At 46.9% G+C, this 144,179-nt stretch overlaps 1 protein-coding gene across 1 annotated transcript; it reads right to left on the bottom strand.

Moving 5' to 3' along the window:
- Positions 1–29,555: 29,555 nt before the first annotated feature.
- On the bottom strand, positions 29,556–133,330 carry LOC147716811 (uncharacterized). Its single transcript, XM_086920436.1, has 3 exons — positions 133,246–133,330; positions 122,169–122,323; positions 29,556–30,238 (listed from the first exon to the last, which is right to left on the bottom strand). Exons 1-3 carry the CDS (start codon positions 133,328–133,330, stop codon positions 30,116–30,118), a joined length of 363 nt encoding a protein of 120 aa, XP_086776562.1. The 3' UTR covers positions 29,556–30,115.
- Between the last annotated feature and the right edge of the window lie 10,849 nt (positions 133,331–144,179).

Raw genomic sequence — 144,179 nt, 5'->3', positions numbered from 1 at the left:
CTGAAGAAGCACAAACACAGGATTTAAAGCATACCCCAGTGGTTGGGAGTTGGCTTTACTGATTACAATGTATAATGCCCAAAGAAACTCTTTATTGCAACATTAGAATTACGAAAGACTGGGAAAATGTGAACTAGCTAGCAATACAAAACAAGCACTGGCGTTGCCAATAGGTCTCGCAGTAGGAAAGTTTGAGCTATTGGTTGTGTAAATGACAAAGCCCTTTATGTATTCAAAATGATAACAACAGTGAAAGGCATTGTTATTTGCCATTGTAATAGTTCCACCTGTCGTACTGCGCGATCTATTGGCAAGGTGAGTGTTTTTCGTGTGTGAGTGGCGTTGTGTGTGTGAGTGGCGTTGCGTGTGTGAGTGGCGTTGCGTGTGTGAGTGGCGTTGCGTGTGTGAGTGGCGTTGCGTGTGTGAGTGGCGTTGCGTGTGTGAGTGGTGTTGCGTGTGTGAGTGGCGTTGCCTGTGTGAGTGGCGTTGCCTGTGTGAGAGGTGTTGCCTGTGTGTGAGGCGTTGGCTGTGTGATTTGTGTTGCCTGTGTGAGTGGCGTTGCCTGTGTGAGTGTGGTTGGCAGTGTGAGTGGCGTTGCATGTGTGAGTGGCGTTGCATGTGGCAGTGGCATTGCATGTGTGCGTAGTTGAGTTGCGTTGTTGAGTGGCGTTGCATGTGTGAGTGGCGTTGCATGTGTGAGTGGCGTTGCATGTGTGAGTGTTGTTACGTAGTTGAGTGGCATTGCGTAGTTGAGTGGCATTGCGTAGTTGAGTGGCGTTGCGTAGTTGAGTGGCTTTTAGTAGATGAGTGGCGTTGCGTCGATGAGTGGTGTTGCGTAGGTATGTGGCGTTGCGTATGTGAGTGGTGTTGCGTAGGTGAGTGGTGTTGCGTAGGTGAGTGGCGTTGCGTAGGTGAGTGGGCAGCGTTGCGTAGTTGAGTGGCGTTGCGTATGTGAGTGCCGTTGCGTACTTGAGTGGCGTTGTGTAGTTGAGTGGCGTTGCGTAGTTGAGTGGCGTTGCGTAGTTGAGTAGTGTTGCGTCTTTTCGTGGCATTGTTGTGGATGAGGGGTGTTAGTATGAGGGAGTTGAGGGTGAGGGTGAGTGTGAGGGGAGGGGAGGCAGAGTGAGGGAGGTTGAGGGGGTGAGGGAGTGTAAGGGAGAGTGAGGGTGAGGCTGAGCGGGTGTGAGAGAGTCAGTGAGGGAGTGCGTGAGAGGGTGAGTGAGGGGGTGTGTGATGTGGTGTGTGAGAGCGTGATTGATGGGGTGTGTGAGGGGTGTGTGAGAGGGTGTGTGAGAGGGTGAGGGTGTGTTAGGGTGAATGAGGGTGAATGAGGGGGGGTGAGGGGGGTGAGGGTGGGGTGTTGAGGGAGTGAGTGTGAGGGTGTGAGGGGTGAGGTTGAGGGGGTGAGTGTAAGGGGGTGGGAGCGTTAGGGTGTGTTATTTTTAGGGTGTGTGAGGGTGAGGGTGAGTGAGGGTGTGTGACTTTTCTGGTGTGTGACGGTGCTGAGTGATGGTGTTATGGTGCTGAGTGGTGTGGTGGTGTCCCTGAGTGGTGTGGTGGTGTCCCTGAGTGGTGTGTTGGTGTCCCTGAGTGATGTGGTGGTGTCCCTGATTGATTTTGTGGTGTACATCAGTGATGTGGTGGTGTCCCTGAGTGCTGTGTTGGTGTCCCTGAGTGCCGTGTTGGTGAGAGATACTTTTTAAGGATTGGAGCAAAAGCATGGGTTATCCTTTTCCTCCATTAGATTCAGAGTCTGTTGATGAGGCAGGGAGTGTGTTGAGTGATGGTGGTGACACCATTTTGGATGTCACAGCCATGATTTACAAATGTGTGATGACGATGGTGCAGGAGGAGACATGTTTAATCGGAGCTGACAAAGAGCTTTTAAGAGGTGTAGATGGGGAATAAAAATTAACTTATAAGAGAACAGAGACACAGAATCTTCTTTCTTAGAGGATATCTGGAATTAAGCAGTTGAAGGTATAAGGACAGGCATGGAGAACGTGGGTACCCTGGTGCTTGGGGAGGAATTTGATTCTTCTTGAGGCTTCTGTGGTAAATCTGGTTAATTTTCTCTCTGAGTTGTATAGTAACGGATTGAGTTCTAAGACTGTGACTTGTTATACGTTCACTGTAGTGGCCAGTCATTCTTTGTTAGAAACAGGTTGATAAATAAGAATAGTTGAGTTCGCAGAGTGCCTAAGAGCATGATATTAAAGTAGGCAAAGAAGGACTGGGTATAGTTATTTGAGATGGAGGTAATGTTTTTTTAAACTATGTAATAAGTATTTGAGTTTGTGTGAGATTAATTTGAAGTTGGCAACTTTGAAGTGTTTCATGTATTTTTGATTGTAGCTGAGAAGCAGGTTTTGCAGTCTGGGCGGGGCTTTGCTTCAGATTTTGAGGAGAGCAAAAACTATGAATGAGATTATTTCCCTGAGGTTTGGAGAGAAGAGAACCCACACTTTTGTGATTGCATGTATGCAACAATATAAACAATTAGAATGGAGGAGTACAGACAACGGATGAGGAGCAATTGTTAATTTTACATTTGAACCAGATAAAGTTATGATGGCAGCAGCAATAGCAAGATGGAATAAAGGAGTCCAGGGTGACTTGGAGGGATTCAAAGCTCATTCAGACATCAGCATGGCTGTATGTTACTTGAGGGCCACCCAGTGGAATACATGGTTAATGGCTGCCACAGTAGGCCCTCTTCCTCAAGGGCTTGGCTAGGCCCTGATGAAGCCGGGAGTAGACCGCGGAGCTCTGCCCTAGGAATCCACCAGAATCCTGAGTCCAAGCCTCACTAAACCCTTGATGGAACAGCAGTGGAAGAGCCCCAGAGCAAGTAATATAGGCCTTGGGGGAGTGTCGTGCCGCAGATTGCGAGAAAAGCGGGATTAGGTAAAGGAAGATCCCGGGAGGCCGCAGACAAAATGGCGCCCCGCCATGCAGAACGAGTGCTGAAGTCGAGAGCCCGCGGGCAGAGTACTCAGTGAGATCGGAGGCGTGGAGACGGCGCAATCACAGCAGCGAAGGCGGGCTGCAGGGAGTGCACTGGATGTCTGAGTCCAGAGGTTATAACGGGGGTAGGGATTCCAGATATCCCCAAGACGCGCAAGTATAGGAAGAGCTGAGGAGGTTGTGATGAATGGGAGAACGCGAGTGGTGCTTGAAATGGAGAGGTGTTGCAGGTGAGCTGGAGCAACCACAGGCCTGAGAGAACTCATGGCCCTGCCTGCCACGCTCTGCAGCCCGAAACAGTGCAGGGATCACAAAGAAGGCGCAAGTGAATAACGTAGTCGGAAGAGGAGCCTAGGAGCAGAAATAGAGACTCTGCCGTAGGATAGCAGGAGCTGCAAAGTGCACAGGACGGCGGTGGTAAGGGGCCTTCAGCAGTTCAGGTGGGAGGCGACTCTGCAAGTGGAGGACTGACCTTCATCCGGAGGGATGAGAGGGGGCACAATACAAGACTGTAGTGCAGCCTGCGGAGGGGGATAGTGGGAAGCGCCCCAGGGCCAACGATTGCAGTCGCATGCTGGTAAAGCATGGAGAACCCCGGTGAAAGAGACTGTGGAGGGGAGTGAGAGGGCCCACGACAAGCTCAAGATACAGACCGGGGAAACGGGTAATGAAGGAGACAATTCAGACACCATACCGGCCAGTGCGAGAATGGACGGAGTGGAGTGTGAAATTGGAGAACGTGATGGTGGGAGACCCAGTGTGAGCCCCAGGCATCAACGGAGGAAGGGCCAGGCTGAGTGGGCTGGACGGGTCCGGAAAACACAGGAGGTTTGAGGGAAGCATCGGGTGGAGCTCCCTGGTGGGACTGAGGAGTGCAGAAAGAGACAGGGGGCTGCCAACCATCCCCCATCCAACGTCCAACCAACAGGGAGGTGAGGCCGTTGGCGAATATGGGCAGGCAGATTACGAGGGAAGCCGGATGGGGGCGGGAAAGCCTGGTGGGAGGCGTGAACGCCGGATGGGGGCGGGAAAGCCTGGTGGGAGGCGTGAATGCGCGAGGGGAGGCAGGCGGATTGGGAGAGAAGCCTGATGGGGGCGGAAGAGCCTGGTGGGTGGGCGTGGAGGCGTGAATGCGCGAGGGGAGGCAGGCGGATTGGGAGAGAAGCCTGATGGGGGCGGGAGAGCCTGGTGGGTGGGCGTGAATAAGGGGAGGACTGGGCTGGGCTTGCATGCGATGCGGGTGCATGTACACGGGCACTGCATGAAAACCGCGGGGCTGAAAGCCCTTTGGTTTGAAGATGTTTTCGCCACATGAATTCTCGCTACGCTCGATGCGCTTGCGCGCATCGATAGGTCGCGAGACCTAAAAAATCTAATTATACCATTCTGGTTTGAATGCAGGTCTTTGATGACAGTCCATAGGTCACTATCCTATGTTAGGATTGTAACTTCTGAACTGCAAATAGTCAAAGGATCTCCGTGACAACGGCAGTAACCCACTGAGCTATCCACGTTAACTACAGTTTTTCTGCATTTAAAAACCACAAACAGACAAAAGATTGCTGTCCAGCAGTATCAATAATCCCCAAAGTTATCTGGACGTTTTAATAGTTGTCGTGCCTCCTTGGCAGAACAAGTCATGATAATGATACTAACGATTTAAACAAACGATTTAAATAAAATATACCCAGCACACAAAGTATGTCTTGCTCACAGATGAAAAAAACGCAACAATAGCCACACATTCTCTTACCTGCTCCTTATAAACTCTGTCAGAGCCCGATCTGATAAGGAGCTCAAGGGGTCAGGAAAATGAACCCGCATAAACAAACTCCTCTTCACCAGCGCTGAAAAGAATGAAATATCCATGCAGCAGGACGGTACACAAATCCAGTGCCAACAAAAGGATTTGTCACCTTTGCATTGCCCCTATTGTATGTGCATGAGTGGGCGGGGACACAGCCCTCCTTTCTAATAGGAGATGCAGATACATGATTGGGGGAGCGAGTCCAGGCCCAATCAGGCAACTCCTCAAGAAAGAAGGAAAATAACGTTCAGAGAACATTTTAAATTGCAGTGGCCATTTTCTGTTGGACTTGCTGATGTCACTGCCAGGGCCAAGGTTCATGTTTGGGTGGGCCAGGCTTATGTTTAGGTGGGCCTAGCCCACCCGGCCCACCCTCTAGAACTGGGCCTGTTTCACGAAAATAGTAGGACTACAGTTTTATGTCAAGCGAGCGCACAGAATGACAGCGCTCCTCATTAGAGAATTTCAGAGCAGGCAGCTAGAACATACATAAAATGCAATTTTTAAATCCTAGAAGATTGCCAATTAAATTGCTATCCCTGCTTTGTAAAACATAAAAAAGCTCCTCCCACAGTTTTCAGTCGCCCATCTCTAAAAACCAGGACAGTATCTAAATTTCCTAAAATCTTCCCGGACAGCTGGTGAAAACCCGGGAAATCCGGGATGCCTGGTCACCCTAGCCATTTACCAAAGTTCTTGAGTATGGGACGACTGTCCTGCCATTTAAACCAACCTCCCTCCTACCATTCTACAACTGTACACTATACCACCCGTGCGTTACATACGTCCCCGCGGTGCGGTGGATTAAGGGGGATGGGCGAGCTCCAGCCCCTCCTCAGCCCCTCAGCAAAAGTGATAGGGGGGGGCCTCCGTGTACTTTGCAGGGGCATCGTCGGGTTTCGTTACACCACTGACGGCTCAGTGCGATGTGACTGAGCGGCTTCACTCTATAACGTGTTATATGTATTGTAAAATGTAATGTAATGGGGTTCTTGTATAGCGCTGCCTTCTCTCCAGGGAGCATCTTGGCGCTTAGATAGACTAGGCAGGGATGACAGGCCCCGTTGAGTCAACTTAGAGTAAGGTCAGGTATATCAACTCAGACTAGGCTTTTGCATTGGACGTCGGATAGGGTATATATCCATGTTTTGAGGGTCTTCCTCAACGCTATCTCCGATGTGATTTGACGGAGGGGCGGGGGTAATTTATTCCAGGCTTTGGACCCCAGGACCGCCAAAGCCTTTCCTCCTTTGGTTTTTATTCTGAAGTAGGGGATGGTACGAAGGTTAGCTTTTACAGATCTAAGATTACGTGAGGGAGTGTAGTGTTTGAACATGCTCTGAATGTAGCTGGGTCCTCTTCAGTGGTAGGCCCTGAAAGTGATTAGGAGGATTTTAAAAAGAACCCTTTTATGTATCGCAACTAGTGAAGGGCGTCTATTGCCGCTGTGGCTGACGAACTCCTATTCCATCTCAGCACCAATCTTGCAGCTACATGTTGTACCATTTGCAGCTTATGGCCAACCGTCTTGTTTGTCCCTGCATAAAGGCTGTTGCTGTATGCAAGGCGTGATGTAATTAGTGCTACTGCCAACATTTTTCGTGCTGGAAGCGGTATCAGGTCGAAAAGTTTTCTTAGTCCTTTTATGATACCGAAGCAGGTACTTGCCACAGCTACTGCTTGTTGTTTAAATGCTAGGGAGGGATCAAATCTGATCACTAGATTTCTAACTGACGTGACGGTGTTTGGGGGGACGGCTGCATCTTCCGGCCACCATAAGATGGGATTAAACAAATTGTCTTTCCCATATGGCAGAATCTCAGTTTTCCCTGAATTGCATTTCAGATGGTTGTTGCTCATCCATTGAAGCGTAGCTTTGAGGCAGTTTTTGAGCTTCATTTCAGCCGCACTGGTGTCGTCATCCAGTACCAGGATGAGCTGCGTATCATCCGCATAAGAGATGGTATTAATTTTTAAAGGATGATATAAGTGCAATTAGGGGGGCCATATATACATCGAAGAGTATAGTGCTCAGACAGGAGCCCTGCGGTACTCCTGAACTGAGTCGCTTTTCTTCTGACCTAAACTGGCCTAAGGTGGTTACTTGTCGCCTATTTACTAGAAAGCTTTTTATCCAGCCCAAAACATTTCCGGCTATCCCAGCCGCGGCTAGACTGTCCACCAAGATGGTATGTGAGACCATATCAAAGGCCGCGGACAGGTCCAAGAGTACCAGGACAGCCTTCTTTCCCTGATCCATTGCAGCTCGTAGAGTTTCGGAGGTAAAAATGAGGGCTGATTCCGTGGAGTGTTGAGCCCTAAAGCCTGCTTGGATTGGGTGTCAGATGTTATCAGCCTCCAAAAAGGCAGTGAGCTGTTTGTTCACAGCTTTCTCTGTCAATTTGCAGAGAGCCGGGAGCAGAGAGATAGGACGTTGATTTGCCAGTGTTGTTGGGTCTGGTAGATGTTTTTTCTGTAGGGGTTTTACCGCTACTAGTTTCCATTCATCCGGGACTGATGCTAGGTGGAGTGAGGAGTTCATAATGCTGTTTAAGGTGGGGTTAACCGTGTCCACCATTCTATGGAGGACAAAGGGCAGACAAGGATCAAAAGGGGAACCTGACTTGATTGCCAAAATTGCTGTCCAGGATTCCTCTAGGCTAATCGGGTAAAAAGTAGACATGTAGGCCGTGGTTCTGTCAGCTCTACTGGCCTCTGTTTCTCCTTGGGCCAGCAAGTGGGGGAAGTCCTTGGTGAGAGTGTGAATTTTTTCCTCAAAAAAATCAGCTATTGTGTTGCATAGACTTTGAGAGGGGGGATGTCTTTCTGCATAGTTTTAGGGTTCATAAAGGTACTAACTATTTTGAAAATTTCTTTCTGCTTATTTTTGCTGTTATTTATAGCTTCGGTATAGTGTTCCTTTTTTGCAATTTTTATCATACTATGGTATTGGCGGCGCGCAGCTTTGTAATTATTTCGATAATTTTCCCCGTAATTTTGGCGCCATCTTCACTAAGGCTCTTACTTTCCTTTGCTCTTCTTTTAAGGTCGGTGAGAACCACGGAGCAGATGCCCTCTTTTACTGTGAAAGCTTTTTAGTGCTTGTCCTAGGAGCAGCGTAGGTGTTGTCTAGGCTGAGTGTGTTAATCCATTCCCTGAAGAGCTGGCTATCTCTGGTGGGGTCTTTTGTTATAGTGGGTCTATTTTCTACAGCTGAGATTAAAAACTCCGGCTGTTTTATGATGTTTTCCAGCATGGTTCTCCATGAAGACGTCCTGTCGCCCTTCCTATATTCTTTATTGTTTTGCCTGCCCTCACTATGAGATCGAAAGGGATAAAATTGTGGTCTGTCCAGGTTTGTATTTGGGGCTTTTTACGCTAAGAGTCCCTAGATTTGAACAGATGCAGTCAAGAATATGCCCTGCCTTATGTGTGATATTCATTGTGAGTTGGGTTAGACCCAGAACCCTCATTGTATCCTTAAAGCATGTGGCCGCTGGGTCTGTGGAGGAGACTAAGTGCACGTTGGTATCTCCTAAGAGTGTGAAGTTTGCAGACTTAAGATCTAGGTTGCTGAGCACTCCCCCAATACTTTCCAGGAAATCTGTGTGTTTCCCTGGTGGGCGATATATTAGAACTCCAGTGAAGGTAAATGAGTCATGAACCTTGATTGCGAAGCCCATGCTTTCTGCTCCCTTAATAAAATTGTAAATTGATACTTGTATAGCGCACTACTCACCTGCAAGGGTCTCTAGGCGCTTGTACGAATACCACTGTGGAACCCATCCTGGCTTTCCCTGTGAGGCATCCACTCCTGGGCACCCCCAAGGTTGAGGCCAGGCATCCTTAGCGTTGTGGGGGCCGTTGTGGAGATTAAGCAAGCTATTGCCCAGAGTTACACTCCATGATTGGAATAGGCACTGAGACGAGAATTATCAGGTCCGTGGAATTTTTTAGCCCAAGACCCACAGAGGCAGGGAATTGAACACTGGTCCCGGGCCAGACCTCTGCATCAGGGTCTGCCACTCTAACCATTGAGCCACACTTCTCCACATACTGGAGGTCTGGCAGGTCAAAGGTTAGGCAGTGGAGAGTGTTCCCTGCACTGCCCCCTCCCCTCTGGTTCGGTCTGTCCTCCCTGGAGATAAGACATCCAGGGGAAGAGTGTTTGTAATATCAGGGTTGCTCTCAGGTGTTAGCCACGTTTCCATCATAAAAAGACAATCTAAGTCCCCTTCTATTAAAAGGTCAAAAATGTCAACCGTATGTTTGCTCATTGATCTAACGTTGATGAGCCCGCCTCGCAGGACTTTAGGTTGACTATTTTCCTGCGTATCTGTACCCGGCCCGAAACTTTCCCTGCATAGCTTGCAACTCCAGGGTCCTACCCAGTCCGCCATGTTGAGTGGCTGAGTGCATATGTTTGGGCCGGAATTAAGCCCCATTATAGATTCCCTCGTAAGTTGTATGATTGGTCTAGGGTGCATGGCCCCGTGTCCGGCCGTGGCGCGGATGGGCGCAGACGGGCTTACCTTTGGCGCACCTTTGGTGCGCTCGCTGCGCGCGTCTGCTGCGCGTAGGGGAAAGCATATCCTTTTGTGCTCACCGTATGACCTGCTGCGCGTACGCACCGGAAGTCTACTCATTTTCGGTGTGTAAGGGTAGATGCCGTCCTCCCTCCACTACAATCCGGCCGAATGTCGGTGGTGGACCGGGGAGGCGGCAGTAGGTAGGTTCGTTTATAACAAATCCTCTCCTGGCCGAATCCACCCTGGTGGTGCCGGTTCGGTTCCCCTATGCCTTTCCCAGCACCTCGAGGGCTTGGCAGAGACTGGGAGAGAACACAAGGTGACCCCTCTCCTGCAGGGCACCCGGTGTCTCACGAGAGGGTCTCGTAGTTAATCTGTCAAGAGTTCTAGGTCTGAATGGAGGAAACCTGCCGCCCCCCCTGTCGGGGACACTTTGAGAACAACTGGGTTATTTGACAGAACTGCCCCCTATTTTTGATGTTTAGAGAAGTTCACGCTCAGCCATTCAGAACTTTTTTTCACACACGGTATTGATATGTAGCTGTTTTGCTGAATCTTAATGTTTTGCAATACTGAAAAATAACACTTTAGGGGCCCAATTCACAGAACTAACTTAAGACCAAATCCAAAACTTACTATCATTTTGGTATTCACAGAAGGCACTTACTCATTTTGGTATTCACAGAAGGCACTTACTCATTTTGGTATTCACAGAAGTTAGGAGTCCTAACTTTAGGACTCCTAAATGCCTTCTGTGAATACCGAAAGTCTTAAAGTTAGGATTTTTCTCCGTTTAGGAGTCCTAAAGTTAGGAGTCCTAACTTTACTACACCTAAACTGAGAAAAATCCTAACTTTAAGACTTCGGTATTCACAGAAGGTATTTAGGAGTCCTAAAGTTAGGACTCCTAACTTCTGTGAATACCGAAATGAGTAAGTGCCTTCTGTGAATACTAAAATGAGTAAGTGCCTTCTGTGAATACTAAAATGAGTAAGTGCCTTGTGTGAATACTAAAATGAGTAAGTGCCCTCTGTGCATACCAAAATGGTAGTACGTTTAGGATTTTGCCTTAAGCTAGTTCTGAGATTCGGGCCCAGATAATTTTAGACAACTAGGCCTCAGATTCCATCATTACTGTGACATTGCATTGTACCTTGTGAAAAGATTTATTCCATGTCTCACAAGATTATGAAATGTTTTCCACAGAGAATAACTAATACTTTCACAGACTGTTCTGAAAATAGTATGCACATTCAAGGGAGTCAGGGAGAATCAGGTGTAACCGTATCTTTTTCATGTGCAGATGATGGCTGTGAGGAGCCCGATGTGGTAGAATTATGAGACTCTTGTCGAATGTATTCAGGTGTAAATGTTTCTCTTTTACTTTGTTCTGGTTGGTTAAGAGGCTGTGAACTATGCACTACTGAAGTGACTGTCTGAGTTCCTTTGTTTAGAACCCTATATAGGAGTGGGATTTCCTGAAGGTAGAAAGAGTACAATCCCTTTCCCAATGCATACTCTGCATTTCGCTGATCTGAACTTTACTAGTTCTTGATTGCTTCTTTATCGTAACTGAGCTGTGCACTCTGATTTATTGACTGATTAATTTTGACAAAATTGATTTATTTCCTGTATAATTAAAATTCTTAAAATAAAACTTTCAAGTTAGAAAAAATGTTATCTATCATCAAAGTAAGTGAATCACACCAGACCAAGTACAGTGGTGTACTTCTTTATTTAGTCCTCGCTAGCAACTCGTTTGTCTATTCCTGGGGGAGCTTGTATCCATCGATGCTTTCGATAGATTGCCTTGCCCTGGAATTTCTTTTAGTTCCTTTTCGTTCCTGCCTTCCCCACCCCCACACAGGAAGTAGAGCCCAGATGGCACCGCCATGGTCCTAGTGACCTCCCTACATGACAATCCCCCTTCTTCTTAGTGAAGTGCGATACATTTCAGACAAGATATCTCCCTCTTCTTGAAGAGAGATGACACAACATTCCCCTCTCACCCCAGGAAGGGAAGACCTCAGTGTCTTTCCTTCCATCTGGTCTTGCCAATTCAGAGTTTGTTGGGTCAGTCGAAGTACTCCAGCTGCTGGGGATGGTGTGATGTTCATGTTTGTGTATGCCTCTAGTGCACTGATGCTCAAAGTACGGCCCGGGGGCCGCATGCAGCCCTCCTGACATTTACATGCGACCCCCTGGTCAACAGCAGCACTGGGCTGCTTTTTACTTGACACTACACTAACATCAAAAATGTGTTAAATAAACAGCCAAGCGTTTATTTAAAAATTAAGTGAAGTTAAAGAAAGGAAATAACTAGGGTGTCCTGCACTTTTTGACTTTAGGAACCCTTTCATTTTTAAACACATTTTGCAGCAAAAGTGTCTGCAAAACTCAAAAAGTGTATTTCATTACCATGCAGTACCATTTTCCTTGCTACATCAGATTATATCAGTGCATTAAAAAGTATTTTTTTGTTTAAAGTGATAGTTTTCAAACCTTAATTCTTCTCTCCATCCTGACAACAATGCCAATATTGAAGCAAGAGTTAAGTCAGTTGTTATGTGCATTCTCGGGAGGCCTGGATTCCTATTATACATGAACAACATTATAATTTATTAAATGAAACCCAGGAGAGAATTTTGTAAAGAGCACATCCTGAAGTCATACATTTCGAGGTCTTCTACGATGTGATAATGAAGAAAAGGGAAGTAAAGTAAAAACAATTGCCTAGGACACAGCTTTCCAAACTGTGTGGCGCGACACATTACTGTGTCGCGCCCCATATGTAGGTGTGTCGCGCGATGAGATGATCTGACGTCTGCCGGCAATCGGCAGAGCCGGGCTGCAGGGGCTCTAGAAGGGGGTGAAACAACAACAAAGCCCTATTAACATGTACAAGGTCTTTAACGACCTGTGAAATGCTCGGGTGCGGCTGTGAGCGGGCCCGGGATGCCACACACGACGGGGGGGGGGGGGGGGGGGGGGGGGGGTCTCATTTTAAACAAATCTCCTGGTCTGGACCTTTTTCTACAACTTGTGCTCTGTGAGGTATCATTGATGGCAGCACCCGCACTGAACATGATCCCCGCGCTAATTCGTCGACTGATGGAAGGCATTCAGTATAGCAATACAGATTGGGATTTGTTTTCATCATATTTGTGAATTTTGCATTAGATCGCTTTGGCCGATGCATGTATGTATGAAATATAATGCAAATATGAAAAACACAAATAAAGAAGAAATATACATAAGGAGTGAATCACATCACTCACTATTCCGCCTATCCTTCGTTTCTAGACTTCAGGATAACGGGTACCAGTGGTTGTAATAAAGGGGGCTGCTGATAACCTCTAAACAGTAATTATTATTTGGTTTCTTTGCAGCAATTCAATCCAGGATATAATCCTTCACCTCCGGGTCTTTGAAATGCATCACCTTCTAGTTTTTCCCTCAGGGTTGCTGTGATGTCTCACGTCACGCACATGTTCATGCACTTGCCCAATGCTGTGCTGTCTGCGGCGAGTCAGCTGACTGTTGCCATTCCATTTCTGGTGCGTTGCAGCAGTATTAAGATGTTCTTATAATTTCTCGTTGCTCGAATGGGTGTAATTTCTAATATTTATCTGTCTCTCGTCTTCATTGCTTGATTTTGCCCCAGGGAAAATGTCACTCATAGTCTCTGAAATGTCACTAAAATTATGAAAATTCCACACATAACAACCTGAAACCTTGGCAGCTATGTCCAATTATTGTCTTGGAAGAACCCCATCTCTGCTTGCTTCACACGCTGCCCTCACTATTCTGGCAAGTCTGCTTCACATACTATCTCTGCCGGGTACCCAGGGCCTGTCTTTTGGTTCAGGATCTTACCAACCTGTAGATTACTCACACATGATGGTGCATTAGCATGGGGTACAATTTGTATCCATTATGGTTATGGTTTACTGAGAGATGAAGGGAGTTAGCATTCAACAAATCATAATTTAAGTACCCATTTGGTCACACAATAAGGAACAGGAATTGGTTGTCAAAGTTAAGGTAGATTTATTAAACATTAAGTATCAAACCACAAAGTAAGCAACACTGAAAAGTATTATGCACATGAAACATTACAACAAGTATATTAAGGCACCAATATGGACTTGGGCTTGGCAGCAAAAATCCAATAAAGATTGTTCTCAGAACAATTAAAGTACAAAAGAACAGAATTTGGTGCTCCTTTGAGAAGCTCCATTCCACCTCCCTAAACACGAATAACTCAAAAGTAGTTAAACCTAAATTAGCATCTACCTATAGATGGGTCATTAAGGAAAGTCCAACAGGGAATTTAACAAAGCAGGAGGGTGTCAGCAGAAAACCACTAAAGAGTTAAAGTGTTTAGCCTTGTTTGAAAAAACACAGCAGACAGGTCTGTACCTCTCTAAGTCTAAAAGAGATCTCCTCCCCAGTCTAACAGCATATACATTAATTCAAGCTTTCAGATACACTCTCATGGTCTGATCATCACACCACTTGTCATCGGACCAATGTTGGGAACCTTTTGTTATTTGGTGAATTAAGCCATCACCAATCAAGATCTCTTATCAAATGGACCAGTTAGAACCTCATGGGTTTCAAAAATGCTCGTCTGGACTCCTTCAGATGTTTCATGTCACATGGTATCACTCTGTGACTGTTTCTCTTCTGGTTCCATGTCTACTCTCTTTCTTTTCACTCCCCTCTTTGCTTGTACACTCTTGTATCCCCTAAAGATCAAAATCAGGAATATTGCACAAAGAGCAGTTATCACAAGGCACTTCAAGATAGACCTCACTAATCCTCTTCCGAAATTTAAAACCCATCTACTCACAGAAGCAAATCCATTTTGAATTGTTTCCCAAGAACCTGTTGCTTCCAAATCTACTTTCTGATCAGGAAAGTCTTTACTTTTGTCAGGGATGGAAGTTCAACATTGTTGAACTTTTAACATCTGACAGACTCCGCTCTCCTTCACGAGAAGGATGTCTAATGCTAGGCAGTTCTTCAAAACCTTGGATCTCACAGCGACCATTTTAGTATCTACAACTAATAAAGCACCTGCTGCACTAGAAGACAGTTTATCGACAATGGAGGACAGCTTCCTAATTTTGAAGTCATTCAAAATCATGCCTACAGATGCAATCTTTCCACCAAAAATATCTCCTACTATTTCTCCAGCACTAATTCCTCTTTTGGGTCTAGACTTCTGTTCCCACACAGAATCATCAAAATGTTCCACATGATAAATCTTTGGAAAAACTATACCTAAATTACATACACCATACCATCCCTTTGGCACCCTAAAAAACGGGTGGGCGCCACAAACATAATAAACTACCAGAATAGCAGGATCTTTCCCCTCACAATAATGACTCCCAATGTCCTTTAATTTCAAATGTGTGTGCACATTCACTCTTTCCAACAATTTCTATGTCAGCTGTGGACTTTTCTCTAAATATGAGTTCCGGTCCTGCTCCTTCACGGTCACTCAGGCCAGTATCCTCAGTATACTCTTAGATGGTGTGAGATACACTTCCCTCATGTAGACTCAGTCTCACTCCATCCTGCTGTCTTGGCCAACGTCTCACTTGCGGTACCACAGCACTAAGCCCTTCGTCAGGATCTGAATCTGGCTCAGTCTATGCCACAGAACAAGATTCTTCTGCCTCAGTTTCAGCTGTTGACTCATAGAGACCCCCTCAGACCAAGCATGTGCTGTGTCAGACTCTTGCAAATCCTTGAAAGCTTGTCTAAACTGCTCCCGGTTTCTCTCGGTTACCACCAGCACTTCTGGGAGAGGTGCTGTCACATCATCAAGGAGACTCTCAACTCTGCGAGTACGGACCTCCACACTTGACAGCAGTAGTGTTGACAAGGATAACTTGGAAACGGCCATGCAAATGAGGTTCCAGGCAGTTTTTCCTAATGTGCTGTTTCATCAGGACTTGTGGAGTCGTAATCGCACTCGGGTAGGATGCGGTCGTTGTGTATTTGTAGGTGTGGGTGGTGCTATCGAAGTGCAGCCCACTGTGCTCTGGGCATGTGATAATTCAAAAAGCGGCAATTCCCTCAGGAGTGACGTCCCTTCGATGCACTCGTGGATCAAATGTGCATCTCATTCATTCAATAAAGTTTATTCAACAAATGTATTAGATGCTTTATTCTGTTTTATTGCGATTGTGCCCAAAATGCATTGGGCACAATCGCAATAAAAGTTTTGAAAGCCTTATGAAGGAATAACGCGCATCAAAGAAATATGAAATAAAACAGAATAAAGCATCTAATACATTTTTTGAAGAAACTTTATTGAATGAATGAGATGAACATTTGATCCATGAGTGCATCGAAGGGACGTCAATCCTGAGGGAATTGCCGCTTTTTGAACTGTTTCATCAGGACCCAGTCTCCAGAACTGAGGTCATCACACTGCTCCTGATGTGGCAAGGCATTGCAGCTGCAACCCGGTGAGACACAGACTGCTCCACATCAGCCAGTCCTTTGTAGTAATCAGGAATCACGTCATTTATAATGTTCACAAGCACATTTTCAGGTACAGTTGGCAATCTCAGTGCTCTGACCATGGTTATCTGTTGTCCTGTGCTCACAAATACTGCAAAGACTCAACAATACAAGGAGCAATGCATCAGGCCGTTTCCAAGAAGTCAAAGCACACACTTTAGCCAGTCTGGATTTCAGCGTCCCGTTGACCTGCTTTACAATTCCTGAAGCCTCAGGTCAATAGCTGCAATGTAGTCTTTGCTCCTCTTGTAAAACTGCTCACAATATTTTCAGGACCTTATTATTGAAATTAGTTCCTCAGTCTGACTCAAGAAGTCGGGAAAGCAAACCAGACTGTTAAATTCCTCAACAGCAACTTTGCTACTGTGAGACGGTCATTTCATCTGGTCGGGTAAGCTTCAACACAACGCAAAAAGATGCACACAATTACTAGAATGAATCTAAGCCCATTGCACACAGGCATCTTGGTAAAGTCCAAATGCACCCTACTGAATGGACCTTCTGATCTCCCAGTGTGACTCAATATTACTACAATTCTTTTCCCTATGTTAGTTCTTGACACACAACACATTTGTGACACAATTATCCTGCCATTAATCTGAATCTGGTGTTAAACCATGTTTGCTGAACAAACTGAGCATGGCATCCCTCTTTACATGAGCGGGACCATGGTAGTGTCTAGCCTTTGTAGGCAACACACTGTCTGGCAACACAGGCCTTCCATCAACTGAAACCCAACTGTCATCATCTCGTTGAATGCAACCTGCTCTGGTCCAACTGTTCTGCGTCTGACACACGTTACGGTAATCTCTTAACTACCTACCACGAATCAACTGTTGTTCAGAAGAGGTTGTAATTGGTCTCATATGTACCCTCATTGCAATACTCACCATTGAATGTACAAGCAGTGACTGCACCATAACGTTCAACCTCATCTGTATATCTGTTGCTGACTGTGACATAATCATCTCGCCTGCAGTGTACAGAGCACTTCACAACTGCAATCTCGTCAGGCAACTGTAAGGCTTTGAGTAGCTTCATAACAACTTCACCATTCCAGATGGGTGAACCGGAAGACACTATGAATCCCCACTGTAAGTACAACTGTCCAAAGTCATGAACCACACCAAAGCCATGCTATCAGTGAAAATCTGCACTCTCAGCTGTTCAAAAACACAGCATGCCCTAGTAAGAGTGATCAATTAAGCTACTTGTGCGGATGTTACTCTTTGAAGCCAGGAGGCTTCAACTATGCCTGAGACTATGCAAACAGCATATTTAGCACTTAGGCTTCCTTCATTGTCCCTCACAGAGGATCCATCAACACACTGCACAAAGTCATTTTCAGACAGTGGCTCATTTTGTATATCAAGTCTTGCAGCATAGTAATATCAATACAATCATGATTAACATTTCCATCCTTGTCCTCAACATCAGGAAGGGGCAACAGTGTAGCAGTATTTAAAGCAGTGCAGCATTTTAATGTATCATTCTCTGCAGCCAGGATGACTTGTTCATATCTGGTCAATCTGCAGTTTGTAAAATGCTGAGTGCGAATATGTGTTAACAGTATCTCCACAAAATGGGGGACAAAAACAGTCAAAGAGTGACCGATTACAATGATTTCTCGATGCTGACACTGCTGGCCGACATGAATTTTAAATTTGAAACATCCGGGCAGCGCTGCAGATACGGGATGAAGGGTAGCAGAAAAGTAGGCCATAGGTCTTCGACTATTGCATTGACTACGAAAGCCCTCCCTCTCACTGCAGAAAAGCAAAAACGCTTTATTGTAAGCAGAAATTCCCAGTGCCGGGGCATGATAGAGATTATATCTCAACTCTAGGAGAGCACACAAACAGTTGTCATCCAAAAGTATCAGATCAGTTACATCTTTGTGTGCAAGCCTCTTTAGAGACTTGGCCACTAGGGAAACGTTTGGGATCCACTGACAGCAGTAACCCACCATTCCCAAAAACATATTGATTTCTTTCTGAGTAGTTGGCGGCTTCATTTTCATGATCACCTTAATTCTTTCTTGTGACACCTTCCTCGCTCCTTCTCAATGTGACGTCCGAGTTACAGGACTTCTCTCTGACAATACTGCAACTTGTTTGGGGATACTCTAAGTCCATTCTCAGCCCAATAGTTCAACAGTGAAACAGTGTCTTGTTTGCACCTTTCCTGTGTTTCTGAAGCAAACAGATTGTCAATGTACTGGAGTAAGACTGAATTACAAGGCATGCCTAGGGACTCCCGATTCTTTTTAAGGATCTGGTTGAAGATTGAGGGTCTCTCTATGCCTTTGTGGGACTCAGAAACATGCCAAAACACGGTTCTGCAGCTGAAATGTGGAAAAGAACTGCCTGTCCTTGTGCACGTGTATGGAGAAGAAAGCCTGGCACAAATCGGCAACAGAGAATCACTCAGCCTCGTATGGAATTTGAAATAAAAACACAGCTGGATTCAGTATCAAGAGACAACAGGGAATGGCTATGCTGTTAATCCTTCTCATGTCCTGCACTGTGCGGTACTTGCCACTAGGCTTCTGCTAGCCCATAATGGTTGAGTTACATGGACTCCCCATTATCTCTTTCAAAATGCATTGTTGTATCTGTAGGAGGCTGGTTCAGTATGTGGTGTATACCTATTGATGAGGAACCCTGCACTGAGTCCAGGCAACTCTTAGTGAAAATTGAAGTGGTCCCTTATAACCAAAGCTCTCAAGGGGTAGCTGTGGAGAACAGATAAGGCTTATCCAGTAGGGTGTAAAGTGGGTGTTTTGGGCTTGCCCCTTTTTGCAGGGTAATCTCTGAACTTTTTGCCTCCCTCCTGGTATTTTTTTCTGACCTGGTGTTGGTGGTTTTATGACTCTGGGCACTATCACGGCTGTTCAGTGTTAAAGTTTATGTGCTTGGTAAGATAGGTCTACATATGTATGATTTATTTAATTTACCTATCAGTCCCTTGTAAAGTAGTATCTCATATACCCAAGGCAAGTAAATTAAATGCTACTGGTGGGCTTGCATTGCTGCTTGCGCCACCCACCAAAGTAGCGTTTCAAACCTGTCTCAGGCCATTGCAGGGCCTGCTTGTGCAGTTTACTGCCACTGTGACATGCTGCATAAAGTGGGTGCGACGTCTGTGACTCCCTTTTTACTGCATATCAGTCACCCCTAAGGTAGGCCCTAGCTAGCCTTATGGGCAGGGTTCGCTGCAGGTAAAAGGTAGGACATATGCCTTAACTCTGTGCCATGTCCTGGTAGTGACAAACAGCCATTTTGGTTTCTCACTACTGTGAGGCTGCCCTCTTAAAGGAATGCATTGGAGAGTCCATGGTATGTGTTCAGTTGTAATTCCTGATAAGTGAGGAGTAGCATGATCAAGTTTGGTATGTTTGGAATAGTGGTAATAAATGCTGCGTAATGGTGTTTACAGATTTATTATCACTATTTTAAAAATGCCACTTTTAGAAGTGTGCATTTATGTGTGCTATGTGTCTATGTGCCTGTCTGTTGTGTATTGCAGTCTGGACCTGGATGACGGGCTGGGGAGGTGCAGTGGCTCCAGAGGGGCTGGGTGAGTCAGCACTAGGCTGAATAGGCTGATTTACATTTGGAGTAGTGGGAGGAGTAGCACCTGGACCTAAATAGAACTGCGCCTGCCTTACACAATGCCTTCTCCACCCCCCTGTGGTGTGTCAGGGGCCAGAGCATACACTAACAAAGGAGGTTGTTGTGCACTGTAAATATGCTTTCAGGTATCCCCAGAACTGGTTTAGACCGGGCACAGAGCCCCATGCCAGGGGGAGAACAAAGACATTGTCATTATAAATATTGGGGCTGTGACCCCATGTGGTTGGGTACCTGCTTGAAGCGTAAGGACTGCTGGGCGTGAGGAGGAATCACTGTGCGACCCAGCTGCTGTCTCCATGGAGACCCTACATGCTGGCCTGCCTGTGCCCAGCTCTGCTTAGTGTGGCCTGAAACCTGGAGCATGAGAAGCACCCTTGCCGTAGTTTTGCCCCTCCGCCCCGTGCCTCTTATCTAAAGCGCGTGATCGGTGCTTTTCTGACATTACCTGAGCCCGAGGAGAGGGGGCTGCAGGAGCAAAAGAGACTTCACTCTGAGAATCATCACGGCAGGGAGCCAGGCAACAGATGCCTATCTGTGGGTGGGGCTCCCATAAGGAGAGGGAGAGCCCCGCATGGTTTCTGTGCCTGACTGTGGGCAGGGCCTGTGGCGAGATTAAGCCTCGTGGGCTCCATTCTGCAACTTCCTGCCTCCCACCGCTGGGTAAGAGGTGAGACGGGTCACAAGCGGTAAACAGGAAATTGGACGCCAGGCAGAGGCCAAGCCTGGTTGTGGGCAGAGCTTTGCCCAAGGAAGCCTGGTTGTGGGCGGGGCGGGTGGAAAGGAGAGAGCGGCAAAATGGAGGTCAGGCGAAACCAGCCTGACTGGGGGTAGAGTTTCCTCTGGACGAGGAAGCCAGGCAGGAGCTATGCCTGGTGGTGGGCGGGGTCCACCGTAGGAGACAGTGTCAGAGCCTCGTGGGCTCCTAGCATCGTGAGAAGGGGGGTCCCCCTGAAAGTGAAGAAGCGACGAGCCCTGGGCTTAGTCTCCTCCAACGATGCAGCGGTGCTGCATGGTCGAGGGAAACAGCTGCATCCGGTTCTTCCACTTCGGGAGCCTTTTTGAATGCTCTATGCTCAGGGGAAGAAGCACTGCCACCTATCCTGGCCCATAGAGAAAGGAGCAGCCAGGTGAGGAGCTGCCCCAGATGGTAGAAGGCAGCTGTCAGAGTGACCCCACCCCCACAGCCCTACTTTTGGGGTCGAGGCCTGGTTAAGGGTCTTGATAATTCGAGGTAACCTCGACGGAGGCCCCCTCTCCCTACTAAGGAAGGGAAGTAGCTCTAGCAATCCCCAAGTGGGTAGCAACTACTCCGGACCACCATGCAGTCCAGGTGGTGAGGGCAGAGGTGCTGGGACTGCCGACTGGGGCCAATGGGCTCTCGGAGACATGGTAGCATATTGTGTGCTATGATTATGCCTAAGAGGGGCATGAGGTGTGGTGATGTTGCCCTGAATTTCTGCTGATTATATTTTGCATCCTATGCTAAGTACTGCTATAATGTCTAGGCATAACGTGTTTATGCTGTGGTAGTAAAATGTGCACCTAATTAGAGATTGCTGTGCACTGCTGATTCGGTACAGGCCTAAGAGTGGCCTAATGTGATGACAGGATGCTCATGCCTCAGGTGTTTATGCTAAATGTAATACTACCAGTAGTTACTGGTTGTTTTCACTAACTGTGAGTTCTAATAGTGATGACAGTGGCCCGATTGACCCTGTAGTGTAGATAATCCCTGTAAAGTCATACAAAGTGCCAGGTGGCACAGTGTATATATGTGATTACGTTCTAATTTCTTTTATGACTAATACAAAGGCTATTTTGATATAACCTTGTGTGAAGTTTTTTTGTGGTATGCCTAGTGTGTCGCTGCTGTGTGAGTGTGCTGTGCAAACGCTTTACACATTGCCTCTTATATAAGCCTGACTGCTTACCAAGCTACCAAGGGGGTGAGCAGGGGTTATCTTTGGTGTGTAACTCTCTTGCCCTGACTAGAGTGGTGGTTTATGCCTGGCTTAGGAGCGTGCCCTAGCCAACCAGAAATCCCATTTCTTACAGGGTGCATTTGCCACAATAGTGAGTAAGTAAAGCTTAGACAAGAAAGAGCCACACCAGTGTTAGAAACATACGTCAGTATTTATTACACACAACACTAGAACTGCTTTGGTAAATCTCCTACCCGGAGATATCAATAAACAACAAGATACACTTCAAATCAGGTAAGTAAAGCACATAAAACACAAGGGCCCCTATGGGGGGAAGCGCCAAACCATATACTGCAAAATGAAATGCAAGGCAAGTACCCAAACGTGACAACCACCCAAGTATCTGTGGACCAGGGGAAGCAAGAAACCACCAAAGGTAAGTAGCCAGGATTTCCAAGGCAACCAGGTGAAGAAGTGTTACACCGGGTCAAAATCGATAAGATAATGTGGGGAAGTCGCAGTTGGAGTTTTATGTATTCAGGACCCTTCCCAGAGGACCCGAGGATATCTGTTGGATCAAGGAAGTTTGGAGGTTGCAGAACTTGGATGAGCATGAAGACGAAGTTGCAGTAGGAGGCTTCCTACCAGAAGCTGCCTTTATCTTGGTTCCTGGCTTTGTTCAGCAGCAGAGTCTGGTGTCCAGCAGCAAACAGAGTCTTTACACAAATCTTCAGGTGAGGCCAGCCGGTTCTTGAAGATGATGTCCGGATGAATCTAAGGACCCACCCTCAGAGGTGCCCTTTACGCCCATCCTCCTTCCTAACCCAGGAAGGGGGCTGGCAGTCTTCTACGGTGACCCACCTATCGGGGGGTGTCGGTCAAAGATCAAAGATACTACTCTGAAGGACTTCCAGATGCGCCCAGGGATCACGGAATCCATGGCAGACTCAAGTTGCCACCTGGAGGAGCTCTGGGCATCTCCCGGGGGAGGAGCTGTGCAGGGGGGTGGTCACTCCCGGGGGGGTGGAGCCAAGGGTTCCTGAACTGGCGAAAACTGGTTTATGTAAGCAGGGCACCAAATGTACCTTTAAAAGCTGTCCGGAGATGCTCACAAGCATCCCCACCCTACCTCATTCTAAAGGAGAGATGGCTACACCTCTCCTCTACAGGGAATCTTTTGTTCTGCCTCCCCTGCCCGAGTTAGGCTCGGCAGCGGGAGGGCAGAACAATGTCTGGAATTGGAAGCAGCACAGGCTGGTTTGCACACCCTGCAAGGCTACACCGGTCAAGATGGGGGGCTCATCTAAGGACCCCCCCCCCCCAGTACATGGTATCATGCAACTTACTTTGGAATCGGTGTGGTTGCATGATTCTAACATGTTTGAAACTAAACATGACCAAGTTCAGTGAAGCCATTATGGTGTTGAACATCTCGAGTTTGCCAGAGTCTTATGGTAAGAATAAATCATGAAACAGTACATGAGAGGCCTATTTCACACCTTTCCACCTGTTAAGCCTCAACCACCTCTATGGCATCTTAATATAGTATTGTCACAACGCATGAAACATCCTTTTGAACCCATACATAAGGTGGATCTTAAGTTCCTATCATGGAAGGTTGCCTCTCTTCTGGTGCTGACATCTGTCGGGAGAGTTGGGGAAATTAAGACTCTGACAATACTGGAACCATTTTTACAGTTTAGAGATGATGGAGTAGTCCTTCGTACTAATCTCAAGTTCATCCTCAAAGTTCCATCGGTCTTTTATTTGAGTGAGCCTCTTATCCATGAAACCTTCTTTCCACTACCAACAACTGCGGAGGAAATAACTGTTTATTCATTAAATATTCAGCGCTGTCTGAAATTTTATGTGAAAAGAACAAAGACATTTTGCAAATCAACAAAGCTTTTTGTGTCCTTCAGTGCACCCAGGAAGGGCTATCCTCTATCAAAAATGGGGATTGCTTATTAGATCTCGAGTGCAATCCAGTATTGCCATCAAGCGGCAGGAGAGCCTCTGCGGGCACAGGTGCGTGCTCACTCTACAAGAGCAATCGCTACTACATCTACTTCTCTTTTTTCTGGAGTACCTATCCAGGATATCTGCAGTTGAGAGCTACAGTGGTCTGTCAGGTTGGAAACAGTCACTTAACTAGTAATAAATCAGTGAAAAAATAATTGCTTAATACATTATGAATAAAACAAATGCTTTGATTAGATTATCGCACACATATCAATTCTGTTGGAACACAACAGACAAAAGCAAAACACTGACTAGTAAATGCTTGCAAATATAATATTTTATGTAAATTAAAGCTTTCATATATGTTTTTACACATTCTGAACGTGTGAGAACTTCCAGGATTTATGACTGGCCTACTTTGGGATCCTATTCAGTTCGCTTCCCCACCGGCTGATTATCTTCTAAAAGCCTGTCTTTGATTTCATTCACAAAGAGCCTTTAACGATGTACTCTGACACTCCTGAGTTTCCCTGACTTCTGCAGTTCCACGGCCTGCCTTACTCAACAAAGGACACCCAAGGGAGCTCACCCCATGGTGGGCTGTCATCTTTCTTCCCAGTCCTGAAGAAGACCTGCCATGACACTTCAATAACGCCTTGTCCGGGTCGAAACGTCGACGATTATATATGGTTCAGCCTCACAAAGTCTCTGGTTTCAAATCAATAAGCGGATGCGCTATTCTTCAGAGAGACTACTTTCCTTGTTGTTCTGACCACTTTCTTTAGCTTCTTCCGCCTTTTACAATTTGTACATAACCTTACCTTGCATATATGAACTGGACCACTGTCACTGAGCACTCAATGTCACTCTTATATATGTCACTTCAGTATTACTTCCTATATCGACAGCCCTTTCAATATTTGTGTAAAAAATACATGAAAGATTTAAGATGCATAAAATATTATGTTTGCAAGCTTTTACTAGTCAGTGTTTTATATTTATATGTTGTGTTGCAACACCATTGCATATGAGTGCGATAATCTAATCAAAGCATTTGTTTTATACATTATGAATTAAGCAATTATTCTTTGACTGATTTATTACTAGTTAAGTGACTGTTTCCAACCTGACAGAACAACTGTAGCTTTCATATACATAACCAGGTTCTGAGGTACACAGGGTTACCCCATTGTGGTTATTGGATATCTGCTGGGCTGCAATCTGAAAAAGTACCCAAACCTTCACCAGACATTACTGCTTGGATGCAGCCACTCACACTGATGTAGCAGTAGGCCAGGCGGTGCTGAGGAACCTTTTCTAGTGACAGTGAGCTCTCTCCTTCAACCCTCCTTCCTTTCTGCTATAAGACTGAACACATTTTGTTCTGTATGTATTTATATATGTTCATGTTCTGATCTTTTACCCTTATAAATTCTTATTATGGTTCATGTAAAATATGCAAATGTTTACGTATGCAATATTTATCAGGTTATGGACTGATGGTTTAAGTTAGACCTGCTTCTCTATAGATTGACAATTTGGAGCACACTCCTGGAGTTATGTAAGGGAAAATGTGCCACTGACTGCTAGCTACTCTGATTCAAGCACGTGAATCTCTGAAAGTTCCAGGGAAGCAGTAAGAAAATAAGTTACATACCTGTAAGTGTAGTTCTCCAGTATTGGAATCTTTCATGAATTCAGATGTGAACCACCCGCCTCCCCTGAGAGGCTCAGCTTTGGATTGTTTCAGGTGTATCTTTGCACATGTGCTGTGAAAATCTGAAGGTCTAAGGTTTTCTCAGGAGTGTTCTTGTGGGTGAGAGGTTTTACTCTCTTTACTTGGTTCAGGATTTACTTTTGGTCTCTTTTACAAAACAATAGAGATATGTTACAAAACTGAAATGGGCCTGGGCCTGGTTTCTGCCTCATATTTGTTTAGCGTTCCTATTTTGATGTACCGGGGACTCCAATCTCAACGATTAGGAATGATTCATGCATGTGAATCTATGAATTCCAATACTGGAGAACTACAGTTAAGTAACTTATTTTCTTACCTCCCCATTGCTTCGCAGGTCGACAATTGCGTGAAGGCGTCAATGACGTTCTCCATCAGGTTCTCTACCTTGAGCCCTACTGAATATACCTCATGGTAGATTTAGCTTCACAGGCAGTAAAGTGGGGAACGAACTAATCAAACAGTATAGACTTCCAAGTAAGGATATATTGTTGTGACCTTTGAAAATCTAGTTCACTCCATTTTCGAATACAGCCAATTAATTTCTTAATATGTAGTTACATTCCTGATGTTCTCAAGCAAGTTATGCCATCCTCACAAAAGCATACACTGTAACTTTTCTGCAAAGACTTGCTCCTAGTCAAATTAACATCGTACTTCTGAGCTAGTTCTGATAACATTTCATGAATCTGAACTACACGTCTGGTAACATCTTTACACATGAATGCAAGTTCACTGTCTTGATAGGTATATGATCAGGAAAAAACAAGATTCCCTACAATCATCTCATCCAGTTCAAATTTCATTTTGACCACATCCACTGCATTGTCTCTCCCTTTGGACTGAATTGTCTCTCTGGTCACTCCTGAGCGTGTGCCTTCTTTTTTGGAGCCATCTGTTAAATTCCTGGACACTTGAACCAATCTGCTGTACGGGGGCAGTGGATACTTTCCCTTGTAAGGGACCACTTTGATTGCAAGGATGTACTACACATAGACATATCAGAATTTAGCGATCTCTGAACAATCCCTCTGAGAGGTGTGAATCCTGTCTGGTCAATGGTTGGATCAGCACTTGCAGCACAAGGGGTATTATGTTGAGTTGGCACCAAAGGCGTTTGATAAAGTCCAACCATATTCTGGCCCATAAGAGTGTTACCTTAAGTAGGCTCCCTGTTATGGTGTGGACTAATCCCTCTGCACATCTCAGTGCCGCTAGCGCCGGGGCGCCTCTTCTTAACCAGCCGTGCGTTTTATACATTTTATTGTATTGTATTGTACCTGTGGCACCCACTCCAATAGAATCTGTCAAGGTATGTGTTGTGTTCCCTGTCGAGCCAGGGAACACAACGCACACCTTAACAGTTTCTATACAGTGGGACAGCGGGACCTATAGTAACCGGAACAGTTAGTGCACCTGGGACATTCAAAGCAATCTAGTTAATAGGGGTACTGATCCTTGTATTTCCTCCCATCACATTAGAACTTGTATTCACTGGTGCGGTGGCTACTCTTAAAATTACACTGACACCTGCACCACTCATTCCCTCCCGTTGAGTGTCATTATATGGGGTAGGATGGGTCGACAATAATTAGTTCAAAAGATCATCACTAGAATCGGTATGACAGGCTTCATGGCCATTCTCCATCTTGTCTGTCTTTCCCCTGTTTTTCTTTTTCTTCTTCTCTTCCTTTCCTTTCTCTGCCCCTTCGCTTGTCAATGCAGGGTATTCAAGAACCCTCTAGCATATCGGTTCTCCACTTCTTTTGTTCTGCATCCTACGTAGCATCGCTGTGCAAAAACAACAATGGTTCTTTCAGGCATAAAAACTTTTCCTTTTGGAAAAGAGGAATTAATCAGAGAAGAATTTATTTTACGCAACTTCTATTGCAAACAAAAACAATGATTTACACAAATTTTGGAAAAAATGGAACTTAAAACAAAACAAGGACACAGATTTACAGTTTTCTGGTATTTATATAAATGAAGGCAATTATATATAATTGTAAAATACGAACAAGGCTAATAGGACATAGTATGATCTAACGTGATGTGAGCTAGTGTGACATTTGGTGTTCAGTGATCGGAGTAAAGTGCAAATAGTACATACAAAGTGAATAAATATACAATTTATACAAGGGAAGAGAATGATGATGGTCAGAGTGTTAAGACACAACAATGACTCTGGCAAATATAAGTTATTGGTTCATTTGAAGCCAGAGTCTCGATAAGTCGGAACCGTGTGGGATCATCGACGTTTCAACCCTGTCAAGCTTAAATTAAGAAGTCATGGCAGGTCTTCATCAGGACAAGGGAATGGAAGGGAGACACTCCGGAAAAAAAAAGCGTAATTCAATTTTAAGTAAACCAAATAAAAAAAAAAAAGCTGCGACCTCGGACGGGTGGTATGTGAAAAATACCAACCTTGCTCTTCAAAAACAGCAGTGGACTCCCAACTAGTCCCTTGCCCCATGCCCCTCTGCAAGTATCCAACGTGGAGAGATACGGAGCCCTGCTGCAGCGTGCTTTCAAACTCAGGAGCGGGAAGCAACCAACAACAAGGTAGGAGAGTACAGCGCTGTGTAGAAGTAAAGGCACGTGTGTTAAAGGGCTGTGCTTAGCCCTGCAAGTGGCTCCAATTCCGAGCAAATAAAGGCTAGCTTACAGTGAAAGCGGTGCCTTTAGTAAAGACTTTGATGTTTTGAAAACTGAATACGGCGAGCTGCGCATAAAGAAAGGTGCGCGGCCGACATAGTTCAAGTGAAAGCCCTTTGAAAAATAAATGCTTTCTGTTTTAACATTTCAAAACGATGCTGACATATTTAAAGAAAAAACGGGACATGCAAATGTTAGCAAATATAAAGAGCAGCTGTTCATAATTACGAGGAGAGGATAAGATTAAAATAGTATATAGTGACGGAACTCCTTTCTATGGCAACATGATTAGGCAACACTGTGTGGCTGAGGACTTACAGCTACATGCATCATTGTTGCCGTTTGCGATTCCTTAATTGCGAAAAATAAGGAATCGCAATTATGGAATCGCAAACGGCAATGCATCAAAAAATCGCAATTTAATTAGCGATTCCTTAATTTTCCTTAATTGCGATTCACAATTTGCGAATCGCAATTAAGGAATCCCTTTCCATTGATTCCTATGGGCCAAAAGGCTCATAGGAATGAATGGGAAGACAATCTCAATTTGCGAGTCGCAATTAGCTAATCGCAAATTGAGATTGCGATTTCAAGTGTGCAGGGGCGTCCAAAGGACACCCTGTTGCACCCCTGAAATCGATCTATGCACATATGTTGTGCACAACATGACAGTTAAAAAATGCACAAAATTGCATTTTTTAGATAATTCGCAAATTACCATGAGGTCCAACCTCATGGTAATGTTTTCCTCCTAATTGCGATTTCGCAATTCTTTTCGGGTGTCATGTATTGCATTTAAGGAATCGCAAATTGCGATTCCTTAAATGCAATCGCATTTTCTGAAATCGCAAAAAATAGCGATTTCTTGTAGTTTTGGATTGATGCATCCCAAATAGTGATTTGGGAATCGCACACGGCCGAATTTTGCGATTCGCACCGTTTGCGATTCCTAAATCACTTGATGCATGTGGCTGAGAGTTCCTGAGTTTCAGCATGCAGTCAGAGACTATAGTCCATTCAGAAGGTCTAGATGCAAGACAAAGAGAGGTGCTCAGGTACTGAGATGAGCCTGTTGCCAGAGAAAAAGAACCATAGCAAGGTTCTGGTTACAGATCATTACAATCAAAGCACCTTGGATTCACATAAAAATGGGAATGAACATTCCTCACACCCAAGGGCCATAGATGTTGCTGATATGTGTACAACATTGCATTTTAGTTAACTGTAGACCACCTCAAAATCCTCATGTTCCGATATGGTAATGGTTGGATTACATATAGGTATACGGGAGCAGTGCAGCGCAGTTGAAGCATTCTGTGTCACACACAATGCTGTGAAGGTATGCAGTGTACTTTCTTTCAAGGGATCAAATGAACCCACATATACAGAGAAAAGAATGCATATCAGTTTATATTCAGACTTCTTGTGAAAAAGCCTGGCACAATTTGCATCTTCTGAGTAATACACAGATGTTTTGTCAGAGACTACACTTAACAATCACACTTTGTGGGTTAAACCAATGCTCATCGAGAGGATCAACAATACACAATACTTAACATTCAGGGTGTATATAGCAACTTGTAGTGAGGATATTTATTTGCATTTGGTGCTTTGTGACTCTTCCAGAGACTTGTGATGAGGTGCACAACACTGACATTCAATAAGTTACATATAAGCTTATATAGGGGAACAATTACACCTAATATTCATGCTCAATGCACTTGCAGGCCATGTGAAGGCAGCGGGCAAACGCTTCCAAAGAAGACTCACAGGAGAACTGATCACCTGTCAAGTACCAAATTGAGGAGGAAGAAAAAAGGGGGAAGCTCTTTCATCACTTTTAGAAACATGGGCATGTGCAGATATATACTTCAGAATCAGTTGGGTCATGGCCATACCCAGAATGCTCTGGGGGCAATAGGTTTGAGTCTCCGGTCTGGGTAAAGAGCACACTGTGCACCCAGGGCACTCTAAACACCCTCAAAGATCCTGCCTAGCAGGACTGTGGGGCTGGGCTTGGCTGAGTGCCATGCATTTCACAGAATGGTCATCTCTAAAAAAGCCAATCATCATCCGACCTGAAAGGCTTCATAATGCTTGGTTTTGCTTTTTTTTAATTCAGCAATGTTCTGGACTACCTTGTGAGCAACACTAACTTAAGAGAACCTGCAATGCCCTCCTGAAACCCAAGTAGAGAAGCAGATGTAAAGGAGATAATGTAATCCTTGGCCAAGAGAATTTAAACATACAGGTATCAGAATACAAACATACACAAATATAATACCCACACATATCACCGTGTGAGAGTTCAGCAATGTCAATAGACAGTCCATTCCCTATTTTGTTTTCAGCGGGGAGCATTATGTGTTGTGCGATGACGAGATCCAGTAATATGACAGGAGATTATTCATGTTTTCCGGTACCACAGCATTCAGCTGAGAATCCCAGATGGTGTTCTCCTGGGAAAGCAGGAAGGTAAGAAACTGCAAAAAATAAAAATATATGAAGTTCATGAAATTTACTCTTTAAAGTGTAGAATATGGATTATGGCAACAGTTTTGTGCAGCACATAGCTCAGCCTAATCCTTTTGCCTGCAGGTAGAAGTTTCAGACAGTAAAGGGTATTAGAACATTGGAATGTCAGGAGCTCCATTGCAGACAATGGAGTGCTCCCTGCTTCTACGGGCTGGTAAAGGCCCGCAGAGCAACATTCCAATGTTCTACAAAGGCTTCTCGAAGCTAAAGGGGATTTATATCCCCTCGAGCTTCGAGAACCCTTTGTTTAATTTGTTAGAACATTCTGCCCTCTAGTGGCAGAATGTTCTAATAGCCTTATAGCCCTTCGAAGCAGGGTATTAAAGTCCCTCTCCCTTGTTAAAGGCCTTCGCCTTCGGCTCGGGGCCTTTAACACTGGAGAGGTCCTTTAATAGCCGGTATAGCCCTCTATGGCGGGCTATAAGGCTATATTAATGCTAGTGCAGGTAAACTTCCAACCCTACATTCATTGTGCGCCTGCTACAGTTCGCCCTGGATCCTCTATTCCAGCTCCTACTGACTAGGGTGACCAACCGTCCGTAATTTTCATGAACTGTCCATGAATTTACTGTCATTTCCGTTGTCCGTGAAGGAAATTTCGACAGACAGCATTTGTCCATAATAGTAGTCTTGGTGCTAAAGGACAAATGTTCAGCAGTTGAGGTGGCTCAGTTGAAGCAGAAGGGAGGGGGTCTCTTGTGCAGTAATTCAGCGGGAGGGGCAGCCAGGTTGTCGGGCTGCTTCAAAGAAATGTAAATGTGGGGACTGGTTAATCTGGGCATGTAAAGGTTGCTTCAATGCAAAATGGGTGTTAATTGACCTTAAGTTGGCTTGAGAGAAAGATGTCTTTTTTTTCCGGCGGTATTGTTAGGGTGTTCCAAGCTGAGCTGTGAAGTGTGTGCTTTGAAACTGCAACTGAAGTCACAAACGACTGCTACATTACATTGGGACACACAAAAAGGATGCAAATAGCTCTTTCATTCCGTCTCTTGTTTACAATTCGGAAGGTGTCGCAAAACCCCTTTCAAAGGTCAGAAACACTTCCCTCACTCTTAAAACAGGTTCTGTACATTGTAAAATTGTGTTTTGCTATAGGAAGCGTGATTCAAAGACTTTGCAACTAAAATAACAAGCATTTGCAATGCAATAGATCTCGCATTAGGAAAGTTAGAGCTATTGGTATTGTAAATGACACATATTTTATGTATGTGTTGGTTTTGAAAATAGCGAAATTAATAACTTTGTCAATTGCAATGCCAATAGTTATAACTTTCTCAAATGTGACACCTATAGCATTCGTAATGCAATATGTGTTGTATTTAAGTGAATTACATGTATTGCTATTACAAATATCAATGGCTTTTATTTTTTTTAAATAAAAGCTATTGTAATTTTTAATGGCAATAGCTTAAACTTTTGTGAATAACTTTTGTGAAGATTATGTTCAGTGTATTTTATTGTGACGAAAATCCAAGAACAGAAGTGAAATATTAACATATTTTTGTGACATTTGTAATAAAGCTTGAAACATTGAGAGAACATATTTGAACCAGTGATGCTGTGGTGGTGTGGTTGCGCTGAGTGATGCTGTGGTTGCGCTGAGTGATGCTGTGGTTGCGCTGAGTGGTTGTGCTGAGTGATGCTGTGGTGCCGCTGGGTGCTGCTGTGGTGGCGCTGATTGATGCATTCTTGGCCCTGAGTGATGATGTGGTTTTGCTGAGTGATACTGTGGTGGTGCTGAGTGATGCTGTGGTGGTGCTGAGTAATACTGTTGTGGTGCTGAGTGATACTGTGGTGGTGCTGAGTGATGCTGTGGAGGTGCTGAGTGATGCTGTGGTGGTGCTGAGTGATGATGTGTGATGCTGTGGTAGCGTTGAGTGATGCTGTGGTGGCACTGAGTGATCCTGTGGTGGTGCTGAGTTATCCTGTGGTGGTGTTGAGTGATATGGCAATAGAAAAACTGTGGCTGACCAGGGTTCGCACTCCAATTTCGCAGTAGGAAATATCTAACTAATTGTGCAAATCACATCCGGAGCTGGCCACACAGAAGCTCCACTGTTGAGACAGATACCAAATTGTATGAATGTAGGATGGTGCACCATCCTACATTCATACAATGTGGTATTGAGTGATGCATTCTTGGCCCTGAGTGATGCTGTGTTGGTGCTGAGTGGTGCTGTGGTATTGCTGAGTGATGCTGTTGTGTTGCTGAGTAAATATGTGGTATTGCTGAGTGATGCTGAGGTGGTGCTGAGTGTTGCTGTGGTGGTGCTGAGTGATGCTGTGGTGGTGCTGAGTGATCCTGTGGTGGTGCTGAGTGATCTTGTGGTGGTGTTGAGTGATGCATTCTTGGCCCTGATTGATGATGTGGTGTTGCTGAGTGATCCTGTGATGGTGCTGAGTGATGCAGTGGTGTTGCTGAGTGTTGCTGTGGTGTTGCTGAGTGATGCTGTGGTGTTGCTGAGTGATGCTGTGGTGACCCTGAGCGATATTGTTGTGTGCTGAGTAATGCTGTGGTGGTGTTGAGTGATGCTGTGGTGGTGCTGAGTGATGCTGTGGTTGCGCTGAGTGATGCTGTGGTTGCGCTGAGTGGTTGTGCTGAGTGATGCTGTGGTGCCGCTGTGGTGGCGCTGAGTGATGCATTCTTGGCCCTGAGTGATGATCTGGTTTTGCTGAGTGATACTGTGGTGGTGCTGAGTGATGCTGTGGTGGTGCTGAGTGATACTGTTGTGGTGCTGAGTGATACTGTGGTGGTGCTGAGTGATGCTGTGGTGGTGCTGAGTGATGCTGTGGTGGTGCTGAGTGATGCTGTGTGATGCTGTGGTAGCGTTGAGTGATGCTGTGGTGGCGCTGAGTGATCCTGTGACGGTGCTGAGTTATCCTGTGGTGGTGTTGAGTGATATGTCAATAGAAAAACTGTGGCTGACCAGGGTTCGCACTCCAATTTCGCAGTAGGAAATATCTAACTAATTGTGCAAATCACATCCGGAGCTAGCCACACAGAACCTCCACTGTTGGGACAGATACCAAATTGTATGAATGTAGGATGGTGCACCATCCTACATTCATACAATGTGGTATTCAGTGATGCATTCCTGGCCCTGAGTGATGCTGTGGTGGTGCTGAGTGGTGCTGTTGTATTGCTGAGTGATGCTGTGGTGTTGCTGAGTGAAGATGTGGTGTTGCTAAGTGATGCTGATGTGGTTCTGAGTGATGCTGTGGTGGTGCTGAGTGATGCTGTGGTGGTGCTGAGTGATGCTGTGGTGGTGCTGAGTGATCATGTGGTGGTGCTGAGTGATCCTGTGGTGGTGTTGAGTGATGCATTCTTGGCCCTGAGTGATGATGTGGTGTTGCTGAGTGATCCTGTGATGGTGCTGAGTAATGCGGTGGTGTTGCTGAGTGTTGCTGTGGTGTTGCTGAGTGATGCTGTGGTGTTGCTGAGTGATGCTGAGGTGGCCCTGGGCAATATTGTTGTGTGCTGAGTAATGCTGTGGTGGTGTTGAGTGATGCTGTGGTGGTGCTGACTGATGCTGTGGTGGTGCTGAGTGAAGATGTGGTGTTGCTGAGTGATGCTGAGGTGGTTCTGAGTGATGCTGTGGTGGGTGGTGCTGAGTGATGCTGTGGTGGTGCTGAGTGATGCTGTGTTGGTGCTGAGTGATCCTGTGGTGGTGCTGAGTGATCCTGTGGTGGTGTTGAGTGATGCATTCTTGGCCCTGAGTGATGATGTGGTGTTGCTGAGTGATCCTGTGATGGTGCTGAGTGATGCGGTGGTGTTGCTGAGTGTTGCTGTGGTGTTGCTGAGTGATGCTGTGGTGTTGCTGAGTGATGCTGAAGTGGCCCTGGGCAATATTGTTGTGTGCTGAGTAATGCTGTGGTGGTGTTGAGTGATGCTGTGGTGGTGCTGAGTGATGCTGTGATGGTGCTGTTTGGGCGTAGATATTGCCCAAGCCCTCGTTGTTTAAGAAATATTCTGAGGTCAGACAGAATTTGTGGTAAGGGGCATATATCATAAACTGTGTGGACAGAGTGCGAAATCAGTATAATGTAATATATATAGAAGTACTGAGGTCAGAGATAGAGAATGAAACAGTAAGGTAAGAGTGTCTGTGTAGGGGCAAATAAATAAATATGCGACAAAGACAGAGCTAGTTAGTATTTGAGGAGAGCAATAGAATAGAAAGATACCCAGAAGGAGGAGAAATGTTGACAGAGAAAAGAGAAGGGAGAACGAGTGCTTGTACAGTGGTAGTACAGCACAAGGGTAGATTTCATGTACCAGGGCTTCGAGTTGTATGTTGCTGTGATGGAGTAAGGTTACCATGCACATAAATAATAAATGTATCTTCCTGTGCGCTGAACAACCATTCAAGATAAATTAATGGTATATTTTGACAGAGGAGCCCAGACTCTTAGAAACATAGGCTGGGGAGGAAGAGCTGATGGTAGACGCAGGTCTGCTGATGCTGCATGGAGCGCAGCCAGATGGAGGAGGACGGGCACACAACTGATAAGTTGTGGGGCTTTATTTTATGTTCAAAAATGTATAACATAACACGTTTACCTCACCCCGGTGTTTTTTTTAAATAGAGTAACCATGATTAAAGTTTTGCTTTTAAATTAACATTGTTTGTAAAAATGCATCCAATGTAGGCTGGAGAAGAATCAATACAAACAAAAGCACGTAATTTAAAGCACTGTGTGCAAAGTATGCCCCAGGCGGAAACAAAGAAAACACTGCACTTTAACTCACACATTCCTGAAAACATTGAAGAACGGAAAGTATACATGCATGGGGGGAGCGAAGGGAAGTAAACAGAAAAAGAGCTGCTACTACCACCACCTCACCTCTAATTCTAAGTCTGGCAGACTCCACTTCCTTCATATCCATGTCTGAGCAGTGGAGCAATGCTGGGAAACGGCGGTCGAGTAAAACTATTTTGTTTACTGTGTGCACAAAACCATAGGGCCCTGCTTTCAAACTTTAACTACTGCAAGAAATAGCTGGCTGGAAGCCTGTGGTGCGGGACCTAGTATGGCTGCAGACAGAGGAGCTTTATTTGGGGGAAGGGGGTGGGAGGGTGTGAGAGGGTAACACAGGCTGCTCAGGAACAGCAAGGAAAGTCATGATAATGGATCAATGCTGCGGAGTCAATAAACGGTAATGAGGTGGGTTTAGCATCAGCAGACTTGCGCGTAGCGTCCCCGCTGAGGACAGAAACCACAGCAAACAATCATCACAAGCAATGTGTGTGTGGCTGCCATTGTGAAACTGAAAGCGAGCATTGCGTGCTGAAAATAAAATTAAAACAGCCACCATTGTTCAAGCAGTGTCCAGACAGTGGTGTGTGAGGCCACCACTATTGAAGCGTGGGGTGCCGAGCTGCTTGAAAAACAAGCTCTCTGCATTGCTGTATGGGTGGGCGGGGGAGCAACAGCAGCCTTTGATGTGGTGTGCGAGGCGAATGGGGCTGGGTGGGCAGCGGAGCAGGGGAGTGAGCCAGCTTGGGGTGTGAGTGAGGCCAAGCGCGTGCCTGGCGAAGCGTCACGGTTCACTAGTTTGGTGACGCAAAGCGACGTGTATGATAACATTGATCCACTTTTATGCACAATTATTTTTTCACACAAAAGCCTGTGCGAGTACAGAACTTAATGGCATTGTTTGCATATTTGCAATTCCTTGGTGCAAAGGGGTGTTACAAAGTGGGAACTGACTCCATCGTAGAAGTGAACGCAATCCCATAGCTGGAAAAGCCACAAAATGTTGCATAACCCCACAGTGGCTTGCTGTAGAAGAAAGTCTGTTCTCGGCTTAACTGGTTAGTGAGGCAGTACATATCCTCGTGTATATTGGCATCCACAGAGTAGCTCATGTTTGTCATTTGTTTACATGGTTTTATAAATAACGACCCAGGGATAGTGAGAGGGTAAGCCGAGTGCTTGTACAGTGGTAGTACAGCACAAGGGTAGATTTCATGTACCAGGGCTTCGAGTTGTATGTTGCTGTGATGGAGTAAGGTTACCATGCACATAAATAATAAATGTATCTACCCGTGCGCTGAACAACCATTCAAGATAAATTAATGGTAGATTTCGACAGAGGAGCCCAGACTCTCAGAAACATAGGCTGGGGAGGAAAAGCTGATGGTAGAAGCAGGTCTGCTGATGCTGCATGGAGCGCAGCCAGATGGAGGAGGACGGGCACACAACTGATAAGTTGTGAGGCTTTATTTTATGTTCAGAAATGTATAACATAACACGTTTACCTCCCCCCGGTGTTTTTTTTAAATAGAGTAACCATGATTAAAGTTTTGCTTTAAAATTAACATTGTTTGTAAAAATGCATCCAATGTAGGATGGAGAAGAAGCAATACAAACAAAAGCACGTCATTTAAAGCACCGTGTGCAAAGTATGCCCCAGGTGGAAACAAAGAAAGCACTGCACTTTAACTCACACATTCCTGAAAACATTGAAGAACGGAAAGTATACATGCATGAGGGGAGCGAAGGGAAGTAAACAGAAAATAAATTTAAATCTGCAACGGCGGTTTACGCTGCTGATCAGCTGCTGTAGGGGAGGAAGTAAGGGGGGAAAGTTGGAAGCCGGCACAGCGGCTCATTACTGTAGCTGTTAGAGGCGCATCAAATGGGCAGGCTGTTTGCCGCAAAAGTGAAAAAATGCATGCCCGTGAAAGTCTGATGCGTGCGGCTTTAAAATTAACATTGTTTGTCAAAATGCATCAATGTAGGCTGGAGAAGAAGCAATACAAACAAAAGTACGTAATTTAAAGCACCGTGTGCAAAGTATGCCCCAGGCGGAAACAAAGAAAACATTGCACTTTAACTCACACATTCCTGAAAACATTGAAGAACGGAAAGTATACATGCGTGGGGGGAGCGAAGGGAAGTAAACAGAAAATAAATTTAAATCTGCAGTGGCGGTTTACGCTGCTGATCAGCTGCTGTAGGGGAGGAGGGAAGGGGGGCAAGTTGGAGGCCGGCACAGCGGCTCATTACTGTAGCTGTTAGAGGCGCATCAAATGGGCAGGCTGTTTGCAGCGAAAGTGAAAATGAAAAAAATGCGGGACGTGAAAGTGTGATGCGTGCGACAAATGGTAGTCTGGTGCGAGGCGTGGGGGGCGGGGGAGGGGGAGCAGGGGAGCAAGCGGGAGTGGGAGGGAATGAGCAGGCCAAGCGCATGCCTGGCGAAGCTTCACACTTCAGTAGACAACATGCATTGGGAGGAATCCGGCATGGAATCCTCTTGGTCAGAGAGTTTATTCAACTACATTACTCTCGTCTATTTATCCCTGCGGGATAGAATAGTCGAGACCTAAAAACCTTTAAGTAGGACATGCGTCCCTGGTGGATTGACCTGTCGGTATTCTTTATGCAGTAAACATGATTTTTTTCTTCTTGCACTTCTTGCTGTGGAAATGCAGTCTTTGGACAGTGGTAGCATATTCGCTGCAGTGAATATGCATATATCAATGTCACTTTGCAGCTACCGTCAAAATAAATCTCAGATGGGACGTGATAGTGTGTGCGCGGGTGCCTCATTAAGCAGCATGCATTACTAGGTACTGGACATAAGGCTCTCCAGTAGCTCTTCACCATCATTTTACTTCAGCAGTCAGCAGAAACATAAAATGCACCATTTGAGGTCATTTGGGTCCTGCAACCTGCAGTCAGTGGAGACTTAAACCTTAGGGGTTTGCATGATACTACCTCAATACATCCGCTGCAACACAAAACAAGCTACAAGGGAGGGGGCATGACACTTTAGGCTATACTGCCCCACCTGTGATCCTCAGCTTCTCACCATGACTCGCTATCACATTCCAGCCAGAACCTAGCAGTCTGCTTCCTCTCAGCTTTTTTCTCCGATTTCTTTTCGTCTTGGTAGTACTTCGAGAATTAGGAGACATACTAGTGTTATTTAAAAAATGTTTATAAATGAATATACAAGTCTACAACATTGAGGTTGTTGAGTTCTGTCTCAACATATTCCTATAGGGAGAGATTCTACTTATTTGGTTAGCTTCCTGGATAACCAGGGTTTCACATATAGGTTAATAAAGTAAGGTAACCATGTATAACTGAGGAACAATGCAGCTGAGTAGGATGGGAGGGTTAGATTTGGAAATCTATCACTTAGACAACCGATGTGTTAGCTAGGAATGTGAACGAATGCAATGCTCAGTCAGGTGCGAACGGGAGTCTCTGATTTATGGTGATCAAGACTTCAAACATGCAGTAAAATAATTGTTCATCCATTAGTGAGGTAGAGTTCTCAACTTGGATGGATCATTTCTTTCTAGGCTACAGCAGAGACGAACATTGACAGAATTAATAGGTCTCCTCTTTGTGTCCACCTGGCTTTGCCAGTGCCTTATAGCCATGCTGTACAGCATCACTATGATCACTGTGAAAAGGTTAGGGGTAAAAAAGAGGCTCAGTGTCGCTGCAGCGTCATTTTGTAAGCATTTGCATGCTCATCTACAAAATGAGGCAGGCACTTTTTAATTTTTTTTATTTACAGTCCCGCGGTGGATGGGTAAAAAATAAAAATAATTTTAAAAAGTACTTACGGCACACAGGCCGGCAGCAGTTTGCAGTCTAGTCCAATGCAAAAAGAATGCCGGTGAGTCGGGGGTTAAGCCGCACTCTGGGTGGGGGCCAGGGTGCCACAAATATTAAGGCTATTGTTCAGTGGGATTACAAACAGGAAGAAGGGAGTCCCACAAAATGACCAACAGACCCTCTAATTCCTACGCACGGGACAAGTGAAAATAAAAGATATCATTAACATGCAGGAATAGCAGAAGGCTTTGTAGAGATTTGCAGCAGGGGAAGCCTTCACATTTCAAGCTAAGCTTCTTGCTAAGAGAATAGTATTTCCTAGGTGTCGATCTTGAATAGGGTACTTGTCAAAAGACAGGTGCTAGAATGAGATGGAGAGACTGGGGAGATATCAAAGGTTCAATATGTGTTTGGAGAGTGGAGGCAGATTAGGAGGACAAAAGTATCGACATATCTCAGATTTAGTTACATATACCAAGAGCCCCGCCATTTATCAGTATTAGCTGGACTTCTACATCAAATGCACGTTATTAGATAGTTGGGAAATGTGTATGTATTTTTTTTCTGCAGAACCGTAGAATGCACTTTTCTCACTTTTTGTTTCTGGAGAGAGAAAGAGGTGGAGCAATGGAGCAGATAAGGTGTGAATTGCACACAGCCGCTGCCGTCCTTCCTTCTAACTTCAGAAAAAGACTATATTACTGCTATTCATAAACGTAATAGTTTTGACCAAGTAAACTTCCTGGAAGGTGTTCTAATCCCATTTCTGACAAAGGACTAGAAACTGATTACAGAAAAACTTTGGATTCTTCGCATGCCACAGATGACAAATGAAATATGTGGAATGGAAAAAAACTTAAACTGTACTTCCTGGCCACAACATAAATAGTCTACTCTCCACAGTCTTATTATTCTGTTTCTGTTTCTTGTAATCTAGTTTTAAATGGACTCCAAACACACAATATAGATACAGAAGCCGAACTTTAAAGTTGTGATGCACCACCTGACAAATGCCAGCCATCAGCGCTTTTCTGAACCTTTGATTTAAGATCGCTGGCCTCAAACAACAAAAAAGGACCATGGGTTAAGCTCAAGAGACTGGCAGCCTGCTGAGCTGCATCTATTTTAATAGCATTCAAACGTGTGACCTGGATGTTATGTATCCCTTCAGCAGACATTCAAACTAAAATTCACTACGATCGCTGGCTATGCCCCTGAAAATACCTTTATTTGAAGGATATGTACCACAAACATGTAGTAGGGGGTGGAAAATGACCAGAGAGGGGTAGGAGGATGCTAAGCGAAAAACAGTTCGTTATGACATGTTTATGTTTGCCACTGGTATTGCAGTATGGCATGAAAATGTTAACATGGGATGATTCTTCAACAGAAAATACAGTTAACCAAGTGACAGCACAAGACTTGGAGTAATAAACTATTTTTCATTAAACAAATGCATTTTGCGTGGCTGCGTACATGTTAAACCTACGAGTTCAAACAACTATCCATAGCTAAGAAATCGCTCATTAACGGTATGCTACCAATCTGAACTGTTATTTAAGACCCTGATAGAAGCTAGATCTGAACCTGTGCGCTGACTGCATGCTTGTTGATGGCTTTGGTCTTCTTCCTCATATTCCAAGCACGATAGAACACGAGCAGACAGCATAAGCAGACAGCGCTCAAGGCTAATCCTGCCTACTTGCCAAGTTGCCCTACGACGGTTCGTGTTGGTGCGATGTAATGCAATGATTAGAGCGGCAGACTCTGATGCAGTGGTCTAGCCCGGGACCAAGGTTCAATTCCCCGCCTCAGCTGGTCTTGGGCTCAAAAATTCCACGGAGCTGATAATTCTCGCCTCGGTGCCTATTCCAATCATAGTGTCCCACTCTGCAACTCTGGGCAATAGCTTGCTTATATGGGCACATGCATCAACCTATTTAGGAAGTGCAAACGGTGCAAATCAGTAAATTTGGCTGTTTGCGCTTCCTAAATACGTTTTTGGGATGCATGAAACAATTTATCAAAATTCGCTTTTTTTTGCATTTCCTAAAAATGCGAATGCATTTAAGGAATCGCATTTGTGCGATTCCTTAAATGCAATGCATCAATTTTTAAAAAAATGCGAATTTTGAAATAGGAAGTGCAAATTAACACGAGGTTGACCCACATGTTAATTTGCGAAATTCTTTAAAAAAGCACAAAAATGCATTTTGGAAAGTGTCATGTTACAGACACACATGTCCTTAGAACATGTGTGTGTGAAACATGCACTTTAAAATACATTTCAGGGGTGCAGGGGGGGGGGTCCTTTGTACCCCCCTCTGCACCCTTGCAAAGCATCAACAAATTGCGAATTCCAAAAAATAGAAATGCAAAACAGCATTGATTCCTATGGGCCTCTAGGCCCATAGGAATCAATGTAATGCCATTCCTTAATTGCGATTCGCAATTAAGGAATCGCAAATTCCGAAAATTAAGAAATCCTAAAAAAATGTAGGATTTCTTGATGCATAAGATTTTGCAATTCCTAAATTGCGATTCATTAATTTTCGCAATTTAGGAAATGCAAATTCCTACAATGATGCATGTGCCCCTTAATCTCCACAACGGCCCATACAACGCTAAGGATGCCTGGCCTCCTCCTTGGGGGTGCCCAGGAATGGATGCCTCACAGGGAAAGCCAGGATGGGTTCCACAGCGGTATTCGTACAAGCGCCTTGAGACCCTTGCGGGTGAGTAGTGCACTATACAAGTATCAATTTAAATTTTTTACATTTACAATGCTACCAGCTGACAACTCATTCAAACACACAAGGACACCGGTCTGCATGAAACACGATGAGCAGCTGCCAAGGAAGCGCTGGCTGAGCGAAGTACTAAATGTGAAGTAGAGCAAGCATCTAAACGCTGGATAAATGGCACAGATCAGAAATAATTAGTCTGTTGAAAAACGTGTTTCACACTTGGGGGTGGCATTTTCGCTTGCAAAGAGATTTGAGTGCTCAACTGCAAGTTTGGAGTTAGAATCTCTACCGGAACACGTTACAGGATTATTTAGAGATGCCAGACTGAAATATAACGTCCACTACAATTGCAGGGGCTTAGGTAAAACAGGACATTAAAAAAACAATCATTGGCCGCACGCGAGCGGGTACGAGACGCGATTTGTAGTGGGGAAGCGGGAGTTGTGTGTGCCCACGGCCAATGCTTGAAAAAACAAGTGAGAGGCAAGCCAGATGGCGCCTGATCGGGCGCTGAAAGCTGGCGGTTGCGCACGTGCATGCACGCGTGAACACAAGCGCTAGGCCAGCCAAAGCTTGTGGTAGCACTTTTTTTTTTATATATTGTTTTTATTGAAAAAGAAAGCCGGGCATATTACAAGTACATGGTATCTACATTGAGCATTATGGATTATAACCAACGTCTGCAACAACATACACATCGCCAATACACAGTGCCGTTTAGTAATCACTGTTGGCACAATGTAGGACCCCGGCACCCCATCCCCTCCCTCATTCCTATGTGGTAGCACTTTTTAAAGCCCCTACTAAATGTCTCGCAGAGCAGCGCATGAGCTGGCTCAGCGAGACCTAAAAGGGGGTTCTTTAGACCGTTTCATTGTTTTATGGGGTTACGTAACTTGTGTAAGTAGATTAGGCGGGTTACAGTTTGTTTGAGGAATATGCAGAGAACACAGCATTACATATTGTGAAATCACTGCATGGAACTAGGGGGCATGAGCTAACAACCTGGCCGGCTAGATGCATATCTGTGCTGCTTCTGCCCCAACGGTCGGAATCCTGCAAAATCCTGGCGTTATTGTGACCTCCGAAGACGTAGAATAACAGCGCAAGCCCCCTGACTCCGAGGATCCCGGTGGTGACGAGGGACAGCAGCCCGTGACTGGAGAACTGGGATACGGGCCGCTGGTGACCCGTCAGAATCCTGATCCCTAAAATGGGGGCCTCCGTGATGCTTTGAGAGGTGGGGATCGCCACGTACTGCCCCGGGTGTACTGTGGAGGAGCCCTTGGATCTTGGCGAGTCCCGCCGCACTTGCTGGGATGCTGAGAGACCCCAGGAGGGGGTGAATGAGGACAGAGACTGCCACGTAAGGCCCTTCACGGAGGCTGGAAGTGGTGCCAAGACATAGCACAGGGGCCGCTGTGAAGCCCGCGTGGCGGATTAAACTAACTGTGGCTTGGACTGCAACTCTCGTTGGTGAGGTGAGGATACCCCCCCCCCCCATACAGCAAAGACTTCCTGGTGGGGCCTTGCGGCGCGTGAGTGGGCCTGGGGCACTCGCTCCGCAGATCAGCTGAGGGCCGGGCGGACCACGGACCGGGGGAGGTGTACAGAGGCAGAAACGAGTGGCAGTGCTAGACGACAAGGCCGGTGGTCCCAAATAGCTGTCCCGGCCGCTGGAAGGGGTAGCCTGCGCACTACCAGAGACACAGAGGCCCGGAGCTCTGATCTAAGGGAGAGGCAGAACACCTGGGGGATACCCTCTGGACTGATTCTGGCACCATTGTTCTCCTGACTGGGTGGTCACCAGGAGGCATCCTAAGGCAGCCGCGCTGGACTTAGGGAAAGACAGACCCCCTAGAGGCGCCCAAACAAATAAAATGATGCAATACACGGTTGCAGGCCTGACTTCGGCTGACAGCCTTAGAGCAGACCGAGAGCAGGGGACCCACCAGGGTTCTGCGGCCCGTGACAAAGCCGATATTCTAGAAGCTATACGTGACTCCAGAGTGGCGCTGGAACCAAAATGTATGGGATGGCCATGGACATCAACCATTTGCGCCTAGATCTCAGGAAGGTGGCAGACACGGTTACCCCCACAGAAGGAGAACTGAACGCTTTACAGACTGAGGTTTGTCAGCTGCGGTAGACGGTAACAGCCCTCCAGGACCACACAGCCCAGCTGGAGGATAGAGCGGACGATGCAGAAGGGCGGTCAAGGAGGAACAATCTCTGTTTTTTGGGATATTCAGAAAAGGCGGAGGGGCCGGTGGCGGACCTATTCCTGGAAGGTTGGATTGGCACAACATTTCTGAACCTCAGGCTCTCCAAAATGTTTGAGGTGGAGAGAGCTCATAGATCTCTTGGGCTGCCGCTGAAACCAGGATCCCTGCCCAGAGCCATGATCACCCGATTGTTCAATTTCAGAGACCAGGACGTGATCCTGCAATTTATTCGCACCAATGGTCCGCCCAGATTCGAAAACCATGACATCAATATCTACCCAGACTATACGAAAAATTTACAGAATCTACGGAACGACTTTTTGGGTGTAAAACACCGGCTGAGAAACCTCAACATTAAATACAGCTTAATGTTCCCGGACAGGCTCCGAGTAAAATAGAGCGACAAGGTACACTTCTTTGGAAACCCACCGGAGGCAACTGACTGGATGTACTCATTGGGATTGGCCAGCAAGGACCAGAACCAGGGCTGGCAGGAACAGGAAAGGCGGAGTAGTCAACAGCGGAACCAGCAACATCGCAACGAGGAGCAACGACCAAGGGCACGAGATTTGGTGGTGGAGGACGCATCATGGTGGGACCGGATGGCACTCTACTTACGGAACTGGAGGCGATCCCAACGCAGAAACAGTTCTCTCCACTATGTCTGGTACAGGAAACGCAATCAGAGATGGGGGGGTGCCACCAGCCTGGTTGTGAAGGGCTCATGAGACACATGAGTGGTGGACTCGGCACTCAGACTGTGGGGTTCTAGGTCGTAGACACTGGGAGTTCCTGCTTTGACCCGAGGGGCACTTGACTTTACTGAAGGACTCATGAGTATGAGGGGGTCTTGGGCCCAGAGACATTATGGGGGGAGAAAAGTTTTTGAGGAGATTACATTATTTCACCCATATACATTGTTGACTCACTGGCTGTATTGTATTGTATGTTGGATTTATATAGCGCTTATCACCCAGGGGTCTCTAAGCGCTTGCCTTGGGAACCCATCCTGGCTTTTCCCTGTGAGATAGCCCCTGCAGAGCATCCCCAAGGTGAAAGCCAGGCATCCAACCGCGGGGGGCCGTTGTGGAGATTAAGCAAGCTTAATGCCCAGAGTTGCAGAGTGTGAACCCATGATTAGGTCAGGCACCGAAGCGAGAATTATCAAGTCCGTGGACATTTGAGCTCAAGACCCTGCCGCGTCGGGAATTGAACCCTGGTCCCGGGTCTGACCTCTGTTTCAGGGTCTGCCTGCTCTAACCAGTGAGCCACACTTCTCCACCTCTGTAGAGTACTGAGGCAGCCTGGCTAGACCACCAGTCGGGTATGGCCACGCGGTGCCAGTCAGTCGGTTAAATCTCAGAGTTTTGGGGTTTTTTCCTGACTAGGGAAAGTAAGTTCATTTAAAGTCGTTATTTCAAGTTGGGGGGTGGGGGTGATTTAAGGGGTGGGTGGAGCTTTGGGGCGGGGTTCTGAGTCCTCAGACCAGGATCGGGTTGTGAGAATAATGTACTGCCGCCTGTGGGTGGGGGGAGTTGGCGTTTCACAATGTTGTTCTTATTTTATTTGGGTTGCTGCCGGGCCTGGTCTTTGTTGCATCATTAGAGGTCGGAGAAGAGCGCACCATGAGGGGGTCACGCTATAACACTATTGGGGGTCCCCCACACGAAAGTCGGGTGACGTGGCAACCACAGCTGCTGACTCATGCCAGGTGACACACAGAGGTATAAACTCATAACATGGAATGTCCGGGGGCTCAATAATATGGTCAAGCGGATCCGAGTGGCAACTTACCTTAGGCGGTATGGGATAAGTATAGCCCTACGGGGAGACTGTCTTAAATACGTCCAATGTAGGTGGAAGGGTCAATTTTTCGCTACATCCTACTCAGGGTTTGCTAGGGGAGGGCTTATTTGGGTGGCACCAGGAGTTCCCTTTAAGGTTATAATCACTAGACAAGATCCTGAGGGGAGGTTTGTGACGGTGGAGGGGAAGCTGGATGGGCACAGCACATGTTTGGTAAATATTTATGTCCCGAATAGTGATGATGGTGGGTTTTTGAGTCTAATCTTGGGGTAGCTAGATCTGGATCCAGATACGGAACTGATTGTTGCGGGAGATTTTGATTGTGCCTTTGATGGGGAGCTAGATAGATACCCCCAAAGCTGGATGCCAAACCTAAAGTCAGAGAAGCCATGAGCCAGATGCTTAAAAAATTATTGCTTTTTAGATATATGGCGACACCGCAACCCAGATTATCAAGTGTACTCGTGCCACACACCTGCTGCCAACAACGATAGTAGACTAGACTACTTCTTTATTCAAAAGACAGCGGCGCATCAGATAGCAGAGACGCGATATCTGGCCCGCTTTCTGTCCGATCACTCCCCGCTATTAATAACATACTCGCTGGGCCAGCCGAGATCTAAGGTACAGCTATGGAGGCTCAATACCGAAGCTTTTGGGGACCCGACCTACAAGGATGCCATAAAGAACGGGCTGGATACATATTTTGAGGTGAACTGGGGCTCGGCCAGCACCAGGGCGATCGAATGGGACCTCAATGAAGGTGGTGATACGTGGGGTATGTATGTCCACGGAGGTGGGGGTTAAGAAAGTGCTGGAGCGAGACCTACGCCAGCATGAGGAGCGCTTGGCTGCACTAGAAAATGAGCTTCCCACGAATAGGGAGGGGCCGGCTAAATTTACAGAACTGCAGCAGAAGATAGGGGACATCTGGGCCTCGCTAGGCAAATTTAACAAAACTGCGAGCAGACGCCGCTGGTATACAGAGGGGGATAAGGCGGGACGGCTACTAGCACACCTGATTTGGGCAGAGACTCAGCTCCACCCGATTCTGGCACTTAAAAACAATCACGGTCAGGTGGTATATACTCAACATGAGATCAATAAAGCATTCCAGACCCATTTACATAAAATATACTCTGAGCCCCAGCCCCCCATAGCCCCTGAGGTTGTGGAGGCCTATCTAGCTGAGGTGGAACTGCCTTGTATAGACCCTGAGAGCCAGGAGGCCTTAGGGGCCCCTTTTAGCGGGGAGGAAATATGGGCGGCGGTCGCCCCCCTTAAGACCGCTAAGTCCCCCGGATAGATGGCATAGCAGCTGCACTCTATAAAGAATACGGGGGGTCCTGATCCCTAAACTCCTAGAAATCACGGCGGAAGCCAGCGAATGTGGACTGCTCCCAGACTCCATGCGGGAAGCATTAATAGTGATGATTCCCAAACCGAGGAAGGATCCCCTGCTCCCAAAGTTATTATAGACCTATTTCAATGCTGGGAGTTGACCTTAAAATCATCAGCCAAGTGCTAGCAAGTAGGTTCCTCCCATATCTTCGGCGGCTGGTACACGATGACCAGTCTGGTTTTATACCAGGCAGGAATATGCTCAACGGTCCAAATTGGTGGGGATCTCCTTCGTCTAGCCTTATCTGTAAGGCTAGTAACATAACGAGTCACATTCCAGCCATCATATGCAAAAGGAATCTTACTAATTTCAGCAATTCTAGCCATGACCACTATTCCCTTTATCAAAGAACTGTGACTAAAATCTGCTCCACCACCATATGGACTACCAGGAGGATATCAAAGTTGATTCTGATATACATTAGAAAACATGGCCAAATAGGCCCAAGCGGAGCCTTCGTAGGAAAATGGAAGGACTAAATATGGCATCCCTCTCTCTGTGTTATGGGGCATGAGCCCACAAACCCAATAGTCAGTAGTATTGACTACCAGTTAATGCTGATGTAATAACTGAATAAATGAATTGTTGAAGTATTCTGTTCTTCTAATTTGCTCATGTTCCGGGAGTGTATGGAACTGATGTGGGGAGGCAGTAGTAGGAAAAGACAAGGAAACAGAAGTTGGAACAGTGCTTGCTGCATAGTGTGAACAACCCAACTCACACAAGCCAATAAAATACATGAACATATTAAAATACATAAGGTTATGCCACATGGACTAACCAACAATTTTTTATATTTACTTTTCATTTCTTGATTCTTATCACTCTTTTCCACTTTAATATCCATTCTCTAAAGCGTTGCTCACAGCAATCTTCCTAGATCACTTAGCTGTGATTATTAGCCGTCCTATGACACTGCAAGTCCTGCAGACCTACTGTCACTACTCAGGTCACAGCCTAAGACTCCTACTGTGACCCTGCAACTTGATGGATAGTGGAAAAAGAAATGTCTCTCAAAAATTGTGATCAGAAAAAGAAAGTTCAATTGTCTTTCATCGATCTGGATCTTAAGTTGTACCGAGTCTTATTAGGTATCGCTTGTTCTTGAAACAAAGTCTCGGGATTTACTCTGTTCAATCGTAGATGTGATGGTACAGCTTCTTGCAACACGTCGTCGTCTTCTTTCTCAGAGTTCGTTCGATCCAGGCGTGCACTACTGAAAGATACAAATCGAGGGACCCATTCGCCTTCGCTGTCACTTATACCCTTGCGGACCCACTGATCAAAAGGTAAAGGCAAAGGTACCCTCTTACAGTGCACGCCATGGACCCAATTCTTCTTCCCGAAGACCTTTACTGCTGTACGTGTTGCTAGCAGAACTTGCCGAGGTGGGCCCCAATGAGGTTCCAGATTCTTTTTCCGCTGGAAATTCTTCAGGCAGACCCAGTCACCGGGTTGGATGGAGTGACCTGAATCTGCAGAGGCCTCTGGCAAAGCGTTTTGAACCTGTTGGTGAAGAACACGCAATTTAGTGGTGAGGTCATGCAAATAGTCAATCAACATTGGATACGGGATGTCAGAGTACTTTTTAGGTCGAGGGGCTCCCCAGACGTTAGCTGGGCGCCCAAAAATGACCTCGTATGGGCTGAGTCCTAAACGAGAATGTACAGTAGTTCTCGTGGATAAAAGTGCCAAAGGTAATGCGTCAGGCCAAGCAAGACCCGTGCTGGCCTGAATCTTCGCCAGTTTAAGCTTAAGAGTGCCATTATAGCACTCTACCAAACCTGATGACTGAGGGTGGTTTGCCGCATGGAATTTCTGCCTAATACCAAGATCCGCACACACCTTCTGCATAATTTGGCTTACAAATTCACTTCCATTGTCACTCCAGACAATTCGCGGCCAACCAAACCTCGGAAAAAAATTCCTTCAAAAGGACTTTGGCAGTAGACAAAGCAGTATTGTCCTTTAGGGGGTAGGCCTCTATCCATCTGGAAAAGACACACACCACCGCCAGAACATACTTGAGGTTATTACAATGTTCCATATGAATGTAATCAATTTGCAATACCTCAAAAGGGTACGTAGGGGGAGCAAAATGACCTGCTGGAGTTGGGGTTCCCTTTCCTGGATTATGCATTAAACAAACGATACAATTTTTCACCACATTCTCCTCACATTTAGGAATTCCTTCATTCTGCCATACTAGAGCCAGAAGTTTGCATATTCCTTTTGCACTGATATGGGCTGGACCATGCGCTATAGTAACTACAGGCAGTACATAGGCGTCTGGTAACAGCCAACCCTGATGTTCTGACAATTCCGTCCAACACCCTGTCACGTCCAACATTCCCATACTTTCTCTCCACTTCCTTTTCAGTAGCCTCTTCTTGAAACATTCTCACACTTTCTATTGTGTCCTCACACATTCCTCCCTCTCTGACCCGTCTTGCAGGGCCTGCACCACACATGCAACTCGTAGCATCTCTCGCTGTTTCTTTTGCTACCTCGTCTGCAAAAGCATTCCCGCGACCCACATTATCAATGATCTTCTTATGAGCACTACACTTTACTATCGCTATTTGGGTAGGCAAAGCAAGTGATTCAAGAAGGTCAGTTACCAACTGACCATGCTGTATCTTAGTCCCATGGGAAGTAAAAAATCCTCTTTCCTTCCAAAAATGACCGAAACTATGAGCCACGCCAAAGGCGTATTGGCTATCCGTGTAAACATTCACTCTCTTTCCCTTAGCCAACACACAAGCTCTCGACAGGGCAATCAGTTCAGCTGCTTGGGCTGAATTCTGTGCAATGCGTGCTGTCTCCACTACCGTATACAAGGTGGTAACAGCATAGGCCGCAGTCATCTCGCCATTTGGAAGTTTGAAACAAGACTCATCCACCCATAGGATCCCATCCGGGTCCACAAGTGGTGTGTCTTTTAAGTCTATTCTACCTTTCGTTTCCTCCTCTGTTCGGAGAAAACAATCATGCTGTTCTTGTGTGTCTTTCTCTTCCGGAATGGGTAACAACGTTGCTGGATTCAAAGTATTACACCCCTTGATGTGTATATGACTAGCCGAAAGCGTCAGCTCATATCCAGACAAGCGGGCACTTGTGAGATGTTGTGTTTTCGTTCTGTTCAAAAGAGTGTCCACTGCATGTGGTACCATAACAAAAAGAGTGTTATCTAGTACCAATCCATCAGATTGACGAATGGAAATCGCTGTTGCTGCTGTAGCTCTGAGACAACTAGGCAATGCCTTGGCTACTGGATCCAATGTAGCCGAGAAATAGGCACATGGCCGTTGTTTGTCTCCAAATTGTTGTGTTAAAACTGACAACGCGCAACCTTCTCTTTCATGAACGTAAAGTGTGAAAGGCTTACTGTAATCTGGAGTACCTAACACATGGGCAGAACACAAGGCAGTACGTAAGTCAGAAAAACTCTTCTGACATTCATCGGTCCAAGGAAGAGGTTGGGGTGTATCTTTCAGAGTAAGCGCCAGCAGGGGTTTAGCCAACAAAGAAAAATTTGGAATCCACTGTCTACAATAAGAGGTAATGCCCAGAAAGGCACGTACCTCCCTTTGTGTGGATGGTACAGACATTTGCGCGATTGCTTGAATACGTTCTGGGGTCAATCGTCTTCCCTCCTTCGACAAGAGATGACCTAAGTAGGTAACCTCTTGGCGGCAATATTGCAACTTAGAGGGTGACACCTTGTGATGCAGGTCAGACAAATGACGCAACAGTGAAACAGTCACATCCTTACAAACATCCTCTGAATCAGCAGCAACTAACAAATCGGCCACATACTGAATAAGAGTGGCACCTGAGGGCAAAGTGAAAGAATCGAGCTGAGATTTCAAAGCCTGACTATAAATGGAGGGACTCTCACAATAGCCTTGAGGTGCACGTTTAAATCGAAAACTTCGGCCTCCGAGAGAGAAGCCCAAATATCCCTACTTTCCTCAGCAATAGGAATGCTGAAGAAAGCATTTTTAAGATCAATAACCGAGAACCATGCCGCTGAAGCGGGTATCATAGTGAGCCAGGCAGTGATATCTGGAACAACAGGAAACTGGGGGACAACAATTTTGTTGACCTCCCGAAAATCGATCACAAAGTGATATACAGGAGGCTGAGAAGGATCAGTGCGTTTAAGGACAGGTAGAACAGGACTGTTACAAACATTGCCTCTCGTTTCTTCGACCACACCCTTCTGAACCAGATCATAGATAATAGCCAACAAAGCTCGTTCACCATCATTGGCAATTGTATACTGAGGAATGCGTGGTAATTTAACATTAGGCCTAAAAGTAACCACGTAGGGCGGAATCTGGAGCAGACCAACATCATTCGGACCCATAGCCCAGAGCGTAGCAGTAAAAGAATGCAATTCAGGTGGAAATTGGTCCTTAGATAAATACATAGGAGAAACCAATTTCTCACCTAAGGTAAGATGCACACCAGAGGGGGAACAATACAATGTCACATGAACACGTTTCAACAAGTCCAAACCCAACAAATTCTCGCCGCAACCAGTCGTCAAAATAAGCGGAGCCTCCAAATTGTAAGGACCAATCGAAAGAGGCAAAGGACAAGAAACCGGGTTACTAACTGGGGCGCCAGAGAATCCTACAGAAACGTTAGTTAAGCCAGACAAAGGTGCCCCGGGGAGTTTGTAGTGAATGATAGAACTTCTCATTGCACCAGTATCCAAAAGAAATGGCTCTGAAACACCCAAAGCAACAACTTCAACATAAGGCCCATTCTGATCCACTGGAAATGATACAACTCCCTTACTTTGTCCATGGCTATCCTAACTAGTGTGAAAATCCTGAGCCTCACCCTCAACACAATAATCGTCATTGTAATATAGCGCAGATTGAGTATTCTGCTGATCAAAATAATTCAAAGAATTCTGAGGGGGAAGGAACGCTGTCCTTGGGACAACGCACCTCGCACTCTACCTCTGGGTGCTGATTGAAAACCACCACGGCCTCACGGCCCTGGGAATCCACCATTACGCTGCAATAAAACCGGGCAGCTATTCTTAAAATGACCCTTCCTCTTTACAATAGGCACATTGATTAGGACCTAGCAAAGGTCGCGGAACAAAAGGCTCAGAATTTTGTAACAACCTCTGAAGCTGGGGAGGCTGTTGAAACTGGCGCTGGGCAGAACAAGGGGGATAAGCCTGTTGCAAAAGAACCTTCATTTTTAATTCCTTAGTCTTCTTCTCGATCTTATCTTTTTCCTCCTTATCCCTATTCTCGTAATATTGAGCAGTAGCTAATATCTGTACAGAGGAAGAAACAGCCCACAAACTTTCTGAGTCTTTCAGCTTATGTGATCATTCTGGAAGTAAATTAAATACAAATTTATCCACAAATAATCGCTGTCCACCTTCAGTACTCATATCTTAACCACTGTGGTCGATAAACGTCACCTCAAAACGAGTAAAGAAATCGGAGACACTCTCATCTTTCTTCTGCTTACACGCAGCTAATTTATCCCAGTTAACACGTAAGGCAGGCATTATCGTTTTCATTACAGTGATGATTCTACCAGGCAATTGTGTAATCAAATCATTTGGCTTAGCACCACCCATCTGTGCTGCATCTGCAGCAGTTAGAGCAGCCCAATTACCACCTAAAGCTTGGTCATGGTCCTCCCTACGAATCCGAGCCCACAACGCTTGTGGAACTACATTCCCCATCAGCATATCAATGTCAGCCAAATTCATATTACACGCATCAACAGTCTGGGACAGCTCTTTGTAATATCCAGCCGGATTTTTACGAGGGTCCGGAAAAGACTTTTTGAGCGCTAAAACTTCAGATCGTTTCCAGGGGACATGTACCCATATACGCTGGAAATGAGCAGGGACACGCGGAATATTGCCTGCCTGTGGAACCTCTTCTCTCCATACTGGAGGAACTTCCCTCATAGGATAATGTTTCATTTTCTGTCGAACTGCAGGATCAGGTTCAAGGATAGTCTGAGAAGAAAATAAAGACCTGAAAGTGACAAGTGTCCTAACGGCATCTTCAACTTCAGAATCCACAATAAGACCATTATCAAACTTAGCCTGCACGTCCAACAGACCCTGAGGAGCTAGACCCAACTCCATATTCTCCCATCCTTTGACAAGATTGTCACACATAACATTAAAAACATATCCTTGTGTGGGCGCATTCCACTGCATAAAGGTACTCAGTATATCGGGCACACTATACTGTGGATCACTCATGATCCATTTGTGAGCAAGAGAGTCTAACGCAATTCGCTCGCCGGAACCACGGATTTGACTATGAGACTGCCTCCGAGACAGAGCAGGAGTCAAAGAAAACAGAAACAGTATCGACCAACCGCTTATGAGCTGGGGGAGAATCTGACAGTAAAACTGGAGACAAGGTATTAAGCAAAGGAGGAGAAGAACTAATCGTTACAAGAGGAACCGAGGGTAAAGGAGACTGAGGTACAGAAGTTGGTGGCAAAGGAGGCGGGGGTTGCAATACAGGAAGGGGCAATTGTGGAAGAGCCGGACCGACTGGCTGAACAACAGGTTGCTGAACAGGTGGCAACAATAAGGGTGCATTGGCTCCTGGTACATATGGTGGAGGCAATCTCAACAAATGGGACATTAAGGGATCTTCGCCAAGATCCTTACTCTGTGGAGAAGTAGGCAACACAGGGTAGCATTTATCTATTGCCATACGATGTTGTCTGACTGAAAATTCAATTGCTCAATCAATCTCATTTTCTTTGAACTACTGGGCAGCCTGTATAATCGTCATATCTTTCGCCTTTCTATCTCTTTTTGCCTGCTTAATTTCTCTCTGCTTGGCTTCTTTACGCCAAAGGCGGAAAGAGTCAAACATTGCCGGCCGGGCTTTTCTTTTGAACAAAATTGCTTCTAAATTGTCTAACATATCAGGCTCAAAGCTACCATTTTGTGGCTACTGCAAAACACCATCTTTCTTCGTGTATCGGATCCATGCCTCGTTAAAGGCAATGGGGCCAATACCATGTTTAGAATAGAGCTCATAAGTGGGAGTTTCAACCAGAGGAATCGGACAAGAGTCCTCGAGCCGGGAATCCCTATTACAACCAAAACAACAAAACTTCCTAAATTTGCTAAAACCATCCATCTTAAATTCACTGGTCCGTTTACCAACTTCAAGGGGTTAAAGCAAATAACACAGCACAAACGTACTCACGCCCTTGGCTTCGGCTATTGCAATGGTCGAATAACAAAACCCAAAAACAAAAAAAAGAATTGGGCGATACCCACGAATACTTAACTAAGTGGTCTCTCACGCCAACAGAGGTCCGTCTAACGTCTCACGATACCAGTCATCACCAAAGGGACCAAGGCAGGTCGGCAGTCAGGGCAGCAGTCGTCAGCAGCCGTCAGAAAGGAGTAGCCGCGCTGCAAAAGACCTTCGGTCCACTTCGACATACATGGGTCGCTTGACGTGGTTCGCAAATCCTCTGGAATTTTCTTGCAAGGCTTCTCACGACCCTCGGGCTGAACAGCTACCACTGAAGTCGCCCCACGTTGGGCGCCAGTTGGAGAACCGGGCCTTATGGGCATGGCGGCGCAGAGCACGCCTTAAATCCCCGAGTTCACCGCCTTGCCCAGTACATAAAAAGCAAGCCAATAAGAAAAGTTGGAAAACAAGCTATCATGTGTCCCAAATACTCCCCTCTTTCAAACCCTGTGTGTCACCCCTCCCCACAAATTAATCAGTGCTAGTGCCTACAATCCAATTTGCAGGTGGCAGGATACATTTGTGTGTCTCAAAGGATAGTTGTGTAACAAGAGAATACAAGGAGAGAATAGCGAAGGCCAGTCGGATAAGATAATGTAAGGAAAGAATAGAAGAAGCCAAATAGTCAGTCGAGACAAGGATCAATCAACCCAGACATGGATTAGTGAACTCGGCCAGACCCTGACATCGGTTTCGAAAACAAGGGCAGGGGGTTACTTTTTAACAGAAGAGACACGTAGCAGTTGAGAAAAGCAAAAACACTCTGTTCGCCGTGCTGCCTGAGTGAGGGCAACACAAAATGGCGACGAGACACAAGATGGCGGCTAAATAAGGGATGAAGTCGGAAACCAAAGAACCTCAGACATGGTCGCAGTTATCCAGTATGCGTTGTCCCCCTTCCCATTGCGCCCCCTCAAACCACCTCCCCCGACTCCCCCGCCCACACGCGATCCAGCTCCCACTGTCCCCCCGTGATTCCGCATCGTATTGTGCACCAGTCTGAATGTCAGGTACAGTGTCTGCAGCGCGCCACCCCAACCTCTAATGTGCCCTGCTAATCCTCCACCGCTACACAGCTCGCAGCGCTTTCCGCTGAGTGGAGGGCAATGATCATGCGTTTCCAGTGCTCTGCGATAGGTTCCGTGCAGAGCCCCACTGTTTCCTCCTGCCGTATGGCAGTCCATTCCGCCCGGGCCCACGCCTGAAGGGACAGGGTCCAGGCCCGCACACTAGGAGGATCCCGCGCCTTCCACCTCTTGGTGAGGAGGCGCGTCGCCACCACCATCCCCAGGTCCAGGAAACGGGACGATACCTTATCCTTGGGAGGCCTCTTAAAGTGATGCAAGAGGTATTCAGGCCAGTTACAGGGGATGGCACGTCCAGTACACTGCTGAAGGAGCCCGCTAAAGTCCCCCCAGTAGGTGCCCAGTCCTGGACAGTGCCACAGAAGGTCAGCGTTTACCTCACCGCACCGTGGGCAGGACCCATCTGTTCTGTGGAAGTATTTATTAATTAAGGCAGGAGTGAGGTAGGCTCTGTGAACAATATATACCTGGATCTGGCGGAAGCGCATATTTCTGGGGATGCACACTGGACTTTTTAGGATTCTCCCCCATTCTTTATCAGCGAGTACTCGCCCCAAATCCGGCTCCCATTTGCCCCGCAGTGGGTCTAAATTTAGTTCTGTGTGTGCCCTCAGGGATGCAGCAAACCATCTGACCAAGTGTCTACCTCTACCCATGACGTGAAGGTATTGTATAGTGAGGTGCTGCTTAGGCTCTGTTGTGACATCCCCCACCTATTCGTCATGTGTGCCAGAAGGGAGCGATGAAGCAGGTACCCCCCTGGGGGAAGTCCATCGTAAGTGACCAGTGTCTCGTACGGTATCAGTGCCCCATCTTTGTACAAGTCGCCTAGCGACTGGATGTCAGCTTCATGCCATCTTTCTAACATGGGGCGCGTGCGGACCCCCCTCGTCTCCCAGCGAGCCTTCCAAAGGCACTGCCGGTGCGTAGGGGAGCACTGTCCGTGTGAGGTGTAGCACTCTGCGGAAGCATTTGTACGCCACCGCCAACAGCAGCGGGCGTGTCAGGCCCGCCAGCGGTTGGAATAGCGCAAGCACTCTCTCCAGCGTGTATGGCGGATCACCCGCAGCCGTGTCTTCCCTGCCCCTGTCCACTACCCAGCGGGCGACCCACTGGAGTTGCGCCGCCAGGTAATAATGTTCGAAACAGGGAGCAGCTAATCCGCCTCTATCAGTAGGGAGGAACAATTTCCGAGCGCCAGCCGATGACGGGACGAGCCCCAGATGAAGTCGCGCAGGACCTTGTTAAGCATGGAGAAGAAGGAAGCAGGTATGAATAAAGGCAGGTTAGTGAAGTAGTACAAAAGGCGAGGGAGCATGACCATTTTGGCCAGGGCTACTCTTCCCGGGGGCGTCAGCGGAAGTGTGGACCAGAAGCCAATCTGTGATTTAAGCGCTGTCACCGCCCATCCCAGGTTCCCGCCAAAGAGGTCAGACGGCTGGCGATAAATCTGGATCCCCAGATACTTAAATGTGTCTGCTTTCCATTGCACTCTCGTGCCGTGCAATAGGAACCCTGGATTGTATACCTCTCCACTGAATGCAAAGAGGCAGGACTTGCCTTCGTTCACCCAGAGCCCAGAGAGCTACGCAAAGCGGCCCAACAGACGGTCCAGTTGCTCGGGGATGCGGCTCACATCCCTGACGAACACTAGCAAGTCGTCGGCATATAGTGACACCTGGTGGGCGCCATCTCCCAGCGGGATGCCATCCCCCAGTGTCTGTCTAATGGCTGCGGCCAGGGGTTCCATGGCCAGCGAAGAGCCCCTGTCCACCGCCTCTGCCTCCGAAACGTAGGGTCCCAACCTCACACGAACCACTGGGTTACGGTACAGGAGGTCCACCATCTACAGGAAGTTTACACCTAGTTCGTATTTCTCCAACACTGACTTCAGGTAGCCCCACTCTAGGCAGTCAAAAGCCTTTTCCAGATCTAATACCAGGCACCCAGCTCGAGGCCAGGCTCCCGTTGCTATCGCTGCCACCCTAAAATATCTCCTGAGGTGTAGTGAGGTGGACCGTGCCGGCACAAAGCTGTTTTGATCCGAGTGTACTAAATGTGGGACCACCGGCGCCAGTCGTTCTGCAAGGATTTTGCCATAGACTTTGTAGTCTACGTTGAGCATTGCCAGTGGGCGATATGAGCCCAGTGCCGTAGGGTCCCTGTCTGGCTTGGGCTGCGACACCAGAAATGCCTCTCGTAGAGACGGTGGAAACAAACCTGAATCTATTGCTGCATTGTACAGTTGGAGGAGCCGGGGCGCTAGGATCTCCCTGTTCGCTTTGTAGTACTCAGCTGGCAGGCCGTCGGGCCCCGGGGATTTCCCAGTCGCCAAAGCCTGAATCGCTTCTCCTACTTCCTTCAGTGTGAGAGGGACATTAAGTGCGTCTGTCTGGTTGTCAGTGGCAATGGGTAGAGTAATCGAGTCCAAGAACTCGACCATTACATGCCCAGGGCCAGTGCCTCAGGCCATATATAGCTGTCTGTAATGATCAGTCAGTGCCTGGTGAATTTCACACTGCGTATAGACCATCTCCCCTCCCCCTGTACGAATGGCGCCCACCGGTGCACCGCGTCCTGTCTTTTGTATCAGCCAGGCCAGCAAGCGGCCAGCCCTATCGGCCTTAGCGTGGGTCCTGGCCGTGTGTACCGCATAATTGTGGCATCTCAGCCTTTCCATGACGACCGCGTGTTCACCCCTAAGGGCACTTCGCTTGGCCAAGTGTCTACCAGTCCCCTCGCCTTCCCTCTCGTAGTACAGAAGCTCGGATTCTAGTTGAGTCAGGGAATCAGACACTGCTTTACGGATGTTCCATGCGGCGGCCATACAGTGCCCGCGTATGGTCGCTTTATGTGCATCCCATTCCAAGATAGGGTCACTCGCCGTCTCTGCGTTCTCCTTGAAGTAAGCTAGTGTGGCAGTACTCAGTGAAGAGCAAAACTCAGCGTCCTCCAGGACAGCTGGCTGTAACTGCCACGTGGGCACAGGGGGCCGGTCCGCTGCCCAGCTAAGCTGGAATAATAGGGGATTATGGATGAAATGAATCCTACCCAGATATTCCGTCCTGGTCAGGATGGGGAGCAATGATTGGGAGCCTATTATGCGGTCTAGACGGACATGGAGGTCATGTACTGGAGAGTAGTATGAGTATATTTTATCGGCAGAGTGCTGCACGCGCCAAAGGTCATACATTTCCCAATGTGTAAGCCAGTCCTGCAATGCCTGTGCATTCGATGTTACTGCTGCAGCTCAAAGGGGGAAGGATCGGTCCAGGTGTATGTCAAGAACCATAATAAAGTCCCCGCCCAGTAACTAAGGGAGGCCCGCATACGTATGTAAAGTTTGGTTTAGGTTTTCAAAGAATAAATGGTGACCTGTGTTTGGGGCATAGAGGAACCCCAGGAGGACTTCCTGCCCGTTTATCTTCCCCTTCGCTAGGGAGTATCTCCCCTCCGGGTCTACCTGCGCATCCTCGCAGATAAACGGAACACTGGCCCTCACCCAGATCAGTGTGCCTCGCGCGTGTGCTGAGAATGTTGTGCCATATATCTGCCCTCTCTAGCATCTGCAGAGTTTATCAAGCTCTGTCCTGGACATGTGGGTCTCCTGGAGTAGTGCAATCCCCACCCCGTGCCGCTGGAGATAAGAGAAGACAGCGTAGTGACGTTCCGGCATGTGCATGCCGCGGATGTTCCAAGTCACATGTTAGTGCATGCCATGTGTGAGGTCGTGGTATCGTCTTAATGTAGTGTGTATGCGGTGATGCGTGCAGCTAACAGTCAAGTTAAAAATTTAAATTGATACTTGTATAGCGCACTACTCACCCGCAAGGGTCTCAAGGCGCTTGTACGAATACACTGTGGAACCCATCCTGGCTTTCCCTGTGAGGCGTCCACTCCTGGGCACCCCCAAGGTTGAGGCCAGGCATCCTTAGTGTTGTGGGGGCCGTTGTGGAGATTAAGCAAGCTATTGCCCAGAGTTGCAGAGTGGAACTCCATGATTGGAATAGGCACCGAGGCGAGAACTATCAGGTCCGTGGAATTTTTGAGCCCAAGACCTGCCGAGGCGGGGAATTGAACCCTGGTGCCAGGCTAGACCTCTGCATCAGGGTCTGCTGCTCTAATGATTGAGCCACACTTCTCCACAAGTTAAGGCACTCCCTTGCCTAGGGCCAGTGAGTGACTGAGAGGTGCTCGAAGGTGACTAAACTGTGTGTGTGTAACGTCTGCGCGGGTCGCCTATGCGGGCCCTCTGTGCGCGCCCATGAGTCAGTGTTACCTAGTCGCCGGTCTAAGAGCGCCTCTGCCTGGCTCGAGTGATATACATGTGCCAGATAGCGCCAGCTTGGGGATCTGGTGTCGTACTCTGACAGTACGCTGCGCAACAGGTAGTTAAAGGATATAGTAAACAGTGCAAACAGGGCCAGATCCTCAATCCGGCCATCAGAGTCTGGTAGCCAGTCACATAATAGTCAGCTGTCTGTGGTGTGACCACAGGCAGGTTGATTTCGTCTGACAGTGCAGTGGACGGTGAGGATGAACCGCTCTCATTCAAGTCACTCTGCTGTCTGGCGTCAGGACTGCCCTTGGTACTCGCCACTCCTAGCGTCGCGACCGCCTCCAGTGCTTCTTGTTTTTCCTCTGCATCTTTTCCGGGCTAGGGGCAACTTGGCCTATGTCTGTGCCTCGACGAGTATGTCTATTCCTCCTTCGCCTTCTGGAGCGCTGCTCTTGCCATCCGACTTCCTCCGGGCCTGTGGGTCTCGTTCCTGCCCATTGCCCCGTTTCTTCTAACCAGTCCCAGACTTCCGACAGGGCCTCAAAGAAGCGTGTGCCCTCCTTAGTGACCACCCGGAGGCGAGAGGGGTACAGGAGGGAGTAGGGTAACTCCAGTTCACGTAGCTGCCGCTTTACAGCCAGGTATGTGCCCCTCCGTTTCTGCACTGTCGCAGTATAGTCCGGGAAGAACATCACACGACTGTTGCCCACTGTGAGGTCGTTCAGCTTCGGGGTTTCGTGAAGCACCACCTTGCGATCCCGATAGTTGAGAAGCTTGAAGGGAAACGGGCGAGGCCGAGTTCCAGGTCGCTGAGTTTGTGCCGGCACCCTGTGTGCCCTCTCCACCACGAAGTGAGAGGACAATGTCCCAGTCGGTAAGAGCGACCGCAGCCATGCCTCCGTATATTGCTCTGGTTTCTTCCCCTCCTCTCCTTCTGGCAGGCCGACCACCCGGACTTTGTTGCGCCGAGAGCGTCCTTCCGCGTCCTCCGCGTGGTCTTCCAGCGCGTGAACACTGTCAATCAGGTCTTGCAGTGCTGAGGCATGACTGTGTACCATGGGTTGCAACTCTTGGACGGATTGGCGTTGGGTGGCTAGTGCCTCCGACAGTTTGCGATGATTGCATTTAACAGTGTGAAGTCGGATGTTACCTTGTCTATCCGTGCTTCGAGGGAGGTTTTCTTTTGCGCCAGGGTGGTTCCAATGCGCTCCACCGCAGCCAAGACAGTGTCCATCTTAGCCGCCAATGTTGCTGTGAGCTCCAGGTCTCCCCGGCTCCGCTCCTGTGCAGGGCCCGCGCCGTCCACTGTCTGTTGTTGTTGACGCAATTTGACCCTGTGTGCCCTCTCCACCACGAAGTGAGAGGACAATGTCCCAGTCGGTAAGAGCGACCGCAGCCATGCCTCCGTATATTGCTCTGGTTTCTTCCCCTCCTCTCCTTCCGGCAGGCCGACCACCCGGACGTTGTTGCGCCGAGAGCGTCCTTCCGCGTCCTCCGCGTGGTCTTCCAGTGCGTGAACCCTGTCAATCAGGTCTTGCAGTGCTGAGGCATGACTGTGTACCATGGGTTGCAACTCTTGGACGGATTGGCGTTGGGTGGCTAGTGCCTCCGACAGTTTGCGATGATTTCATTTAACAGTGTGAAGTCGGATGTTACCTTGTCTATCCGTGCTTCGAGGGAGGTTTTCGTTTGCGCCAGGGTGGTTCCAATGCGCTCCACCGCAGCCAAGACAGTGTCCATCTTAGCCGCCAATGTTGCTGGGAGCTCCAGGTCTCCCGGCTCCGCTCCTGTGCAGGGCCCGCGCCGTCCACTGTCTGTTGTTGTTGACGCAATTTGTCCCGTAGTTTCCCCATCACCAACTGTTGCGCCGTTGGCATCAAATCACAGCTTTGACGTTCCAGCGCAGAGAGAAAGGGTGCCCAATCAGCTCAAGTGCTGCTGCTTCAGGGTACAGAAGGGAGTTGTCAAGGGTGGGCCGCTACCTCCAGGGGCCGTCGCCCAGAAGGGTACAAGCAATCTTCCTCTCAGCCCAATTCGGGGGCGTTATTGCATGCGCCCCCTCGCAGTAGGTGCAATCCTCCCTCGCAGTGGTTCCGGCAACTCCAGGGACGGTTCTAGTCCAGCCAGCACAGTCTCAGGGTCCGGAGACCAGGCGCGGTGCCCGATCTAGTTCGGCGGTATAGCCCGCCCAATGCCACCTCGTCCAGAATGGTGGCCGTTGTAATATGGCGCCCCGGCTCAGTCGACCCCCACCTCAATGCCCGCCGCCGTGTCCCTCTAGTGTCAGTGCGGCAGTCCACCACGCCAGCGCCTGATGTCTTTGACAAGGGCCTGTAGCCGTTTAGCAAGTTGCAGCGCCGTTTTATAGGTGCTCCTGTGGGGGTGATCAGTGCGAGGTGCTGAGTTTGTACCTAGAACGATGTCTGAGGACCCCCCCGCTTGCTAGCATCGCTGGTCGTGAGCAGGAGAATGTGGTGCAAGGAGTAGCTCATAAACTGGTTTTAGTGTGAGGCAGCACAGGTCAAAATGTCTTGCAAGTCACCATGCTGAGGGCCAGTGGGGCGGGGGCCGGAGGGGGAAGGCAGCTGCAGCGGAAGGCACCCTCCGTCCAGGACTGACTGGCTCCTCGGTTGCTCGACTGCTTCTAGCCAAGAATGGCTCATTGAAGGTAGAGGCGCGCCGGTATTGAAACAGCAGCCGGAGCCCCGACACCGCTACGCCGCCATTTTAGAGGCCCCCGCGAAGTGGATCAGGTTGCGAGCGTGGGCACGCATGCAGGGTGGTAGTTGAGGGACCTTCTTCTCGCTGGCGCCACTAATTGCGAGTGGAGCAACAGTAGATTTTATATATATAGGTATTTTCGGTAGGCAGCGCAGGTCAGAATGTCTTGTGGACCACCATGTTAGGGTCAGGCAGGGCAGAGATCACAGGGCGAGTGCAGCCGCACTGAAGAACACCCACCTTCAGAAATGCCTGTGGGTGGATCGTGACAGCAGTCAGCAGATGACAGCGGGCCCAGAAGGTTTTGGAGCTGCCGCGCCAGGCTCAGTGGATTTGTAGGTTCGGCCTCAGGTGGGTCAGGGACACAGCACCATTTTGGGCTGATCGCGCTGAAGAAGAGCCCGGGTTGCAGGCGATAGCCAGGTAATCCAAGCGGAATTTGCAGCTTAGTCAGGGCAGCCTGAGCATGTGGGTCCATCCCGGGTAGATGGAAAGTGCTATCCCCAATATGGCACTTGTTCCGAACTGGAGTCGTTTAGTCCAGCGCTTGCTGCAGGGTTGCCGCCCGCTGTCTAATTCTGCAGTGTCTTCTGCGCGCAGGCAGCCCCAGAATTCGCAGATGGGGACGCAGGAAGCCATAATGGGCCACCGTCTGCCGCCTCACCCCCCTCGGGCCGCTCCGCTTAGGCCTCTGCTCCGCCTCCGGGCACGGGCGCGAAGTCTTGCACGATCCCCTGGGCGCTTCCGGGCACCCGCCACGCGCCGCCTGCTGTAGGGTCGCGCACCCCCTCGCGATGGCTGCTCACACCCGGTCTCTGAGGCACCAGGGAACTGGGTAAACTCTATCGCCTCCCGGCGCAGTCTCGGCTGTGTCCCCTGAGGCTCCCGGAGTGCCGAGGGCGGTTTTCGCGCCTCCAGCAGCCCCCCAGCTATACCGCAGCCTAGACCTCGTTTCTCCGCAGCTGCCGCCTGGAGTCAAGACGCTCTTCGTCCCGATGGCCTCGTTACACTTTAGCACACCAGCTCTGCGTGGTCCGGCTTCTAAAAGAGCACCTCAGCAGGATAATTTCAGGATAGTAAGGGCCCCGTGGATGGAGATCTACCAAGTCGCGTTCCCCATGTTAGGCTGCTAGCCACGCCCCCCCATTGTAGGGGCATTTTTATACACACTGGCGTGGTTTCCAACATGGTCTCATGTCTTAGCTCCAGCAAACGACTCTGAGATTGGTATTTGAGTGCCTAGCCAGTGTTGTGTCCAAGTGAGGCGGCGGTGGATGATTTTGACCTTAGGCAAAGCAGTCCACAATTGGCCTGCTACGGGCAAGTGGACCCAGATAACAAAGATGAGAGTATGTACAGTACAGTGATTTGAGTTAATGCTGTGCTCAACAGGTTTTTCAGGTATATCAGTTACAGCCGGGATTTCCCTACCTGATCAGTGGTTTAATATGCCCAGCAGCTTGGTCAGCTGGCAGGTTGAAGAGTACCCAGAGGGGAAACCAATGGGTAGCCCAAGTCTCATATTGAGTATACAATACGACTGCATGTCTTGGGAAGGCCAGTGCTTTTACTGGCAGGCCACAGTAGTTCACCGGTGACCAAGGTTAATAGGTACTCAGCGCACATGGATCACAACATAGTGGCCCATGGTTAACATGTCCATTGTCCTGTGGAGGCAATACAAAACCTGGGTAGAAATGAAGAGACTGTATAGAGTGTGCCCACTGTGACTAGTTGGCAGGCAGTGGGGATCTGTTATACTCCATTCAGACAGGTGGAGAAAAGCATTATTTCAAATAATCTAGGGCACCATATGCAGCTCTGGTTGATTGCCTGGGTTATCATGATGAGGCTAATTCCTAGGACAGCTTGAAGGCCATTGATTCATTGTATGGTCTGGGGATACCCAGAGCTGATGCTTGGGCAGTCGGTCGGACCAAGGGTACTCTGATGGGGCATGCTGTGTCTGCCAAGGAGTTTTTTCCTTTAAGAAGTGGTTTGGCCTGGGTGTGCTGTGAGTACACTGGTGGCTTTCCCTATTTATAGGGAGGCTGGGCACCTTGCTGACTTTTCCAGGATAGTGTTGGTCAAACAAATGCTTCAGTGCCGCCAGGCAGTCGGTGAGACCAAGAGGACTTTGATTGGACATGCTGTGTCGGCCGATGACCCTTGCTTTATTTTACAAGCAGATGGCTTTGGTGTACGGGGTGCATATTGTTAGTTTTCCCCTGGGTGTAGGGAAGCTCTGTATCTTTCTGGTGTTGTCAGGCTAGTGTTGTTGGGATGGGGGGCGAGATCGCCAGTAACCTCCTCAACCCTGTGGCAGATTCGCTTGCAGCAAAAAAACAGGAATTGGACTCTTTTACCGGACTGATCACTTGGTAGCGTGATATTTGTGTGAGCCCCAGGCAGGCAGGAGGGGGGACTGTTCTGCTGGTGGTCCTGGATGCTTCTGACCTATCTAGGGTGACCAACTGGCATAGGTGCAAATTCAGGACGGTGAGTGTAAAAATTCAGGACAAAGGGACAAAATTCAGGACAAATATTCAGGACAAAGGGTCAAAATTCAGGACAAAACTTCGGGACAAAAGTTACGTTTTACAAACACGTCAGAGGTGGTAGCGCAATAGTATACAAGTAAGTAAATAGACAACCTCCTAAGTACAAGTCAAAATAAGTTTACATTAGGTTGAGACAACCATGCAGGTCACGGTTTTTCAGTTTGGCTACAGCTTGCTACCTTAGACGATTCAAAATTTGCATCTCGCTCCAGCAGGTACTTAAGTCACCAGACAATGGTGAGCAACACCTGAATATAAGTGAGGCCGCTTTTATTGTTGATTGAAAACTACTGGATATACAAGGAGCTTTGCAGTGCCAGCCCCCAGTAACAAAACGGCTCTACCCTCCTTTCCAGCCTCCCAGGGAAACACCCAATGCCTGGTCCAGCCTTGCTACCACCCTCCATTGGTGCCCCTCATCTTCACTTAGACCGCCTCTGATGTGTATTTTATTTCTTGTATGGTGTTACTCATCCCAAGTATGTAGGGCAGGGTGTCGGAGTACGTTACATCACACACACATTATATAGAGACAATAACTCATATTAATGTGAAAGTCATTGTATAGGAAATGTTACTTAAGATAATGGGTGCTGCAAGGTGTAATCATTCTTTCATCCATCATTCAGTCTTTCACCTTTCATTCTGTCCTTCCAACTGTGAGCCCATCTATATCCAAACATATTTAACCATTTGCAAACCTATCCACCATATATCCTTCCATCCTCCATTTCACTCATCCATCCCTTAATCCACCCTTTCACTCTTCCATCATTCATCTACCCACCCTTTTACTCCATCCATCCACAATGTCATCTATCCACTCTTCCACCCATCCATCTATTCACTCACCCATCCAGCCATTTACCCTTTCACTCATCCAGCTATCCATTCACTTACTCATCCATACACCCATTCACTTGCCCATCATCTACCCTTCCACCCATACATCCATCTATTTACCTTTTCTCTCATCCATACTTCCACTCATTCACTCATCCATCCATCCTTTCTTTCATTATCTATCCATTCATCCATTCATCCTTTCAGTAATCGATCCAGCCATTCGCACATTCCTTTACTTATTTACTTTCCCATCTTTTCACATTATGAGCTGAGCCTTTGTCTGCAGAGTCGTGGACAGAAGAGGCCCATCAAGAACTTCACCTTGCTTTAGTTCCTAAACCAAGGGGTGGGGAGGGTTCACTATGCCCCTGCACATAGGCAATCTGAAAACGTTGAAGTCATGAGTCACGCATGATGCACAGTGCCAGGATGTGAGGTGACTGTGACATGGTGTTGTTTAAAAGGCTTTAAGTGGTGTAAAAAATGTGGGGCTCTCTTCAAAGAGTGTGTTCAATGTAATCAAGGGCGTGGTTTAAAACACCTAGGCAAAAAATCTGTGCTTAGTATAGTCTTCCGCCCGACTGGTATTATGTTGTTTCTGTCATTGCATCCAGATGTATAATACAGCAAGTACCATTACACCAACAAGAAGCCAGGACTATTGGCTTTGTCAATGGGTGTTAGTTGCTTTAAATAAAAAAGCAGTAACCAGGGCTTTGTTGAATATAATATTGAAAATACCACACTCTAAAATGATGGGACAGTAAAAGAACGATAACCCCTTCTTTTTAACTTATTTTTCAGGCTTCTTTAAATAAACAGTTTTCTCACGTTGCAGCGTGGGCATTTTACCTTATTTCTAACAGATTGCCCTGCAGTACACTAAGGTAGGAGGAGGCTATCACATGCTGTCCCACCCCAGACTGCCACATTGACATTCTGTATGTGGCAATCAGCCTCATACAGAATGACAATGGGAGGGTGAGGCTACTCTTGTGCTCCAGGAGGAGCGCAAGGCTCCCCCATCAAGAGGGGGTGAGGCCTCTCACAGGGAGCAGTGCTGCTCCCTGTGAAGGCCAAAATTACGGACAAAAGGCGTCTGTAAAAGGTTTCCTCACGGACAACGGACGTGAGGTCCAAATTGCGGACGGTCCGTGAAATTTACGGACGGTTGGTCACCCTAAAACCAATCCCGCGATGTCTGTAGTGGAACTTTGGGTATTCGCTTGTGGACAGGTACCCCAGCAGGGACAGTGCGTGATGCGTTACCCTGATGGATGTGTTCCATTGGTACCACTCTTGGATCGAGGGGATGTGGTGATGTTGTTAGTGAGGTCTGCTATCCGTAGGCTTACTTTGCCAAATAGTTCAATGATGCCCTACGTAGAGTGCCTGGGAGGTGTATTAGGATTGGGGCCTTCTGACACAATGTATTCTGCATACTCTGCAGGCCAATGCAAAATGAGGTGACACTAAATGAAATGTGTTTTTTGTTTGTGATATTTCTATTTGAGTGTTCTTCTTTGTTGCTTCTGCATTACTATGATTTTGTGACTGATGAAAAAGATCAAAATTTTCATTCTAATGCTGTATAATAAAAGGCTATGCCTTGGTTTGAATCATAAGAACTGTACTTTCCTTTCTGGAGTGGGGAGATGATTTGGGGGGCAGCGACTTTCACGTTGTGAGCGCGCTATACATCACCGGTAAAAACATCATGCGCCACTGCCACCTTTGCAACCACCACAGTTCAGTGTGTGGGGGGTCGCAGTGCGGCACCACCTTGTCTCTGTGTGCACAAACATCCGTAGTCTCTGAGCTGCCACACCTGAGCCAGTCATGCGGGATGCGCCTGGAAAAACAACAGAAGGCATCAGAGCCACGGGTTTGTTTATGTTCTCACTCAGCCAGTGATGCAATACCCATCCAAGAGGCATGAGCTGACAGCTCACAATTTATGTTTTTTAAATGAAGCTCCTCAATGACTGTGGAAAAATAAAAACAACGTTCTACAAAATAGCAGTCTGAAGCCACAATGACTGTCTGAGTGTAACCTTAGCAATGAGCAGCCTGGGACAGGCAGCACAGCAGAAGAGAAACTGGGGGCCTCATTTATGAGAAATGACGCATCACTGCGTGAAAGCAGCGATGCGTCACTTCTCAGTACGCACTCCTTGCGACATTCCTGATGCGTCATATTTAATGTATGACGCATCATGTCGCAAGAACTTACAGATACGTCAGTATTTCTGATGTATCTGTAAGTGCAAAAGTGACGCATTGCTGGAGTGTGTCACAAAAGTGACGCAACTCCATCCTTTCACATGGGGCAATCCCCATGTGAAAGGGCATGCGTCAGTCGTACGCCTGCTGTGAGGCAGGCGCAAGATTTGACGCAACGGCGTCCTAAAAGTGACGCAGTGAAATCTCATAGATTTCACTGCGTCACTTGTACGACCTTTCCTTGCGTCAATACGCCCCCCTTGCATACATTATACCTGGCGCAGGTATCATGTGGCGCAGGGGTTTACAAAGTGACGCCTCTACCTAGATGCGTCACTTTGTAAATATGGCGCAACAAGGCGCATTTTTTACGCCACTGGTGCGGCAGAAAATGTGATGCACCGGCGGCGTAAAAGTGACGCACAGCCTCATAAATGAGGCACTGGCTGTCTGTTATTTGCCTAACTGCAGTGCCTCATCCCACACCTAAGTCCAGGGGATCTGTGATTATGTGAGACTTTAATGTGGTCACGAGCACTAACGTGTTTGTCTAAGCCCTGATGCATGGCACTTGGCAGGGCTGTTGAAAGAGTTAAGAGTGGCTTTCACTAATTCAGTAGATTGTCAAATGGTGAGGGAGAGGACCCAGGATATTTAGTGGGTGGGCCAAGGTGTGTGTGCCTGTATAACACAGCACCCATAACTCGTCACACACCTGCCCCATCTCCCTCCGAAGGGATCAGTTTATCTCTGCTGGGCAAGCAGCAGGATTTGAGAAGCAAACATTATCTGTCTTTATTGCACCCCTTATCCTTGCCCCAGTGTGTCCAAAAATGCCATTCCAACTCGCCTTCCATTTTTAGGTGTGGCTAGATACCGCTTTAGCCCGTTTCACGCTTTACCCAAACATCTTGCAACATAAACATAAATATGTCTATACACACCGAGACATTTGGATAGCCCTCCTTATCCAAATGATTTTATCCAAGTCAGGGCTTTAAATGCGATGAATCCTACCCGGCCAGTAATTAAAACTGACTTTGACGGTTCTTGTACTTTACAAACAAAAACACTGATCTCTTTTTCGACAATGACTGTAAATCAATCAATCAATCAATCAATCAAACAATCAATCAATCATTGCATTTCTAAAGCGCGCTACATACCTGTGAGGGTCTCAAGGCGCTGGGGGGGCTGCTACTGATCGAAGAGCGAGGTCTTGAGAAGTCTTCTGAAGGCCAGCGGGTCCTGGGTCTGTCGTAGGCTAGTACGGAGGGCGTTCCAGGACTTGGCGGCGAGGTAGGAGAAGGATCTGCCACCAGCTGTGGTTTTCCGGATACGAGGAACTGTGGCGAGGGCGTGGTTGGCCGAGCAGAGGCTGCGGGTGGGGGGGTGGGAGCTGAGTCGGTCGTTGAGGTATGTAGATACGGTGTTGTGTAGTGCTTTGTGTGCGTGGATGAGGAGTTTGAAGGTGATCCTCTTGTTAATGGGGAGCCAGTGTAGGCCTCTCAGGTGAGGTGTGATGTGGCTGCGTCGGGGGACGTTGAGGATTAGACGTGCCGAGGCATTCTGTATTCGTTGTAGTCGTCTCAGGAGCTTGGTTGTTGCTCCTGAGTAGAGGGCGTTCCAGTAGTCGAGTCTGCTGGTGATGAGGGCCTGGGTGAAGGTTTTTCTCGTGTCGGGAGGGATCCATTTGAAGATCCTGCGGAGCATTCTGAGGGTGTTGAAGCAGGACGCGGAGACGGCGTTGACTTGCTTGGTCATAGAGAGAGCGGAGTCGAGGATGAATCCCAGGTTGCGTGCGTGGTCAGTGGGTTCCGGGGCTGTGCCTAGCGATGTGGGCCATCAGGAGTCGTCCCAGGCTGATGGGGTGGGGACAAGGATGAGGACCTCCGTCTTGTCTGAGTTCAGCTTCCGTCTGCTGTCCTTCATCCTGTCGGCGACGGCCTTCATTCCTCTATGGAGGTTGGCTTTGGCGGTGTGTGGGTCTTCAGTAAGGGATATGATCAGCTGGGTGTCGTCGGCGTAGGAGATGATGTTGAGGTTATGTTGTCATGCGACGTGGGCGAGCGGTGCCATGTAGATATTGAACAGCGTCGGGCTGAGGGAGGATCCCTATGGGACGCCGCAGATGATCTCGGTGGTTTTTGAGCAGAAGGGTGGGAGGCGGACGCTTTGGATTCGGCCGGAGAGGAAGGAGTTGGTCCAGGCCAGGGCCTTCTCTTGGATTCCGGATTCGTGTAGGCGTGCTGATAGGGTGCGGTGGCAGACTGTGTTGAAGGCTGCCAATTTGTCCAGGAGGATGAGGGCGGCTGTTTCTCCTTTGTCCATCAGGGTCCTGATGTCGTTGGTGGCGGCGATGAGGGCCGTCTCGGTGCTGTCGTTGCTGCGGAATCCGGTTTAGGATGGGTCCAGGATGTTGTTGTCTTCGAGGTAGCAAGTTAGCTGTTTGTTGACAATCTGCTCTGTTACTTTTGCCAAGAACGGGAGCAGGGAGATGGGCCGGAAGTTCTTGAGGTCCTTGGGGTCTGCCTTGGGTTTCTTCAGTAGGGCGTTGATCTCGGCGTGCTTCCAGCTTTCCGGGAAGATTGCTGTCTCGAAGGAGATATTGATTGTTTTCCGGAGGTGGGGTGCGATGGATTGTGCTGGCTTTGTTGAAAACGTGGTGAGGGCAAGGGTCGGATGGGGATCCGGAGTGGATGGAGTTCATGGTTTTGATGGTGTCTTCGTCGCTGATGTTGGACCAGGCGGTCAGGCGACTGGTGCGGGTGGAGGTCCCAGGGGTGGTTGGTGCGAGGGTGTTGGAGTTGAAGCTATCATGGATGTCGGTGATCTTGCGGTGAAAGAAGGAGGCCAGGGAGTCGCACAGGTCTTGTGATGGTGGAATGTATTTGGTGTTGGAGCTGGGGTTGGAGAGTTCTTTCACGATGCTGAAGAGCTCTTTGGTGTTGTGTGCGTTGTTGTCTAGGCGGTCTTTGAAGGCGGTCCTTTTGGTGGTCCTGATGAGTTGGTGGTGTCTGTGGGTGGCGTTCGGGTGGGCTGTGTGGTTGTCTGGTGTTCGGTCGCGGAGCCATTTCTTCTCCAGCTTCCGACAGGTGTGCTTGGAGATCCTGAGGTCTTCGGTGAACCAGGCGGCTTTCTTGTTGGTGTGGATGTTTGTTGGCGCAGTCGTTGATCCACTGTTTGAGGTTGGTAGCGGCGGTGTCGGGGTCGGTGGGGTCCGCGGGTGGTCTGAGGGTGAGGGTGGTAGTCAGTTGGTCCTTGGTGACCTTGTCCCAGCAGCGGCGAGGCAGCTGTTGGGTGCGGTGGTGAGTGGTGGGTTTCCTGAAGGTGAAGTGGACGCATCTGTGGTCGGTCCAGTGGGGTTCGTTGGTGTGGTTGAAGGAAATGTGGGGGCTTGCGGAGAAGATGGGGTCCAGCGTGTGTCCAGAGGCGTGGGTTGGTGTTGTCACAAGTTGTATGAGTCTGAGGTTGGCGAAATTGTCGATCATGGCGGTGGAGTTGGCATCGTTGTTGTTCTCGAGGTGGAAATTCAGGTCCCCGAGGAGGATGTAGTCAGTGGAGGCGAGGGCGTGGGTGCTGACGAGGTCGGCGATGGTGTCGTTGAACTGTGGTCGTGGTCCGGGTGGTCTGTAAATAAGTGTTCCTCTGAGGGTCGTGTTGGGGTCGGTGTAGATCTGGAAGTGCATGTGCTCGGCGGTGGTGAGGGTGTCGTCGGTGTTGGTCGAAACTCTGAGGGTGTCCTTGTGGATGATGGCCATTCCCCCTCCAACTCCGTTGGTGCGGTCTCTGCAGGAGATCTTGTAGTCCTGGGGAATGGCTATGGCAATGTCTGGTGCTGAGGTGGCGTTCAACCAGGTCTCCATCAGGTAGGCGACATCGGGGGTGGTCGAGTCTAGGAGGTCCCAGAGTTCGATGGGGTGCTTGCGAGCGGAGCGGGTGTTGAGGAGGAAGCAGCGGAGGTGGTTGAGATCTCTGGTTGGTGGCTTGGTGGGCTGGATGCTAGTGAGTCTGCAGTTCCGGCAGGTGAAAAGCCCTTGGTTGTGATTCGGGCTGGCCAGGTAGCAGGGGTGGTCTCGTCCGGTGTTGAGTGCGTGGAGGGTGCTGGAGTCGTAGTGCAGTCTGGCGTTGCGGGGGGCGCGAGGTCCAGGGGTTCTGGCGCTGGGCGCGGTCCAGGCGCGGACGGGCGCAGACGTGCTTGCCTCACGCCCGCTGCACGCGTCGGCTGCGCTTCTGCACGGCTTCCTCCAAAAGAGGCGAAGTGGGAGGGAGGAGCAGCCGGGAGGCGGGAGCGGGGCGGCCAATGGGGACGGGACGCAGAAGAAGGGGGCGGGCAGCAGGGGAGCAGCGGCGGGAAGCGGGGAGGGCACAGAGGGCAAGGGGCAAAAGGGCCGGGTACAGTGGAAGCGCAAAAAGTACAAAATACAGAACAATAATGCAATGCAAGAATGCAAGAATAACAGTAGTGCAGATAGGCAAAGAGCAAGACAGTCACCAGAACGCGGGAGCACGCCCGCGGCAAGCACCTGGCAGCGGCAGCAGTGGGGTGTCACAGGTGCACAGGAGGAGCCGTGCGGCGTGAGGATCGACCTGACCCAAGGTCAGGGTCAAGGGTCACATACACTGCAGCGCAGCGTCCTCCATAAGAGGCCAAGTGGGAGGGAGAAGCAGCTGGGAGATGGGAGCGGGGCTGCTGATGGGGACGGAACGCAGAAGAAGGGGGCGGGCCGCAGCGGAGCTGCAGCAGGAAGCGGGGCGGGCACAGAGGGCAAGGGGCAAAAGGGGCCGGGTACAGTGGAAGCGCAAAAAGTACAAAATAAAGAACAACAATGCAATGCAAGAATGCAAGAATTACAGTAGTGCAGATAGGCAAAGAGCAAGAGAGTCACCAGAACGCGGGAGCACACCCGGGGTGAGCACCTGGCAGCAGCAGCAGTGGGGTGTCACGGGTGCACAGGAGGAGCCGTGCGACGTCAGGAGCGACCTGACCCGAGGTCAGAGTCAACACCCTTAAGGTCATTCATATCAGCAATGCAGTCCCTGTTTACTCTTTATGTTTTACTTCATCTTGTATTTCCTAAGAGTATTTGCTTTGTCCAAATTTTGTGCCTGTGTAGTTCGGTAGAGGCACTGTCTGGTTGCTGAAGATACATTGTTGACTTACCAAGAACATACAAGGTATTGTAGTCATTCGTTGGCTTTTCTGTCGCTGTTATTTGCATGCTTCTTATTGGATGGCTTTTCGTGTACCAGATGCCACGGAGAATAGCCTCTTTAGCGTCTTATTTGATGGTGTTTCTTGTACCAGCTGCCATGGAGTGGAGGAGTGTGGCTCACTGATTAGAGTGGCAGACCCTGATGCAGAGGTCTGGCCTGGGACCAGGGTTCAATTCCCCACGCGGCAGGGTCCTGAGGCCAAAAATGTCCACGGACTCCATAATTCTCGCCTTGGTGCCTACTCTAATCATGGGGTCCCACACTGCAACTCTGGGCAATAGCTTGCTCAATCTTCACTACGGCGGCCCACCTGCTGCGGGATGCCTGGCTTTCACCTTGGGGATGCCCAGTAGGGGTTATCTCACAGGGAAAAAGCCAGGACGGGTTCCCAAGGCAAGTGCCTTGATGCCTTTGGGTGATACGTGCGCTATATAAGTCGCAATACATGGAGAATAGCCTCTTTACCATCTCTTTGAATCACTGGCTTCTAAGTCTCCACTGCTTTCTTTTGGGAAACTACCTTTTTATTTTTCGTTTGGGGACTCTATGAGAATGCAGGTATTTAGTTGGCTTCCACGTGTGCTTTTCTAGTGCGCCCCCTCCCCCCGTCTGATTACACCCACCTGCACTGGTGTTGCTCTCTCTCCCCATGTGAGCGTATTCCCCCTCGCTCCACGTTGCTCTCTTTTGCTTGTGTGTTTTTATTTGTCCCGTGTTCTCTCACTCACGTTGTTGCTTCTTCTACCGCCCATGCTGCCTCACCCTCTCTACTTCTGCTCCTGCAACCTGCTCATGAGTTGTAGTGTTTTTTAAGGCACTTTTGATTTACATTTTTTAAAAGTGGTTATTGTGCTACCTTTTTTTACTATACCAATCCATCATAGAGCGATTAAAAAAACAAAATGAAAGCCTCTTTTGCATGGCCACAAAATGATGCGGCCACCAAATTATGCTTTCTTATATAGCCACGCTGAATGGCTAAAAAACATTGGCAAAGCCAGTAGGTCTCATAGGTGAAGCATACTGCCACTACATGTTTTCTTATACAACCTATGACTTATATAGTGCATAATGTGAGCTGAGTGACCTCCAGATTGTGTGTTGGAGCTTATGATTGGGCACGATTGAGAGATCTGAAATTGCCGCTGAAGGCAGTGTGAGTTTCCAACAGTGCCTGTTGTGGGTTACTTATGAACATGTTCAGACTGCATGCATAGCCAATCAGTGGCTTCTACGTAGAGCACACAGGGTGAGAGTAATATATCTGCCAGTTATAAATATGAGAAATTATTTAAAGGAGGTACACAACTAAATATGGACAGCACCAAAGGAAAAGAAAATGCAGTGCTTACCACTCGTCAGTGGTTTGGTTGGGTGAATGGAGGGTACTTTATCTATGGAGGAAATGAAAGGAAATAAACACAAAAGAGAGCCTGAAAAGATGGTGATGAAGAGAAAAGAGATGAAGTGTGACATGCTTATGGAGGATTTCAGTACTTTATTACATCATAGGACGCACACTACACTTTAACATAAAAGGTATCCAGTACCCAGTATAGGGGTGTGAGGGTAATACAGCTGGAAGGTTAGATCCCTCACCCCCTTCTGCCCCTCTTGTATGCTCGGGTATTTCAGGTGTAGACCAAAGTGCAGTTACAGCACGTCCCCTTTTTAGTTATTATTTATTTTATTGATTATTTAGTGTTTTATAGAGTGCAAACAGGACCCGTTAAGGTATCAGAGCGCTTTACGGAGATAACAAGAGATTTACAATATTAGGACAGGCGATCATGAGAACACTTTGCAGAGATAACAAGGTAATTCCAAGGAGTAGGAACAGGCAATCATGAGTACACTGGAGGGAGGTAATACAAACGTTAGCAGGAGCAGAGGAAGACTGCACAACACCAGCCTCTGCCCATTAAAGAGACAGTGAAGTACAAATAATGCAAAAATGGTAAGCATTGTCCATGTCACATAGGTAACATCTACCAGATGAAGACCAGCATAAAAGGGTAGAGTTTGAGTAAAGAGCAATAGAATATCACTAGGCCGCTGACCTGTATATGCACTGGTTGAGTTTATGATAGGAATTTGCCCATTAGGAAAGACTTAGCTTCCTTTTTGAATCTTGACAAAGATGTTATTCTTCTGATGTTTGGCGGCAGCGAGTTCCAGATTTTAGGTGCAGCCCCAGAGAAAGCTATGTTGTATGTTTTCTTCTCCCGGAAGAGGGGTGATTTTGACACAAAATCCCTGGCAAATCAGGAGTGCCTGCCTCCTCCGGATACCACAATTTAATGAGTAAGATACAAGAGTGAATTACAGTGTAACGCTTTGTGGGTGATGCAGACCAATTTTAGTTGAATTCTAGCCTTTTAGGGAAGCCAGTTCAGCACTTTCAGGTGCGGTGAGATGTGGTCAAATTTCTTTGAACCTGTTAAGATTCTTGCTGCTGCTGAGACAAGCTTTTACAGGAGCCGTTGAGATCTTGGGTAGGCAGAGAGGGTTGAGCATCCGTATTTGATCCTAAAGATCTGCCATTTTAAGGTCCGACGTATCTAGGAATGGTTTTAGTTTTCTCAAGTAGCTCAGGTGAAACCTGGCATTTTTTGCCAGTGTGTTGATGTGGGCTAGCATGTTCAGTTTCTTGTCAGTGTGATTCCTAGTGATTTGGCTGAGTCCACTATTCTCGGGGTGAAGTTCGGTGCGGTGATCGATTTGACCATTCGAGTATGTCACTGGAACTTTTAGGATGGAGATTAGGAAGAATTCATTTTTTTGTGCATTAAGCTTGAGCTGTTTGCTGCCAAGCGATTGTACAGTCCGCTTTAGACCGTCGTTCATTGTTTTGATCTTCTCTAGGGATGACATTTTGATGTAGATCTGTGTGTCGTTGCATACATGTAGAAAGAGATGTTGGTGATACGCAGTAATTCAGTTAACGGTTGGGGAGAGAGTTGAGCCTTGTGGGACTCCGATCGTAATCGGAGAAGGAGAGGACAGATTTCAATGAACTAAGAATCTTTGGGAGCGGTTCTGTAAGAAAGATTTAATCATTTGAGAACGCCTCCCCCTAATCCCATCCTATTTTCAAGACTTTCTAGTAATCTCTCATGGATAACTGTGTCGAAAGCAGAAGATAGGTCCAACAACAGAATTAAGAGACACATTTTGCCTTGGTCTAGAGCTGGAAGGGCATCATTTATTATACGAGAATAGTAGTTTCGGTACTGTGGTCCGGCCTGAAACCAGATTGGTCTTCTTCTAGCAGATTGAATCTGGCAATGTGTTGGCTAAGTTGCTGTTGCACACATTTCTCAAGTACTTTTGCTAGTAGAGGGATATTAGATATTGGTTTGAAATTGTATGGTTTAATAGGATTCAGGGTAGTTTTTTTTTAAATAGGGATGACTTGACTAGCTTTTTGAGAGTTGGAATGGAACATTGCATTAGGGAAGCGTTGATTATTGTAGTCCAGATGGGTATGATAAATTGATTGGCTGCAGACTGGCAGTTGTTGGGGAGCGGGTCATTGAAGTGGTTATTCAGTCTTATGGACTATAGGATTTTTGAGATGTTGTGGTCGTCGTATAAATTGAAGGTAGTCCAGTGAGCTTCGTTTTTGGGTACTGCCTGGCGGGAGAGTGTGGAAGGATTAGTGTTGCCGAAGGATGGGACCGGACAATAGTGTTTGAATTCAGCCTGTTTCCCAAAGAGTTGATTTTGGCTGAAAAGAAATAGGAGAACTCATCAGAGGTTATTTGGGATGTTGCTGTTTCTTTAGAGGTTTTTGCCAGTTTGCTTGATTGTTGTTTTACCATTTCAAAGAGCTTACGAAGTCTGTTCTTAGCGTTTGCCAGTTCCAATCTAAAGAATTATTTTTTTGTCAAAGACATTCCTAGGCCTAAGCACACACACTTGATTAGCATGTGGTTGAGGCCAAAATGTAAAAACCTGGGTAACATATATGTGCACTAGGGCATGCAGGTCAGGGGACATGACTGTACACAATGCAGGAGATATTTCTGTCGCAACACATATGTATGACACTAGTGGCCATTTTAGGTCTCACCTACAAGACGACCTCATGCAGACAATGCCAAAAATGTACAGTAGGTTTAGAACTCGCCCATTGCTTTATTGCTACTCTCACATGCTTGATTCTTATTTGATTGCTTGCCTTCCCTTTCTTGTGTTTGTTCCTCCCCTGGGACACAGCCTTTTTACCAATGTTTTCACTGCATGACTTGTATCCTTCCTCTGCTCTTTTTTATGTTTTTTATGTTTCCTCTTTGTTAAGGACTCAATGTAAGTGCATGTGATTTTCATCTCTCTCCTTCGTGTGCTTCCCCACCTCAAACACCTACCCTGCGTGTCCTCTGTGTTGCTTTCTCCTCCCCATTTCCTCTCTCCCCATGTGTTCTGTTCCCGTGATACCCATGCCTTCCTCCACAACTTGCTGTTTCCCTTGTGTGATGCTGTTTGCATCAATAACATGCGCTATTTCTTCCTCTCTTCTCCACTCACCCAGACTGTATTTTATTAAAGACCCTCACCCACACCCCATTACTCTCCTCACCACACTTCTGTTGTTCTTCCACTCCTTGTGGCCCTTTAAATATGCATTTTTCTACATTTCTTGGAGGGCCTGGCAGCTCCTATTTCCTTCAAAGGCCACTCCACTTGCAGAAATATGCTTTCTGCAATTGATTTTTTTTTTTAAATTTAACCTTGGCCTGGTAAATAAAAAATAAAATGTCTTTTACTGATGTTATTCAGCAGGCATGCACATGCATGGTGATAATTGAATGCAAAGGCCATCATTAATGTCTACTGAATGATGCAGGCACTACTACATTCAAAGCAAGCACAAGGAAATGATGGACGGAGCCAAGCCATGCTTTCCCTGGACCGGAAACAAGCATCCTGGAACCGGTTCGGGCTAACAGCCCTCATCAGCCAGGCTGGCTTGAACCCAGTGGCAAAGTGAGCAAGGGCCCCACGTCTGGGCAAACCCTGCCAACTTAGGGCGAGTACAGCAAACACAAGGAGATGATGGACGGAGCACTGAAACTTTTCAGACACTCAACACAGTTACAGATCTGAGTTGAATTCATCATTGTTCTTTAGCTTACTTTGCCACCCCAGTTCAGACACAGATGTTATTCAGCAGGCATGCACATGCATGGTGATAATTGAATGCAAAGGTCATCATTAATGTCTACTGAATGATGCAGGCACTACTAGAGTCAAAGCAAGCACAAGGAAATGATGGACGGAGCGCTGAAACTTTTCAGACACTCACCCCCAGTCACAGATCTTGGTTGAATCTATGGTTCTTTAGCTCACTTTGCCATGCCAGTTCAGACACAGCTATATGAAAATCAGTCTTGACCCTGTGCCTCGTGGGAACAGTCGAGCCCGAACTGCCAAGCTATGTATTCCCTGGCCCGGAAACAAGCATCCTGGGACCGGTTTTAGGCTATCAGCCCTCATCAGCCAGGATAGCTTGAATAAAGTGGCAAAGTGAGCAAGGGACCCACGTCTGGGCATAGCCTGCCAACTTAGGGTGAACAAAGCAAACACAAGGAGATGAAGGACTGAGCGCTGAAACTTTTCAGACACTCACCCCCAGATCTTGGTTGAATCCATCATCGTTCTTTAGCTTACTTTACCACCTCAGTTTAGACCTGGCCATATGCAAATCAGTCTTGACCCTGTGCCTCATGGGAACAGTCCAGCCTGAGCTGCCAAGCCAGGTCCTCCCTGGACTGGAAACAAGCATCCTAGGACCGGTTTTGGGCTTCGCGATCAGTTTCGGTCCTAGGCCCAACATGCACAAAGGATTTCGTGGATGCTGGGCAAAAAGACATCCAGGATACCACATTCACATGCAGTTGGATAGTTTAGAGCAGGGGTGCACGTTTTTTAGGTCGAGCCCATACAGCGCTTGCATTTTAGGCGATCTGTTGTATCTACTTTGAGGGGTCTGACTGCTCCTTTGCTTAGGATTGGCTTTTGTGTCTGTCATTTGAAAATGCGAGTGTGGTAAGGGCTGATTGGGGCTACATGTCCCACCTTTCCATACACCTTAACTCCCATGGAGTATTGCTGCGGGAGCGAGCAGGAATGCACACTTTGCATGCATGCCTTTATCTTGTTGTAACTTCCTGCCGCAACTCAGCTCCAACTCAGCTCCAGTCATTCCCGGACTGGCTGTAAGTTTAGACGACCTGATACACCTATATTATCTTGGTAAGTGGCCCGACTCCTGTGCACCTATTCTAGTTTGTAATGTATGAGTTTTGTAAGCAGAGCTGCACGTATGCACGACTCGTTTTCGTAGCAGCGGATTTCTATGTGTGTGGAACCAAGTTAAAACTGAACCCGCACCGGTATACAGAATTCTTTTTAAACCACTCACATAGAAATCTGCGGCTACAAAAACAAGCTGTGCAGTGCTGCTTACGATTGATCCACAGGTCTGTAAAGCACCACCACCAATTTACAGCTGTGCTAGCTTCGAGCTGTTGTCATCCCAAACAATCTATAGGCATTTAACATAATCTCTTCCCAGGAGCCTGTTTGTTCTCCGCATGATTTATGAACTGATTTTAACTGTTTAATTCTCGACATTTTCAAAAAGAACAAAGTCTCTCTCCCTCATTAATAACCTCCCAGCGGCACTACAAAGTCTGGAGGGCTATGAAATGACTTGTCTGAGAAGAAGGTATTATAAAAAATATAATGTATGTCTTTAAACTATATATAAATACATTTTAATTCACACGATCATGCTTAGTTGTAGAATCAAGTTACCATGACTACGGAAATGCAGTGATTCCATTTCATGAGAATCCTTTTAAAAGCAACAGAAGGAGAGGACTATAGTATATGGAGCTAAAAGATGAAAGCACGAATGTTTAAGAGTAGTTTCAAAACAGACCTATAATGAGGGTTCCCTCGGCCATGGCCCGTGGCTCGCAAAGGTTTCGATGTACATACTCGCAGCTCTATTTATAAAACATATATGTTTACAAGGCTTTAATCATTCTGCTCACGTTTCCAAGTATGCACGCTCGTTTTCGTAGCAGCAAATATCTATGTATGTCGTGTAAATAGAATTCTCTATACCAGCGCGGGTCAGTTTTAAGGGGGCTTATATGCACAGTGTTGTTTTATATTTACAAGTCTTTAATCATCCTGGTCAAGTTTCCGAGTTAATGACCATTCATTCAGTACTCTGACTTCATCATAAAAAAAATGCAGTGAAAAATGTCCTTAACTTGGACCCTGCTTTAGGTTAGTGTTGGGACAAACTGTGTAGTAGCTTTTTCGCACTCTGAGAACAGGGTTACAAGTGATCTATTGTAGTGTTTGGTGCACCTGAACACCACTGATGCTAAAATTGATTCACCCCCTGTCAGGAGTAGGGTGACCAACTTGCCTGGGTGCAAGCTCAGGATGGTGAGTGTAAAGATTCAGGACAAAGGGTCAAAATTCAGGACAAAAATTCAGGACAGAGGGTCAAAATTCAGGACAAAAATTTGCAACAAAAGGTACACACATCGGAGGAGGTTGCGCAATAGTATTTAAGTAAGTGTATGGACAACCAACATAAATACAAGTCAAAATAAGTTCATATTAGTTTGAGACCTTCATGCACTTCAGGGTTTTTTGTTTTGATCACAGTTTTGAGCAACTGCAATGTGTAAAAGGAATATGTAAGTGTAGGGGAAGCACATGATGAAACCATTACAGCACACTACACAATAGATTTCACAATGGCAGGAAGTGCAGAGAAACAATTTGTAGACCTCCGTATAAACTGTTGTCATAACTGGAGTACAAATTTAGAAGGATGACATTAAGATAGAAACAGTATCATTGTAGCATGTCTACATAGATGTTGCAGAAGGTGTATAACATGAAAGTATGACAAGGGAATTGCCTGAGCAATGCTAACCTTGAGATATTGAAATGTCCACAGTATAAAAAAAAACAGTCCAAAATGTTTTCAGCAAGATATACACGAGTAAATCTGAGCGGTAAGCAAGAAGAGTGGGGGAAAATAGGGTAAAGTTAGAGAGCAGTATAGTTATAATGAGCAATGTATCCGTATTATAAGCCTGCCTGATTTCATACTAGGTTAGCCATTATGGTTGGGTTCGGCTCGTCCAGTACAAACTACTGGGCCATAAGCCAGACGGTTTTTTTTGGGGGGGCGGGGGGTGCAATTGGAATACTTGCACTCACATCTAAGTTAAGTTTCTTTACATGTTGCCATTCAAACAAAGCTTTCTCACCCGATCCTTTCAATTGAGGAAAAAAAAACAACTCATACATTAAATATGAAAGTATTGAGCACCAGACTCATAAGGTGCATAACTAGTTGCATCTGACAGTTGAAACCCACACTGACATTGTGGGTATTTGAGTCCCAGATACAAACTAATATCTGCACATTGGTGGCCATGAGCATTGCACAATAAGCCACTAACAAATCCTGCTTTAGAATGTAGCCAGTGGGAAGATAAATAAAAGCTTTGGAACCTAAAGATGTAGGGACTAGCGGAGAAAATTTGTCTGTGTCGCTTGCTGTGCTGAATTATTGTATTGGGATTGTACCGGTCTAGTACTTCCTCTCAATTGGAGATGGGAAGGAGAGGTAAACACGCAATGGCATAGCCAACAGGTCTCGCCTTTGGGAGCTTATAAGTGTTTAGCCATGCAACAGTTGATGTGGCTGCACCAAGGATATTGTGCTGCATAACTAAATACTTATAAGGTTCCAAAAGAGAGACCCATTGGCTATGCCAGTGCTTGTTTTTCTTCCTTTTCTACTCCTTATCCACATGAGCACCTTCTCTGAGCACTCATCTTTATCACTTTATCCATTTGTGGATCTAGAGTTTTCGATAAAATGTGTAAATAAGAATGTTGTTTGAGCCTGACATATGTAACTAAACTTTCAAAAATGCAATTATGTGTATTTGTCTTAATCTTCTGGTTTTGAAATCTTGTCTGCAGCCCTAGCCTCGTAACTGAGGATTGAATTTACAAGACTGTTTTTCTCCTTTTCCATACAGTGATAGGAGATCTTTTGATATATTCAGTTCTCCTATGTCTCTTGTTGCTTTTTCCGATCAGACCATTGTCTGTATCAAAAGTTAACCAGGTCCTTTGGGTTAATTTTGGGTTACCCCATTGTTTTTTGATTACTCCCTCAGAGTCAGCAGATGTCCTCGAGACTGAAGAATACATTCACAAAGTGGTGGAAAGATCCAGGCCGATCCCCATATCCCTCGCTGATGTATTGGAAGCCACGAAACAGGATGAATGTCTACAAATCTAAACCAAATAAACCTGTAAGGGAAGTGGCAACCCTTTTGCAGCCAGGCCCCTACCGCACCATGAATGCAAAGCTAATACTCCTGCACCAGGAAGTGTCCATCACCAACAAAGGTTGCTTGTTGAGGGGCCCATGACTAGTGCTCCCAAACAGTTTAAGGCAAAAATCCTCCTGGCTCATGCGGCACTCCAATGCATCATTAAGTTAAATAACAGGCTGAAGAGCAAGGTCTAATTTCCGGGCCTTGACCAGAGAGTGGAAGAAATCGTACGGGGTTGCCCAGCCTGCGAGGCCACCAACCAACCCAACCCTCTGGCGCTCATCGTCACTAAAGAAGGAGTCTTCCTGACGGTCCGTCATGCTCATTGTCGTGGATGACTGTTCCTGGTATCCGGAGGTGGAAGTAGTTCCAACTACGGTGGTGTCAGAGATTATCCCAGAAATGGAGAAGCTGATGCCCACCCATGGTCTGTTTGGGGAGATACGCACAGATAACTGCCTCCCTTCAATGGCCATGAATGGGCCAAGTACCTTCGCTCCCGAGCCACCAAACACTGCCGCATTACAACCTGGCGGCTCAGGTGGGGCGCTTCGTGAGGATCCTGACCAAAGTGATGAACATCTCAGTGGCGGAAAATGCCATCACTAAGCGTGCTACTTACACACCTAACTCAAAAATCGGCACAACCCCACGCAAGTTATGTTTTGGACGAACACTGATAGACACCATTCCCCATCATCCTGTGTGGGCAGACTAACCAAACCCTCCGAATTGCTCTGAGTCCAAGTGAGCCCAAAACAATGACTACGCCTCAAGTAAGTGGCGAGCCAAGCTGCTTGGATATAAAGTACTTGCAAGAGATCATCACCCAGGGGGTAAATTCTGCCCGCTCTTTGAGACTGACCCCTGGACTGTCACTGCGATCAAAGGCACTATGGTGACTGCCGTAGGAAGAGCAGAGAGCTTCACCCATAAGGTATCTCAGTTCAATAAAGCCCCTTTGGCTCCTGGTCTAGGGTTAGAGGAATGTGTCTCACTGGATGACAGATCAGTGGACACCGTAGCCGACGAGGAAGAAGACTTCATTTGTGACCCAGGAGTCACTGCCAGTATACCAAGGTCACCCTTACCTCAGTTGACAGCACCTTCCCTGAGCACTGGGGGCTCGCTCGGAACAGGGGTGGTGGGGCAGGTGGGGGGTATTAAACAAAAATAAAAAATCTCACCTTCTCTGCCACACACCTCTGCCGCCACCGCATGCCTCTCCTCCTCTGCTGGAAGCACCAGAAGCACTCAGGCCTTCAGTGTCTCCCAGCCCAATCACAATGCTGCAAGAGTAGCTTCGTGATTGGTCTGAGCGTCCTGATTGGACACTCAGGCAGTAACTGTGGAGGCTGGGCAAGTTCTCCACGGGGCTCTGCAACACAGCCCAATGGAAGGCCAGCCAAACTGTCATGTACACTTAGAAGAGTGCAAGCCACTCCTCCCCTGCTCAGGCATAAGGGAGCCAGCCCCACCCGAATCGTGAAAAACAAAGAAAATTATAATGTCTTGTTATTATCATTTTTTTCACCGCTTCAATAGCGGTAGGGCGACGCTCCTATGCCTTAGCATAGAGCCGCCACTATCCCTGAGTCCAATCCAGGTGCCTGGTGTGATGGGCCAAGTAGCAGCCATCCACTCTGATATAGAAGTTTCTCTCACACTGCCCCCGCTGAGAGTGGCCAAGGTCGATATCATTTGAGGCCCAATCCAGAGCTATCCCAGCATTATGCTGGATTTCTGACTGATTGAATTAACAATGGGTCCAGGACCCTGGCTTGTGAACAGTCCCAGTAACCTGACTGGGTATACTATTTCTGATATAATTGTGGTTGCACTGTTGCTATTGTTTTGTTGCTGTTTTCACACCCATGGTAAAGGAGGAATGTATTGTTGAGATATTCCAGGCAACACTATGTAGGACGACCAAGGGAGGGGTAAATTAGGGTGATACCCCGGGAGTGTAAGTATGCTGGTTTGGTCTGATGCTCATGTCAGCCTGTGAATAGGAAGCCAGTGAAAAAATGGGTGTAGTCAGTTGAGAGGCCACAAAGGTACAAGCTTTGTGTGATCTCCATTTATTACAGCTGCTGCAACACTTTGCATTTACAGACCCTTGGTCGACCCAACCCTCTCTAAGCCTATCCTGGCAACCCCGTCCGTCAATCCCACAGTGCCGGCCTCGCTGCTCTCCATGCAGTGCACAGTAATTGGTGCCACAGTGAGGGGTGCACTCTTTTTAGGTCGAGCCTAGCTGCAGCGTGCATGCCCTGCACGCTCTGCGAGCCATGCTGTATTGGGGTATGCAATGGAAGCCCCTCTCACTCTCCACCCACATTTGTCATTGGCTTGTGTCATTGTCCTTCATAAATGCTTGCTTCCGATTTATTATGAGGCTTGTTAGTCCCTCCTTTGTACCGCTTTGTCTCCATTTGCTACCGCCCCTAACGACTGGACCTTTTACTTGGCTTGTTACACGGTCTGCATTATAAGGGGGTGAGCACTATCTTGTTCATTGAAAGTGGGGCCAATGGCGGCCATTTTTCTTACACAGCCCTATGCGTTCTAAATTGTATGCTGAGGGCGACAGTAGGTACATTGCGTTCAGTTTACATTTTTTCAAAACTTAGATGATCGTGGTGTCCAATTCAGGAACAATTGCAAAAAACACAGTTGATGGACAGAATGTAGAACAATGTCATACATTCACCCCAGTACAAGGATCTGGGCCTAAATCCATCATTTTTTTGCACTCCACACCACCCTGGGTTAGACACTGGCTATATGCAAATCAGCTCTGACCCTGTGCCCCAAGGGAACAGTCCAGTCCGAACTACCAAGCCATGTCTTTCCCAGACCGGAATCAAGCATCCAAGGACCGGTTTCTGGCTATCAGCCTTCATTCAGCCTAGATAGCTTGACTCCAGTGGTGTGGAGAGCCTGGGACTCACGTCTGAGTATACCCAGCACACTCGGGGTGAAAATTGCAAAAAACACAGTTGATGGACAGAATGTAGAACAATGTCATACATTCACCCCAGTACAAGGATCTGGGCCTAAATCCATCATTTTTTTGCACTCCACACCACCCTGGGTTAGACACTGGCTATATGCAAATCAGCTCTGACCCTGTGCCCCAAGGGAACAGTCCAGTCCGAACTACCAAGCCATGTCTTTCCCAGACCGGAATCAAGCATCCAAGGACCGGTTTCTGGCTATCAGCCTTCATTCAGCCTGGATAGCTTGACTCCAGTGGTGTGGAGAGCCTGGGACTCACGTCTGAGTATACCCAGCACACTCGGGGTGAAAATTGCAAAAAACACAGTTGATGGACAGAATGTAGAACAATGTCATACATTCACCCCAGTACAAGGATCTGGGCCTAAATCCATCATTTTTTTGCACTCCACACCACCCTGGGTTAGACACTGGCTATATGCAAATCAGCTCTGACCCTGTGCCCCAAGGGAACAGTCCAGTCCGAACTACCAAGCCATGTCTTTCCCAGACCGGAATCAAGCATCCAAGGACCGGTTTCTGGCTATCAGCCTTCATTCAGCCTGGATAGCTTGACTCCAGTGGTGTGGAGAGCCTGGGACTCACGTCTGAGTATACCCAGCACACTCGGGGTGAAAATTGCAAAAAACACAGTTGATGGACAGAATGTAGAACAATGTCATACATTCACCCCAGTACAAGGATCTGGGCCTAAATCCATCATTTTTTTGCACTCCACACCACCCTGGGTTAGACACTGGCTATATGCAAATCAGCTCTGACCCTGTGCCCCAAGGGAACAGTCCAGTCCGAACTACCAAGCCATGTCTTTCCCAGACCGGAATCAAGCATCCAAGGACCGGTTTCTGGCTATCAGCCTTCATTCAGCCTGGATAGCTTGACTCCAGTGGTGTGGAGAGCCTGGGACTCACGTCTGAGTATACCCAGCACACTCGGGGTGAAAATTGCAAAAAACACAGTTGATGGACAGAATGTAGAACAATGTCATACATTCACCCCAGTACAAGGATCTGGGCCTAAATCCATCATTTTTTTGCACTCCACACCACCCTGGGTTAGACACTGGCTATATGCAAATCAGCTCTGACCCTGTGCCCCAAGGGAACAGTCCAGTCCGAACTACCAAGCCATGTCTTTCCCAGACCGGAATCAAGCATCCAAGGACCGGTTTCTGGCTATCAGCCTTCATTCAGCCTGGATAGCTTGACTCCAGTGGTGTGGAGAGCCTGGGACTCACGTCTGAGTATACCCAGCACACTTGGGGTGAAAATTGCAAAAAACACAGTTGATGGACAGAATGTAGAACAATGTCATACATTCACCCCAGTACAAGGATCTGGGCCTAAATCCATCATTTTTTTGCACTCCACACCACCCTGGGTTAGACACTGGCTATATGCAAATCAGCTCTGACCCTGTGCCCCAAGGGAACAGTCCAGTCCGAACTACCAAGCCATGTCTTTCCCAGACCGGATTCAAGCATCCAAGGACCGGTTTCTGGCTATCAGCCTTCATTCAGCCTGGATAGCTTGACTCCAGTGGTGTGGAGAGCCTGGGACTCACGTCTGAGTATACCCAGCACACTCGGGGTGAAAATTGCAAAAAACACAGTTGATGGACAGAATGTAGAACAATGTCATACATTCACCCCAGTACAAGGATCTGGGCCTAAATCCATCATTTTTTTGCACTCCACACCACCCTGGGTTAGACACTGGCTATATGCAAATCAGCTCTGACCCTGTGCCCCAAGGGAACAGTCCAGTCCGAACTACCAAGCCATGTCTTTCCCAGACCGGAATCAAGCATCCAAGGACCGGTTTCTGGCTATCAGCCTTCATTCAGCCTGGATAGCTTGACTCCAGTGGTGTGGAGAGCCTGGGACTCACGTCTGAGTATACCCAGCACACTCGGGGTGAAAATTGCAAAAAACACAGTTGATGGACAGAATGTAGAACAATGTCATACATTCACCCCAGTACAAGGATCTGGGCCTAAATCCATCATTTTTTTGCACTCCACACCACCCTGGGTTAGACACTGGCTATATGCAAATCAGCTCTGACCCTGTGCCCCAAGGGAACAGTCCAGTCCGAACTACCAAGCCATGTCTTTCCCAGACCGGAATCAAGCATCCAAGGACCGGTTTCTGGCTATCAGCCTTCATTCAGCCTGGATAGCTTGACTCCAGTGGTGTGGAGAGCCTGGGACTCACGTCTGAGTATACCCAGCACACTCGGGGTGAAAATTGCAAAAAACACAGTTGATGGACAGAATGTAGAACAATGTCATACATTCACCCCAGTACAAGGATCTGGGCCTAAATCCATCATTTTTTTGCACTCCACACCACCCTGGGTTAGACACTGGCTATATGCAAATCAGCTCTGACCCTGTGCCCCAAGGGAACAGTCCAGTCCGAACTACCAAGCCATGTCTTTCCCAGACCGGAATCAAGCATCCAAGGACCGGTTTCTGGCTATCAGCCTTCATTCAGCCTGGATAGCTTAACTCCAGTGGTGTGGAGAGCCTGGGGGTCACGTCTGAGTATACCCAGCACACTCGGGGTGAAAATTGCAAAAAACACAGTTGATGGACAGAATGTAGAACAATGTCATACATTCACCCCAGTACAAGGATCTGGGCCTAAATCCATCATTTTTTTGCACTCCACACCACCCTGGGTTAGACACTGGCTATATGCAAATCAGCTCTGACCCTGTGCCCCAAGGGAACAGTCCAGTCCGAACTACCAAGCCATGTCTTTCCCAGACCGGAATCAAGCATCCAAGGACCGGTTTCTGGCTATCAGCCTTCATTCAGCCTGGATAGCTTGACTCCAGTGGTGTGGAGAGCCTGGGACTCACGTCTGAGTATACCCAGCACACTCGGGGTGAAAATTGCAAAAAACACAGTTGATGGACAGAATGTAGAACAATGTCATACATTCACCCCAGTACAAGGATCTGGGCCTAAATCCATCATTTTTTTACACTCCACACCACCCTGGGTTAGACACTGGCTATATGCAAATCAGCTCTGACCCTGTGCCCCAAGGGAACAGTCCAGTCCGAACTACCAAGCCATGTCTTTCCCAGACCGGAATCAAGCATCCAAGGACCGGTTTCTGGCTATCAGCCTTCATTCAGCCTGGATAGCTTGACTCCAGTGGTGTGGAGAGCCTGGGACTCACGTCTGAGTATACCCAGCACACTCGGGGTGAAAATTGCAAAAAACACAGTTGATGGACAGAATGTAGAACAATATCATACATTCACCCCAGTACAAGGATCTGGGCCTAAATCCATCATTTTTTTGCACTCCACACCACCCTGGGTTAGACACTGGCTATATGCAAATCAGCTCTGACCCTGTGCCCCAAGGGAACAGTCCAGTCCGAACTACCAAGCCATGTCTTTCCCAGACCGGAATCAAGCATCCAAGGACCGGTTTCTGGCTATCAGCCTTCATTCAGCCTGGATAGCTTGACTTCAGTGGTGTGGAGAGCCTGGGACTCACGTCTGAGTATACCCAGCACACTCGGGGTGAAAATTGCAAAAAACACAGTTGATGGACAGAATGTAGAACAATGTCACACATTCACCCCAGTACAAGGATCTGGGCCTAAATCCATCATTTTTTTGCACTCCACACCACCCTGGGTTAGACACTGGATATATGCAAATCAGCTCTGACCCTGTGCCCCAAGGGAACAGTCCAGTCCGAACTACCAAGCCATGTCTTTCCCAGACCGGAATCAAGCATCCAAGGACCGGTTTCTGGCTATCAGCCTTCATTCAGCCTGGATAGCTTGACTCCAGTGGTGTGGAGAGCCTGGGACTCACGTCTGAGTATACCCAGCACACTCGAGGTGAAAATTGCAAAAAACACAGTTGATGGACAGAATGTAGAACAATGTCATACATTCACCCCAGTACATCTTTGGACTGGGTTGAATGTGTGACATTGATCCACATTCGGTCCATCACCTGTTTTGTTTGCAATTGCCGCCACAAGTGCGCTGGGGATGCTCAGACGTGGGTCCCAGGCACTCCACACCACTTGGAGTCAAGCTAGCCGGGCTGAAGAGAGGTGTTACCTCGAAACTGGTCCGGTCCTCGGATGCTTGATTCCGTTCTGGGAAGGACATGGCTTTTGTAGTTCGGACTGGACTGTTCCCATGGGGCACAGGGTCAGAGCTGATTTGCATATCGCCATTGTCTAACCCAGGGTGGTGTGGAGTGCAAAAAAACGATGGATTTGGGCCCAGATCTTTTGACTGGGGGAATGTGTGACATTGATCCACATTCGGTCCATCACTTGTTGTTTTTGCAATTGCCGCCCTAAGTGCGCTGGGGATGCCCAGACGTGGGTCCCAGGCACTCCACACCACTTGGAGTCAAGCTAGCCGGGCTGATGAGAGGTGTTACCTCGAAACCGGTCCGGTCCTCGGATGCTTGATTCCGTTCTGGGAAGGACATGGCTTTTGTAGTTCGGACTGGACTGTTCCCATGGGGCAACAGGGTCAGAGCTGATTTGCATATCGCCATTGTCTAACCCAGGGTGGTGTGGAGTGCAAAAAAACGATGGATTTGGGCCCAGATCTTTTGACTGGGGGAATGTGTGACATTGATCCACATTCGGTCCATCACTTGTTGTTTTTGCAATTGCCGCCCTAAGTGCGCTGGGGATGCCCAGACGTGGGTCCCAGGCACTCCACACCACTTGGAGTCAAGCTAGCCGGGCTGATGAGAGGTGTTACCTCGAAACCGGTCCAGTCCTCGGATGCTTGATTCCGTTCTGGGAAGGACATGGCTTTTGTAGTTCGGACTGGACTGTTCCCATGGGGCAACAGGGTCAGAGCTGATTTGCATATCGCCATTGTCTAACCCAGGGTGGTGTGGAGTGCAAAAAAACGATGGATTTGGGCCCAGATCTTTTGACTGGGGGAATGTGTGACATTGATCCACATTCGGTCCATCACTTGTTGTTTTTGCAATTGCCGCCCTAAGTGCACTGGTGATGCCCAGACGTGGGTCCCAGGCACTCCACACCACTTGGAGTCAAGCTAGCCGGGCTGATGAGAGGTGTTACCTCGAAACCGGTCCGGTCCTCGGATGCTTGATTCCGTTCTGGGAAGGACATGGCTTTTGTAGTTCGGACTGGACTGTTCCCATGGGGCAACAGGGTCAGAGCTGATTTGCATATCGCCATTGTCTAACCCAGGGTGGTGTGGAGTGCAAAAAAACGATGGATTTGGGCCCAGATCTTTTGACTGGGGGAATGTGTGACATTGATCCACATTCGGTCCATCACTTGTTGTTTTTGCAATTGCCGCCCTAAGTGCGCTGGGGATGCCCAGACGTGGGTCCCAGGCACTCCACACCACTTGGAGTCAAGCTAGCCGGGCTGATGAGAGGGGTTACCTCGAAACCGGTCCGGTCCTCGGATGCTTGATTCCGTTCTGGGAAGGACATGGCTTTTGTAGTTCGGACTGGACTGTTCCCATGGGGCAACAGGGTCAGAGCTGATTTGCATATCGCCATTGTCTAACCCAGGGTGGTGTGGAGTGCAAAAAAACGATGGATTTGGGCCCAGATCTTTTGACTGGGGGAATGTGTGACATTGATCCACATTCGGTCCATCACTTGTTGTTTTTGCAATTGCCGCCCTAAGTGCGCTGGGGATGCCCAGACGTGGGTCCCAGGCACTCCACACCACTTGGAGTCAAGCTAGCCGGGCTGATGAGAGGTGTTACCTCGAAACCGGTCCGGTCCTCGGATGCTTGATTCCGTTCTGGGAAGGACATGGCTTTTGTAGTTCGGACTGGACTGTTCCCATGGGGCAACAGGGTCAGAGCTGATTTGCATATCGCCATTGTCTAACCCAGGGTGGTGTGGAGTGCAAAAAAACGATGGATTTGGGCCCAGATCTTTTGACTGGGGGAATGTGTGACATTGATCCACATTCGGTCCATCACTTGTTGTTTTTGCAATTGCCGCCCTAAGTGCGCTGGGGATGCCCAGACGTGGGTCCCAGGCACTCCACACCACTTGGAGTCAAGCTAGCCGGGCTGATGAGAGGTGTTACCTCGAAACCGGTCCGGTCCTCGGATGCTTGATTCCGTTCTGGGAAGGACATGGCTTTTGTACTTCGGACTGGACTGTTCCCATGGGGCAACAGGGTCAGAGCTGATTTGCATATCGCCATTGTCTAACCCAGGGTGGTGTGGAGTGCAAAAAAACGATGGATTTGGGCCCAGATCTTTTGACTGGGGGAATGTGTGACATTGATCCACATTCGGTCCATCACTTGTTGTTTTTGCAATTGCCGCCCTAAGTGCGCTGGGGATGCCCAGACGTGGGTCCCAGGCACTCCACACCACTTGGAGTCAAGCTAGCCGGGCTGATGAGAGGTGTTACCTCGAAACCGGTCCGGTCCTCGGATGCTTGATTCCGTTCTGGGAAGGACATGGCTTTTGTAGTTCGGACTGGACTGTTCCCATGGGGCAACAGGGTCAGAGCTGATTTGCATATCGCCATTGTCTAACCCAGGGTGGTGTGGAGTGCAAAAAAACGATGGATTTGGGCCCAGATCTTTTGACTGGGGGAATGTGTGACATTGATCCACATTCGGTCCATCACTTGTTGTTTTTGCAATTGCCGCCCTAAGTGCGCTGGGGATGCCCAGACGTGGGTCCCAGGCACTCCACACCACTTGGAGTCAAGCTAGCCGGGCTGATGAGAGGTGTTACCTCGAAACCGGTCCGGTCCTCGGATGCTTGATTCCGTTCTGGGAAGGACATGGCTTTTGTAGTTCGGACTGGACTGTTCCCATGGGGCAACAGGGTCAGAGCTGATTTGCATATCGCCATTGTCTAACCCAGGGTGGTGTGGAGTGCAAAAAAACGATGGATTTGGGCCCAGATCTTTTGACTGGGGGAATGTGTGACATTGATCCACATTCGGTCCATCACTTGTTGTTTTTGCAATTGCCGCCCTAAGTGCGCTGGGGATGCCCAGACGTGGGTCCCAGGCACTCCACACCACTTGGAGTCAAGCTAGCCGGGCTGATGAGAGGTGTTACCTCGAAACCGGTCCGGTCCTCGGATGCTTGATTCCGTTCTGGGAAGGACATGGCTTTTGTAGTTCGGACTGGACTGTTCCCATGGGGCAACAGGGTCAGAGCTGATTTGCATATCGCCATTGTCTAACCCAGGGTGGTGTGGAGTGCAAAAAAACGATGGATTTGGGCCCAGATCTTTTGACTGGGGGAATGTGTGACATTGATCCACATTCGGTCCATCACTTGTTGTTTTTGCAATTGCCGCCCTAAGTGCGCTGGGGATGCCCAGACGTGGGTCCCAGGCCCTGCACACCACTTGGAGTCAAGCTAGCCGGGCTGATGAGAGGTGTTACCTCGAAACCGGTCCGGTCCTCGGATGCTTGATTCCGTTCTGGGAAGGACATGGCTTTTGTAGTTCGGACTGGACTGTTCCCATGGGGCAACAGGGTCAGAGCTGATTTGCATATCGCCATTGTCTAACCCAGGGTGGTGTGGAGTGCAAAAAAACGATGGATTTGGGCCCAGATCTTTTGACTGGGGGAATGTGTGACATTGATCCACATTCGGTCCATCACTTGTTGTTTTTGCAATTGATCCACATTCGGTCCATCACCTGTTTTGTTTGCAATTGCCGCCATAAGTGCGCTGGGGATGCTCAGACGTGGGTCCTAGGTACTCTACACCACGTGGAGTCAAGCTAGCCGGGCTGATGAGAGGTGTTACCTCGAAACCGGTCCGGACCTCGGATGCTTGATTCCGTTCTGGGAAGGACATGGCTTTTGTAGTTCGGACTGGACTGTTCCCATGGGGCACAGGGTCAGAGCTGATTTGCATATCGCCATTGTCTAACCCAGGGTGGTGTGGAGTGCAAAAAAACGATGGATTTGGGCCCAGATCTTTGGACTGGGTTGAATGTGTGACATTGATCCACATTCGGTCCATCACCTGTGTTGTTTGCAATTGCCGCCATAAGTGCGCTGGGGATGCTCAGACGTGGGTCCCAGGCACTCCACACCACTTGGAGTCAAGCTAGCCGGGCTGATGAGAGGTGTTACCTCAAAACCGGTCCGGTCCTCGGATGCTTGATTCCGTTCTGGGAAGGACATGGCTTTTGTAGTTCGGACTGGACTGTTCCCATGGGGCACAGTGTCAGAGCTGATTTGCATATCGCCATTGTCTAACCCAGGGTGGTGTGGAGTGCAAAAAAATGATGGATTTGGGCCCAGATCTTTGGACTGGGTTGAATGTGTGACATTGATCCACATTCGGTCCATCACCTGTTTTGTTTGCAATTGCCGGCATAAGTGCGCTGGGGATGCTCAGACGTGGGTCCCAGGCACTCCACACCACTTGGAGTCAAGCTAGCCGGGCTGATGAGAGGTGTTACCTCGAAACCGGTCCGGTCCTCGGATGCTTTATTCCGTTCTGGGAAGGACATGGCTTTTGTAGTTCGGACTGGACTGTTCCCATGGGGCACAGGGTCAGAGCTGATTTGCATATTGCCATTGTCTAACCCAGGGTGGTGTGGAGTGCAAAAAAACGATGGATTTGGGCCCAGATCTTTGGACTGGGTTGAATGTGTGACATTGATCCACATTCGGTCCATCACCTGTTTTGTTTGCAATTGCCGCCATAAGTGCGCTGGGGATGCTCAGACGTGGGTCCCAGGCACTCCACACCACTTGGAGTCAAGCTAGCCGGGCTGATGAGAGGTGTTACCTCGAAACCGGTCCGGTCCTTGGATGCTTGATTCCGTTCTGGGAAGGACCTGGCTTTTGTAGTTCGGACTGGACTGTTCCCATGGGGCACAGGGTCAGAGCTGATTTGCATATCGCCATTGTCTAACCCAGGGTGGTGTGGAGTGCAAAAAAACGATGGATTTGGGCCCAGATCTTTGGACTGGGTTGAATGTGTGACATTGATCCACATTCGGTCCATCACCTGTTTTGTTTGCAATTGCCGCCACAAGTGCGCTGGGGATGCTCAGACGTGGGTCCCAGGCACTCCACACCACTTGGAGTCAAGCTAGCCGGGCTGATGAGAGGTGTTACCTCGAAACCGGTCCCGTCCTCGGATGCTTGATTCCGTTCTGGGAAGGACATGGCTTTTGTAGTTCGGACTGGACTGTTCCCATGGGGCACAGGGTCAGAGCTGATTTGCATATCGCCATTGTCTAACCCAGGGTGGTGTGGAGTGCAAAAAAACGATGGATTTGGGCCCAGATCTTTGGACTGGGTTGAATGTGTGACATTGATCCACATTCGGTCCATCACCTGTTTTGTTTGCAATTGCCGCCATAAGTGCGCTGGGGATGCTCAGACGTGGGTCCCAGGCACTCCACACCACTTGGAGTCAAGCTAGCCGGGCTGATGAGAGGTGTTACCTCGAAACCGGTCCGGTCCTTGGATGCTTGATTCCGTTCTGGGAAGGACATGGCTTTTGTAGTTCGGACTGGACTGTTCCCATGGAGCACAGGGTCAGAGCTGATTTGCATATCGCCATTGTCTAACCCAGGGTGGTGTGGAGTGCAAAAAAACGATGGATTTGGGCCCAGATCTTTGGACTGGGTTGAATGTGTGACATTGATCCACATTCGGTCCATCACCTGTTTTGTTTGCAATTGCCGCCATAAGTGCGCTGGGGATGCTCAGACGTGGGTCCCAGGCACTCCACACCACTTGGAGTCAAGCTAGCCGGGCTGATGAGAGGTGTTACCTCGAAACCGGTCCGGTCCTCGGATGCTTGATTCCGTTCTGGGAAGGACATGGCTTTTGTAGTTCGGACTGGACTGTTCCCATGGGGCACAGGGTCAGAGCTGATTTGCATATCTCCATTGTTCTACCCAGGGTGGTGTGGAGTGCAAAAAAAACGATGGATTTGGGCCCAGATCTTTGGACTGGGTTGAATGTGTGACATTGATCCACATTCGGTCCATCACCTGTTTTGTTTGCAATTCAGGAACAAAGCGCTGTTTTATTTTTTATTTTAAAAATCGGAGTGCCTCACGTCATCATTATGCACAGCGCTTGCCCTGTCCTCAAGACACACCAACATCACCCGTATATTGCGTGTTGTCTACTGTATGCCAAGTAGTTGAGTCCTTTGTGTTTGGGGGCAGGAGGATTGCGGAAGGAGAGTTTTGAGGGACATTGTTTTTGAGTGCATACCAGCCATGTGACCTCTTGTCACCTTTGCCATCTTTCCCATTCTTTCAGCAGCTAATGGTGGGTTGCATGCCGGGACTTGCAGTTTTATGTTTAGGACGAACATAAAAGGAGCGTCAGCATGTAAAGTGGATTATAACATCAGTACTTGGTGGTGCCTCACACGACAATGGGCCGCCCACCTATGAGCTGTGTGTGTTTTCATGCGAGAGAGATAGGAAGCGTGTGCTCTTTGTGCAAAAAGGGGATTCGGGGGCTGTATCTCTGGGAGCAATGTGTCTGTGGCAGTAGCAGGGCACGAGTCGGGGGTACATGCAGGTACACGGTGTCACCCACTATTTTCACAGGGTGGATGCCGTCCCCACTGCCAAGAAGTTGGGCCTCACAGAAATATGCTGAACTCTTCCGGGTGTAAGACACCGGGACACGTTCAGCAGCACCTGCACGTTGTCTGATTTCCATCTCCAGCAGCAATATGCAGGTAGTGAGAGGGCTTTTTTTTCACCTCCAGCCAGGCCGAAGTTAAGGGGCCATCAGGACTCCTTGACTGGAGGCGGCCTGGAACCTTACACAAATGTAAATGCCACAGAGCGAAACAAAGGCACCCAGCTTGCTATCTCTTCACAGGTACTTAAGAGAGGCATGCTTTTGCCTTTGTTCTGCCCCTGTATATAAGTGCAGACATTGTAAGACTGTCAGATGGAGTGGTCTGTCCCAGTATTTACACAAATAATTTAGCACTATTTTATTTCTTTTATAGCGCTAAGTCGTGATGTCATGTGCTGACATGACATGCATCATGATGTCACTTGCATAGTGTCCAACTTCTTTTTATAGGACTTGTGCCCTGGGCAGTAGCATGCGAGGGACTGTGCGCTGCAGGAGGGTCAACCAGAGCTGTGGTTCTGATTGATGTGTAGATTGGGAGTGCAAGGCTTGTGTGAGGAAACAGTTTGTGCTTTACATAGGAACAACATTTTTTTGTGTGGTGGGCATGCGTGCTGTTCTGCAGAGTGGTCCTGTAACAACTTCAGCCAGTCCTGGAGAATTACACAATTGCATATTGTATTCCTGGAGTTGTCGTTGATTTTTCAATATTTCAGATACCTGTTCTAAAATCCCAAAATACAGTGCAGTGAGATATACAAAAAGCTTTGGGAACGGCAGTCTGGCGTTATTGTGCTAATGTATGCAAATACAAGAATTCTAAAATTGTGCTTTTCACGCACTGCAAGAACACATATTTGGCACATTAAAGCCAGGCCTATTGGGTAAAGTAAAAAAAGCGGTTGCTTTTTGTATAGAGTGTATTTGGAGATTGAGAACGCATTTACGTGAGTTTGAGCTATTGGCATTGTAAATGCAAATGCTTTTTATTTATGTTTTGGTTTTACAGCATAGCTCGCGTACATGCGAGACCTATTGCATTGCAAATGCTTGTTTGTACAGCTTACATGAAAGGAACTGCTTTTGTTGAAATTACATCCTGGGTAGGCCCACTTGTGCAGGGAAGTAGAAAACAGCCAGCATTGTGGTTTTTGAAGTAAAGGCGCGCACACTGCACTCGAAACAGCACACACATACTGACATGCTGCCTACTGTCACTCTGATCGTGCTCAATGGGAATGGGAACTCAGTCACGCTGGGGAGCGATAGGTCAATCTAATTATTCCAGTGTTGTACATTGAGGCCAGTACGTCATGCAACGAGTGAGTTGCATTTCACAGGGCAGGGTGTGTGAGGGAGCGGGGGAATGCATGCCTCGACCCGATTTTCTTCCAGGATGTCCTGATCAGACAGAGAGGCAAAGGGAGAGAAAAAGACAAGATAGAGAGCGAAAAGATGTCAGGAGCCAGTAAAATGGACGGTGCAGAGGAAGGGGCGGGAGAACGATACAGGTTACAGACATATCAGAGAGGGAAAGGGAAGAAAATCTTGAAGGGGAAGGAGTGAGACATGGGAGAGCAGAAAGAAAGTACACGAGAAAGGGAAGACTGGACGGGAGACAGCCATTACAACGCAGGCTTTACACCGCGCTACCATTACGACGCAGCCATCACAACGGAAGTCGTTACAACGACTTGCGCTGGATGGCGCTACATACTAAGGAATAGTATAATTTACTATTCCAACACCTTCCCTACTGTTACGTAGGCTGGAGTTGGAATTGTAAATTATACTATTCCTAAATCCAGCGCCTACAGCGCAAGTCGTTGTAACGACTTGCGTTGTGATGGATGCGTTGTAATGGTAGCGCGGTGTAAAGCCCGCGTTGTCATGACATATATCCGACTGGACATAGAAGAAGGATGGGACATGGGCGAGGTCATTTGAATTATGTGGCAGGAGAGGGCAATATTTTACAGCAGCTAAATTATGAGGCAAGAAAAGGCAAACTATGTGGCATAATGCGACACATTTCCTGATAGTATCTCTTCATTATAATGTCATTTTGAGGTCTCGGCTAGCGTAGGCTGCGCTTGCGCAGTCTCGATTGTTAGGTCTGGGCTAGCGTAGGCTGCGCATGCGCAGTCTCAATTGCGAGATCTTATGTTTTGGGTAGATTTCACTAGCTGGCTTTAAGCCACGCCCCTCTTTCCATTGGCTGGCGTCACCGTTCATGCTAAACGGTGGCCAGCCATTGGAAAAGTGCTTCCGCTGAGGTACACTTTTCTCTTTTTTGTCCGTCCCAATTGGACGGACTGCCCCAACTTACTGCTGGCGTAAAAGGTTTCTTATCTTCTTTTGGTATAATGGCGGCACCCGCGCTTTACTTTTAATGTTACAAGTAAAGCGTGGATGCCGTGATTATACCAAAAGTAAAGAAATAGATGTTTGTTCCTATTTCTTTACTTTTGGTATAATCGCGGCACCCGCGCTTTTCTTGTAACATTAAAAGTAAAGCGCGGGTACCGCGATTATACCAAAAGTAAAGAAAGAGAAAAAAATCTATTTCTTTACTATTGGTATAATCGCGGAACCCACGCTTTACTTTTAATGTTACAAGTAAAGCGCGGGTGCGGCGATTATACTAAAAGTAAAGAAATAGATGCCTTTTCTATTTCTTTACTTTTGGTATAATCGCGGCACCGCACTTTACTTGTAACATTAAGAGTAAAGCGCGGGTGCCGCAGTTATACCAAAAGTAAAGAAATAGAAAAAACATTTATTTCTTTACTTTTGGTATAATCGCGGCACTTGGCTTTACTTTTAATGTTAAAAGTAAGGCGCGGGTGCCGCGGATGCCTGGCGAGCGCTTGTTTTTCCAGGCGCCATATTTACCCAACTGGTGGTGTCACTAAGCTGTGTTGCAGAATGAGAGAGGTGTGCAACAAGCTGCAGATGTGCCAAGAAGTCTGTCTTGGGATTTGTTTGGCACGTGGTTTTGTCTCGCAAGATCCCTAGCTCCTGCCTTAGTTTTATTTCGGATGAGGAGGTTTGTGTTAGGTGGTCCCCTGTGGTTGGTGTTGCGTGTATTTGTTTTGTTGTTGCCATATTCCTCCCTTTGGGACATTTAACAACAACACACTTCAGCGAGAGGTCTCACCGAGGAGACCTGTGCTTCCCGCTTCAATTGGGAGATGCTCACTTGCGTAAATAGCTTCCAAGAAATTACGCAAAGCAGCATCTTGAAAAACATCAAGTAGCACTAGAATCAGAAATGTTGCTTATTTTACTGGTGTAATTGTCATGTCGCCGATTCCTGACTTCATTACTTCTCCCCCTGAGACTGACTGGCACAGAGGTACGCTGGCGTTTGACAGTGATGCCCACACCTCTGGAAGGGGCGAGAGTGGAGCGAGATCAGTTACACCTCGCGCTCTGCTGAGTGCATCATTTGTCATATGTAGCTCCGACTCCACCCAGTCAGGCTTCTGAGCGCTGTGCATTGCTCTCACAAAAACTTGCAATGACGCTTTAAATTGATCGGACAGCAAAAGCACATATCGAGCACACATGCCGCATAAGTGATGCAGTAGGGTTATTGCTGTTTTACACTACAACAGAGAGGACACTGAATCTTACAATGGGAGTACGGCTTTTATAATGGCCTGAGAGGTGCAGTTTGTGTGCAAGGAATACGGCAGGTATAGGTCAGTGTGAGACCCAATGCCCTCACACACAACGTGGAGTCTTCAAAGCAAAACAATATTTTGAGCGCATAAAGACATGGCGACAATGCAAGGGTTGGGGGAGGGGGTATGGGTGGAACTAGGAAGGGCTGAGGTTACAGATAATATGAACATTAACCTGAAAAGTAGTAGGGGGGACCAAAAAAGCGAGCATGGGGACATGAAAGCGTTTCATACATTGGAGAAAACCGCGTGAGCGATAGCAGTGAAAACTGAAGCAATGGTGCTCTCATGTGGCCCCTGGGCCTTACTTGGAGTTTCCCTGCTTTAACCGAAAACAGCATTATGCTCTGTAACGGGCCATCACAAACAACTTTTGTCATTTATTTCCTAGCTGGGGGTATGTGTCAAAAGGGGAGGTACTCCAAATGTTCTTCAAAACCCCCAGCCACACACTATGGATACTTTTAATAGATACATTTTAATAGAGTAATTGTGAGAAAATCTGAGGGAGTTCCATGATTTTTTTCCCCACTGTGGTGGCAGGCAGGCGCAGCATTAAAATGTTTGAGGACCACTCATTTAAAGGGTTAGATCAGTCCAATGTCAGGCTCTGTTTAGCGCCCTCTAGCGCTGGGTTACCCCTTGTGTGGCGTTAGTATCTCTTGGATGACTCTGCCCCTCTCTTCTCGTCCGCCTTTTGGAACCTCCGCTCCAGTCTATTCTAATACCCACCCCCTTCTCTAGACCCCTCTGCTAGTGACACCTCTCTCGTGATGCAAGTGGATTGTAAGAAACTAAAGAAAAAACTCTTACCCTGACCTTGCACAGGAACAGAGATGCTTGTTCCCAACTCCCTCTCAAGAATACCTTGGAGAACCAGTAACCACACCTAGCCTCCAAGACTACCCTCAAGGGGAAAGGGGGAGAGGATAAAATAACAAACTAAGAAGAGACTAGTATCGAAGCTCTGGTCCTCTCCTTACTGGTCTATGATTTCTTTCCGCTCTGCAGACCGTGTACTTCTGAGAGAATCTACCAATAGATTAATAAACACAATTATTTATCTGCTCTATGCCTTCTTATTTCTTTTTCCAATTCCATCTACCTACCCCAAGCTCCAAGAACTGAGCGTCTCCTCTGTGTTTTTCTTTTTTCCTTTTCCCTTTCTTTTAATTGAGCCTCTTTCTATCTTCTCTATTTACACCAACCTTGACTTGACCTATTGACAAGAATTCCTTTTAGTCGTGTAATTCTTATCCTTTTTTTTAGCGTGTATTTCTTATTATGTATATTTCCACTTACTTATCTTATGGTGTTTGAATCTCTTGTTTCTCTCTTCACTTCGAAATTCCTTTTGCACACCTTTAACTTGGCCTATATTCCTTATCTATTTTTAGCCTAAATTACAACTGTGTCTTTTTCTTTTATTTACAGATTTTTAAGAAGGTTTCTTATCTATGGTAAGTGTCAGGTTGTATTAATTTCATAAGTCTATCGATTATTACAACAGTATTGGTCTTTGCCTTATAACTACTGTTTTCTTTTAATGTTGATTTTTTACTGTTCATGCTTTCTCCTTACAATTTTCTGATGCTAATCTTTACCAAGGAACTTATTTTTTCCGTGAGGTAACTATATACAATTTCCACTAGACTCCTATGGTTTTCATAACATCGTTTCACAGCTTTTAAATATCTTTTACAACTTAGCTTTGTCTTCTTTCCCTGTCCGTAGGTCGTGCGTCATAGCAGGAGCTGACAGGAAACTGTGGTGCAGTTCAATGACTCTCTAGGATGATTCTTTGGCAATTCTTGATGTCCTCAAAGGCTCCGTGGCTTCAGGTAATCCTAACTATTCCCGGTGGAAACAGCAGAAGAATTCCCGGGAGGCACCCGATGTTAAAAACTATTTAATCTTTTAAGCGAAGGCGAAACAGTCCGTGTTCCGAAATTTCCTTGGTGAAGTGCACACCTGTGGATTGAAAGACTAGACCGCTGCTCTGGATTAGAGGCGGCGACCATCTTGAAGTGTCTACATTGGTGCATCTTAGACCAGCCATTGCTCTTGGGCTGATTCTTCCTGGTTAGGCAGTAACTGTTAGGTACCAGAGCACAAACAGTCGGCACGAAGCGTTTTGGAGGTCTGACAGTACCCCCAACAAAGGAGGTCCCCTCAATCCAGGTTTTGTAGGGAATCTTAGATGAAAAGATTTCACCAATCTAGGAGCATGTACATCTGACTCTAATTCCCATGATTGTTCCTCTGGTCCATAGCCTTTCCAATCCACCAAGTAGTACAGCTTCCCTTTTACTACCTTTGAAGCTAGAATCTCTTTTACTTCAAACTCTACCCCAGACTCTAGATGGATAGGTTTTGGAGGTAAGTCTTTTCGCAACTCTGGTGATGCCTTTTTCAACATGGAAAAATGAAAGACGGGGTGAATTTTTAACTTAGTGGGTAGTTTCAGCCGATAACTGACTGGGGTAATCTTTTCTTTAATTTGATATGATCCTATAAACCTAGGTTGGAATTTTCGGTTCCCCTTTAATCTAAGATGTTTAGTGCTTAACCAGACTCTATCATCTTTCTCTAAGGGAGGGCCTTCACGTCTTTTCTGGTCTGCATAAGTGTTATATTTTCTTTTAGCTTGTTCTAGGTTTTGAATAGCAGTTTGATGGACTTGTTATAGATGAGACACTAAATCCTTTACCGCTGGAACCGAAATATCAGTTTGTCTGATGGTGGAATTTGGGTGTCTGCCATAGTTCAGATAAAATGGAGAGTAGCCTGTGGAGACGTTTCTAGCATTATTGTGTGCAAATTCTGCAGCCCACAAATAGTCTGACCATTCTCCTTCCTGTTTCAAAAGGAACAATCTCAAATACTACTCTAATTCTTGGTACACCCTCTCTGTCTGTCCATCAGTCTCAGGGTGATAGCTAGTTGAATATCTGGCTTCAATACCTAGCCCTTCCACAAATGCCTTCCAAAAATGAGACACAAACTGTGTCCCTCTGTCTGAAACAATGACTTTTGGAATTTCATGTATCTTTACAATTTGTGTACTAAAATGGTTAGCTAGTTGTTTGGTAGTGGGTACTCCCTTTAGGGCCATGAAGTGTGCCATCTTTGAAAAGGCATCTACAAACACCAGAATGGTGTTGAACCCTTGACTAAGTGGTCTAGTGTAACTCTGTGCCATGGGAAGGATGGTGTGGGCAAAGGTTGTAACAACCCCTTAGAAGCTTGCCTTTCTGATTCTCCCTGAGCACAGATTTTACAGGTCTTAACATACTTTTAATGTCTTTGGTCATTTGGGGCCACCAGTAATGTCTTTTTATTAATTCTTCAGTCTTTGCCTCTCCCATTTGTCCCGCTAGGAGGTTATCATGACACTCATAAAACACTTGATTTCTCAATTCCTTACTGGGCAAGTACAAGGCCCCCTTATGATAAGGTAGCTGATGCTGAATCTCTCTCTCTGCTTCCTCCTTCACCCAATCTTGCATCTCTTCAGGACTCATGGCCTTGATTATGTGCTCCTTCAGATCAGTTGAAATAGTTGCTCCAATGATTTTTGTACTCAGAAGTATTATTTGATCGTCTGTTCGGTTCCTTTGAGCACTACTTCTCAATCTTGATAAAGCTTCAGCATTTCCATCCTGGGCTCCTGGTCTGTAAGTGATTACAAAGTCATAGTCAGCAAAGTACAGTGACCATCACAGTTGTCTTGGAGTCAACGTTCTGGCTGATTTCAGGAATTTAAAATTTCTATGATCCGTGAAGACCGTTACCTGGTGTTGAGCTCCCATGAGATAGTGTTGCCACTCTTTGAAAGCATCTTTTATGGCCAATAACTCTTTCTCAGTTATGGTATAATTTGTCTCAGCAGGCATCAGCTTTCGTGATCTGTAGGCAATGGGATGCAACTGACCCGTTATCTTGTGTCGTTGAGATAACACTCATCCAACCGCTAGATCTGAGGCATCTGTCTCCACATAAAATGGTTCTGAAGGGTCTGCGTGCAAGAGTATTGGGGCAGTGGTGAAGTCTTTCTTCAATGAGTTGAAGGCTTCTTCTGACTCTTTGGTCCATTCAAAGCGAATTCCTTTCCTGAGCAAACGTGTAAGAGGAAGTATCTTCCGCGAGAATTCGCTGATAAATCTTCAATAAAAATTTGCGAGCCCTATGAAGCTCTGGACTTCCTTAACGTGTCTTGGGGACTTCCAGTCAACCACTGCCTTGATCTTTCGTTCGTCCATAAGTATTCCAGTTGGGGTTAGGATAAAACCCAAAAACTCCACCTGTGAAACATTGAACGCACATTTTTCTGCCTTCACAAAGAGCTTGTTTTCTCTAAGTTTCTGCAAAACTCCTCGCACTTGTCCTTGATGTTTGCTCTTGTCCGATGAATAGATCAGAATATCGTCAATGTACACGATTGCACATTGGTCAATATATTCATGGAGAATGTCATTAATGAAATGCTGGAAGGCAGCCGGGGCATTGCACAGTCCGTAGTGCATGACTTGATCTTCGAATAGCCCAAATCTCGCCAGGCATTTATCCAGGTATTCCTTTAAATTATGGTTCTCCTTTTCGGTTAGGGCGTAAACTCGACTGCACGGCAGATTTGACCCGGCTCCAGATCTATTTTGCAATCATACCCTCGATGAGGCGGTAATTGTTCTGCCTTGGTTTCGTTAAACACATCTTCAAAATCTTCTTACTCTTTTGGGATTTCCTGTGAATCTATGACACACACGGCCACTCCTGTCAAACACAAGGAACGAGCAGGATTACACTCATTGGTCTTTTCCTTGGGTTCAAAACAATTTCTTCTACAATACTTTGAATCCATTACTATTGTCCTGGAACTCCAATTAATGGTTGGGTTATGTTCTGTGAGCCATAGTAGGCCCAAGATGAGCTGAAATTGAGGGGCATCAATTACATTAAACTGAATGACTTCTTCATCCGTCCCTAGAAATTAATCGTACTGTCAGGGTTTAGACTGCGCGCCTACCTGAACTACAATTCCCATGTGTATCTGGCCTTTGACTACATTTCCCATGAGCCTCTGCTTGCTGGCTGGATATAGCGAGTTCTGGCAGGGAGGCGACTGTACTTGATTGTGTTTGGATTTCTTGCAGGAGCGGCTGGCTCTCATTCCCGGAGGTTCCTCGAGGCAGTATCTTATGAGAACAGGCATCTGCAGAGGAAAGGCGTTCTGTTTGGTAACGTTACCACTTCAACGCTTTTGGCGTGTCTTGTACATTTACGAAGAGCGGTTCGCTCTTGAACCTTGGCGAGCGATTCTGTTGTCTCGCTTGTTTGGTGCTAATTGTTGCATTTCTCTTTTCTGGGAGAGAGTGGACTTGGTTGGGCGCTTGTTTCTGGGGTCGAGTTGGTCATTCAAGTGGCGGAGTGCAGGGGGGCTCCACCGCATTGCCGTCATGAATACATGACGTTTGGATTTATCATTCTTGTGGAATACAAATACCAAAGCGGGCGGCGGTGGTGCTGGAACTACGCCCTACCGTGTTTGGTTGTACTAAATAACTTGGAGAGTTGCACATTTGTTTTCAATCGGTGTTGATGAAGAAATCTGTACCGGTTGCATAGGTACCACCCTAGGATATCACTTTTGATACATTACTTATTTTCAATTTACAAGGAAGCTGGATTGTAGTCAAGAATTGTGACTAACTTACGATGGCTGTTATATGTCGGAGTTCTTAACTCCTCAGGGGTATGTACTGTGCCTTAGCATTCCATACATAGGACTATGTAAAAAATGCAGACAGTGTATGCTAACTGTGGTCCTCGTGTTGTTTAAGGAAGGAAGGCGCAAGGAGTATGTCGCTGCATGGATGCTCAGAAGCATAGACAGCACAGGTGACACCCCATCTTATTAGTGAGAATTTAATGAGAGTAGGATTAAGGAAGTGTAATAACCTGTTGTGTATTTTGTTTTACAGCTTCCCTTCCCTGCTGTCCCCTTCCTTTCCCTTTCCCGTTTTTTTCCCTTTGGGGTTTTTTCCCTCACCGTATCGCTTGAACACCCTGTGTTTACCTGTCAGGGTGCTCGGGAGGTCCGGAGGTGGAGCTTTATTGCGGCGAGCGGATCCTGCAGAGTGCCAACCTGACAGAATCAAGTACCCAAGTATTTCACTCTGCCCGGTCCGTTAGTAGTAATATTGGCGTCCATGGAGGATGTGTTGTATGCACCAGTACTGGTCCAGCAGGAGTTGGCTTCATCTAAGGCAGAGACGGCAGCGTTACGAGACAAGGTAGAACAATTATCAAAAAATCCCTTTAATGCCTCCTCTACTGCATCATCCATACAGGTGACGGTGCCTCCACCCATTCCTTTGGCCAATCCTGAAAGATTCTCAGGCGATACTCGTAAGATACAGGTTTTTCTAACTCAGATATTGCTGCATTTTTCGTGCAAACCAGCTTCGTTCCCTACCAACCACTCAAGGGTGGCCTTCGCCATATCCTACTTAGTGGGGGATGCGGCCAATTGGGCTGTGCCTTTAGTTAAAAATAATGATGCCATCTTGTCAGACTGGTCTGCTTTTAGGGCAGAATTCGAAAGGGTTTTCGACCACAGGGCTACGTCCTTTAGTGCAGACAAGGAGCTTTTAGAACTAAGGCAGGGAAAAGGCGAGTTAATTACCTATTTGACCACGTTTAATAGACTGGTGACTGAGGCTGAATGGCCTGAAGAGAAAAGGATGTCCCTTTGCTATCAGGGGTTGAAGGAGGACCTAAAAGATGTGGTGGCTCAAATTGATCCACAGCCAAGAACATGCGTGGACATGATTAATCTGGCGTTAACATTAGATAGTCGGATGACAGAGAGAGGGGGTACTAAGAGAAGATGGGAAAAAGGATCGTTCAGTTTCGATCGTTCCCCTCGTAAGGCATCGGCAGGGTTGGAAAATAGCCCTGAGCCTATGGAGATAGGAGCACTCAGAGCCCCGTTGTCTAGAGAAGAGAGAGAAGTCAGGAGAACGCAGGGTTTATGTATGTACTGCGGGAAGAAGGGGCATTACATTAGAGAATGCCCCTCTAAGCCCAAGACATCTAGTGTTAATCAATTCAAGAGAGTAGCCGTTTCGACCACAGTGCCTGAGACGGAACAGTTGGAGAACAAGAGACCAGGGGTGGAAGGAGAGCAGGAGTGGAAACTCACATCTCTATCCACTATTGGAATAGGAGAAACCGAGTCACATCTTGTCATAGGTATGACACTTGAATGTGAGCAAGAGCTCCATCAGGTCTTGGTTATGTTAGACTCCGGAGCAACCGGCAATTTTATTGACGATGGCCTGGTGTCTCGCCTGGCCCTACCACGTATCCCGAGAGAAAACCCTGAAGAAGTCTTAGCGGTAGATGGGCAGCCTTGGAAATCAAGACACATAATGGAGAGAACCAGCGAGGTAGGCCTATCTGTTAAGATGCAAGGGAACATACACTCTGAGCTGTTATCCCTAAACATCATTGCGGCTCCTCAGTATGAGGTAATCTTAGGCATGCCTTGGTTATGTCATCACAATCCTGTTGTAGACTGGAAGACTAAGACGTTCAAGTTCTTGCCCCAGTTTTGCCAGGATCATATGGTGCCTGGTCCCTCTGCTCATGTTGCTGTTTTGACCACCCCTTATTTGGCGGCTACAGCGGTGGAAACAAACGTTCAACTCCCCGAAGAATACAGTCTCTACAGAGACATATTTAGTGAGACCAAAGCTGAAACACTACCCCCCCTATAGGAAGTACGATTGTCGCATTGATCTGGTGGAAGGGGCCACAATTCCTTCTTGCAGGGTGTACGCTTTGTCCGTGCCGGAAACTACTCACTTGAAGGAATATATAGATCACTACCTTCGCTTGGGGTTTATTAGACCTTCCCGCTCCCCTGCGGCCTCCCCTCTTTTCTTTATTGCGAAAGCCAACGGGCACCTAAGGGCTTGTGTGGACTATCGCATCTTGAACAAGAACACCGTACGCAACCGTTACCCTCTCCCCCTCATTTCTGTTTTGCTCGACCAGGTGAGGGAAGCCACGATCTATACCCGTTTGGACTTACGGGGGCATATCACCTGGTCAGAGTACGCGAGGGGGATGAGTGGAAGACGGCGTTCAAGACGCGATATGGCCTATATGAGTATTTGGTAATGCCCTTTGGGCTTTGTAATGCCATTGCAGCATTCCAATTTTTTTATCAATGATGTCTTGAAGGATTTTGTGGACCACTTCGTGGTGGTGTATATCGATGATATACTGAAATACTCTCAGGATGAATCTTGTCAAACGGATCAAGTGAGAAAAGTATTGGAGAAGTTGAGGGAACATCGCTTGTACGTGAAATTGAGCAGGTGTGAGTTTGGTGTTCACGAGGTGGAGTTCTTGGGGGTGAATCTCAGCCCTAAAGGTTTACAGATGTCAGAAAGGAAGGTCCAGGCGGTTCAGGAATGGCCAGCCCCAAAGAACGTGCGGGAAGAACAGCGTTTTTTGGGGTTCGCCAATTATTACCGCCGTTTCATTTTGTAATTCTCACAAACAGCAGTCCCCATAACTAGATTGTTGAGAAAATGGGCACCATTTGTATGGACCAGAGAGGCGGATGAGGCTTTCCAGACCCTGAAATGAGTGTTCATTATGGCTCCCGTGATGGCACACCCTGTAGTTGAACATCCTTTTGTGGTAGAAGCCGACGCTTCGGATGAAGCGATAGGGGCTGTATTGTCTCAGAGAGATTCACTCACTGGTCAGCTCCATCCTGTGGCATATCTCTCCAAAAAGCTGAGCCCTGCTGAGACCAACTGCACCATAGCAGAGAAAGAGCTCTTGGCTATAAAGTGTGCTTTCCAGGAGTGGAGACAATACTTATGGGGGGCTTGTCACGCTGTGACAGTATACACCGAACACAGAAATCTTCAATACATGACTTCGGCTAGGCATTTAACGCAACGACAAATGCGTTGGATGCTTTTCTTTGTGGAATATAACTTTGTGGTGACCTTTAGACCTGGCATAGACAACAGAAAAGCGGACGCTTTGTCCAGGCAAGTGATGCCAGCTGAGCAACTGGAGGAAGTCCCTCAAGCTATTATCTCCGCAGCTAAGGTGTTGTGTGTGGTTTGTGCGGAGAGGTTCCTGGAAGAGGTCAAGGGCTCTAGGACTTTGGCGGCCTGGGAGCGTTGGGCTGCTGGTACATCTGGAAGGGTGGTGAAACAAGGGTTACCTTTCAAGGGAGAGTGTTTGTACCTGCCGACTAAAGAGATACAGAAAAAGGTTTTTAGGTCTCGCCTGTCGATGCGCATGCGCATCGAGCAAGCGAGAGTATTGGCACTTATCCACTCTTTATCCGCACTGCAAGGAATCGTGGCGATTCCTTGCAGTGCCCGTGACTTTTAAGCTCAATGCGCATGCGCATTGAGCTTAAAAGCGCGTGCACATGGCCCCAGCCGCCTGCCTTGCCTACTCTCCCGCCCCCTCACTTCTTGATTGCACGGCCGCTAGGCCGTGCCTCCCCTACTCCTCCTCCTACTCTCCTCCCCTCCCGTCTGTTCCCGCACTCCTCCCACACCCCCGCTCCGCCCCCTCACTCTCTCTGCCCGCCCGCTCTCCACTCTATCAGGCAGCCAGCCGCACTCCTCCCACACCCCCGCTCCGCCCCATCACTCTCTCTGCCCGCCCGCTCTCCACTCCATCAGGCAGCCAGCTTCTGGAGAGCAATCTGCGGGGTGCCACCATTTTTGGGATTCCTAACTTTCACCAAGTTTTCCTGCCTCCCACGCTAGACGCGGAATTGCAGGAGTTAAGTTTTTTTTGGGCTGGTCTCACTTTTTCCCCCTGCTGTGGTTTCCTTAGTGACGCAGCGATGACCAATGGAATCGCCGCTCCCCCCTCCGCCCCCTCGTCTATACAGTACCGGGCAATGCATGGGAGCGACGAGAGGTAAGCCCGCTGCGACCCGAAACTTAAAGGCTTGTTTGAAAGAAGTGATGTGGGATGGGGTTCAACAGCTCGAGCAGCGTCTCTCAGATAACGATGCTGAAATGCGTGCAATTCTTTCCTGGTAGTTCCCCGTCCCTGTGCCTGTCCCGCCAGGAACGGGGGTTGGACAGTAAAGCGGAGCTTGCATTCTGTGCTTGTTCCGCTGTACGGTTTATTCCGTGGAATGCGCAGATGTGTTCTGTCCTCCCTGATGTAGCGGTAGGAACATAGGCACGCGTTGACATGGGGCTTGGAGCATGAACGGACCGTCTCCCCGGCCCCCATAACAACCAGTGCTAGAGGTCGGAATCCACCCCCAATAAAAACAGCTGGAGTTGGAGGAGACTTGCCCCCGCGCGAACTGCATAGTGTAATAATGTGAGAGGGGCGTGTGTGTGTGTGTGTGTGTGTGTTGGGGTAGGTCGTGGTGGTGCCGTGCTTGTGATGGCTGCTCACGTGTATTACCTAATATCGTTTAATTCCCCTGCTATGTTGTATCATTTTTGTATAGCGCTGTGATGCTTGCGGGCGGTGCAAGCGCTATATAACAACTCTCAATCAGATTTTTTTTTAAAAAAGTGGGGATTATGATCATCCCTGCACCCTTCTCCTTCGATAACATACATGCCTCCACCGTCTTTGACCTCACCGGGGTCGGGTCGCCCTACAAAGTCTTCTGACGTCGCCCGCTTGGGGGCTCCAGAGTTTGGCGGGGGTGGAGACTGGAGTGTGGCTGTGCGACCAGGCACAGCTGCTTCCTTCCTTCACCTGTACTAGTGTGCCCTCATGGAAACTATCAGCACAGCAGCCTGGCCACCCCTCACGTCTTCTCGCCTCCACATGCACGCGCTGTCACACGGCAGTACAGGGTCGCACACGTGCCCCGTCACCACGGGCTCCCGCCCGCCCGGCTGCAGTGTTTGCAACTGTGAGGAGCCCTCATGGGGCGGCGGGCTCCGCCCAGGTAATTGCTTTTCCCACAAGCACCCCATTCATGTCGCTGGTCATTATAACAGAGTCAAAAGCAACATGTTTCAAAAATACGGGCGGGACATTTGCTATTTGCGCTCCTACAGATTCTAAACATAGGTTTCAGCCAATAGTGAGCTGTTTCTCATAAATGTGTCCAAATCTTCAGCTTAAATTACAAAACCCCCTATTTGAATCATGTTCAGAATGAGGTCAGCGAGCCAGGCACTCTTTTGAGTGCTTCTTCCGGCCGAATTCGGGAAACATTGTGACTTTCATACCTCAGTTCTCAATTAATTTGGCCATCTCTCCTTTTATCCACCCTTCCCTCCTTTTGATGGGAATCGGGAAATAGCAAAATTTATGCGGCAGTGTGAGCCCCCAGGGTTACAGGACAAAGGGGACCACTCTCATTGCGGCTGCCTGTTTGTGCCCTGCCTTTCCACTGGCAAGTAGACCTCTGCTGTGTATGGAGGGGGTGGAGATCCAGCATGGCTTTTCCAACTCACCCGGCCAGATCTGCTTTCTCAGCCCGCTCTCCTCCCCCTCTGTGTCTGTTGGGATCTTCGGCAGAAGTTGGTACTCCTGAAACTACCTCCCCGCCCTCACAGCTGGATCGTGGCTGCCAGAACTTGGATGACCCCTTTCTATCAGTTATTGCCCCGCCTCCCCTGGGTCAACTGGTCCCCCAGTGGTGGTGGCTTTGGAGGTGGCGTGTTATCGCTGACTGCTAGCATTTGCCGTTTTATACAACAACATTTGGTCATTTAAAATGTGAGAGATGGTAAAAGCCTGTTGTTTTTTATTTACCCCATGTTGTCGTGCCTCTAATCAAACTTTAACGTGAAAGGAGAGTACGTCTGCGCTACATCGATTTCAGAGATACCACGCAGAAATGCATTTACTTTTATTGTCCAACGGAGTCACTAAAGCAGGGAGAGTATGTAACAACAACTTTCGCTCGCACTCCCCCAAAATGTGCCCTCATTAATTGGATGCACTATGCAAGAACTTTCCAACTCTCGCATTGTAAATCGTAGTTCAATATCTCTACTTGTGCTCTTGTCATGTTAACTCTAATGTCATTTCTGTTTCCATTAATTCTAAAGGGCTACAACAACTGATAATTTGCTACTGGTAGCACGCTTGCACAGGGTATTTTTTTATTTTTTTATTTGAGTATTATTTGTTCCACCTTAGATCTTAATTCTTTAATGGTCCATACCTTTTGCAATCAAATTAATCCTTTACTCACCCTCACCCTCACCACCCTCAACCCCTCACCCTCACTCACCCTCACCCTCACTCACCCTCACCCACCCTCACTCACCCTCAACCCCTCACCCTCACTCACCCTCACTCACCCTCACTCACCCTCACTCACCCTCAACCCCTCACCCTCACCCTCAACCCCTCCCTCACCCTCACTCTCACTCATCCTCACTCACCCTCAACCCCTCACCCTCACTCACCCTCAACCCCTCACCCTCACCCTCACTCAACCTCAACACCTCACTCACCCTCACCCTCACTCACCCTCAACCCCTCACTCACCCTCACTCTCACTCATCCTCACTCACCCTCAACACCACACCCTCACTCACCCTCAACGCCTCACCCTAACTCACCCTCAATCACCCTCAACCCCTCACTCACCCTCACCCTCACTCACCCTCAACACCTCACAATGACTCACACTCACCCTCACACACCCTCACCCACCGTCACACACCCTCTGCATAACAACACCTCTCACACCCTCACTCACCCTCACACACACTCACACTCACGCAACGTCACACACCCGAAGCCTCACACCCACTCCCTCACACCCCCTAACCCGCACACTGCCTAACGCTCACACCCCCTAACGCTCACACCCCCTAACAATCACCCCCTAACCCTCACCCCCTCACTCTCACCCCACACCCTCACCCCCACCCCTCACCCTCACCCCCTCACCCTCACCCCCTCACCCCCCCACCCTCACCCCCTCACCCTCCACCCTCACTCACCCTCAACCCCTCACCCTCACACCCTCAACCCCTCACCCTCACACCCTCAACCCTTCACCCTCAACCTCTCACTCACCCTCACTCACCCTCAACACCTCAGCCTCACCCTCACTCACCCTCACTCACCCTCAACCCCTCACACTCACTCACCCTCACCCTCACTCACCCTCAACTCCTCACCCTCACTCACCCTCACCCTCACTCACCCTCAACCCCTCACCCTAACTCACCCTCACCCTCACTCACCCTCAACACCTCACTCACCCTCACTCACCCTCAACACCTCACCCTCACTCACCCTCACTCACCCTCACTCACCCTCACTCACCCTCACCCTCACTCACCCTCACTCACCCTCACTCTCACTCACCCTCACTCACCCTCACTCACCCTCACCCTCACTCACCCTCACCCACCCTCACCCTCACCCTCACTCACCCTCAACCCCTCACCCTCACACAGTGCAATAGGTCTCAGACCATTTCAGTTAGAGCTTTTAGAAATGTTTATGGCTTTTTTTATTTGTAATACTTTAGCATTGGCTACAGGAAACAAAAATGCTAAACATTTACAAAAAAAACCCATAAACAATTCTAAAAGCACTAACTCTAATGGTACGAGACCTATTGCATTTCCAATGCTTGTTGTTTGGTGTCACGTAGTACCTATGGCGGGTCACCCAGGTGTCACTAAAACAGTGAATCTGCTTCGGCGGTATTTCTGGTGGGACTCCTTGGTTAAAGATGCTAATCAGTGGGTGAAGAGCTGTGAGGAGTGTGCAAGAGCGAAGGGGGAGAACACAAGGAAGAAAGGCCAACTGATGCCCATGCCCACGCCTGCTCGCCCGTGGCAGAACATAAGCCTGGATTTTATAACGGGTTTACCCTGGGATCAGGGGTGTTCAGCCATATTGGTGGTAGTAGACAATCTAACCAAGATGGGACATTTTATTCCATGTAAAAACCTCCCACACCAGGCCAAACCGCCCAATTTCTTGCTTCTCAGGTCATACGGTTACATGGCATTCCTCAGGGGATTGTATCTGATAGGGGACCACAGTTTGTTGGCTGAGGACGACTCATGGGAACCTTGGAATAATGTGCATGCACCTAGAGCTGTCAGATCCTTCAATTTGAGGTGTACTTCCAAACCGGGACCTAGGAGGCGCTTGGGAGGAGGGCGTACTGTCAGGGTTTAGACTGCGCGCCTACCTGAACTACAATTCCCATGTGTATCTGGCCTTTAACTACATTTCCCATGAGCCTCTGCTTGCTGGCTGGATATAGCGAGTTCTGGCAGGGAGGCGAGTGTACTTGATTGTGTTTGAATTTCTTGTGGGATCGGCTGGCTCTCATTCTCGGAGATTCCTCGAGGCAGTATCTTATGAGAACAGGCATCTGCAGAGGAACGACGTTCTGTTTGGTAACGATACCGAGTCACTGCTTTTGGCGCACCTTGTACATTTACGAAGAGCGGTTCGCTCTTGAACCTTGGCGAGCGTTTCTGTTGTCTCGCTTGTTTGGTGCTACGTGTTGCATTTCTCTTTTCTGGGAGAGAGTGGACTTGGTTGGGTGCTTGTTTCTGGGGTCGAGTTGGTCATTCAAGTGGCGGAGTGCAGGGGGGGCTCCTCCGCATTGCCGTCATGAATACATGACATTTGGATTTATCATTCTTGTGGAATACAAATACCAAAGCGGGCGGCGGTGGTGCTGGAACTACGCCCTACTGTGTTTGGTTGTACTAAATAACTTGGAGAGTTGCACATTTGTTTTCAATCGGTGTTGATGAAGAAATCTGTACCGGTTGCATAGGTACCACCTTAGGATATCACTTTTGTTTACATTACTTATTTTCAATTTACAAGGAAGCTGGATTGTAGTCAAGAATTGTGACTAACTTACGATGGCTGTCATATGTCGGAGTTCTTAACTCCCCAGGGGTATGTACTGTGCCTTAGCATTCCATACATAGGACTATGTTGAAAATGCAGACATTGTATGCTAACTGTGGTCCTTGTGTTGTTTAAGGAAGAAAGGCGCAAGGAGTATGTCGCTGCATGGATGCTCAGAAGCATAGACAGCACAGGTGACACCCCATCCTATTAGTGAGAATTTAATGAGAGTAGGATTAAGGAAGTGTACTAACCTGTTGTGTATTTTGTTTTACAGCTTCCCTTCCCTGCTGTCCCCTTCCTTTCCCTTTCCTGGTTTTTTCCCTTTGGGGTTTTTTCCCTCACCGTATCGCTTGAACACCCTGTGTTTACCTGTCAGGGTATTCGGGAGGTCCGGAGGTGGAGCTTTATTGTGGCGAGCGGATCCTGCAGAGTGCCAACCTGACACGTACCTGTTCCGTATGGCTCACGATAGGCCCGGATGATAGATTTGTACCATCCACAGCCCGAACTGGTTCACATTTGGGCTTTAGTATTGCTCGTAACCCTACATTAGCTGCAAATTTTAAATCACTAAAGTTTCCGGTGGCTCCGGAATCTATCATCACTGAAACCTCTGTCAAAGTCACTTTGCCGAAACTTAAGTACCACTGATAAAATCAATTGTGGAGCAGACTACTGTATAGTTTTGGCCACCTGATGTTCTTCTGGAGTTGATTTTTGATTAGCATCCACTGGTCCAACTCCGGTTACAGGTGGTGCAGCGAGTTTTCCTTCGGCTTAATGGTTGTTTTAGGATTCTTTGGACAACCTCTAACAAAATGTCCGCTGGAACCACAGTACATGCATAGGTTACCAGTCTTCCTTTTTCTTTTTCTTCCTTCGTCAAAGGACCTCTGATAGTTCCTATCTGCATAGATTCCGAGTTTGTTTGCCCTTCCGTAATCCTGTTACCCTCTGATCGAGCCCGATCAAATCGAGGTACTATCGGTTTGAATTCTCTTCTCTCCTTTCCTCTCACCTTGACGGAAATCGATTTCTAAAACCAGGTCTATTAATTCCGATATTTCCGTGGGTCGATTAGGTATTTGTGCCAACACGTCCTTGAGCTCGTCTCTTAGTCCTCTATAAAAAACTGCAGCTCTTTTGTTTTCAGGCCAGTCAGTCTCCACTACTAGTTTATTAAACTGGGCAAGGTATGCTACAAGATCTCAACTTCCTTGCTTTAAATCAAGTAATTCATTATCCACTGCTTGAGAAATTCTGTGTCTGTCAAAAATCCGAAGGAATTCTTGCTTAAAATGTTCATAATTCTGTAATATAGGATCATCACAGGAGACTAGAGGCACGGACCAAGACGCTGCGTCACCACTTAAGTATGACAAAACAAAAGCCATCTTAGACTGCGCATCTGGGAAAATTGAAGGGCGACACATGAAATGTAAAGAGCACTGAGTGATGAATATTTGTGCCTTTTGTGGGTCCCCACTAAATCGTTCTGGAGGGGCTAACTGGATAACTGGGGACAAGGAATGGGTTACTTGCGTCGTCATTCTATTTGAGTCGTCAGCGGAAGGATTCAAGGTGTCTCGTCCAGAACCAAAAGGTTGCCTTAGTCTCTGACATAGTTCTGCTGTCTCTTTCCTAGAGTTTACCACTTCTTGCCTAAGGCTCTGGTTTTCTTCCCTTACTGCCACTAACTCCTTTTGTATTGACTCTAGTACTGTTCCTAAGGTTTGCAAGTTTATTCCTTCAGCCATTTCTGTCCGGGTGCAAGTTTACCACTTGGGCACTTCACTCTGTCAGAAACTAAAGAAAAAACTCTTACACTGAACTTGCACAGGAACAGAGATGTTTGTTCCCAACTCCCTCTCAAGAATACCTCGGAGAACCAGTAACTACACCTAACCTCCAAGACTACCCTCAGGGGGAAGGAGGAGTGGATAAAATAACAAACTAAGAAGAGACTGGTCTCGAAGCTATGGTCCTCTCCTTACTGGTCTACGTCTTCTTTCCGTTCTGCAGAACGTGTACTTCTGAGAGAATCTACCAATAGATTATTAAACACAATTATTGTACCTCCCTATCTGCTCTATGCCTTCTTATTTCTTTTTCTAATTCCATCTACCTACCCCAAGCTCCAAGAATTGATCCATTCCTCTGTGTTTTTCTTTTTTCCTTTTCTTTTAATTGAGCTTCTTTCTATCTTCCATATTTACACCAACCTTGACTTGACCTATTGACAAGAATTCCTTTTAGTCGTGTAATTCTTATCCTTTCTTTTAGCGTGTATTTCTTATTATATATATTTCCACTTACTTATCTTATGGTGTTTGAATCTCTTGTTTCTCTCTTCACTTCGAAATTCCTTTTGCACACCTTTAACTTGGTCTATACTCCTTATCTATTTTTAGCCTAAATAACAACTGTGTATTTTTCTTTCATTTACAGATTCTTAAGAAGATTTCTTATCTATGGTAAGTGTCAGGTTGTATTCCTTTCATAAGTCTATCGATTATTACAACAGTATTGGTCTTTGCCTTATAACTACTGTTTTCTTTTAATGTCGTTTTTTACTGTTCATGCTTTCTCCTTACAGTTTTCTGATGCTAATCTTTACCAAGGATCGTATTTTTTCTGTAAGGTAACGATATACAATTTCCAATAGAATCCTATGCTTTCCATAACATCGTTTCACAACTTTTAAATATCTTTTACAACTTAGCTTTGTCTTCTTTCCTTGTCCGTGTGTCGCGCGTCGTAGCAGGAGCTGACAGGAAACTGTGGTGCAGTTCAATGACTCTCTAGGATGATTCTTCAGCAATTCTTGTTGTCCTCATAGGCTCCGTGGCTTCAGGTAATCCTAACTATTCCCGGCGGAAACAGCGGAAGAATTCCCGGGAGGCACCCGACGTTAATAACTAATTAATCTTTTAAGCGAAGGCGAAACAGTCCGTGCTCCGAAATTTCCTCGGTGAAGTGCGCGTTCGTTTTAGATTGTGAGCTTCAACTAAGCTCTGCACACTTTTGGAGTGAAAGACTAGACCGCTGCTCTGGATTAGAGGCAGAGACCATCTTGAAGTGTCTAAATTGTTGCAACTTAGACCAGCCATTGCTCTTGGGCTGATTCTTCCTGGTTAGGCAGTAACTGTTAGGTACCAGAGCACACACAGTCGGCACAAAGCGTTTGGAGGTCTGACATGGATCGACCCAGGTCCATCTTCCCCCCTCCAGTTGGGCAGTAAAGCCGCCCTCTCCTCTCTCACGGCCATGTCAGGGCCGCCTATAAGAACAGTGTCAATTTTTGCTCGGGCGTGTGAGATTCCTGGTCTCTCAAGGCACCATCTTTTTTTTTTATTACCCTATATGTACAGCTGTGTTGATATGTCTCCAAAGTAAATATCCAGAGAAGCCACGGGCTGCCTTGTCTCCCGCTTTTAACTGTCCTCACTCAACGAGGATCCGTGTGTCCTGTCCGTGGCGCTACTACAGCACTGCCCATTAACTTAGCCGCTGCTCACAGGATTTGTCCTGGGAGCTCACCCGGGGCGCCTATTCGCAGTAACAACATGCTGCTGTAGAGTGCGCCACACCCGCCGTTTCTGCTCCAATGCTGTGATCGTGCATTAAGCCTTAACCCCTGTTGAGCACCCGGACACGCGTTGCGTTAAGCCCCTGAGGTCAGAGTCAGCCTTGCATCCACCAGGGGTCAAGTAATGACTATAACTGAAATAAGTAATAATACCTCTTATCAAAGCACAACTGAGGTGATCAGACGGTTTCAGGTGTCAGCTTGCCGTAGTTCCGTCTCCTTTTTACGTATATGTTTTTTAACTTGTTTATTTTTCTGTATCTCTGTACACTTTTACATCAAAGGCTTTTTTTCCCCAGGACTATCCCCGAGAGAGCTATGGCCTTTCTGCTACTAATAATTACTCCCAATGGATAAATCATTTTATATTGTAACATGGATAACAGAAGCTATCTGTGATGTTTCGATACATATCGTGACTTTTCGGTCCAGCAGCCGTCATCGGTGGCATCATGAAATCCAATGACCGTTCACTCTAGTGAGGTCTTAGCCCGTGACATTTCAGGCTAATCACATCAGTCTTTGGTGCTGTCGCGATAATTCTATAATATCTGTGGATCTCCACATTCTGATAGACTGATATTTTCACCAAACAGCTGTGCATGGTGATGTCAGTCAGACTATCCTGCGATATCTCTCTATCCGTAGTCGCTCACAGTGATGTCACGATAGACTTCTCCCCCGGCCTCTGCCCCCGACCTTATCCCCGCCCAGCATTAATGCATTTTATTCTGAAGCCCTGTCGTGCCACCTTCCTTCTCCTCCGTTGTACGTGGGCCCATCCAGGGAGTGCGCCCTTCCTTTAGGGACCGGTTTCTCCATGGTGCAGGGCGTGGCGAGGGCCCGTGGCTGGTAGAACGGTTATGCCATGGCCTGCACAGCAGAGTGAGTGGTGACTGGACTGCTGTGTTTGCGTGTTCACTCCCTCCCCCCACATGAAGGGATTTCCTAGCGCGCCCTTGAGAACAGCCTCGGCAAACAGACACAACAATGACGTTCAGCAGGCCAAAAGAAGGTGGTCCTCTCAGGACAGGATGGAGTCGGGCGCAGGGAGGACGGAGGTCAGATTTCTTGAAACAGAGTGAACAAAGGAGGGGACTCTCCATTCACCCTCTCTACAGGTAGCACCCTCCAGGGCAGTTTACAGTCTGGCCTGCTCACTGTTGCTTTTTGTTGTGCTTTAATTACGCAGTGAGTTAATATGTTCAGAATGCAGTAACCAAGGCGTTCTACTAATTACACTTCTAAAATCAGCCAGAGCAGCCGAGGGGAGCAACAGCGAACTCCATGATGCAGCTGTCTCAGCTTCGGTCCCTGCTGACACCGTCATGCAGTGAGAGATACAGAAACTCCTTTTTGGGGACGGGGGCCTATTCTTCTTCATCAGACTTTGATTTAGAGTGAGAGAGAGAAAGGTAGAACAAGAGCACTCTAATCTGTGAATCCAGACGAAACGAGCACAGACATATTTTGAACACTTCAAAAGCTCAGCAGTCAATTAGGTGAAGGTTTGCAAACGGCGCTTCAGTGTGACCTCATGTTTATTGACTTATGAAAGCACTTTGGCAGCTCGCGCTGGAGGTTTCCACCACTCAGACAAGAGTCGGAGATATTTAATATAGCGCCTCGATTAAATGAACAGCCATTAGAGACCGAACAGCAATTATTTTAAAAGAAAATGCACAGGAGAAATGTAAAAATAAGGACCCTGGATACATGAAACAACAGATAATGTTACCTTAAAAGGGCTTTTGAGCAATTCTAAGTTAGGATTCATGACCTGGGATGCATTCTTCCGCCCCGATACAGTGGCTCACTTTCTAACAAGCTCTTGGCATTGCTGTGATTAGGGGGAGGAGAAATGCGGCTCGGGAGCAAATGGTAACGAGCGCGTGAATGGGAAGAGCGGCCGTGGGAGGGGGGAGAGGAAGTCGGAGAGTGCGAAGTGCAGGCGGGGGGCGGGGAGCGGAGCCTTTGAAGTGTGTGAGGCACTGAGAGACAGATGGTGGTTTGTGACGTAGCTGGTTTGTGAACGCGCATGGAGCACATGCACTGTGGCAAATCCGCCGTTGGTTTCAAAGCTTATTTGGCCTTCAATACTCTTGTCCATTTATCACTTAAGTGATAAATAGTCGAGACCTAAAAAGTAGAGGATGCGGAAGAGAAAGATAGCAAAAGAGTGACAAAGGAAGAAAGCAGGCATTAAAACAAGCATTGAAAATGCAATAGGTCTAGCCTTTCATTAAGTTAAAGCCATTTGCTTTGCTAATGGTACTGTATAGCAAAGCAAATGGCTTTAACTTAATACACTTGTTAATACAGTCTGGGCATAGTGAGGTTCCGTGACAATTATAAGTGGTGTTCTTGACTCGCACGAATATGGTCGAGTCTGGTATCTATGAACCGCAAATGACGAGTTTAGTGGGTGTACGCAGTTTCGTTGTGCTAACCTAAACCGTTCGTCTGTTACGTGGGTATTTTTATCTGTACCCACGGGTTCCATCTTAGATACGGCATCCATTTTGTCTCTTGCCCTCAAGTAGCCAGCGAACGGACGTTGTCCGCTTCGCGACCCTGGGACTCCCAAGATATTTGCGGAAGACATATGTCCTTTGTAAGTGTCTTTATGATGAGGGGGATACTACTGTAAAGCAGATGGCGCCGCTCGAGGCTCATCTTGCCGCACGGACTTATTGTCTCAGCCGTGCATCTCATTAGGCACGTCCCTTTGATGCCTATATCTCGTGTTTCCCGATTCCTCCCCTTTTACACCCTTTCCGATTTCCCCACTGTCTCCGTCTTCCTCTACACCTGTTCTTGTTCCTATTTCGATCTGTTTATTACCGATTGGAATTCACTAATGTTAGGAAGATGGGTTTTTACAGTTGGGAACCGCCAAATGTTTCCGCACTTATGTTCCGGGCCTTGTGTGTTTCAAAGTGACCAAAACGACCCCTCTGGGGGATGATTGTGGGAACCGGGTCATAAACTTTTGTCTTCAATGTAACTCTATGGGGAAATTGTGTATAAAAGGAGCGATCCACAGAACCAATTTGAAGCAGTCTCCCCAAGTTGCACGTGTGTTACTTGTCGTGACTTCTGTGTTCCCTGCAGTAAATAAACCTTGAATCTTTGACGCCAAAGGAAGTGTCCCGTGTCTCTGTGATTCGTACGCCGGAGCAGGTTACCCACGAAGGTTTCAGGTGTTGTGCCCTGGCACCGCTGGGTTCTAAAAACCCAGTCCTTCAATAGGTTGTACCTTAGTGTAACACTTAAACATAGCAATAAGCAACAGAGTGACCACTCAACTATTGCAAAGGACATCCCACTTGCCAGCAACGTGTGTCGCTGCATTTTTGTAACTTTTGAAATGTTTAAGGTAGAAATAATTTTCTGTTGTTAAAATCTGCAGATTATTCAGCAGATTTTGGGTTATCTGGCCAATATGACAAATCTATAATTATGCAAAAAATGCCACAGTCGCATCATTCCAGTGGCCCTGGACTTGGAATAGGGAATGTACAAAAAAGTTAATTAGAGTGGACAAGCCACGAGATAGAAGGTCAGAGGAGAGAGGAAGACAAGGATTGGCATAGCCAATAGGTCTTCCTTTTTAGAATTTATACGCGCTTAACCAGAGCTATTGGCTTTGCCAATGTGTTCAAGCTATGTTGTAGAGTAGTTCTCTATCGTAGGATACTCACGCGGGACATCAGATGAGATGTGGCATTATTCAGCTTCCTTGATAGCCTCAGAGGGATGGTACCATCACTTGTAACGACAGGACACTCAACCAACTCCCTCAAGGATCTGACCAAATCAGAAGAGCCCCTCACAGTTGACAGGTACAGCCCTGTGCCTGCAAGCAAACAAAAATGTAAATTTAAAGAATGAAGCCTTAGAGAATTCTAGCATGAACAATAAGTCCAGCAGGAAAATCCTTTCAGCATCTCTCCTTAGCTCAGACCATAACCAATTGGCTATAAGCAATAATTGAATTAGTAATCACAGTGGGACAGATCAGTCAAACCAACAAGCCCGGATTATAACGCCGGCTATTAGAGACGATGGTACCACAGCAGGAATAACCTTCCTTGAATTAAACTTCGACCTTACAGAGTCTCATCCAGAGGTACTGGCCACTGCGCAAAAAAAAAACAATGCTCCCCGACAAGTTCAAATCTTCTAAACTCCTTTTTCTCTATTCAGGACAATGGGCCCGATTCACAGAACTAACTTAAAACAAAATCCTAAACTTACTACTTTTGGTATTCACAGAAGTTAGGATTTTGTTTTAAGACAGACTTAAGACAAACTTAAGTTAGGATTCTGTCTTAAGTCTGTCTTAAGTCTGTCTTAAGACAAAATCCTAACTTCTGTGAATACCAAAAGTAGTAAGTTTAGGATTTTGTCTTAAGTTAGTTCTGTGAATCGGGCCCAATGAGTCCTTGAAACCTGGATGTCCATCGATCACCTAGGACCCCCAGCAATCAAAACCCACCTCACTCTCGTTAATAACACATTGATCTCAATGGCAAACGTGGCCCTCATGCATGCGGACAAGCTTGACACAAACATACTACAGTCAGTAGCTGGTCTAATATCAGGTCTCGATACAAAGCTTGAATATCTGAATTCGCTGATCAATAGGGCCTGCTGGACGAAACTCCAGCCGGGGAGGCCTGGACAATAGGTTTCCTGTCAGAGGGAGGTGTAACCACCTCCCAGACAGGCTTTAGTGTATTGGGGCTGGGTAGGTGCACTCCAAGAGTGCTTTGAAGTCTGCACTGGGGCCCATTTGATGTCCCTGTGCATAGTCCAGTTCAAACCGGTTGCAGGGGCTACCAGCTCCTGCTCTGGTGCAAAACTGGACAAAGAAAATGGGTGTTTCCACCCCTCTTTCCAAACCCTCCCATTGGTGGGTACCCAGAGTAAGTCCAACCCCTTCCTTGGGTATAAGAAAGGAATCCCTCACAACAGGGCTTTAGATTACAGCTTGATGAAACCCAGCTACAGAAGTCGTGGAACTTCGATGATCTACACAATAAGATGACAGAAGAATCTCCCTTGGAGTAAAGGAGTCACTTCCCTGTTTGCAAGGAACCAAAGACGCATCTGCCGGTTTGCATCTCTGAAGCTCCCGCCGGACTTTGAAGTATTTGCAAAATAGGAGGTGGGTTTCCATACTTCCCAGAGGCTGAACCGAGTGCCCAGCAAAGCTGAGACCTGTAGCCCTTGTGGGTACCGTGGAACCAGAACCCCATGACACTGTGCACATTTGCAAGTGCATTAACTTCTCAACGTTCCTTGAGGCTGTGCATTGGGTTACTTGTAGCCCAGACCCCGATCACCTTTTCCACTGAAGCTTGCTAGCCTACACTCCACAAGTGTTCCGTGAGCCGGCCCTTTACGATCCCTGGTCCGTTGACTGGTGGGTCCCTGAGAAGGTAACTTTGTCTTTCCTTGAGTTTCCCTGGTAGCTCCAGACGTGCACTGACTCTCCACCACTTGGTGAGTCCCCGGACCTTGCTGGTTCGCACGAAGCATCTTTTCTATTCCTGCATGGGTTGCTGTTGCCGAGGCACCGGCTCCGCAACATTCAACATCCTTCGTGGGACAGCTCGAATCCAGCTCCTGGTCATCGTCGATGCCTCCTGGTCCTCGTGGCTGCAGAGTCAAGCTTCACCTCTTCACACCTGAAACACCCGACATCTGTGGGCATTCGTCTATTGTGCCCCTGGTCACTGGCAAGTGACCCAGACTCTGTCCCCTCTGCTTTCAGGTTCCTCACATCTTCGATCCAGGCTTGGATCACACCGTCTTCTCAATGGTAGCATCACTTTGCAGCAGATCGCCATTGAAATCAATGACGATTCCCGACACCAAAAGACAACTATGCACCCGGCTTCCCTGGTGAGGTAACTGGAGTACTCCAGAGATATTAAGATCTTTTTTTTTTCTAGACCCGACCCCACCCCTAAGAGATCTTAATATCTCTGCTGATCTTAAGGGTGGGGACAGATCTAGAATGTATAAGGGCAGCAAGCCCAGGGTGTTTAAAGCTCTGTACTCCCTGGTTGACTCGCACAGCTTAACTGAGAAACATGACCTGAGTTATACATATTTCTCACACCCACATAAGAAACATTCTAAACTTGATTATTTTTTAATTTCATCATCAGAAATGTCGAGGGTGTGGATCAAAAAGCGTCCAAAACTCATCTCGGACCACAATCCCCTGGTTTTAACATATGATTTTGAGAAAACCCCAAAAATCTGATCGAGATGGACATTTGAGAGAAGACTCTGGGCCAATCCCCAATTTATAGAGCACCTGAAAAAATGGGTTGTAAAGTTCTTTAATGCAAACCGGTTTAGTGCCTCACGTAACTGTGTCTGGTACACTTTTAAAGCAGGTCTCAGGGGGGAGGCATTTAGCTTCTCAGCTAGGCAGAGAAAAATCAACCAGGAAGAACACGAGGAATTGATGGGGCAGCTAATAAAGGCAGAGGAACAACATCTTAGCGATATTAAAACCGGAGGAGGTGTTGATAATTTTGGCCATAAACTAGGAGAACATGATAAACTGATGTTAGAATCAGATTTGACTATGAGTGGCTGCAGGGAAGGCGACAGGGCCAGATAATATCCCTATTGAGGTATATAAGTGCTCAGACTTCGGCCAATATTCAGGCTACCGCCTAAATGTATGTAAAACTCAAATAATCTGCTCAAATAATATTCAAAAGAAGGATGGCAAATATATGGATTCAGCAATCTATCTGGGCGTTAGGATTAACGCTAAGGTAGATACAATTGTTAAGGCTAACTATCTACCAGTACTTAAGACTATTACTGCAGAGCTAAAAAGAATTAATTCTGTACATCTATCGCTAATAGGCAGAGTAAACGTCATTAAGATGACCATGTTCCCCAAGATACTGTACCTATTTCGTACTATCCCCTTGGTGGTCAGCGAGGATGTGTTAAGGCCCCTGGAAGCAGCCTGTGCTAATTTCATCTGGCACTATGGCAAAATCAGACGGTCTATGAAATACCTCTCACTACCGTTGGATACGGGAGGGCTAGCAGCTCCTAATCTAAGATTTTATATGTTGAATTGTCTCTTTAATCAAATGGCCATCTTGTTAGATAGTGCCCAAAGTACATCTGACCTTCCATTAGGGGTCAGACACCCACCCTCTATCTTCAAGCTGCTATTGGGCAAGGAGACGACCGGCGTATTTTTACGCAAAACCAATAAGAGCTATTATAACAAAAAACGCTACAAGATATTGGAAAGTGCCTGGCAGGTTTGGAAGAATATTCAGAAGCTTCTGGGAATTCCGAAAATTAATTATTATACAGCACTTTGGAAATCTAGCCTTTTCCTGTTTTTAAGCAGCGATAGTCTGTGGGGTTTGCGGGAGGGGTTGGGAGTTAGAAGAGTTGGAGACTTGTATACTGGAGAGAGAATGCTAACCTTTGAAGAAATCCAGGGTAAATATCTAATTCCCGCTGCTCAGGGATTCAAATTTTTGCAGGTACAACATACACTAACTAGAAGAAGGTCAGCCATCCCCCCCAGGGGTTAAAAACATCGTGGTGGAATATATTCTAGGTGGTGGGGTCAAAATTAATCCAATTTACAAAAGCTTATTGTTAACCCTCCAGAGCGATATGGATAAGATCGAATCAGCTTGGATAACCAAACTAGGGGATCCGGCGGTTGATTTAGGAATGACATTGGACTTGGCTGTGTAATGGTTCCACTTTACAAATCTGAGAGCGCAACACAATAAAACAATATTCAACTTATATTTCACCCCAGCAAAGCTATTTGGGTGGGGTAAGAGGGATGATAGTAAATGTCCTAGGTGTGCTGAGGAAGCAGACAATTTAGCACATATGTTCTTTTATTGTGTAAAGCTTACAGAGATCTGTATGAGTATCCAGAAATTTTGGGAGGGGCTGCTAGGTATTGAGATCCGCCTATCCCCTAAACTCATAATTCTTGGCTATGACAGCAAATTAAAACTGAATAAGGACGAAGAAGGGTTTGTCTTTGTCTCAGTGGCTATCCTTCGGATTATGCTGGCTGCAGGCTGGAAAGATACTGAGGCCCCATCCTTCCAGATGTGGCTTTCTCGCCTTTTAGGGATCCATACTATAGAGTCTGCCCTCTATAGGGGAAGAGGCAGGAAAACTAGAGAGTCAGGTTTAAAACTATGGGCCGCTTAAAATCTGGAGAGACTCCCACATATAGCCCTATTGCTATGATACTCTAGCCGTAAACTGTGAAATGAATTAGGTTATTAGATACAGTTGAAACATCTGTATGGCGTTTTCTTTTTCTCTTTATCGTCTTGATACATGTATAGTTGTTTTTATGCTTTTATTGCTAATTGTATACTGTATGTAATGGACCGTACCGGGTAACGAATAAAAAAAAGAAAAAAGAAAAAAAGAGAAAAGAAAGGCAACCCGAGGGGCAATCAGTGCACGCTCTAACAGGTTGGGTTATCTGGGAGGCAAACCATAATGAAAATGACCAGAAAATAACGGAAGTAATGACAACTTTATATTTGTTATATAACTTTCGGAACTAGGAGACTGGAGAAATTTAAATTGGAAGTTTTCCAAAACGCTGGTGTTCGAGATTTCAGATGTCCACGTGAGAACATGTGAAAATGTTGCTGTGAGAACTGCTGGCGGTGTTGCAGCACCAAACCTTTCCAATAGTAGATGAAACGCTGCAACCACAAACCTCATTACTTACAAAGCCACAACTAAATAAAGCATTACAAAGGTGTCTGTTTTAACAAAGCAGTGTGCCTAAAAATCAAATGGCAGGTAGGAAGTTGTACCAAATACACGAGCTAGGAAGGAATTTTGAAATCTAGATACAGAGCTGGGTTCTTAACTAGCTGTGTAAAAAAATAAAACATTTAAATCGAGGTAAAAAAATAAAAAGCTGAAAGGGCAGGTATAAAAATGCTGACTCAGGTCCAACATGGTGGCTCCGTATTGTGAAAATGTGCTACATTGGGCATCTTCCTCATATATACACAGTTGGATGCTGGTATCAGCACTTGCTGGAGATGGGCTGCTTCTGTGTCTCGACGTTTCTAGGCATCATTCACACTCGACCTTCTCAAGTATGGGTGACAGACTAAACATCATAGATGATGTTGCAAGCAACCCTCAAACCCCAGTGACCAAATCATGAAGGCCTTCTGTGGCATAATTTTATCTAAATTGGGGACTGATTTTCAGACAGTACAGCTCGGAAACAGAGACCAAGGTTTTCCACTTTGTTTCTGAGCTGGCTTGTTTCAAACAATGCAGAACCGCTACTCTGAGAAATATTAGGTTTAATAAATCCACCTTTTAGACTGCAGGCACATAAAAACAGGTGTTCGGCTCTGTGCTGAGCCAGCAAAACCGAAAATGCCAGGGTCTCAGGTGTATGACAATTGACCCATCACATTTAGAGTTTCATTTTGGATTGTTTTCATTTTGCTAAGATTGCCCCTGCCTTGATGGTGCATGCCCCGTTGGTGAAAATATAGGGTGTATGCCTGTTCAACATTTCATGGTGGCCTTTTTAACCAGTCAGCAGTGTTTTTATTCTCAGTAGAGTGACCTTCAAAGCGGAGGGCTATCTTTGGAAAATGAAAAATCAAGGTTTCTGATGCCTTGGAAGTGGTCTCTCAGTGCATGGGGGACACTTTTGTGTTTTTCCTTTCTAGGACTGCCATGGTGTGCCTTGTAGGTAAGAACAGTAAAAAAAGCTGACAAAAGCTTTTGTCAGATACATATGGCGAACCCCCTCTGATGCCATAATCTTTAGCAATTGCCTCCATAAGGGGTTTCTCAATGGAAGAAACATCAGCGACTCCACTACTGTTCAAGATGAGTCTGGGATGTGGGAGGCAGGATTTTTGGAAACTGCACATATTTGGCGATATCCTTGTAATCAGCTATGTCTAAATTGGCCCTAGATCTCTTTAAATGACCTTGGAATACAACAATCATTTGGGGAACCATTCACAAACTGGTAGGAGATAAAATTATCGTAGATGCTCAACATGCTCTTTTTCATATTCATGCTTTTCAAGCTTTACTGTAAACGTGTTATTGTCCATGCTTGAAAGAACTTAAGATCATGTATTTCATGTTCTTCACAAGGTGGCAAAATATCAATATTTCTTCTTAACAAATTCTTTCGCAATTTCAGAAAAAGGTAAATACATTGATCTTTGGAATACAGTGAGTTCCTTACAAGGTCCAAAGGACATGTCCATATATTTGTTTGCAACATTCACTTCAAGCAGTGCGATAGGCTGATATGGTTTCGCACTCTTGGGAGATTCACCAGCATCTTGTGACACTGGCCTCCATGATTTCTACTACAGTAGCCAATTCTGTATATTATTAATGCCAGCATGAGGGCAATTCCTTGACGATGGAGGCCTGATTTCAGGAAAGATGTGTATGTGGTAGAAGTCATTTTGGTGCTGCTCAGCTGTGTGGCTGGTAAAAAGGTAGACTTCAAGTGCGACTTCCAGGCCTAAGCTTTTAAGTCTGGTTCATCAGTGTTCCCAAGGCAATGGGTAGTGAAATGGTAGAGCACAGTTTTGTGGAGTAGTGGACTGGTCATGAAAGCATTGGCACACATCCTGCCTGATGCATCCAGGTTTCAATGTGTTCCATGTAAGGCAGTCTAGGCGATCTGATTAGATTTTCCTGTGTCAATCGCAGTATTGTTGTGGCACATTTCTTAGCCCCAATTGAAGCTGCCTAGAATATCTGACAAGGTGTCCCTTCCTGCACAACATTTGTAAGAATAGGGGTGCCCCTGACACAAGTTCCTAAATCAGGGTATATCAGTCAAATGTAATCAAAGCAACTTAGGAAAGTTGAAGATAATTTATGGACCTAGACAGCAGATACAATATGAAAAATATACACTCTGTAAGATTTGATATACAAAAAATCTTTTTATTTTTTATTTATTTTTTATGGTTATGATATTTCTGTACAATTTAAAAATAGGAACATACTGAGAGAATAATGCCCTCTATCATTGAAAATGCATAATATTTGCATACTTGTAATTCTCTTCCTATCATACTCCTGACGCTGTGCTATAAATCTAGTTGCTCTCACAGTGTCTACAACAAATATTCTGGTATGTGGAATTCATTAAACATTCATCAAACATTAAAAAAAAAAAAAGGAACTGGAGTACTCCAGTGCTCCTGTGGGTGTTGGCCCTAGAACCCCTTAAGTCTAACGGGGTTTGCTCAAAGTCTCTCCTAAGTGTCCTTAATCTTTAAATTTCCAACCGAGACTTTTCCCATAGAAGCTAACGTTGATTCGCAGCTGTGTGCTCACACCGCACACGTCACCCATGGGTCCCCTGTGTCACTACTTTGGGTGATTCTACAGGCTCTAGGCCTTCTGTCTAGTCAAGTCATGCTTCTTATACCACTTTCTTAATATATGGTTTAGTTCGCCCCTAGGGCCTAACGTATATTGTGCTAATTTACTGTGATATATCAAGTGTAACATATGTGCTTAGACCTCCAGCCTCATAAAGAGACTTGTAGGGTGTGTTTAGAATAAATACATATATGTTATTTTAATACCTGGTGTGGTTCTCCTTTCATTTAGCCATTCACGTGATTATAGACTGGAAAACAAGCTGCTTCACATTCCTTCAAGACTTACCCTGAAGGCTTCTCTCCATAGCTACCACTAGGATAGCTTTCAAATAAGGTTGTCTTTAACCTATCACCTCTAAGGGGGTTGTTTGGACTGTTGCGAGGTGCCGCCTATAACTAGTGGACAGCATATGCCAGGCCAATTTCTCACACGGATCATCTGTTGAAGGCGAATGGTATAAGACCAAAGAACCCCACTAACTCAGGACTGATGATCTCTCGCAGGTAAAGGTGCCTGAAGGATAAACTCTTAAATCTGATAAAAACTTCTGGATGTCTAAAGGTGATCCTCTCAACCAGAACCACCAAAAAACAGTATTCGAAGTGGACAACACAATCGCCCACAACACCTATCAAGAAACATCTACCACCTGTCCACCAAATGGACAAAATTACAAACCAAAAGCAGTCACAAAGAAATTTCACCTCAAACACATCAAAGAGCTAAAATGCCTCAAACTCAGACGACAAGGAAACCATAATCCGCAGGACAAGCAGCAATGACGCTCCCCCCTCGCTTAAGAGAAATAGGAGTGTTGACCTGATGCAGTCAGTACGGAAAATGCATTCATGGGAAGCTTTGAACCCCGCGGGGAACATAACACCAAAGACTACAGCAAATCAGGGTGCCTTGGATGTAAGCCCTCATGATACATCCTCCGCTTCGGATGGCACAAATCCCTCCAAAATCTAAAGCTGAGGTTATATCCTAGCTATACCTCGCAAGGGAAGTGGGATTTTCTCAATAGAGAAAACATCTTCAGGCTCTGCTCAATCATGCCAGGACTGGAGAACATAAAAACCTCAGACATTGATAGAGTGGCATTCCTAGCCCCAGATCCCGGTGATAAGAATGAGGCATTAGAAGTAACCTTCTCTAATCAGGAAATGGCAAAGGCACTAAGGGAAAATAAAAACCCTCTGGACGACTGGGGGATCCAGGCAAGAAATCCAGTAAAAACAAAACATCTGGCAATCCTGAAAAAAGGAGTAGATATAGCACAGCCACCAGACCATAAAAGAAAATCTAAAAGTAAGGAGAAGAGAAAGACTGAGATAAATCCCACAACCGAGTCCATTATGCATGGCATCAGAGTTGGTCCTAGAACCAGACAATGGAGTAACAGCCCATTACAAACCACAATTGACCCAGAAGAGGGAAAACAAACATGCCTGGCCAAGAGAGAGAATATCAAAGGTTGTTCCTGGGTACCAAGGGCTCTATACTTTTGCCTTTTGACAATCGGGGACTCTACATTGACAAGAAAAATGCAACTTTTAAGTTAAATATCTGCTCTTGGAATTCCCGGGGTCTAATCGACAACGAAGAAAAAACGGATGCACTACAATCACTGAAGGGATACGACATCATAGTGGTGCAAGCTGAGGTCCAAGCTTTGGGAGGAGTGGCAATTTACAGCAAGAACAACCTGACAATGCAGGTATCCCTCATATGTCAGGGAAATGGTGAATACATACTCCTTAAAACAAGACTCCAAAATTCTGATACATTAAGCCAGGATCAGATTCAAATGATCTTAGTCTGTATCTACGTTCACCCATCTAAGCCCAAAAGAAAAACAACGTTAAATAGAATGCTGCCAACAATCAGCGATTTACATGCAAAGCACCCAGACAATCTATGGCTAATCATGGGTGATTTCAACACAAATCTAACTGAATCAGACTTAAACTCCTCCCTGGTAGCTTTGGATGATTCACCCTGGTCTATTCCCAAAATAAGCAGCCTGTCCAAACGAAAGGACAACCATTGGCTTGAATTGTCAGCCTATTTTAACCAACTGGGCCTCCGAGTCTTAAATGGATGATCATCCTTAGACTCACCAGCAGCCTACACTTACTTCTCTCACTGCAGGCTGGCCTCTATAGACTTCATTTGGATTTCAATTGCGCACTTTCATGCAGCACAAGATTTTGCTGTAATTCCCTCATTGGCAAGTGACCATGCCATCATCGCCTGCAAAATTATATCATCGCAATGCCATCGCCCAAAAATCAATTTGATCGGTGAGGAGGCCAATCTGGAGACAATCATGAAAATAAGGTGGTTCACCGAACATTAAGAAAAAATGGAAGGAGAAGTAGAAATAATTCTGTCTAGAGCAACTGAGGAAAATGGTAATCTAACCCTGACAATATCTTGGGAACAACTTCTGAGAGAGATTAGGATGGGAAATTTGTGCACATCAAACTTAAAAAGATGCCCGCCTCAAAAAACAAGAAGAGTTTATATCGGCAATTAAATGTAAATTAAACTACACCATGCGAAATATCACAAATGAGATCTCTGAGCACAGATTAGCCCAGGAAAAAGTTGCAGCAATTTGTCAAAACTACAGGAAAGCAAGATTCTCTCTTCGAAGAATGACAGAAGAAAGTCCCTGGATCAAAGCTCACGAAATAATAAATGGGATCAGAAGAAATTCTGGAAGTGGATGAATAACTGCTTCAAACCGGATCTGCAAGCCACTGTCACAAATATCTCAGCCCAAGCATGTGAAAATCACATACATGCTGTCTATGTGGACCCGCCCAGTGAAGACAGCACAAGTCACAAATAGGCTACCTCCTCTAATATACCATCTCGCTTTGAGCCACCACATAGACCAAGCGACTAGAAGGAAATACCAGCAGATCTGATCATGTCCATCATAAACAAAATGCGCCCCGGCGGGGCAATTGTCCCAAACTGGCTTCCAAAAGGGGTCTAGCATCAAAGATAACTTGATCTGCGTGTCCTACTTAATAAAAACAACTCTGGACAAGAAAGGGAAGGCACTGTATCTAGCTTACATTGATTTCCAAACAGCCTTCGATTTCATGGACCGTTAAAGATTGTGGATGAAACGAAAAAACTGGGGCATTAACAATTCACTATTAGATGCACTAGCTGTTCTATACTCCGGAACCTGGGTCAAAATCAGAGTGCCCGCCGAATGGTCAATAACAAAAAAGATACAAACTAACAAAGGGCTAAAGCAAAGTTGCATACTGGCCCCAATGTTTTTAAACCTGTATTTAGCAGACCTACCTGATTTCCTGGCAGAGGTTTCAGCATTCCCTCCCAAACTCGCTGGATCTAAAATCCAATCGCTGCAATACTCAGATAATACCATTCTGCTAGATCAAACCCCTGATTGGTCTACAGCAACTCCTAACTGCGTTGTCATCATACTGCAAAGCAAACAAATTGAAAAGAAACATGAGAAAAACAAAGACGATCATAATCTCTAGACAAATGAAGAGAAGAAGCTTATCGCAAGTTGACGGAAAATCTATCGAGACAGTCTATACTTACAAGTACCCTGGTGTATGGATCGACCATAAAGGAAGACAGTCCACACACATCACAGCGATGCATGGCCTGGCACAATCCTTGGAGGTTGCCCTTTGCAGAGCAAGTAAATCCATGTGCTCACCAGACCTCACCCCTTTAATCGAAGCAATGGGGGCAAAGTTTCAACCTTCCGTGTCCCATGGCGCTGTAGCCTTTAAAGACAAGGGGCCCGATGTAGGTGGCAAATACCGGTCGGAAACGGCCGAATTCGGCCGTTTCCCGACCGGTATTTGGCATCTTGAGATGTAGGGGGCCCGATTTTACAGATTCTGTAAATTTACCGAATCGGTAAATTTACAGAATCTGTAAAATACCGAATCAGTATTTTTACTGATTCGGTAATTCCCAGATGTAGGTTGGACTCTTCTGAGTCCCAAAGGCCCTACAAATTCGGTATTTTACCACCCAATCCTATTGGGTGTTAAAATACCGAATTCAGGTGTGCATGCACATGTGTGCATGCACACCTAGCCATGTGACAGACAGACATGCCCTTAGGGCATGTCTGTGTGCCACATGGTGCACATGCCTATTTTTGGGGTGCCAGAGGGTGTCAAAGTGACACCCCCTGCACCCTTGTGAATTTCGGTATTTACCGATTCGGTAAATACCGAATCGGTAATGCCCATTCATTCCTATGGGCTTCAAAGCCCATAGGAATGAATGGGCATTACCGATTCGGTATTTACCGAATCGGTAAATACCGAATTCTTCCGAATCGGTATTCCAGCACATCTGGAATACTTACATACCCACCCCTGAGATTTACCGATTTTTAATTACCGAATCGGTAAAATTCGGTAATTAGAAATCGGTAAATCTATTCTACCTACATCTAGCCCAAGATGTCATCGTGGCTGGACAGAGCTCAATCTGCCTGCTTCCGTAAAGTTTTCCTTTTACCCTCTTCCACTCTTCGTGTGCAAATTCGTAAAGAATTCAATTTGACATCTCAAAAGCTGATACTCAAAGCACGTTTCATAGCATTCTGTGTAAAGGCCAAACAAGCATGGCAAATTCATAAAAAAATTACATCTGGCTAATGATAAACAAACCTGGGTCATCCTGGCACAATTTTCTTACTCACTCTGTTGAAACATCGGAAGCCTGTGAAATAAGGGCCGCTCCCATACCGGCGGCAGCAAAACTTTTCATAAAACAAACAGAAATAATGTCAGAGGTCAAGGATGCAACAGCAAATCCATGTTATTGCAGTGCATGAGGGGAGTGTTCTGTGTTTCAGGAAGACTGGCTGCACTGATGGGCATAGTGACCATCCTAAAAGCATGATGACACCAATCTGTACCTCAGGCCCTCCATGGCTGCCAGTGTTGTGTCTCCGATGAACATCCATCCCACTAGCACTGACAATAACGCTATTGTCTCAGTCATAAGACTACCCCATAATAAGCACTGACTCTTCATCCCAACTCAGATTGGCCAACAATTGCCACAGAAAGAGACGTCAGTTCAGCAGGGCTACATCTGAATGGAATAAAGCAGGAACAGTAGGCATCTTCTTCTATCATCATTTTCAGAGCATTTAATGAAAATCTTTACTCTAGAATCAATTTAATAACTCTTTGCTTGACAAATAATCATAATATAAATATGTATTTCAATTTATAGGTGTATTAATTTAAATACTACCATACATATTAGATTAAAACACATCAGTAATTTGAGGCAAGAAATAGCAAAAAGCGGCGGGAGGGCGAGTTAAAGAAATCATAGGGTGGGAGGATGACATGACAGGGAGGAGGTGGTAGTATTGAGATCATGCACAGAGGGAGGCGGGACGAGAAATATCGTTTACAATGTGGTGTTTACACCGCACAACCTTTACCACGCACCCATTACAACTCAAGTCATTACTCCGACTTGCGCTGGATGGCGCTCTTGGTTAAGGAATAGTGTGATTTTCTATTCCAACACCTTCCCTACTGTAACGTGGACTGGAGTTGGAATAGAAAATCATATTCATCCTCAATCCAGTGCCCTCCAACGCAAGTTGTTGTAACGACTTGCATTGTAAAAACCGCAATGTAAATTACAGCGATCAAAATGATCGAGTTGTACTGTCATACATCCGGCGGGCAAGGGTGAAGGGGCGGGAAAGTTTTTATTTTTTTAAAAGAGACGTGAAGGAGCCTGCAGTGAAAGTACACTGCCATCAGAAGTAGTGCTTGGTCCAGGCTCTACAGCAGGATGAAGACTCGAAGCCCAGTAGGAAGATGAAGACAAGGAGGCACTGACCAACAGGAAGCAAGGAAAGGTGAGTGACATGGGAAACTGCTACTGAAAATTAATATTAAATACATGAGATTTCACAAGCACACCGCAAGTGATGTGCAGAAGAAACCTAATAAGCCCAACACAATCGCTGTGCAAGTGAAACCTAAAATCTATACTACTATTATAAAGAGAGAACTTTGAACCTTTGAGGCGGGTAAACTCAGGAACCACAGCGCCAATCAAAACACCCAATACAGCGTTGGAAATGTCAGGGTAAGCAGATGGACAAGGGCTATATAGCATCAAAAAATATACCTTGCAAGGGCAAAGTACGTTCTTTGCCAAAGTAGTCCCTTGGAAGTAGCGCCATGTCGGAGGTGGGCGTGTGCGTTAATGACGTTGAATGCAGTAGGCGTGCTGACATCACATAACAGTGACGGGGTTGGCCATTTTGGTAAAGTAAACCGGAGTGCAATGTGCGCTACAGCCACAGGGGCCCCTGACTACTCCGTCACCTTGGGGGACATGGAAGCCCAGAGCAGCACCAGTCCCAGGTACGTGCCGAAGAAGCCCAGAGCACCACCAGCCCCAGGTATGTGCCGCTCCCCCTGGCTCTCAGCCGCGCTACCTCCTCCGCCCCTTCACTCCACTTCTTCCCCGGCTCTGCTCAGTCCCGGTTCTAGAGGGTGGGCCAGGCCCACCCAAACATGAGACAGGCCCACTCAAACATGAGCCTTGGACCGAGGCTTGATGTGAGCCATTTTTTTGCCCCAATCGGTGTTCAGGCTGGCTCTCCTGATCGGAATTTAAGAGGCTGCAGCAGCCTCTGCGCAGCCCAGCACAGATTATCGCAGCCCATTGTCACATATAGAATGACAATGGGCCAAACCCAGCATTCACATCATGCGGTGGGAGCTTCCGCCCTGGCCTTAGGGCACAGGTATTCAAACGGTGGTGCGCGCCTCCCTGGGAGTCCATGACTGCAATCCCAGGGGGGCACAACTGCGTCTGCAAGGAAGGAATTATAAATGAAGATAGCCTGGAAGCGTCAACGTTTATCTGATGTGTTCACAGGCTGTCTTCTTTTATATGCAGAAGTTAAACAGCATAAAAAGTTTGCACCTGTAATCCTGAGTGTTTCCTGGGGCACTGTCAGTGAGGAGGGAGACGGGGCTCAAGGGTAAACACAATATGCTAATAACTATGTAATTTTTTCATTTTCATCATATATAAAAAACGTGCACACACAGTAAATGAAAAAACAAAGCAAATGAAACGAAATTTGGGGAAATATACTCTTCTACATTATAAACCTCCGTTATCTAAAGCAATCACTGCAGATTTCTGTGTGACCAGAGAGTCTCCGATTTGAAAACGGGTTTTCACAGTGGGAAATAGTAACTAGTGTATTTATAGAGCTACACGTTCCATGCCTGTGGTAAAAAAGCATTCTGCTGACATCAGATAAAGCATATATTAGCTCCTCGGCTGCTTTTATGTGTGTATGTGTGTTGCTTAACCAATTGCATACGGTTCAGCGTCATGAGAGGCCTATTGAGGTTCCGTGACGACTTGAACCCGTGTTTTCAAGTTTGTCGGAAATACATAAAAATGATATCAGTGAACCGCAAATGATCCATTTAGTATATCCTAGTGTTTCCGCTACGCTACGAGCAAGAGCACTCCTTCCACTGACACATTTCTGATCTACCCACGGCATCCATCTTACATCATGGCCGCCATTTTGTGTTTCCTTGCCCTCACATATGCAATAGCCTCTGATCACTGCATTCACTCCACTTTGATTAAGGACACGTAGCTTTAGCCGGAGATTCACCTCTTACATGACACGTGCACCTTAAATCAGATCACGCTGTAGCTGCATGACTCGACAAAGGCTGCCTCCTCTGCCCGAGGCCAGTCCTGCCAAACTGGTCTTCGTGTCCATTGTACCTGATCATGATTAGGCGGCCGAAGCCGGTAGCCTTGCCCATTTACAACCCACAAACATCTCTTATCCCGCTTTCTATCTTCTGCACCTGGCTATGCTCCTTTCCTTCTGGGCCTTTATTAGGGGGAGGTAACGAACTTTACGATGAGGCGGTCCGGCTCTTGAATACAATATTGACAAGGGATTGTGATGGACTGGTGGGAACCCCTCTTCGTGATGTTTGGTATCAGATATTATCGACAGTTCCTGTGTAACGCCAAATATTTATTGTTTAGAGACACAAAAGGTTTGGGAATGTACCGACATGTGAAATATTTGCCTAGAGCACAATTTTTGGTATATAAGGAGCAACCCACTTTGTGCAAATCGAACAGGCTCCTGGTTACTGCCCGTGTGTAGTATCTATGACTTCTGTGTCCCTGCAGTAATAAACCTTTGGTCTTTGACGCCACCATCGAGAAGCCCGTGTTTCTGTTCATTTGTGCACCAAGGCAGGTGGGACTCCGGGGTCTTTGGGTGTTGTACCCTGACACCTCTGGACGGAACCAAAAAGTCCAGAACTCCAATTGGTGCCCAACGTGGGGCGACGTCATTCGGTACCGGTCCAAAAGCCTGAAGAGTTCGAGAAGCTTCGTGTGAAGATTCCTGAGGGAGGCGCCCCACTTCATCGATCCCGGCATATCGCAAAAGTGGCCCTGAAGTTCTCTTCCACGAGGGTTCCCGTTCAGGACGGCTGCAGTGGGCCGTTGCCTTGACCGTCGCCCTGTCTTGGACCCGAAGTGGTGCAGTCCTTAGTACGGCGAAACGTGACGGGTTTCTCCTTGGTGACGTCTTCAGTGACTCAGTTAAGTATTTAGTAATAGCTAGCTGGTTACTTTTGTGAGGATTGTTAAAAATCCTTGATCGGTTCTTGGTTTGGTTTGGTTTTGCCAGATTATCGTTGGTTGATCTAATTACGATAATCTATTTGGTTTAGTTTTGGGTATCGATACATCAGTTCGTTTTTGGTAGGCCTAAGTTCTTGGTTCAAGTGCACAATTTGTTTCGTGTTTGTTTGTTTTGTGTTCCGGACTGAAAATGGTAAGTCGGAAAATGTTGTCTTGTTTTAGTTGCAACAGTGACTCACAATTAGAGGACTCTTGTCTGGTTCCTCCGATTGGGACTCCCCTATATGATTTATACTGTAAGTATGGTGTGGGTCCTATAACTTATAATGAGATATGGGTCCGTTATTGTAAGAAGGATGGTGTCCTTAGTTGGCCACTGCATGGTAGTTTTGAACAAGAGATTCTCGACAACTTAGAAGCAAAATTGTTTAGGAAGAAAGCCCGGCCGGCAATGTTTGACTCTTTTCGTTATTGGCGGAAAGAATCCAAACAGAGAGAAATGAAAAGGTTGAAGAAAGAGCAAAAAGAACAAGAAGAGTTAACTCTAGAGCAAGCGACTAAACAGTTGCAGGCTAACGAGTGTGAAAAGGCCATAGATGTAGCCATTAGAGAGCATAACTTAGCGATTGACAAGTGCTATCCTGCCTTGCCATCGAAAATGGCTAAGATACTGGAGGATTCCGAAAACGATCCTCTGCTATCTTATCTGTTACGGTCACCTCCACCGTATGCACAAGGTGCTACGGCTCCACTCATCCCGAATGTTCAATTGCCGGTTGCTGGACAACCTGGTGTTCCTGCTCCTGTTCCTCAGAATCAAGTTCCTATACTTCCTGTGGTGAATGTAAATGTTCCTACAGCTCCTCCTCTTCCCGCACTGCCAGCTCCTATACCTACCACTGTACCTACTGGTCCTCAAACTATTTTTCTCGATACTCCTACTGTTTCGTCATCTATTCCTACCTCTACTGCATTCTCTATGTCTGCGAGTGTACTAACTCCACTTTCTGTTCGTCGAAGAATCACTGATTCTGTTACTAATATGCTGTCTCCTATATATAAAACCTTGATTAAGACTCCTACTCCTGACTCTGTTCAGAGACGGAGTCAGCTTCCAAGTACTGAGGAACGGGGAGTTTTAGACTCCACGGCTCTCAGATGGATTACGAAAGTTAGAAGATATAGTACGAAAGATGTGTTAGAGACATTTATGCAATGGGGAGAGCCAACGCAACGGTACGTCTTTGATGAGATGTGCTCGTTGTTACGTGAAGAGATAGAAGAAGACGACGTCGAATCAGATTTGGAAGATTTAATTAAAGTTCAAAAGGAGTTTGCTGCTGGAATGATAGTGGGTGAGAATATAAAGCAAGCGATGGAACTCATTTTAAGTTTTAGGAGTGATCCATCTCTTCGTTCACCGAGAGATTTAGAAAAAGGTAAAGTGAAGCCAAGTCGCCAATATCCTATGAGGGAGGTTCCTCCAATTTGGCGCGAAGCAGTACAACGTGATGATAATGCAGGAATTGCAGCTGCTCCAGCACAGTTCCAAAGAGTATGGATACATATTCCATGGAAGCGAGCAGAAGTGTTAGCAGTGAAACAGGCTTTGCCAGATCCACGTAAGAATCCAGCCGGATATTACAAGGAATTGACACAGACAGTTGAGGCTTGTATAATGAACTTAGCCGACATTGATATGTTGTTTGGTAATGTAGTTCCGCAACCAGTGTGGGCTAAAATTCGTAGAGAGGATCATCAGGCTGCTTTAGGTGGTGATTGGGCAGCTATCACTGCAGCAGATGCTCAACAAATAGGTGGTGCGAAACCCGAACCTTTGATTGCTAATCTGCCAGGTAGAATAATTGATTTAATGAAGACTCTGATGCCAGCATTGCGTGTTAATTGGGGCAAGTTGTCAGCGTGTAGACAGAAGAAAGACGAAAGCGTCTCGGACTTCTTCACGAGGTTCGAAGAGACTTTTGTAGATCATAGTGGTCAGGATATGAGCACAGAAGGAGGACAAAGACTCTTTGTCGATAAATTTGTGCATAATTTGTTACCTGAATTATGCAATAAATTGAAAGACTCAGAAAGTGCGTGGGCTGTATCTACGACAGCGCAAATACTTGCGACTGCACAGTACTACGAAAATAGGGATAAAGAGGAAAAGGAGAAATCAGAGAAGAAAACGAAAGATTTAAAAACTAAAGTTCTTTTGCAGCAGGCGTATCCGCCTCGTACGAATCAGACTAATACACAGCAAAACTCATATCAAAGGACAGATTATAGTACATCAAGGCCTCAATATCAGTGGAATCAGTGCGCGTACTGTAAGAAAGAGGGTCACTATAAAAATGAATGTCCGATCTTAGCGCAAAATAATGCAGCAGCAGCTCAGAGAGGTCGTGGTGGTTATGCGCAGAATTCTAGAGGTCGAGGGCGAGGTGCTATGCCTCCACAAACGAATGATCGTCCCTCCAATCACTTTGATCAACGAAATGGACAATCTGCTCAGCAAAATAGATCTCAACAATATCTTGTTGAAGATTATTGTGAAGTAGATGAGGATTCTCAACAAAATGGGTACTAGGACAGCCATGGACAGAGAGAGGGAGTAGTATCAGTTCCAGTGGATCAGAGTGGGCCTTATGTCGCAGTAGCAACATCAGGTGTAGTCGAACCGTTTCTGTTGGATACTGGTGCCGCGAAAAGTTCTATCATGCATGCGAAACTCCCTGGCGCACCTTTGTCTGGCTCAACAAATGTTTCCGTAGGTTTTTCAGGCGCCCCTGTGTACAACCCGATATCTGGTCCTTTGTCTATTTCTGTTGGACCGTGTCACTTGAAAGCACCCCTGATTTTGACGACAGGTTGTAATGAAAATCTGCTTGGTTTAGATTTGTTAAAACGACTATATGCGACATTGTACTGTTCTCCGGAAGGAGTACAGCTTACTTTGGGTAAAAGACTCACCTCTCCGATGTACTTGTCAATGGACGCACTCCCGCCGGAGCTACGTTCACTCCCTGATTCTCTTTGGGCGACTGGTCCCAATGATGTAGGTCTACTAGAAATTCCACCATATGTAGTAACTTTGAAAGCGAATGTAAAATTTCCAAGAATTCCTCAATATAAAATCTCGAATGAAGGAGAACGTGCACTTTTACTAATTGTGCAAGATTTGATTAAGAAAGGTGTGGTTGAAGAAACGCGAGGAAATGTCTGTAACAGTCCTGTATTACCGATCTTGAAACGAACTGATCCTACAAAGCCTCCAGTTTATAGGTTTGTCATAGACCTTAGAGAAGTTAATAAGATTGTAATTCCGCAGTTTCCTGTAGTGCCAGATATTACTGCCTTGTTAACATTGATTCCTGCCACAGCTACGTGGTTCTCAGTTATAGACCTTAAGAATGCCTTTTTCAGCATTCCGATAGCTGAAGAAAGTAGGGATATTTTCGGCTTCTGTTTAGGAGGTCACAGTTTCAGATTTAAACGCGCTCCACAAGGCTATTGTGAAAGTCCATCCATTTACAGTCAAGCTTTAAAAAGTCAGCTAGATTCTTTTGTCCTTCCTCCAGGTTCTGCCCTAGTACAGTACGTAGACGATCTTTTAGTGGCTGCCGATGACAAGGAAACTTGCAAAGCAGCTACAATTTCACTATTGCATCATTTGTCTAATTTGAATCATAAGGTGTCACCTTCCAAAATGCAATATTGCTGCCAAGAAGTAACCTACCTAGGTCACCTCTTATCAAAGGAGGGAAGGAAGTTGACCCCAGAGAGAATAAAAGCAATTACGCAGATGAGTGTTCCACGCACACAGAGAGAAGTACGTGCCTTTCTAGGTATTACCTCCTACTGTAGGCAGTGGATTCCAAATTTTTCACTTTTAGCGAAACCATTGGTAGCTTTGACTGGGAAAAATGTTCCGAGTCCGGTGCCATGGTCTGATGAATGTCAAGAGAGTTTTATTGAATTACAAAAAGCACTGTGTTCAGCTCCTGTATTGGGTACACCTGATTATAGCAAGCCATTCACGCTCTACGTTCACGAAAGAGAAGGTTGCGCGTTGAGTGTTCTGACACAGAAGTTTGGTGATAAACAACGCCCTTGTGCGTATTTCTCATCAACATTAGATCCGGTAGCTAGAGCGTTGCCTAGTTGTTTGAGGGCTACAGCGGCAGCTGCAGCTTCCATTCGACAATCTGCTGGTTTGGTGATGAACAATATGCTAGTGGTCATGGTTCCTCATGCAGTGGATACACTCATGAACCGAACGAAGACACAACACCTTACTAGTGCGAGATTATCTGGTTACGAGCTGACGTTATTAGCAAGTCATATTCAGATCAAAAGATGCAATGTATTGAATCCAGCAACATTGTTGCCGACTGATCAAGAGTCGAGTGATTCTGAGCCACATGACTGCTATTTCAAAACGGAGGAAGAGACAAAAGGTCGCATCGACTTGAGGGATACTCCCCTATCCGACCCGGATGGTACGCTGTATGTGGACGGGTCATGTTTTAAATTGGAGAATGGTGATGTGACTGCTGCCTACGCGGTAACGACTTTGAAGACGATTGTGGAGACTGCAAGAGTGAGTCAGAATTCTGCCCAAGCAGCAGAATTAATAGCTCTTACGAGAGCGTGTGTTTTAGCTGAGGGAAAGAGAGTGAATGTGTTTACAGATAGTCAGTACGCATTTGGCGTGGCCCATAATTTTGGCCGGTTGTGGAGAGAAAGGGGTTTCATTACGTCCCATGGGACTAAGATTCAACATGGTCAGCTAGTTAACGACTTGTTGGAATCTCTAACCTTACCGACTGAAGTTGCGATTGTGAAGTGCAGTGCTCATAAAGCAATCACGGATGATGTTGGTCGGGGAAATGCCTTTGCTGATGAAACCGCTAAACAAACAGCTAGAGACATGATGAGTAGAATGTATGTTGCTACGTCTGCAAGATGGATTGCTGAGTCTGGAATGTGTGAGGACACTATGGAAAGTGTGAAAGAGATTCAGAAAGAAGCGACTGAGGAAGAGAAACGCGTATGGAGAGAAAGTACGGGCAAATTGGACTCGAATGGATGTTGGATCGATTTGACAGAACAGCAGCGTTGGATGTTGCCTGATGCGTATGTGCTTGCAGTAGTGACGATGGCGCATGGAGTGGCGCACATAAGTTCTAAAGGGATATGTAAAATGTTAGCTCCGGTCTGGAAGAATGAGGGAATCAGTAAGTGTGCAGAGAGAGTGGTGAAAAATTGTATGGTGTGCTTGATGCATAATCCTGGCAAGGGAACTCCAACTCCAGCTGGTCATTTTGCTCCTCCTTCCTGTCCCTTTGAAGTGATTCAGTTAGACTTCATTCACATGGAACGCTGCAACAATTTAAAATACGTCCTGGTGGTAGTTTGTGCTTTTTCCAGATGGATAGAAGCATACCCACTAAAGGACAACACTGCTCTATCTACTGCCAAAATTCTTCTAAAAGAATTTTTCCCTAGGTACGGAATGCCACGGATTGTATGGTCAGATAACGGAAGTG

Source organism: Lissotriton vulgaris, chromosome 5 (genome assembly GCF_964263255.1).
Source record: "Lissotriton vulgaris chromosome 5, aLisVul1.2, whole genome shotgun sequence".
Lineage (NCBI taxonomy): Eukaryota > Metazoa > Chordata > Amphibia > Caudata > Salamandridae > Lissotriton > Lissotriton vulgaris.
This window is presented reverse-complemented; position numbering and strand designations above follow the sequence as displayed.

Bases quoted from the DNA above. Each gene is read 5' to 3' on its own strand.
- LOC147716811 (XM_086920436.1), bottom strand. From the start codon at position 133,330: ATGGTATTATCTGAGTATTGCAGCGATTGGATTTTAGATCCAGCGAGT. The intron at 122,324-133,245 runs GTAGGTCTGCTA...GTTTGCTTGCAG, and splicing joins AACCTCTGCCAGGAAATCAG to GCACAGGGCTGTACCTGTCA. The intron at 30,239-122,168 runs GTGAGTATCCTA...TATTTTTTGCAG, and splicing joins CATCTCATCTGATGTCCCGC to TTTCTTACCTTCCTGCTTTC.